Consider the following 144179-nt stretch of genomic DNA (forward strand, 5'->3'; position numbering starts at 1 on the left):
GGAATAATGATTATTCTACTGGTTACGAAGTAAGAGAAAAGATTAGCTACAGTATCAAGAGAGAACATGGTGAATTATTTTATGGAGCAGATTCAAAATGTCCAATAAAAATATTTTATGCATTACTTTGTTATATTACCATTATTTTTAGGGTACGCTAGCAGGTCAAACGTTTAGAAAGTTTATTAAAAAGTCAGAGATGTAAGAAAAGGAATTTTCAGAGACATAGATACTACATCAGGTTCATAACACCATTAACCGTTGACTGAGTATAAAAAAATTAATAGAAAAAAGTACCTTTGTATAGAACAAATTCAACTACACAGGTATTTCTTAGCATCAAAAGAATCTTGGGACATTTCACGGAATCGAGAGATGATTTAATCACTCTGATACTTAGATTTTGATAATGTTATCCGATGTATCTAATAAAATATATTGACAATGAATTTATTCACTATGTAAGTAAGTAAATAAGTTTATTTATAACCCGCAATATAAAATAAATGCGGAGTAGCAATGAAAAAAAAAAAATAATAGTATCCACTGGGAAATAATAAGAAAAACACAACATAAATAACATGACAATATTTATAAATCTCTAGTCTGGAAAAAAATAAATGCGGGGATCACTAGCACCTATCTTTCTTGAATTATTGGTCTTCAGGTCCTTAGCGATGTTGTCAAGCACTAGAGGGTTGATAAGTCCAAAATGAGAAATAACTTTTTGATTTCTGTACCACCTTGGTAAATATAGCAGGAATTTACAATATTTAAAATAGCCTCTCCTTAGCTGAAGACGGTCTTTTTTGCGCATTAAAGGCTGCAAACCGGAAAGAAAAAGAATTGTAGGAGAACAAAACTATGGTAAAGTTTACATAAGCCTCGACGGCTGTATCCCCCTCTATTAGGCGAGATTTTACCACATGAGGAAGCAAATACACTGCAGAGTCAGAGATGTAAGAAAAGGAATTTTCAGAGACATAGATACTACTATCAGGTTCATAAAACCATTAACCTTTGACTGAGTATCAAAAATTAATAGAAAAAAGTACTTTTGTATAGAACAAATTCAACTACACAGGTGTTTCTTAGCATCAAAAGAATCTTACGACATTTCACCGAATCGAGAGATGATTTAATCACTCTGATACTCAGATTTTGACAATGTTATCCGATGTATCTGATAAAATATATTGACAATGAATTTATTCATTATGTAAGTAAATAAATAAGTTTATTTATAACCCGCAATATAAAATAAATGCGGAGTAAACATGAAAAAAAAAAATATTATCCACTAGGAAATAATAAGAAAAACACAACATAAATAACATAACAATATTTATAAATCTCTAATCTGGAAAAAAATGTTAGGGAGCCACTGGCACCTATCTTTCTTGGAGTATTGGTCTTCAGGTCCTTAGCGATGTTGTCAAGCACTAGAGGGTTGTTTAATTCCAAAATGAGAAATAATCTTGTGATTTCTGTACCACCTAGGTAAATATAGCAGGAACTTACAATATTTAAAATAGCCTCTCCTTAGCTGAAGACGGTCTTTTTTGCGCACTAGAGGCTGCAAACGAGAAAGAAAATGAATTGTAGGAGAACAAAACTATGGTAAAGTTTACATAAGCCTCAGCGGCTGTACCTCCCTCTATTAGGCGAGATTTTACCACATGCGAAGCAAATACACTGCAGAGTACAGCAACCAGAGACGAGCATGTAGTCGAAAGTGTATGAGAAAAAGCAATCCCAAGCCATTTCAACTTTGAGACACATTTGAGTAGGATTGTACCCACATGTAAAGGAGGAGCTGGTTTAGAAATATCAAAACACATAAACTTACATTTTGAAGCATTTACAGAAAGCCCAATCATACTTAAAGCATTAATCAGAACATTTAGACTGTTTGTGAGGCCTGACCTAGTATGACTAACTAGCAGAGCATCATCAGCATAGGCAACGTGACTAAAAACAGTATTTTCTAAAAACATGGTAGGAGACAGCATTTGCAAACAATCCACAAAAACATTTTTAAAAGTATATGGAGACAGAGCACAACCTTGCCGAACTCCCTTCTTTGCTGAGATAGGTTTGGATATATCAGACGTCCATTTTAACCGAACCAACGAATTGGAATACCAAAATTGTAGAACTTTTATTACGGAAGAATTAACTCCTGCTTTAACTAAGCAGTGAATCGCTTGCGAATGTACAACGTTGTCAAAAGCACCCGAGATATCAACCGAGAAAAAATAAAGTGGGATTTTTCTGCATTTTTGCCAAGACTAGCAACTGACCAAGCATACGATGGGCTGGAGAACAACCAAAACCGGCTCTGAACCCAACTTGATAATCATAAAATCACATTTAGTCAAAACTTCAGGCAATACAATATACTCGAACAGCTTACTCATGAAGCAGGATATTGTAATTGGTCGATAACTGGAACACTGATCTGCGTCCTTTCCCTTTTTCAAAACTGATGTTACAATTCCCGAAAAAACTATCTGGAACTAAGGACTCGGCTAAACACATCTGGAATAGGATGTGTTTAACACTCTTAAAAGCCCGATAGATATAACCACTAGATATCGACAATATATGGACTTGCCGAAGAGCTCGAGGAACAGTATCATGCAATAAGGAAGAAAACATGGACTGGATAGAATGATTAAATGTATAAAACAACACGAGTAAAATGAGCAACAAAATCACTGATTTTGATCATCGAAACGGTAACAGGCACACACTTGGTACTAATAATTACATTGGACCAAGACTTCTAATCCGAGGGGGCTTGACGTAATCTAAACCATTTAGGCGGGCTTGACGTAAAGAAGATCTAAACTGACGTTTTGAATTTCACTCAATTTTAAATACTTCTCCAGACTTGGGTTGATCACAAGCAATCCAAAGGCGACACCAAAACCTGGCGCGTTGTTTAGTTTTTTTCACTTTTGGGCACACATTCCATAATGGTTTTCTGGTGTCAAATCTAACACGTTCAATACTAACTGAAACTGAATCAGCTGCCTTCAAACAATGTACAATCTGGTAATAGTAACAATTTAAATTGATCTTAGCTGTCTATGACCTTACAGAGGTTTGTAAAAGGTGAAAAGGCACTTTCAGGCGTGATAATAACGAGCAAAGTAATATACAAATAAATTTCAGAATTTACTCATTTCCAATTTGGCTTATCAAACCATTTATTATGGTAAGAAAAATAGTTATAAGCCAGTAGAGCAGGCAGCTCAATTTCGCAAGTTAAAGGAAAGTGATCATCCTCAATTTTTTCATCTAAAACAATGACAAGAGGAATCACGAGTGATCCACTTGAAACTATAAAATGATCAAGGTTGATCTAGAACCATCACGGTTATGAATGTAGGTAAACTGTTTATCTTTATTGACTGCCTGATAGCCACTAGGCAAAGCATCAAATAACAGGTCACTTCTTTCAGATTGGGACAGAAGATTGACATTTATATCACCAGCCACAATCCAATTTAATCCCCGATTGTTCACTCTTAGTAGAAGAGTCCTGAGTCGATTACATGAACTCGGAAAGAAAGATAGGGAAGAAATGTTCTTGCGATGAAATGGCATATAGAGATTGATGAGGACAATACTACCGCATTTTATTGCCAGTAAATTATGATCAGAAGAAATAAGCTCAGGTTTCTTAGCGAGGCGAACCAAAGTTGCAAGGCCACCAGCGGGTCGACCGTGTGTTTTTTTAGCTTCACGTATATACGTGTGGTGGGTGGGTGACCGTTTAAGTGTATCTATATTGGCTTTAGTTTTAAAATGTTCCTGTAGAAAAACTATATCATAATCAAGAAGCTCATCAATAACAAGATCTTTGTCTTTGGTTCCGTTAATATTAAGTGAAATGAAGCAAAATCTATTGCCACTAGCAATTATTTTTTATCCTTATTCAGAGCCTTTTTTAACACTGGGCATCTGACAATATAGGAAACATGATTTCACCCGCAGTTGGCGCAATTCGAGCTTTCAGTGCAAGGATTATCACGTGTGTTACAATGTCCACCAGCGCACCGTGAACACTTTTAGCTAGGCGATGGGGCTGGGCAATTTCCGACAATGTGGTTTGGCCACTGATAACGGTAATATCTAGGAGGTAATTTTTGGAAAGTTCTAATTTTAAAAAGCTCGTATCCCAAATGCATAACCTCATTTATAGCTTTATTTAAGGCAACATCTTCTAGATATTAAAGGCAGAAGGATCTGAAATTTCCAATTTTAGTTGCATCTACAAGACCGGGAATCATACTAATAAGCTCTGATTTTTGCAGAAGAACAGGAATGTTACTCACAATACCAAACACTTTTTGATTAAGGACATGAGAGGATACATTTAGCTGAATATTTGCAGCGGTGGCGAGAGAGACGGTGGAGGCTTTATCTCGGATATGGACTACCCACCTTTTCATGACAGGATTATTTCTCACACTTACGATACCGTCATGACCATCCAGGGTATTAAGGGTCTCCTTGCGCTCAATAGGATCTTTGAGGTCAGTAGGTGGGTTTTTGCAATAACTGCATAGGACAGTTTTGAAGAGAAAGAACACTCCTGCATTAAGGACGGAGGACATCCAATTGTTCCAGGCAGGAAAATTCTCACACAATCAGACAAAGAGATCAGCTCAGACAAATAGGAGTTTACACGGCAACTCAAGGCACAAAAAGCGTCGGCAGGAATAAGTGGTACTTTACTAGGGTGGCGGATAACAAAGACTGGTAGACCAACATCATCAGAAACATACTTTGTGATAATATCAGAGACATTATTAATAAACACATTTGTACCCACTCTCTTAGGCTGAATTTCTCCGGGATGGCAAAACTGTAAGATTTGCTTCCTTGCATCAGAAATCTCGGCGAGCGTGAAAAATTCAGACATATGTTTCTTCATAATATCTAGAGAAAAGCCTTTTTCGATATTGTTTTGGACAAAGTACAGAACAGAACAGTAAACGAGGGATGCAGTGGTCCACGCCTTCAGCACCGACTACTGAATACATACAAAGTAAAGGAACCTAGAAACAAGGGAAGTGTAAGGACTCCCTCAACTGTCCCTCGTAATTTATGGGTAACTTAATACCGGCGGGTAAAATACTTCGCTTGCGAGAGGTTCCTTTTCCTCTTCTGCTTTTTCCCAGAACGCTTCTTAATGATAAGAAATCAAAACTGGCGGTAGAAAAATTGATAATATAGATGGCGTGCCAATCAACCAGAGAAAAAAGATGGCGCTGATGAAAATACCCAGGGGAAAAGGCTTATTCTAGTAATTCGATAAGGTCAAACAAACACTACTAGGCAAAAAATCTATCTTTAGAGGGTAAACAACAACAGGAAAAACCTTAAAATAATTCAGAAACTTTTTCAAGTCACCAGCAAAGATGCAAACTCAGTCACATTAGCATTGAAAATACTATAGATGTGATACTTAGACTTTGTGAATGTTATAGATGTGATAATTAGATTTTGTGAATGTTATAGATGTGATACTTAGATTTTGTGAATGTTATCCGACGTATCCAACAAAGGATGTTGATAAAGGATTAATTCACTCTGATACTTCGATTTTGTCAATGTTATCCTATGTATCCGACAAAGGATGTTGATAAAGAATTTATTCACTCTGATACTTAGATTTTGTCAGTGGTATCCTAAGGATTCGACAAAGGACGTTGATAAAGGATTTATTCACTCTGATACTTAGATTTTGTCAATGTTATCCTATATATCCGACAAAGGATGTTGATATAGAATTTATTTACTCTGATAGTTAAATTTTGGAAATGTAATCCTATGCATCCGACCAAGGATGTTGATAAAGAATTTATTCACTCTGATTTTAAGATTTTGTCAATGTTATCCTATGTATCCGTCAAAAGATGTTGATAAAGAATTTGATCAACCTGATACTTAAATTTTGTCAATGTTATCTTATGTAGCTTAGAAAAAAGATATTGGTAAATGATGTATTCACTCTGATACTTAGACTTTGCTAATGTTATCTGACGTATCCAAGAAAAGATGTTAGTACAGGATTTGTTCACTCTGTTACTTATATTTTGATGGTGTTATTCGATGTTTCCAATAAAAGATATTGCTAATGAATTTATTTACTCTGATACTCAGATTTTGTGAGTTTTATCCGACGTATCTGACAAAGGATGTTGATAAATGATTTATTCACTCAGATATATAGATTTTGATAATGTTATCTGAGGTATCTGACAAAGGACTTTGGTAAAGGGTTTACTTACTCTGATACTTAGATGTTGATAATGTATTTATTCCCTCTGATACTTTGATTTTGTGAATGTTATCCTACATATCCAACCAAAAATTTTGGTAAGGAATTTATTCACTCTGATGCTTAGATTTTGTCAATGTTATCCTATGTATCTGACAAAGGACATTGATAAATAATTTATTCACTCTTGTACTTAGATCTTGTCAATGTTATCTTATGTATCCGAGAAAGGTTGTTGATAAAGAACTTAATCACTCTGCTGCATAAATTTTTTCAATTCATCCTATGTAGCCGACAAAGGATTTTGATAAAAAATTGTATCACTCTGATACTTATATTTTAATAATGTTGCCCGTCGTATTCGACAAAAGATTTTGGTAAAGGATTTATTCACTCTTAAACTTATATTTAGTTAATACTATCCGTTGTACCAGATAAAAGATGCTGATAATGAGTTTATTCTCTCTCATACTTAGATTTTGTTAATATTTTCCGACTTATCCATCAAAGGATGTTGATAAAAAATTTATTCACTCTGAAACTTATATTTTGTGAATGCAATCCGATGTGCCGGATAAAAGATGTTGATAATGAGTTTATTCACTCTCATACTAAGATTTTGTCAATATTATCCAACGTATCCAACAAAGGATGTTGATAAAGGATTTTTTCATTCTGATGCTTAGCTTTTGTCAATGTTATTCTATATATCCGACAAAAAATGTTGATAAAGAGTTTAATCTCTCTGATATTTAAATTTTGTTATTGTTATCCTATGTAGACGTCAAATGATGTTGTTAAAGAATTTAATCACTCTGATACTTAAATTCTGATACTGGTAATGTTATCCGACATCTCCGACAAAGGATGTTGGTAAAGGATCCATTCACTCTGATACTTAGATTTTGATAATTTTATTTGATGTATCAGATAAAAGATGCTGATAATGAATTTATTCACTCTGATACTTAGATTTTAATAATGTTGTCCGAGGTATCAGATAAAGGATGTTGATAATAAGTTTATTCACTCTGATACTTAGATTTCCATGACGTTTATCCCTTAGTTGATATGCAATTAATAATTTAAGCTTTCAGCTTTCAATGAAAAATTATATGTATTTCGTAATGGAGTCACCATTCCCTGATATTTTTCCCTTAGTTGATAAGAAATTAATATTTTAAGCCTTCATCTCTTTTAAAGAATTCCTTTTAGAAATTTAAAATAATTATTCTCAAGACATCCCTCTAAAATAAATAATTATATGTATTCGTAATGAAATTACCATTCCATGAGATTTTTCCCTTAGTTGATAAGAAATTCTTATTTTAAGCCTTCATCTCCTTTAAATAATTATTTTCAGAAATTTAAAATAATTATTCTAAACACTTCCCCCCAAAGTAAAATATAACATGCATCTCTTAATAAAGTTACCATTCCCTAATATTTATCTCTTAGTTGAAAAGCAATAAATATTTTAAGCCTTCATTTCTTTTAAATAATTATTTTCAGAAATTTAAAATAATTATTCTCAAGAGATCCCTCCGAAATAAAAATATTAATATGTATCTCTTGATGGATTTACCATTTCCTGATATTTATCAGGAGACGTCGGATAACATTACCATTCCCTGAGCCTTATCTCTTAGTTTATAAGCAATTAACATTTTAAGCCTTCATTTCTTTTAAATAATTATTTTCAGAAATTTAAAATAACTATTCACCAGACATCCCTCCAAAATAGAAAATAATAAGTATTTCTTAATGGAGTTACCATTCCCTGAGATTTATCTCTTAGTAGAGTTACTGTTTCCTGAGATTGATCCCTTAGTTGATAAGCAATTAATATTTTAAGCATTCATCCCTTTTAAATAATTGTTTTCAGAGATTTAAAATAATTATTCTCAATACATCCCTCCATAATAAAAAATAATATGTATCTCTTAATGGAATTACCATTCCCTGAGATTTATCTCTTTGTCGAGTTACTATTCCCTAAGATTTATCTCTTAGTTAATAAGTAATCAATATTTTACACCTTCATCTATTTTAAATAATCAGTTTTAGAAATTTAAAATAATTATTCTCAAGACATCCCTCCAAAATAAAAAATAATATGTATCTCTTAATGGATTTACCAATCCCTGAGATTTATCTCTTTGTCGAGTTACTATTCCCTAAGATTTATCTCTTAGTTGATAAGTAATCAATATTTTACACCTTCATCTATTTTAAATAATCAGTTTCAGAAATTAAAAATAATTATTCTCAAGACATCCCTCCATAATAAAAAATAATATGTATCTCTTAATGGAGTTACCATTCCCTGAGATTTATCTCTTTGCCGAGTTACTATTCCCTAAGATTTATATCTTAGTTGATAAGTAATCAATACTTTACACCTTCATCTATTTTAAATAATCAGTTTCAGAAATTTAAAATAATTATTCTCAAGAAATACCTCCAAAATAAAAAATAATATGTATCTCTTAATGAAGTTACCATTCCCTGAGATTTATCTCTTTGTCGAGTTACTATTCCCTAAGATTTATCTCTTAGTTAATAAGTAATCAATATTTTACACCTTCATCTATTTTAAATAATCAGTTTCAGAAATTTAAAATAATTATTCTCAAGACATCCCTCCAAAATAAAAAATAATATGTTTCTCTTAATGGAGTTACCATTCCCTGAGATTTATCTCTTTGTCGAGTTACTATTCCCTAAGATATCTCTTAGTTGATAAGTAATCAATATTTTACACCTTCATCTATTTTAAATAATCAGTTTCAGAAATTTAAAATAATTATTCTCAAGACATCCCTCCAAAATGAAAAATAATATGTATCTCTTAATGGAGTTACCATTCCCTGAGATTTATCTCTTTGTCGAGTTACTATTCCCTAAGATTTATCTCTTAGTTGATAAGTAATCAATATTTTAAACTTTCATCTATTTTAAATAATCAGTTTCAGAAATTTAAAATAATTATTCTCAAGACATCCCTCCAAAATAAAAAATAATATGTATCTCTTAATGGATTTACCATTCCCTGAGATTTATCTCTTTGTCGAGTTACTATTCCCTAAGATTTATCTCTTAGTTGATAAGTAATCAATATTTTACACCTTCATCTATTTTAAATAATCAGTTTCAGAAATTTAAAATAATTATTCTCAAGACATCATTCCAAAATAAAAAATAATATGTATCTCTTAATGGAGTTACCATTCCCTGAGATTTATCTCTTTGTCGAGTTACTATTCCCTAAGATTTATCTCTTAGTTGATAAGTAATCAATTAAATAAGAGATAAGTATCTCTTAATGGAGTTACCATTCCCTGAGATTTATCTCTTTGTCGAGTTACTATTCCCTGAGATTTATCTCTTAGTTGATAAGCAATTAATACTTTACACCTTCATCTATTTTAAATAATCAGTTTCAGAAATTTAAAATAATTATTCTCAAGACATCCCTCCAAAATAAAAAATAATATGTATCTCTTAATGGAGTTACCAATCCCTGAGATTTATCTCTTTGTCGAGTTACTATTCCCTGAGATTTATCTCTTAGTTGATAAGCAGTTACTACTTTACACCTTCATCTCTTTTAAATAATCAGTTTCAGAAATTTAAAATAATTACTCTCAAGACATCCCTCCAAAATAAAAAATGATATGTATCTCTTAATGGAGTTAGCATTCCCTGAGATTTATCTCTTTGTCGAGTTACTATTCCCTAAGATTTATCTCTTAGTTGATAAGTAATCAATATTTTACACCTTCATCTATTTTAAATAATCAGTTTCAAAAATTTAAAACAATTATTCTCAAGACATACCTCCAAAATAAAAAATAATATGTATCTCTTAATGGAGTTACCATTCCCTGAGATTTATCTCTTTGCCGAGTTACTATTCCCTAAGATTTATCTCTTAGTTGATAAGTAATCAATATTTTACACCTTCATCTATTTTAAATAATCAGTTTCAGAAATTTAAAATAATTATTATCAAGACATCCCTCCAAAATAAAAAATAATATGTATCTCTTAATGGATTTACCATTACATGAGATTTATCTCTTTGTCGAGTTACTATTCCCTAAGAATTATCTCTTAGTTGATAAGTAATCAATATTTTACACCTTCATATATTTTAAATAATCAGTTTCAGAAATTTAAAATAATTATTCTCAAGACATCCCTCCAAAATAAAAAATAATATGTATCTCTTAATGGATTTACCATTCCCTGAGATTTATCTCTTTGTCGGGTTACTATTCCCTAAGATTTATCTCTTAGTTGATAAGTAATCAATATTTTACACCTTCATCTATTTTAAATAATCAGTTTCAGAAATTTAAAATAATTATTCTCAAGAAATCCCTCCAAAATAAAAAATAATATGTATCTCTTAATGGAGTTACCATTCCCTGAGATTTATCTCTTTGTCGAGTTACTATTCACTAAGATTTATCTCTTAGTTGATAAGTAATCAATATTTTACACCTTCATCTATTTTAAATAATCAGTTTCAAAAATTTAAAATAATTATTCTCAAGACATCCCTCCAAAATAAAAAATAATATGTATCTCTTAATGGAGTTACCATTCCCTGAGATTTATCTCTTTGTCGAGTTACTATTCCCTAATATTTATCTCTTAGTTGATAAGTAATCAATATTTTAAACTTTCATCTATTTTAAATAATCAGTTTCAGAAATTTAAAATAATTATTCTCAAGACATCCCTCCAAAATAAAAAATAATATGTATCTCTTAATGGATTTACCATTCCCTGAGATTTATCTCTTTGTCGAGTTACTATTCCCTAAAATTTATCTCTTAGTTGATAAGTAATCAATATTTTACACCTTCATCTATTTTAAATAATCAGTTTCAGAAATTTAAAATAATTATTCTCAAGACATCATTCCAAAATAAAAAATAATATGTATCTCTTAATGGAGTTACCATTCCCTGAGATTTATCTCTTTGTCGAGTTACTATTCCCTAAGATTTATCTCTTAGTTGATAAGTAATCAATATTTTACACCTTCATCTATTTTAAATAATCAGTTTCAGAAATTTAAAATAATTATTCTCAAGACATACCTCCAAAATAAAAAATAATATGTATCTCTTAATGGAGTTACCATTCCCTGAGATTTATCTCTTTGTCGAGTTACTATTCCCTAGGATTTATCTCTTAGTTGATAAGTAATCAATATTTTACACCTTCATCTATTTTAAATAATCAGTTTCAAACATTTAAAACAATTATTCTCAAGAAACACCTCCAAAATAAAAAATAATATGTATCTCTTAATGAAGTTACCATTCCCTGAGATTTATCTCTTTGTCGAGTTACTATTCCCTAAGATTTATCTCTTAGTTGATAAGTAATCAATATTTTACACCTTCATCTATTTTAAATAATCAGTTTCAGAAATTTAAAATAATTATTCTCAAGACATCCCTCCAAAATAAAAAATAATATGTATCTCTTAATGGAGTTACCATTACCTGAGATTTATCTCTTTGTCGAGTTACTATTCCCTAAGATTTATCTCTTAGTTGATAAGTAATCAATATTTTACACCTTCATCTATTTTAAATAATCAGTTTCAGAAATTTAAAATAATTATTCTCAAGACATCCCTCCAAAATGAAAAATAATATGTATCTCTTAATGGAATTACCATTCCCTGAGATTTATCTCTTTGTCGAGTTACTATTCCCTAAGATTTATCTCTTAGTTAATAAGTAATCAATACTTTACACCTTCATCTATTTTAAATAATCAGTTTTAAAAATTTAAAATAATTATTCTCAAGAAATCCCTCCAAAATAAAAAATAATATGTATCTCTTAATGGAGTTACCATTCCCTGAGATTTATCTCTTTGCCGAGTTACTATTCCCTAAGATTTATCTCTTAGTTGATAAGTAATCAATATTTTACACCTTCATCTATTTTAAATAATCAGTTTCAGAAATTTAAAATAATTATTCTCAAGACATCCCTCCAAAATAAAAAATAATATGTATCTCTTAATGGAGTTACCATTCCCTGATATTTATCTCTTTGTCGAGTTACTATTCCCTAAGATTTATCTCTTAGTTGATAAGTAATCAATATTTTACACCTTCATCTATTTTAAATAATTAGTTTCAGAAATATAAAATAATTATTCTCAAGACATCCCTCCAAAATAAAAAATAATATGTATCTCTTAATGGATTTACCAATCCCTGAGATTTATCTCTTTGTCGAGTTACTATTCCCTAAGATTTATCTCTTAGTTGATAAGTAATCAATATTTTACACCTTCATCTATTTTGAATAATCAGTTTCAAAAATTTAAAATAATTATTCTCAAGACATCCCTCCAAAATAAAAAATAATATGTATCTCTTAATGGATTTACCAATCCCTGAGATTTATCTCTTTGTCGAGTTACTATTCCCTAAGATTTATCTCTTAGTTGATAAGTAATCAATATTTTACACCTTCATCTATTTTAAATAATCAGTTTCAGAAATTTAAAATAATTATTCTCAAGACATCCCTCCAAAATAAAAAATAATATGTATCTCTTAATGGATTTACCAATCCCTGAGATTTATCTCTTTGTCGAGTTACTATTCCCTAAGATTTATCTCTTAGTTGATAAGTAATCAATATTTTACACCTTCATCTATTTTGAATAATCAGTTTCAGAAATTTAAAATAATTATTCTCAAGACATCCCTCCAAAATAAAAAATAATATGTATCTCTTAATGGAATTAGCATTCCCTGAGATTTATCTCTTTGTCGAGTTACTATTCCCTAAGATTTATCTCTTAGTTAATAAGTAATCAATATTTTACACCTTCATCTATTTTAAATAATCAGTTTTAGAAATTTAAAATAATTATTCTCAAGACATCCCTCCAAAATAAAAAATAATATGTATCTCTAAATGGAGTTACCATTCCCTGAGATTTATCTCTTTGTCGAGTTACTATTCCCTAAGATTTATCTCTTAGTTGATAAGTAATCAATATTTTACACCTTCATCTATTTTAAATAATCAGTTTCAGAAATTTAAAATAATTATTCTCAAGACATCCCTCCAAAATAAAAATTTATATGTATCTCTTAATGGATTTACCAATCCCTGAGATTTATCTCTTTGTCGAGTTACTATTCCCTGAGATTTATCTCTTAGTTGATAAGTAATCAATACTTTACACCTTCATCTATTTTAAATAATCAGTTTCAGAAATTTAAAATAATTATTCTCACGACAACCCTCCAAAATAAAAAATAATATGTATCTCTTAATGGATTTACTATTCCCTGAGATTTATCTCTTTGTTGAGTTACTATTCACTAAGAATTATCTCTTAGTTGATAAGTAATCAATATTTTACACCTTCATCTATTTTAAATAATCAGTTTCAGAAATTTAAAATAATTATTCTCAAGACATCCCTCCAAAATAAAAAATAATATGTATCTCTTAATGGATTTACCAATCCCTGAGATTTATCTCTTTGTCGAGTTACTATTCCCTGAGATTTATCTCTTAGTTGATAAGTAATCAATATTTTACACCTTCATCTCTTTTAAATAATCAGTTTCAGAAATTTAAAATAATTATTCTCAAGACATCCCTCCAAAATAAAAAATAATATGTATCTCTTAATGGAATTAGCATTCCCTGAGATATATCCCTTAGTTGATAAAAAATTAATATTTCAAACCTTCATCTATTTTAAATAATTGTTTTCAGAAATTTAAAATAATCATTCTCAAGTCGTCCCTCCAAAATAAAAAAAAATAATATGTATCTCTTAATGGAGTTACCATTCCCTGAGATTTATCCCTTAGTTGATTAGCAATAAATATTATAAGTCTTCATCTCTTTTAAATAATTATTTTAAGAAATTAAAAATAATTATTCTCAAGAAATCCTTCTAAAATGAAAAATAATATGTATCTCTTAATGGAGTTACTATTTCCTGAGATTCGTCCCTTAGTTGATAAGCAAATAATATTTTAAGTCTTCATCTCTTTTAAATAATTATTTTCAGAAATTTAAAATAATTATTCTAAAGACATCCCTCCAAAATAAAAAATAATATGTATATTTTAGTGGAGTTACCATTCCCTTAGATTTATTTCTTAGTTGATAAGCAATTATTATTTTAAGCCTTCACCTATTTTGAATTATCAGTTTCAGAAATTTAAAATAATTACTCTCAAGACATGCCTCCAAAATAAAAAATTATATATATCTCTTAATGGAGTGCGTCAGATCTCTGGGCTGTATTCTCTAAAATATATATTTGATCGCTAAAGATATCTCAATAATACAGGATTCACCTATGTCAAACTTCCTTAAAAACTCACTGAAACTATACCTAGTGGAGGAAAATAGTACCTTATGCCCAACATACTGCCTCAGATATTTATGCCGTATTCTCTAAAGTATATATTTCCTCGCTAAAGGTATATCAATAATATAAGATTCACGTATGCCGAACTTCCTTAACAACTCAATGAAACTATACCTAGTTAAGAAAAATAGCATGGTTATGCCCAATACGATGCCTCAGACCTCTGAGCTGTATTTTTTTAAATAAATATATATCCTCGCTAAAGATATCTCAATAATATAGGATTCACCTATTCCAAACTTCCTTAACAACTCACTAAAACTATACCTAGTGGAGGAAAATAGTACCTTATGCCCAACATACTACCTCAGATCTCTATGCTGCATTCTCTAAAGTATATATTTCCTCGCTAAAGATATATCAATAATATAAGATTCACGTATGCCGAACTTCCTTAACAACTCACTGAAACTACACCTAGTTAAGAAAAATAGCATACTTATGCCCAATACGATGCTTCAGACCTCTGAGCTGTATTCTATAAAATATATATATATATATATATATATATATATATATATATATATATATATATATATATATATATATATATATATATATATATATATATATATATATATATATATATATATATATATATATATATATATATATATATATATATATATATATATATATATATATACATATATATATATATATATCCTCGCTATAGATATCTCAAAAATATAGGATTCACCGATGCCAAACTTCCTTAACAACTCACTGAAACTATACCTAGTGGAGGAACATAGTACCTTATGTCCAACATACTGCATCAGATCTCTATGCCGTATTCTCCAAAGTATATATTTCCTCGCTAAAGATATATCAATAATATAAGATTCACGTATGCAGAACTTCCGTAACAACTCACTGAAACTATATCTAGTTAAGAAAAAATAGCATGCTTATGCCCAATACGATGCCTCAGACCTCTGAGCTGTATTCTCTAAAATATATATATCCTCGCTAAAGATATATCAATAATATAGGATTCACCTATGCAAACTTCCTTAACAACTCACTGAAACTACACCTAGTTGAGAAAAGTAGTATGCTTGTGCCCATTATGCTGCCTCAGATCTCTTAGCTGTATTCTCTAAAATAAATATTTCCTCACTAAATATATCTCAATAATATTGGATTCACCTATGCCAAACTTCCTTAGTAACTTTCTGAAATTGTATCTAGTGGAGGAAAATTGTACCCTTATTTTATTATTATTGAACAATTTCAAACAAATAAACGAGAATATTCAAAGAAAAATCTATCACCTATGCCAAAACTTCCTTAACAACTCTCTGAAATTATATCTAGTGGAGAGAAATGGCAAGCTTATACCCACCATACTGCCTCAGATCTCTGGGCTGTATTCTCTAAAATATATATTTCCTCGCTAAAGATATCTCAATCATAAAAGAATTACCTATACCGAACTTCCTTAACAACTCTCCGAAACTATACCTAGTCGAGAAAAATAGCAACCTTATGCCCTAACATACTGCCTCAGATCTCTGAGCTGTATTTTCTGAAACATATATTTCCTCGCTATAGATATGTAAATAATATAGGATTCACCTATACCAAACTTCCTTAACAACCCTCCGAAACTATACCTAGTGGAGGAAAATAGTACCCTTATTTTTATTATTATTAAACTGTTTCAATCAAACAAACGAGAATATTCAAAAAAAGAAGTACCAAAAATCTACATGAAGAGAAAAATAAGGCCTTTTAGGCGTTATTTATAAGCTAAATCTCATCAAATCACTAAATTCAGTTACTAAATTTGTCCAACATTCTCTTCATCTCTCTCAATCTCTCTTAATCTCTCTCAATCACTCTCAATCTGTTTCGCCCAAATAATCCCCTAAAATATCTCAATCTGTTTCGCCCAAAGAATCCCCTAAAAAGTCTCATTCTGTTTCACCCAAATAATTTATCTAAAATGTTTCAATCTGTGTCACCCTAATAATTTATCTAAGATGTCCTAGTTACACTATTAAGGCTTCGAAATAGTAATTCCAGAATTTATCTCTCAGACTAAAGTAGAGAAACCTTTTAGTTTCTTAATTCCCCTCATGATAAATTAGAGTTCCCCGTCATATTGTCATCATAGCCTATTACGCAAATCCATGCTAAAATTCCTGAAAGTACAGGTCTGATATCAATCCCATTAGTATTGTAGCTCTCTGATTGGTCTAGAGATAGGCTTGTGGTCTTGTATAGCTAGGGATAATATGGTTCCCTCTGCTGGTGGTTTCTACCCTGGGGGTGTTTATGAGAAGGTGATTGTCTATTTTTCGTTTTTCATTAATATTTTAATTAGTCTATGATTCTTTTAGGAATATTTTTGTAGGTTTTTTTATTAGTATTAATTTGAGGCACTTTTAGGAATATTTATGTAGTTAATCGCTAAGCGTTGGCGGAATTTACATTTATCTCTAGCGTATTGATTTATAGCTGTAATAGTTTATATTTTGTCTATTATGTAAATAAAATTCAAAAGTCAAGACAATGTAAGATGGAAGAAGAACTTGTGTATTTGAAATTATTATTTGTACCTTCTTGATGATTTGAACTCTTGTCCTTTTGAACGGTAATGTGAACTTTTCCTCTGGTCCCTTGAGTTTCAAGTTATCAAGAGTCGACTGTACACCCAAAATCTCTCCAAACCAGTGGCAGATCTAGGGGGTGAGGGGGGCACGCACCCCCTAGCGTAGTCTAGAGTAGCGTAATTTACTTAATTAACTCAAGTTTGCGTTAATTAAACTTACTCCTGACGCAAGTTTATAGGATCAACCTATTTTGCAACCCCCCTAATTTTTTTTATCAAATCAACCTATTCCCCCCCCTTAAAAAATCCGGGATCCGCCCCTTCCCCAAACTACCATTAAAGTAGCAAAGGACGATGGTAGAATATAAAGAAAAAAATCGTGAATGTTTGACACTACGGAACAATATTCAATCCAAAATGTTAATGTTTAATCTTTTAATGCACGGGAAGAAAAATATGAATATTATATCATTTAATGATTAAGTTGTGAAATTAAAAAAGTCAACAAACATGAAGACCTAGTTCATAATTACTTATTCTTTGAATAAGTAATACAGGCCTAACAAAAAGACTATATTATGGCTATATTTTGTGGCAGCACCAATATAATGTATCGACATGGTGTAGAAAGTAATGTGACTTAGCCTACAAGTACCTTTCTGTAAATCATAGGGACCTGTATGGATAAACAGCTCCCTTGGATAACTGCTGCTAAAGATCTTCTGCTTTGCGGCTGATTGATTTTCAGGATGATACCAATGCTCTATAAAATCTTTAGATAAAATGGGTACAATTGCTGCACGAAGCTTTGTTGATTGAATTGGCTTCAAAGACCATATTATAGTTATATTTAGTGACAGCGCCAAGACAATGTATAGAACTGGTGTAGAAAGCAATTTGACTTACATCACAAGTACCAATTTGAGAGTCATTTGGCCCTGTATGGAGAAACAGCTCCCTAGGGAAACTTGTATTAAAAATCTCCTTCGTAGCGTTATATTGTTCTTGCTGAGGGTACCAGTGCTCTATGAAATGGCACCACTGGAACTGGTTAGATATATCTGGCACCAGTGATTCTCGAAGATTCTCTGCTCAAAGATTGGGTCACCGTCCAATAGCTGAGAATCCAACTGCTCGTTGGATTCTCTGCTATTATTGCTTTAATTTGGTCACCATTTTCTAAAATTTAAGAATAAATTATCAGTACAGCAACGGATAACATTTAAATTGCGCCAAGGATAATATAGAGAATCTAAATTTAGAAATTACCCAAAAAGTTCAGATTTCTGTAAACCTACATATTAATGGAGTATATACCCCCACCACCCGGAATTGCATCTTGAATCCAAATATAATATTCATTTTTGTCGCAAATGAACTTTATTCCCACCCCCTACGACAAAAATGAATGGTATGTTTGGATTCAGGATGCTACAAAGAATGCTTTGTTTGGATTCAGGATGCTACTCCTCCTCACAAGCTTTTATCAAAAACTTTATCTTCAAACACAAGAGTTGTGTTTTCAGGCACCGGATTTGAAGGGAGTTTTAAGCGGACTCGACCAAAAATCGTTTTCAGGTTCTCCGTGTTCAACCCAGCAAAATTTTAAAGCATTTTCATCATACGGGTTCCATGCGAGTAGTAAAAGGGGTAAAAATCCAACCCGAACACCATATAAAGCGACCAGAACACGTTATATTCATCCTGAGGGGGACAGCTGGACTCGAGCCTGAACACCATAGAACGCTATCAGAACCAGTTACTGAAATTACATAATTTATTCTGTAATACTGAGAGGTATATCATTTGCATAATTCATACCTGAGCAAGAATATCACGATATATTCAACCTTAAGAAGCCATTTAATTTAAGTACACTCAAAGGGCTGAAAAATTTAATCGCTTATAATCAAAAGGTAAGTCCGAGGGAATGGTGAGACCACGCACATTATATAAATGTAAGAATATGATTAGAATATATTCATCCTTTCACAAGTCAATTGATTTGATTGTCCTAGCTTCACTTTTAGGCTGTGGTCGCTATAATACACAAGTGCCAAATAAGGAGCATAGGAAATATAAAATATTGTTTAGTATTGGAGTAGGCATAAAGTTAAACTAATAAAGACGTAGGCGCCAAGAAAAGAATTTTAATACAGAAATCCAGAACAATCCTTAGAAATCCAGTACAATCCTTAGAAATCAAGTAGCGAGGTGGTTATGGATTTGAACCACCAAGGAACCCCAATCATCAAGGACCCCAACCATCAAGGACGCCCAACCTTCAAAGGGCCCAATGCCCCCCCCAACAAAAAATTGGCCCCTCTCCCCTATTTTGTATGCTTTTTTTTGGAAGTTTGATTTTTTTAACTCTCTTTTTAACATAGAGATTTTAACTTTTTTTTACATGTCTTAAAATAACAGGAAATATACTTATAACAAAACAAAAAGAGACACATTTAATATTTCCGAAATACAAAATGTAAATGGTATAAATATGCTAGTCGTGACTTTTCCTATTAGAAAAATAATGTTTGTAGTAGCACGTTTCTTTTTTCTTACTTAAAATTTTTTGGGAAGAACATTTTTCAACTTTTTTTTATTTAGGCGGCTGTACCAATGGTACTCTATGACTGCTCATTGATGCTACGCAACAATCAATTGTAAATAACAATTGGAACTAACATTTGGAACTACCCTCTGATCTACCATCATATAACACAATTCGAACCACATATTCTAAATTTTAAGCCAGTATTTTTAGGCCAGATCATTAACCCAAATTATGATGTTTGTCCAGTATCGCATAAGATTAAATGATCTTAACAAGGCACATAAATATTCGGATGAAACCAGATGACAATAATAAGAATTTTTTATTTGGATGGAATGAAACCGGTAAAGGGTTAAAATAGCTCACCAAATAAAGGTAAGTCTGAGCGAATGTTGACCCCCACGTCAAATCATATAAATGTCAGAATAGGATTCGCATATGTTCATCCTTCACAAGTCAGTTGATTCCATTGACCTAGCTTCACATCTTGGCTGTGGTCGCTATAATACAAGTACTAAATGAGGAGTGCGGCTAACTTAAAATATTGTTTGGTATTGGAGTATGCATAAAGTTGAAACAAATAAAGTCGTAGGTGCCAAGAAAAGAATTTTAATATAGAAATCCAGAACAATCCTTAGAAATCTAGTAAAATCCTTAGAAATCAAGTGGTCAGGTGGTTATGTATTTGAACCACCTAGGACCCCAGCCATCAAGGACCCAAATCATCAAGGACCCCAACCACCAAGGACCTTGGCCTCAAAGGATCCCCTCTCCAAACGTTTTGGCCCCTCCCTCCATATTTTTATGCCTTTTTCTGAAGTTGATTTTCTTTCCTTTTTTAAACTTTATTTTTTATTTTATATATATGTTTTTTATTTAACATATAAATTTGTTTTCAACTTTTTTTTTACATGACTTAAAATGACATGAAATATACTTAAAACAAAAAAAAATCACATTTAACATTTTTGAAATACGAAATGAGAATGATATAGATATGTTACTCGTGATTTTTCCTATTAGAAAAATAATGTTTGTAGTAGCACTTTTCCTTTTTTTCCTGACGGAATCTTTTGGATTTGTAAAATTATTCAACTTTTTTCTTTTCCTATTTATGCAGCTACATCAATCACACTCTATGGCTGCTCATAGACACTACACGGCTGTCCCAGTGGTACTCTATGGCTGGTTATCGACACTGCCCAGTTTCTTGTATGTATCAAATCAATAATTTCTGTACATTCGAAGGATAAACACATGCATCATATTTTAAAAAAGTTTTTTTTTTAATATATTAAAAAAATATACTAAATAGTTTTTTTTTAAGTATTTAGTATAAAATATACTAAATACTTTTTTTTAAATATACGAATATACTTTTTTTTTAAAGTATATTCGAAGAAAGTGTTTGCACCCGACGAAATCATCATTGCGCTGAATGATGACAAGGACACATACTTGAACTAAGAAACAAGCATTAATGCGGACCTTATCGGAAATGTATGCGTGCGGGGACCAGGGAGGGTCATATCATCACCTAAGCCATAGAGAGTGGATCTTCGAACTATTTTGAACAAAATGGCTATCTCAAAATTTTGATTGTATAGCTTTGGGGGATGAGGCACTTAGAGAGAGGGGTCAGTTGCCCTCCAATCTTTTTGGGCACTTAAAAAGAGCACTAGCAAATTTTCCATTCAAATGAGTCATTAAACATCTCGCTTTGATGTTCTGGTCATTAGCTAGTTCTGGTAAAAAAGAGGACACCTTAGTGCTACCCATGCCAAAAAAGAGATTTTCCTTGGTGTTCAAGGTGGAGGACTGTAATTGTCCTACTAAAGATTTTCAACCATGTGTATTCCAAGGATACACTTTTTATTTCCATCTGACACTGTTTTCAAGGGGTTTCAAGCTTTTTTTTAGAAATCACCATAAATATCGCAATACACTTTTACTTTTAACATTAACCGAAACAATAGTTACCATTCCTGATTCAGTGTCAGACGGTAATTTCTTTTCACTAGGTAGTTTTTCTCTAAACGCACTTTTTGACTTTTGTCTACTATTGGCTGTGGTTTGCTTACTAGGTTGGAGCTACTGCTGCAACAATAAAATTAAAAAAAAAACTTTAATTCTCTGTTTTAATATTGAAATGAATTTCTTTTGTTTTTAAAAAATTAAATTTAGTAACAATTAAGAAAATTACTCCAGGCGAGTAGCTCCGGCACAAAAGGTTAACTAAGCGGACAGCTTTGCATATCGAGACATATTTGTGGCATATTTTGCTGGCTCAACAGAAATGCGCCTTTAGGCTTAGGGAGCTATTTGACCTTTCCCTAAATAGAAAAGCCACTCATTACTTAGAAATGAATCAAAATTTCAAAAAACGATCATTTTTTTTGTAGGTAGGATAAATGGTATTATAAAATAAGTTTGTTTTCATCAAAAAATATGATATAGATCTTTAATTCTTTATTTTAATATTGAAATAGATTTCCCTCCCGGGATATGCTTTAAAAATTGAGCCTAGAAAACCACAGAAAAAAAAACAGAATACCGATACGGATACACCGATATGCCCAATATTATATATGTAGTGCCAATCCACCCGATACAAATGCTGCGATACTGATACGCCCGATACCACGTAGAGCCCTTCCCCAGGGACTATGGAGGGTCATATCATCATCAAAACCATATTTATTGTACGTTTGAGCTCTGTTAAGCAAAATAGATATTTAAAATTTTTCATAAAATGACTTTGGGAGGAGGGGCCTTTAGGTAGGGGAGGCTAGTTGCCCTCCAATCTTTTTAGTTACTTAAAAAAGGCACTAGCAAATTTAATTTCAGTTCAAATGAAAGTTTAATTTCAGAGAATGAGCAAAAATAAAGTAAAATAATCTTTCGAGCGTAAAGCTACCGCAAATCACTGTCAATAAATAATGGAAACTCAAAACGAATAAAAATTACAATCGATAGCCGAGCCAAACTCAAAACGAGCAAAAATTAACATGGCTAGGGTTGATAACCCCTATGACTTCTCAAGACCTGAGCAAAATTACTTGTGGAAAAAGGTTTTTAAATTAATCTTCGATAGAAGACGGTTAGAACATGCCAGATTTCCTCTCCATCTCAAAGAAACGTAATGGGTTTAAAACGGTTTCAAAACAGAGAGTAGACACACACTAATGAAAAGATAATAGGGAAGCAACTGTAACACTTATAGAAACCAAATTCTGAACAGGGATTCTACACCATATGAAGCTTATACGCTAATTGCGGGAAGCACCTTGCATAAGAAGAGTAAAAGATATCCCGCCTTCCTACCCTTTGTGAACCTCCCTATTAGTAGGTACAAACCTTCCTCTCTTTCAGAACCGATAGCCATTCCGAACCTGCATTCAGATTTTTATTCTAAAATAAAGATGAACAAGAAGAATTAGTGCTTGTCTCCTAGTTCAGATATTCGTCTTTACAAGCATTCAATGCTGCAATAACCCTTTCATGTACACACACTTTCTTAATATATTTCATCTTCACTTTCACAGTTGTTTATTCTACCCGTGCACTATTAGTACTTATCAAAAACCTACAATAATTGAAAGACCATATGCTTAGTTTTAGGGGCCTCTGTTTCCATTATTACAGAGGATAGGCCTTCTGTATTATTTTCGAAAGAAGACATTGATGATTGCGGAGAAGCATTCAATATGACGTCATAGGAGCTGTAAGGTTGTGTGAATGGATTTTAAAATTACCGTACTACCTTGCCATGCTACTTAAATGGCGTCCCACCGACAAACAATGTATTGACTGGAACTATGGTCTGAAAAAAGAACGATTGGAACAGATTAATGGCATAACAACAGGAAAAGTTTAGATTTGAGAAGTAATGTACCTTTATACCTCAAATGAAATCCCAAGCTTAAAAGTATATCTCAAGTAGCTTTGGGTTCATGAAGATTTCAGACGCATTTGCTTAAAATATGTCAAATTTTATTACTATTGTTAAAAATCATACAATAATCCAAAGGTGGAGAGTCCTTGTTCATTATATCATTGATCATTCTTTTACTGAAGATTTTCTTCTGCACTGACACTCATTGAAACTGGTAACTTTGCATTCAACCATTTTCCAAAGTTACAAGACTTCATAAGATTCTTTTGTTTGTCTGCTTCATTCATTTTAAACAAACTCTGTCACTGGTGATAACAAACTAACTAACACTAAAGAAATATTCTGTTCATGTTTAACAAAAAAAAAATTATGACTAACAAATCTATACTGTTTTAATTTTATACTAAAAAAATTTCATAACAAAGCTTTGTTTAATGTATACACAGGGTATTTTAAAAGATACGAAAAAAAGTTGAAAAATTTCAAAAAGCCAATAAAATAGGGGAAGGATGGAGAAAGAGACAGGGGTATGCCCCCGTGATTTATCATTATTAAGTTGTTTTTTAGGGGGAAAGAATGGAGGGAGGGCTTGGGGTTAGCCCCCATGATGCATCGTTAATTTTTTGTTTTTTGGGGAAACTAAACTGGAACTCTAACTAAACTCTAAGCTAAGACTCTAAGGTAAAACTCTAAACTCTTAAGTAAAACTAAACTGAACTAGAACTCTAACTAAAACTCTAAGCTAAGACTCTAAGGTAAAAGTCTAAACTCTTAACTATAATAAACTTAACTTCAACTTTAACTAAAACCCTAAGCTAAGACTCTAAGGTAAAACTCTAAACTCTTAACTAAAACTAAACTAAACTAGAACTCTAACTAAACCTCTAATATAAGACTCTAAGGTAAAACTCTAAACTCTTAACTAAAACTATACTAAACTAGAACTCTAACTAAAACTCTAAGCTAAGACTCCAAGATAAAACTCTAAACTCTTAACTAAAACTATACTAAACTAGAACTCTAACTAAAACTATACTAAACTAGAACTCTAACTAAAACTCTAAGCTAAGACTATAAACTCTTAACTATAACTAAACTAAACTAAAACTCTAACTAAACCTCTAAGCTAAGACTCAAAGGTAAAACTCTAAGCTCTTAACTAAACCTAAACTAAACTAGAACTCTAACTAAAACTCTAAGCTAAGACTCCAAGATAAGACTTTAAACTCTTAACTAAAACTAAACTAAACTAGAACTCTAACTAAAACTCTAAGTTAACACTCTAAGGTAAAACTCTAAACTCTTAACTGCAACTAAACTTCAACTCTAACTAAAACTCTAAGCTAAAACTCTAAGGTAAAAGTCTAGACTCTTAACTATAACTAAACTAAACTTCAACTCTAACTAAAACTCTAAGCTAAGACTCTAAGCTAAAACTCTAAACTCTTAACTAAAACTAAACTAAACTATAACTCTAACTAAACCTTTAAGCTAGGACTCCAAGGTAAAACTCTGAACTATTAACTATAACTAAACTAAACTATAACTCTTACTAAAACTCTAAGCTAAGACTCCAAGATAAAACTCTAAACTCTTAGCTAAAACAATACTAAAATATGACTCTAACTAAAATCTAAGCTAAGACTCTAAGGTAAAACTCTAAACTAAAACTAAACTAAAACTGTAAAAAAAATCTAGGCTATGACTCTAAGCTAAAACTCTAAACTCTTAACTATAACTAAACTTCAACTCTAACTAAAGCTCTAAGCTAAGACTCTAAGGTAAAACTATAAACTAAAACTAAACTAAACTACAATTCTAACTAAAAATCTAAGCTAAGACTCTAAGGTAAAACTCTAAACTCTTAAGTAAAACTAAACTGAACTAGAACTCTAACTAAAACTCTAAGCTAAGACTCTAAGGTAAAAGTCTAAACTCTTAACTATAACTAAACTAAACTTCAACCCTAAGTAAAACTCTAAGCTAAGACTTTAAGCTAAAACTCCAAACTCTTAGCTATAACTAAACTTCAACTCTAACTAAAACTCTAGACTAAAACTCTAAGCTACGAATCCAAGATAAAACTCTAAGACTCGAAGATAAAACTCTAAACTCTTAACTAAAACTATACTTAACTAGAACTCTAACTAAAACTCTAAGCTAAGACTCTAAGGTAAAACTCTAAACTCTTAACTAAAACTAAAATAAACTAGAACTCTAACTAAAGCTCTAAGATAAGACTCCAAGCTAAAACTCTAAATCCTTAACTATGACTAAACTAACTTTCAACTCTAACTGAAACTCTAAGCTAAGACTCTATGGTAAAACTCTAAACTAAAACTAAATTAAACTAGAACTCTAACAAAAACTCTAGGCTATGACTCAAAGCTAAAACTCCAAACTCTTAATTATAGCTAAACTAAACTTCAACTATAACTAAAACTCTAAGCTAAGACTCTAAGATAAAACTCTAAACTAAAACTAAACTAGAACTCTAACAAAAACTCTAGGCTATGACTCTAAGCTAAAACTCTAAACTCTTAACGATAACTAAACTAAACTTCAACTCTAACTAAAACTCTAAGCTAAGACTCAAAGCTAAAACTCCAAACTCTTAACTATAGCTAAACTAAACTTCAATTCTAACTAAACTCTAAGCTAAGACTCTAGGCTAAAACTCTCAACTCTTCACTATAACTAAACTAAAGTTCAACTCTAACTAAAACTCTAAGCTAAGATTCTAAGCTAAAAACTCTAAACTCTTAACTGAAACTAAACTAAACTAGAACTCTAACAAAAACTCTAAGCTAAGACTCTAGGCTAAAACTCTAAACTCTTGACTAAAACTTAACTAAACTACAACTTTAATTAAAACTCTAAGCTAAGACTCTAGGCTAAAGCTCTAAATTCTTAACTATAACTAAACTAAACTAGAAATCTAACTAAAACTCTAAGCTAAGACTCTAATGTAAAACTTTAAACTCTTAACTAATAATAATAATGATTTATTTTTGACCCACAATACAGAAAATTAAATGGAGTAACACAAGAAAAGAAAAAAACACAAAAATACATATAACAACAACACAATAAATAAATATTACACTCAATGCGCTGTGGCTACTCGGATAAGTGGGTGGTTAACACCCAAAGTAGCATAAATGTTCTCTTGAAGACGGATACTTTGTCTGACAAAACAATATACAATATCCGGAGCGTCAAAAATCCGCATCATCTTTCTATTACTATATCTGCGAGGCAGATACAATAAAAACTTGCAATATATGAAATACATAATTCTAATATCGCTAATATCCCCTGGTTGAAACAGGATGTGAAGGCCTGCTGGGAACAAAACCGCATGGTCACAAAAGCTCGAGTACAATTTAGCCAATACCTTTCTGTTATATCTTCCCCTGTTGTGGAAAATTTTCGCGTACCCCAGTTTCAGCTTCTCTTAAATATCACTCAATGCCCGGAAACGAAATAACGAGAGCGATTTGCAAATATTGATCCCTAGCCATCGGACAGATTCAACACTTTTTACAGAAAATAAGCCGCAATCAAGCGGCGTTGCTGAAGATTTTGAATTAAACACTAAATATTCGCATTTATTAGTGTTGAGGCTTAATCCGATTTCCCCATACAGCCGTGATACTAGCAGCACAGACTTCATTAATGTAAACTTTGACCTGCTAAAAAGCAGAAGATCATCCGCATATGCAATATAGGAGACGTTTGACAACCCTGAAGAGTAAGAAAGTGGTATCATATTAGGAATATTCAATAAACAAGCTTTAAAAATATGAGGTGAAAGCACACCACCCTGACGGACCCCAGATCTAACTGGGATTTTTCCAAAGGCCCGGGAACCCTGCCTCAACTGAATAAATGATTTCTGGTACCAAAACCGAAGTACACAAATAATTGAACTATTCATACCCAAACTTGCCAGAGAAAACCATGCCTGAGAGTGACAAACAGTATCGAAAGCTTTAGATAGGTCTAACGCACAAAAGTGAACTTCCATTTTTAAACGATGTGCTTCTTGTAGCACTTTTGCAAGTATACGGTGGGCATGCTAGCATCCTATACGCGACTTAAAACCGAACTGATTTGCGTCATAATCCACCTTATCTTGAATAAATGGGAGCAATACATATTCAAATAGTTTGCTTAAATTACACGCTACAGTGATAGGGCGGTAGGATCCACAATTAAGCGGATCCTTCCCTCGCTTCAGAACAGAGGTAACAGTACCACATAGGAAAGAATCAGGCACCAGTGAGCTACTAACACACATCTGAACAGGTAGTTATAGATGACTAATTACCTCTGGAGACTTATTTTTTAGATATTCAACAAAAATTTAGTCCAAATAAACCGACTTAGATTTTAGTTTTGTCTTACTTTTCACTACAGACTCAGCACTAATGGGGGTAATATCTTTCTGGTATAACCTACGCGGAATATCTGGGTAAAGCAGTCTAGAAAACCCTAAATGGACTGCAAAATTTACTGTACTGAAACCTGTAGAGTAAAGACTAACCCATGAATCACCATGAATCAAATTAGACGAAACAGTCGGGTTTAGCTTACTAGAATTCACCACTTCACTCCATTGTCGAGGACTTTTCGGAAATTCCTTACCCTTATATCGGACGCTTTGCAAGTAAGATTTGAATTCAGACTTAGTTTTTCTTTTAATATTAAATACATGACCCGAAGTGGGACGGCCACACGCATTACATATCCGAAGCCACATTTTTGCCCGATTTTTAACAATTTTCAGCTGAGGGTCCTCTTTCCATAAAGAACTTCTAGTTTTCGAACGGATACGCGAAACAGGGACAGCTATGGCCTCGCCTTGATTAAGGCAGGCAACAATCTGAGAATAATAAGAATTAAGTTGTGATCGAGCATTAGGCGAGAGGACACTGGTACAAAGTAAATGGTAAGGAACTGTAACAGATGAGAGCAGAGTTGCCAAAGTACAGATATATAATGTCCAGTTAGGTTTATTCCATTCACGCTTATCATACCATTTCGTGCCCCTTACAGAAGATTCACACTGATTCAGGCCAGAAGAATGCGAAACAGAGACGGTAAAAGAGAGGGGGAGGTGATCATAATCTCTTTCTTCATCATGAACCTCGACACTCGAGCATATCACACCAGACGAGCAAACACAGTTGTCTATATCAGACACATATCCACTATTATGAATGTACGAAAAATCTGCACACTTGGCTACTATCTGATATCCATCTAGCAAAGACTGAAGCACAAGATTAGACCGAGTTGACTCTCTATTTATGTTACAATTTAGGTCTCGCACTATGATCCACTTATAGTTATGACTTTCAATATTCCGAAGGAAATCTTTCAGAGAAGACACAACTTCTGTGAATTTACTAAGTGACAAAACTGTTTTTTTATCATGAGGTAGGTAAGTATTGATAATCACTAGATCTGCAATTCGAAGGGCAATAAAATTATTGCAAGAGTGTATGCACTGGGAAGAGAAGCACGAAAATCTATTACTCACAATACATGCAAGCCCTCCGGAAGGTCTGCCCCTCGTACATCTGGCACTGGTTGTATAAACAACATGTTCATCACTTCTGTTTAGTGATCTGACACTTACAGCCGGCAAAAGATGTTCCTGTAGCAACACGATGTCAAAATCGTTCATTTTCTGATTTATTGAATAATCTTTGTCTTTGGTGCCATTTATGTTGAAAGAACACACAGAAAACGTTACTGTTCCAGTCATTTCTTGTCCGAGGCACGCTTAGCTATGGCACTGCGGATTACGCAGCACTTTAGACTGAATGCAACATGGTCTTCACCACATAGCACACACTTCGGTTCAGCGAAACATGGTGCATCTTTTGTCGATAAATGCATACCGCTGCAGCGGGAACAGCGGGGAGGGCTGGTGCAATTGGCCTTCACATGATCAGGTGATTGACAATTATAGCAGCAACGGGGAGGACGGAGGCCCTCAAATAGTCGGAAAATTTCATATTCTACCTAAAGGCCGAGACGAAGTGCATTTGAAAGTCCTACAGCCTCGTAGAATAATGCTTTAACAGTCTAGGACTGGCTGATGCGCTTAACGTCTACAACTCTTTCACGTCCCGCGAACAAACTGACGTCATAATCTAGCGGTATACCTGTAACTATTCCAACGAGTTTTTGCTCTTGAAGTTTTGCATCGCACTTCAGAACATTAGGTAACACATCACAAAAGTCCTTTGCAGGAACTGGGTCAATCTGTACTATAAGTTTATTGCCCGACGTCTTGATAGAATGAATGGCTTGGTGTCCCTTGATTTGGTCAATGGCATCGTGACGTTTCACAGGATTGTCAAGCTCGGGAGAAATTCCAGAGATCACTACAGTAGTAGTGGATGTATTTACATTTGGCTTAAACAAGGCACTGAGCAATGAGGGAAAATTCAGATCATAAGATGTCACTTTTTCGTTTATCTGTTTAAGGGCTCGGTCTAGGGAGCTAATCTTACTGACTAACCTGGAGTAAGCTACTGTGGGGATAACCGGCACTTCAGTAGGTGAGACAATGACAAAAATTGGCAGCAGGGAATTATCAGAGTCACATTGACGCAACTAGTCCAAAATATCTTTAAAATTTCTCTGTGAAGCTAGTTCACCCTGCCGCTTTGGAACAGATTTATTCGAATCTGCTATTCCCCAAAACTCTGCTTTGCCGTCTTTAATGACTTTATCATCAAAAAATTCCAGTGCATGATTAATTATCGTCACGTCATCGATTCCTTCACGACAATTTGATTGGAGAAAATTCAGAACAGGTGAATATGCATATTCCATTAACATCTTGCTCACGTTACAGCAATAATAACTGCAATGCCAATTCAAGGTCAAAAACAGTCCATAGATATAGTTAGGTCAATATCCGAACAATTAATCCTTATGCGCAATGTGAAAGTATAATTTTTCCTGGAAAACAACTTCACCGCCCGAGTGCTGAATGATATTTTTCTGGTTGTTTCAATGCGAGAGAAGTAAGTGAAGTGTTGAAGGCTGCCTACCTTGTCCCCGAAATTTAAGGGGCAAGCCCAGCGGGTACCACGGCTCTTTCTAACAACTCTCCACCCCTCTTATGCTTACTTTTCTTTCCCCACCTCAATCTCAGCGTAATTGCCTACGAATATCTTATGTCTAGTTTGATCCAATTTGATCTTAATTGTGAATTTTTATAGTTTTGAAGGTCACTGAATTAATTAAGCTCTTGTAAGTGAAGTAAGAAGTCTAAAAACAGGTGCTTACACTCTGAAGACTGACAATGAAAATGTACTGTCCCAAGGGAATTTGATATAGCCAGCAAAACGATAATCTGATTATGTAAATAAATCCAAACTGAAAGTCCACAGGGGAAAATCACAGCTTTAGCAGGGTTATATCCGAAAAAATTTGGTGTTAACACAACGAAACTAAACTTAACGATAACTAAACTAAACTTCAACTCTAAAAACTGGAAAAATGTTGGATAATTTCTAAGTCTAAAAAATTCAGTCCGAAAAAACTTAAAAAAAATTCAAAAAAGGGAGGGAGGAAGGGAGGGGCTCGGGGGCCCTTTGGGGTGCTACCGGTGCCTTTGGGGGTGCTTGGGGGGCCCTTTTGGGGGGCGGGGGGGGCCCTTTGGGGTTGGGTAAGGGACCTCACAACACTGTTCAAATGGAACTTGTGTATTATAACGACCACAGTCGAGAACCGCCTTAATGAAAAATAATATGTATCTCTTAATAGGAGTTCGCATTTCCTCAGATGGTTTACCATTTTCGTTTCCGCTTTCAAATTTATCTTGTTTCATGGAGAAATTTTGTCAGTCAGTTATCTTTTCCTGTTTGTATTTTCAACTCTCGGATAAGAATATTCCAATATTGAAATTTCCTTATCTGATGATGTCACCTTGTTATCATAGTATTCCACCCGGATGTTGACATTCAATGTGCATGTGCAAACTTTGCCACGGAGTCATTACACCTAGAAACAACAAATAAATCGACCTTGAAAAAGGGGGCATTGGCTCCATTAGACTCGATTAATAATCCTTGAATAAATTATGTTAGCTTGGCGTTAGACTCAATTGTGGATGGCAGCACATGTGTTTGTACCGGAGATATTAGGTCATTCCTACTCACTATTTCTAGGATTTATTATTAAGTCGTTTAGAACCAAAAAACACATAACCTAAGAATAATAGTTGAATATCATTCTTTTACCGGTAGAAAAATAATATATGTATGGTTTACATACGGGGAATGTGTGTGTATAGCTATGAATGTAATAGAATGAGTTTCTTACAAGGAGAAATTCGGCCACTACCTCCAATATATAGAGCATTTGGATATCTGAAACGCGTCCCGACGTCAATTGTTCTTTGCCAGATGTTCATCCTGGGTTAGGTTCTCCTGCATTTCAGAAAAAAAAACAAAAAAAAATTGTTTTTTTTAGCTAATGCCCCCTTCCTTGACTCCCCCCTCAAATAATAATCAGTGGCTGAGTCAGATTGAACCTACTATGATTCTCCATATGGAAACAGTGCAAAAAAAACCACATTTACATTTCCCAGGTGTAAAGTGAATATATTTATCTCATTTTTGCGCATCAACAAATTACATACCTAAATCAGTAAATCAGTAATAACTTAAATACCTAAATCAGTTTTTACAGAATTGCACATCAATCGTAAAAAATCTTTCACCATCGCTATTGGAAATATTATTCTAAGAAAACAAAGTTTTTCCAAGGGAAGTAAAGAGCGAAGTTGAAACTTAAAACCGACAAAAATTATTGCTTCACATCCTATCATGGTTGCAGCCGCAGCTGCAACCTAGTAGAGAGTGAACCACAGCCCATAGTAATCAAAAGTTGAAAAACGTGTTTTCAAAAAAACTGTCTAGTGAGACCAAATTGCCATTTAACACTGATTCAGGAATGATAACTACTTTTTCGGTTAGTCTTAGAATTAAAAGTTTATTGCAAAAAGAAATTTATAGTGATTTCGAAAAAGAGCCTGAAACCCCTTGAAAATGGCGTCAAATCGAAATAAAAAGCGCACCATTGGAATCAGCATGGTCGAAAACCTGTTGATGGATAATTGTAGTCCCCCACCTTGAACATCAAGGAAAATGACTGTTTTGCATGGGTAGCACTGATCTGTCTCCCTTTTTTTCTTTCTCTTTTTTCTAGAAGGGCTAGGGGGTGGCCGGAGCATCACAGAGAAGTGTGTAGTAGCTCATTCGAAAGGGAATTAATTTTTTAGTACCCTTTTTAAGTGACCAAAAAGATTGAAGGGCAAATATCCCCTCGTTCCAGCAGGCCCCCTCCCCCCCCCCCGACAAGTCCTCCCCCTCTCCCCCCTCCCAACATGTCCTATAAAAATTTTGAGATAGTCATTTTGTTTAAAATGGTTCAAAGGTCCAATATATATGGTTTTGATGATGATATGGCCCTCCATAGTCCCTGGGGAAGGGCTGTATGTGGTATCGGGCGTATCGACATCGTGCATATCGGTATCGCATATATCGTATCGGTAATATTGGTATCCGCTGTTGTTGTTTTTTTTTCAGTCATTTTCTAGGCTCATTTTTTTAAAGTGTGTCCCGGCGAGGCATCATGGTTGCAGCGGCAGCTGCAACCTAGTAAAGAGCGAACCACAGCCCACAGCAACCAAAAGTTGAAAAACATGTTTTCAAACAACTATCTAGTGAGAAAAAATTGCCATTTGACACTGAATCAAGAATGGTAACTATTGTTTCGGTTAATGTTTAAAGTAAAAGTTTATTCCAAAAAGAAATGTGTGGTGATTTCGAAAAAGAGCCTGAAACTCCTTGAAAATGGTGTCAAATCTAAATCAAAAGGGCACGATTGGAATCAGCATGGTCGAAACCTATTGTAGGATGATTACAGTCCCCCACCTTGAACACCAAGGAAAATGACTTTTTTGCATGGGTACCACTGATCTGTCTCCCTTTTTTTAATTCTTTTTTTTTTCTAGAAGGGCTAGGGGGGGTCAGAGCATCATAGAGAGGTGTGTAATAGCTCATTTACACGTAAATTAAATTTTTAAGTGCCCTTTTTAAGTGACCAAAAAGATTGGAGGGCAAATAGCCCCCTCCCTACCGGCCCCCTCCCCCAAACAAGTCCTATAAAAATTTTGAGATAGCCATTTTGTTTAAGATAGCTCAAAGGTCCAATATATCTGGTTTTGATGATTATATGGCCCTCCCTAGTCCCTGGGGAAGGGCTGTATTTGGTATCGGGCGTATCGATATCGCGCGTATCGGTATCGTGCATACTGGTATCGCATGTATAGTATCAGGAATATTGGTATCCACTGTTGTTTTTTTTTTCAGTCATTTTCTAGGCTCATCATGGTTGCAGCGGCAGCTGCAACCTAGCAAAGAGCGAACCACGGCCCATAGTAACCAAAAGTTAAAAACGCGTTTAGAAAAAAACTGCCTAATGAAAAAAAATTCCATCTAACGCTGATTCAGGAATGGTAACTATCGTTTCAGTTCGTATTAAAAATAAAAGTTTATTGGGAAAAGAAATTTATGGTTATTTAAAAAAAAGCCTGAAACCCCTAGAAAGTGGCGTCAGATCAAAATGAAAAATATATGATTGGAATCAGAATTGTTGAAAACCTTATTCAGGGAAATTACAGTAACCAACCTTGAAAAACAAGAAAAATCACTTTTTTGTATGGGTAGCACTGATCTGTCTCCCTTTTTTATCAGGGCTAGCGGTTTACCAAAACATCATAGAGAGATGCCTAATGGCTCATTAGAAAGCTGTTTCTCTGATCTACGGGCTTTTCATAAATTCCACTATCTGCAAGTTCCATATCGCAGAAAAATGGCACATTCTGTGCCATTTCTCAAGGGGTGGGGCTAGTGGGCTACTAAGAAAAACCTCGTAGACAGATGTTTAATTGCTCACATAAAAGCTATTTCTCATATCTACCTTTATTTATAAATTCCATCAACTTCAACTGCCAAATGGCACAACGGCACCTTTTGTGCCACTTCTTAAGTTGAAAAGCTTTGAAGTATAAAACGGTACCATTGTAATAATTATGTTCTGAAACCCTTAACTGGAGATTTACAACGGACCCTTCCTGTATACTCCCCCTCCCAGGCCCCTTAGTAAGTCTCGATAGTCTGTTGGGAGAATTTACTATAAATTCTTTAACACTGTCAGAATCAAAAGTCAAAAATCATGTTTAGGAAAAAACTGCCTAGTGGAAACAAATTCCCATCTAACACAGATTGAGGAATGGTGACTATTATTTTGGTTCGTCTTAAAAGTAAAAGTATATTGCAAGAAAAAATTTATGATGATTTCGAAAAAAAGCCTGAAACCCCTCGAAAATGGCGTCAGGTCAAAATTAAAAGTGTACGATTGGAATCACCATGGTTGAAACCCTTTTACAGAGAAATTACAGTCCCCCTCGCTGAACAACATAGAAAATTACTTTTTTCCTTGTTGTATCACTGATGCATCTCCCGTTTTTTTTTTTTTTTTTTTTTTTTTTTTTTTTTTTTTCTAGCAGGACTAGGGGGTGACCAGAACATCACAGAGAGATGTATAATCGCTCATTCGAACCGAAATTAAATTTTCTAGTGTCCATTTCAAGTGACCACAAATATTGGAGGGCAACTAGCCCCCCCCCCTCCCTGAAGACCTCCTCTCCCCAAAGTCATCCAATCATAATTTTGAGATAACCATTTTGTTCAACATAGTTCAAAGATCAAATATCTTTGGTTTTAATGATGATACGACCCTCCATACTCCCTGGAGAAAGGGCTGCACATTGTATCGGTATCGGGCGTATTTATATCACGCGTGTTGGCGTGAGCGTATTGTTATTGGGCTTATTGGTATCGCATCTAGACAGATGTTTAATAGCTCATATAACAGATATTGCTCATATCTACGTGAGTGGCGTAATTTCGTCCAAATCCTGAGGTGGGGGGAGGGGCAAAGTTGGATCCAATTTTTCCAAATCAAATGAAAATGATTGTGAAAATGGAAAAATTTGCCATATATTACCATAGAGGCAAAGATATACTGAAGAAAACTGACCTGTTTCTCTGGATGCTTGAATTATGAAGGCTAATCTTAGTTTTTTCAGAAGCGAAATTTCAGCCGGGGGGGGGCAAACGTGGGTCTGAAGGGGGCAGTTGCCTCCCCCTGTCCCATATCAAATTACGCCCTTCCTATAAATTCCACCATCATCAGCGATTAACTTAAAAACACACAGAAAATTGGTAGCATTAGTCTATGCCCTCTTGAAAGAAATATTACTAATACTTGTGTATTATACAAACACACTCAAGAAGGGCTGTTAGGTTAATCATAATGAAAGATGCCATAACATGATGAAAATATAATACTTTAGCTTATATAATAATATAATTTGGGCAAACTTCTCAACTGTTTGGTATCACGGTTGCAGCGGTAGCTGCAACCTAATAAAGAGCAAACCGCAGCCCATAGTGACTAAAAGCTAACCATAGTGACTAAAAGCGGTATTTTTTCTTCTTTTTATCCAGGCCTAGCGGGTTACTAGTACATCATACGAGAGATGCTTAAGAGCTCATTTAAAAGCTATTTCTCATATGTACGTGGTTTATATAAATTCCACTATCCGCAACTGCCATATGGCACAAAAAAGGGCACTTTACGCCATTTCTCAAGGGGTGGGGCTAGCGGGCAACCAGAATATCGTAGATAGATTTTTGAAAGCTCATATAAAAAATATCGCTCATATTCACGATCGTCCTATAAATTCCGCCATAAGCAAGTTTCAAATGGTACTAAAAACGGCACTTTTTGTGCCACGTCTGAAGTAGAGAAGCTGGGGCTAGTGGCTACCAGAACTTCTTAGAGTGATGTGTAATGCCTCATTTGAAACCTTTTGCTCATATTTATGGGCTTTTATCAATTCTACAATTCGTAAATGAGATATAGCACAAAAAACAACACTTTTGGTGCCACTTCTAAGTAGAAAAAGTATAAAACGGAATAATTGTAATAATTATGATCCAAAACCCTTAACTGGAGCTTTGCAAGAACATCTTCCGCAAGTTCCTCCTCCAGGCCCATTTAATAAGCTACGCAATTAAAGTCCTACAAACACCAATATATTAAATTAGATTATTAGAGACGTGGTTCTCTTAGTATAGCGCTGGACTTCAAATTCGATTATCATGCGTTTGATTCCTCCTTGGATTTGTTTTTCAATCATGGCTTGTCCCTTCTTATCATTACTTTTTAGGTAATCCACTATTTTCGCAAATGTGATGCACTCATTTTCCCAAGCATATCCCGGGAAGACTCATTTTAAAGATATTACTCATATCTACGTGCTTTTTATAAATTTTACCATCTATAGGTGCCATATAGCACTAAATACGGCAGTTTTGGTGCCACTTCTTAAGTGGAAGAGATTGGAAGCATAAGACGGTACCATCGCAACAATTATGGTCCAAAGCCCTTACCTCGGGGTTCATAAGGACCCCTCACATATACTCCCCCTCGAAACCCTCTGTGTAAGTTTCATAAATTTTCTTCTCATCTTAAAAGTAAATCATCACTGTGAAAACAAATTAACTAAAACTACAGACTTTTCAACTAAAAATCTACCAAAAATTAAGCTTGAATGATCAACACTTTTGAATTAAACCTTCAAACTTCACTGTGCGATGAAGCCTGTGTGCTAGTTCTAAAGGCGGTAATTGAGGGGAAGGGACGTCCTTGCCCCCTAATTTTTTGCTCCTGTCTAGGTTTTGAAAAAAAAACTTTTTTTGGTTATTTTATTGAAAAAGGCACTTTTTTCATTTGAAAAAAATGGGTGGAAAAACGGAAAGTACACTTTATGGGAATGTGCTCTCAAGCCAAATTTATAAAAAGTGACTAGGCATAAATACAACCTTCTAAATGTACCCTTAAACAGCTTCATAAGTTTTCAACTGAAAAAAACATTGCTTCACAGCCTATCTAACATATATCAATCAAACTAGTACAAATAAACCAACTAATTATGTTTCCCTGTGTTTCTAGGATTATAGAAAATTAGCGCTTTACTGAAAACACAAAATAATAAAGAAGTTTTAGTACACTAAAAGCAAACCAATTAAGGAAATTTTTTACAGAATAAAACTATTATCAATCCCTTTTAGGGTTAATCCCTTTTAAGATAAATAGCAATTCATTTTAGGATTGTTGCTTTATTTATTTTTTTTTTTTTTCTCGTTTAATTTGGTATCACTTCTTCACGATGGATCATTTCAATGCCTGGCTGTCGTTTTGGTTTTAAAAAGGATATGTCATAATTACTGTGTAGACAAGTTCGAAGTAAAGCCATCTTGATAGCATTAGGATAGGACTATAGACTAGCTTTAGAATCTGTATCATAGCTTGAAATTCACTGTTGTATAGATGGAAATAACCATATTTTCAGAGTTCATATTATGTCTTATTTGATCTTCATTTCAAGTAATACTAAAGCATATTTCTTACATTTGAAGATTGTTTATTAATCACTATTTATGTTATAACTTAAAACACTAATGAATATTATTCCAAAATGTTACCTGATAAATCAATCCATTAATCTAGCAGGCTGTTCATTGACTTTGAGGCTATTAAAATAATCTTTATTTTTATGCTTAAGTTTTTAAGGTAATTTTCATTGCATATGGAAAGTTACTGATGACACAACTGGTGTAAGACGAAGAAAAGCTTTATAAATTAATTTATTGTTTTCAGGCGTCATGCTCACATTTCATTCCCAGTTCAATATTCTTGTTTTTAATACTTGATTTTTGTGTTTTCAGTAAAGTACTAGTTTTCTATAATCCTAACACAGGGAAACATAATTATTTGATGTATTTGTACTATTTGATAGATATATATTAGATAGGCTATGAAGCAATAATTTTTGTCAGTTTTAAGTTTCAACTTCTCTCTTTACGTCCCTTTGGAAAACTTTGTTTTTTAGATTACTCTTTGTTCGTTTTTATTTAAGTAGAAACAAACCTGCCATGATCTCTTTTATTCATACGGTATAATTTATGTTCGTTTTAAGTTTTAATGTCATTATCTAGTTTCAGTTGGAAACTTATGAAGCTGTTTAAGGGCGCATTTAGAAGCTTATATTTATGCCAAGTCACTTTTTATAAATTTGACTTGATAGCACATTCCCATAAAGTGAACTTTCTTTTTTTCCACCCATTTTTTTTTAAATGAAAAAAGTGCCTTTATCAATGAAATAACCAAAAAAAGGTGTTTTTCAAAACCTAGGTAGGAGCAAAAAATAATGCGACAAGGACGTCCCTTCCCCTCAATTACCGCCATTAGAACTAGCACACAGGCTTCATCGCAGAATGAAGTTTGAAGGTTTAATTCAAAAGGGTTGATCATTCAAGCTTGATTTTCAGTTGATTTTTAGTTGAAAAGTTTTTAGCTTTAGTTAATTTGTTTTCCCAATAATCTTTTACTTTTAAAATGAGTAGAAGATTTATGAAACGTACACAGGGGGTTTGGAAGGGGGAGCATATGTGAAACTAACATAAACGAAGACTATTTTCGTTTCACAGCTGCGAGGTGATTTTATACTTTTTTCAAAAGCAGGGAATAACATAGAGCCATAAACACGTAGATACATAGAAAACAATGGACAAAGAGATAAAAAATATCCATTGAGTAGCTGAAAACCAGTTTAGAACCAAAACGGGTTAGCAACATAAAAACAATATGGAAAAAATGAATAATAATACCTGTTGAGTAGCTAGATACTGGTTTAGAAGCTTGAACATTAATGGTAACCAGGAGAAGTCACTTGAAATATGGATGAATAAGAGTAAGGAGGTGGTTTTGGATAATCTGTCATCCTTCATCTAGAGGATGTGCTCTAGCTATCTCACCCTTTCTCTCATTATAACCCTCGAAAGCGGTATTTGCCCTCAGGAGCTCATCACATATGGACTGCCTGACGACACTATACGCTGGCCCATAAGAGGCTGTTTCCTTCCAGCAGGAAGAGAACATTTCCATATTTATTTTCAGCAGGAAGTTTTGGAGCAATTTTCTCCAGTTATCTTACTTGTGTATTTTCTAATCTCTTAATAAAATAAACTTTCACTGAAATAATGTAAGTTTACGAGCAATCAAGGGGCTTACGCATACACATAAGCAAATGACATAAGCAAAAATATATTAATTTTTTATCTTAAATGTTTTTTTTCTTCATTTTTTACACTTTTTATTTTATATTTAATTCTTAATTTTTAATATATTGATGCAATGGTTTGTAAATCTCTATATTTTTTATATTACATTATTTATTAGTATAATTTATTGCTGTTATGTAGGTGGTGCATTTATCTTTATTCAATTGCATTTTTCTTTCTTTTGTCTTTGCTGTACTCCATCTTTTTTGTTGTCTGAATTATGTCTGTAGATAGGCCTAGTCAGTGAGTTACACATATTTATAAGTAGTAGGCTAAATATGTCACTCAGTTATATATTTCTGTATATAACTTATATAGGCCTAGTCAGTGAGTTACACATATTTTAAATAGTAGGCTAAATATGTCACTGAGTTATATATTTCTGTATATAACTTATACAGGCCTAGTCAGTGAGTTACACATATTTATAAGTAGTCGGCTAAAAATGTCACTCAGTTATATATTTCTGTATATAACTTATATAGGCATAGTCAGTGAGTTACACATATTTATAAGTAGTAGGCTAAATATGTCACTCAGGTATATATTTCTGTATAAAAATTAGATAGGCCTAGTCAGTGAGTTACATATATTTATAAGTAGTAGGATAAATATGTGACTGAGTTATATATTTCTGTATATAACTTATATAGGCCTAGTCAGTAAGTTACACATATTTTAAGTAGTAGGCTAAATATGTCACTGAGTTATATATTTCTGTATATAACTTATACAGGCCTAGTCAGTGAGTTACACATATTTATAAGTAGTAGGTTAAATATGTCACTCAGTTATATATTTCTGTATATAACTTAGATAGGCCTAGTCACTGAGTTACACATATTTATAAGTAGTAGGCTAAATATGTCACTGATTTATATATTTCTGTATATAACTTATATAGGCCTAGTCAGTGAGTTACACATATTTTAAGTAGTAGGCTAAATATGTCACTGAGTTATAAATTTCTGTATATAACTTATATTCCTAGTCAGTGAGTTACACATATTTATAAGTAGTAGGCTAAATATGTCACTCAGTTATATATTTCTGTGTATAACTTATATAGGCCTAGTCAGTGAGTTACACATATTTATAAGTAGTAGGTTAAGTATGTCACTGAGTTATATATTTCTGTATATAACTTATATAGGCCTAGTCAGTGAGTTATGTATATTTATAAGTAGTAGGTTAAATATGTCACTGAGTTAAGGTCTTTGCAAAACAAAAGTGATCCGTTTATCTGGCCTCCCCCAGGCCATTCAGCGTGTCCCCAGGTGGCGATAGGGGAACGCTCTACAGATATGTAGGGTACGTCCATAGGAGGCACGGACCAAGGGGGGACCTTGTCCCTGGGTGTCCATAATAAAATCTGGGGCACCCTTGCCCGGGGTCATAAATACAGACGGAGGAGAAAGAAGGCCCCTCAAATGTACACTCAAAAGGGCCCACTGGTTTGTCCACAAGTTCCATGAGTTGCAAACCTTCTCCCAGCAATTGGTTAAATTGCATGGTGATGCAGAACACCATCGCGGGAGGATCCTCTATAGGAGGACAACTGTGGCAGGTCGTAAGATCCAGATCTATGGACAACGGCCTCTGCAAAGGGCTGCCTCAACTTTATCGGGGTACCTGCAAGACAGGGGACCTTGCAGTCAACTCTATTCCCACTTGAGGAGTGGCACCCCTCAAGGAAATTATAGCCTAGTAAACTACACAGCATTTGCACGGGAGTCTGACTAATGGACAATTCTTCTGGGATTGGTATGTTTTGATGGGCGTCTTTGGGCTGAAAAACCTTTTCCTAGCTAATTTAGCTATTATGGGGTGACTCTCCATAGTAGCATAATACTTGTAGGCATGAATATATAATGAGTCGTAGGCAAAAGACTTGAGATTGTCTGTGCAGGATTTTGACTCTTGTTGATAGAAGAGCATCACCAAGTGCTGAAAACCATGTTTTGACCAAGATGGGTCTAGGATTGCATAAAGCCTCCATTGATGGAGGTCCCAGGGACTTCTTGCTGTCCGGTTCTAAGCCGGCTTAAACACTTCGGTGTAGACTTGAGAAGATATGTGATACCCGTCCTGCACTGGTATCCGGGATCATTGCTTTTCCTGAGGCGAAACAAATTTCAATGATTTAAAGAACATGAAAATTGGAACTTGGAATGTTACGACATTTAAAAATGACTATCTTATCGATATTTTGACTGACGAACTCAGAAGATTTTAAGTGGATATATTGGAAGTTTCAGAAACTTATATTCCAGGGGTAGGAAGCATTAATCTAGACGACATAGCATTTGTTTACTCTGGCCTTAAGGATGGGGCACATAGACAGGGTGTAGGGCTCATAATGAATAAAGCCGCTTCTAAGTTTTATTTAGGTTGGGAAGGTATTAATAATAGAATACTAATTTCTCATTTTATGACTAAAAAGTTCAAGGTATCAGTTATAGTAGTATATACCCCTGTAGAACCATCTGCTGGAGACACTAGTAACTCAGATGACTTTTATTTATAGTTACAGGAGCAAATAGACAGGGTTCCAGGTAGAAATATGATGTTATTACTGGGAGATTTTAACTCCCAGGTTGGTAGAACTTAGGATAGATGTTATCCCAGCCTAGGTAAATTTTGTGTGTGAAAATAAAACAGTAATGGATACAGACTTTTGCAATTTTGTAGGTATAACAATCTAATTATAACCAATACGGTGTTTGGTCATAAAATGGCTCATAAGATAACATGGTATTCACGTGATGGTAAGACAGCAAACCTTATTGATTATGTTATAGAAAACCGAAGACTGGCAGGATCAATGCAGGATACTACGGTATATAGAAGAGTGCTGTTATTGATGTTAAAAGTAAAGATCACCATCTAGTAGTGTCAAGGGTTAATTTAAAGCTGAAATATCGGAAGGGTAATTACCTCCCGGGAAGTTATGATGTTAGTAGACTCCAGGATGAGAATTTGAGAGAAACTTTCCAGGAACAGTTGAATACTAAACTTGAGAGTTTAAAATTTGATAATGTGGAAGATGGTTGGAATAATTTTAGAAAAATAATTTGTGAAGTTGATGAAGGTGTATTAGTGAAGAAAGCTAGAACTGCAGCTAAGAATATTAGTGAAAAAGCTTTATGTTTAATAGAAAGGAGAAATGACTTGTACAAGAATTATCTGAGTGATAGATTGCATGAAAACAAAAGAAATGTAAAGAAAGTGGAGAAAGCATTGAAATATGAACTAAGGAGGTGTGAAGTGGAGGCCATGGATAAAATTGCCGAGGATTTAGAAGATGCAGCTAGACGGCATAATAGTAAAATATTGTACTGGCACGTTAACAAATTGAGAGGTAGTAGTCAATCCGGACTTGTCCCAGTTAAAGATAGGAGTGGGGTGGCAATTAGCGATAAGGAAAAAGCTAAAGCGAGATTGGCCGAACATTTTGAGAACTTGCTTAACCGAGATAGAGTTGCAGGAAAAAATATAGAGGAAAATGAAAAAGTTTGTGATACCTTGGAATGGAAGGAAGATTTGTTTTGTGAGGAGGAATTAGCAACAGTACTAAAAGGATTAAAGAATAATAAGGCTCCAGGTGCTGATAGGGTAGTAAATGAGTTTCTTAAATATGGTGGTCCTGAGGTTAGAAATAAGTTACTGAAGATTATGAATATGATTTTTGAAAAATGGGAAGTACCTGACGATTTTGGTAAAACCTTAATTAAGCCATTTTATAAGAAAGGTGATAAAAGTGAGTGAGGTAATTATCGAGGCAGTAGTCTGGACTCTGTAGGTAGTAAATTGCTTAGCAATATGATACTTTTTAGACTGAGAGATGCTGTAGACAAAGTTTCAAGAGAAGAGTAGTGCGGTTTTAGAATAGTTAGAGGATGTGTTGACCAAATTTTCACTCTTAGGTTAATAATTGAGAAGTGCCTAAGTTTTCAAACACCTTTGGTCCTCAGTTTTATAGATTATGAGCAAGCGTTCGATTCTGTTGATAGAGGAGCTTTATTAAAGGTTTTATCCTTGTATGGTATACCAGACAAATACATTAAAGTGATTAGTGTTACGTTCGAGAATAACACTGCTGCTGTTAAGGTAGGAAATGAGGTTAGCTGCTGGTTTTGTATTAAATCAGGAGTTAAGCAGCGGTATGGTCTATCCCCCTTTATATGGATTATTTTGATTGACTTTGTTTTAAGGAGCACAGGAAGGGCAATGGGAGACCACGGAATGGGGAGGAAAAAGTCTCCTAGACTTGGATTATGCTGATGATTTAAGCATCCTAGATGAAAGTGTGAGCAAAATGAATGAAGTTTTAGAGGTTTTGCGAGTTCAGGGTGCTAGTATTGGTTTGAAAATTAATGGTAGGAAGACTAAGTCACTAAGGCTAGGAATAAGTGAAGATGAAAAGGTGACGTTGGGTAATGAAAAGATTGATCAGGTGGGCAGCTTCACTTACCTTGATAGTATTATTAGTAAAGATGGTGGGAACAGTGAAGATGTTAAAAATAGAATAGCCAAGGCTCAGGGTGTTTTTTCACAGTTAAAAAAAAGTCTGGAAGAATAGGAAGATAAGTCTGCAAACCAAGATTAGAATCTTAGAAGATACAGTGATGACAGTGGTCAAATATGGCTCTGAAGCATGGACGCTCCGAAAAGCGGATGAAGATTTGCTAGATGTTTTCCAGAGAAATTGCTTAAGGATTGTTCTGGGTACCCGGCTGACTGACCGTATTTCAAACAATAGGCTATACGAAAAATGTGGTTCAATACCGCTTTCTAGGTCTCTAATGAAAGAAAGGTTGAGGTGGCTAGGGCATGTTGTGTAGATGAAGTATGACAGATTACCAAAGATTTTTCTTTTTGGCCAACCATCTAGGGCTAAATGGAAAGCAGGTCGTTCCCGTCTGGGTTGGGAGGATGTCATAAAGAAAGATTTAAAGGAAATGGGAACTTCGTGGGCTGGTGTAAGAAGGGAGGCTTTGATTAGATTGGGGTGGAGGAGGAGCGTGCGTAGCTGTGTTGGCCTCCGGCGGCTTGGTGCTGAGATGAGTTGTTAGTAGTAGTAGTAGTAGTTTTCGTGCAGCCTATTGTTTGAAACACAGTCAGTCAAGTGAATACCCTAAACAATCCGTAAGCAGTTTCTTTGGAAAGCATAGCAAATCTTCGTCTGTGCCCATGCTTCGGAACCATATTGGACCACTGTCATCACTGTAGCTTCCAGTATTCTAAATTTGGTTCACAGATTTATCACCAAATTTTTCTAAACTTTTTTCAACTGTATAAAACCACCCTGAGCCATAGCTATTCTACTTTTAACATCTTCACTGCTCCAACCTTGTTTACAAAAACTACTACCAATGTAAGTGAAGCTCTCCTTAGGTTTACCGACTTAGTCTACTTCTAACTTATTCTAGTACCCTGAACTCGCAAAACCTCTGAAAATTCATTCGTTTTGCACCCACTCATCTAGAATGCTTAAACCATGATCATAATCTAGGTCCAGAAAAGTTTTTCTTCTCCATTTGATTCCTAATGCTCCTTAAGACAAAGTCTATTAAAATGTTCCATATAAATGGGAATAGAACACAGCACTGCTTAACTCCAGATATAATGTAAAACCAACTTCTAACCTCATTTCCTACATTAACCGCAGTAGTGTTATTCTCGTACATAGCACTAATCACTTTAATGTCTTGTTTGGTATAACACACAAGGATAAGACCTTCGCTAAAGCTCTTCTATCAGCTGAATCAAACGCTTGCTCATGATCTATACAACTGAGGACTAAAGGTATTTGAGCGTTCAGGCTCTTCTCAATTATAAACCTAGCAGTGAAAATTTGGTCGACACATCCTCTACCCTTCCTTAATCCGCACTGTGCTTCTCTTAAAACTTAGTCTAGAGCATCTATCAGTCTTAAAGTATAATCTTAATAAGTCATTTGCTACGTCCCACTCTTACCACCTTTCTTATGCAGGGTTTTAATTAGGATTTTCCTAAAATCGCTAGGTCCTTCCCCTTTTTCAGAAATCATATTCATAATCTTCGGTAGCTTACAGCCACCATATCTCAGAAACTTATTTACCACACTATCAGCTCCTGGCTGGGGTTTTATTATTTTTTTAATCCTTTTAGTGCTGTCAGAAATTCTTCCCCACAAAATAAATATTCCCTCACATCTAAGGTGTCACAAACTTTTTCTCAAGAAATCAAGGTTGATTTTTTTTTTCAGGATAATAAAATTAAGTTTCTTAGAAAATCCAACTTGAATGAAATCATGAGGTGAGAGAAAAGATAGCTGAATTTGTTTTGAAAATTAACGTACAATACTTGCAACACAGAGATCGTTAATATATCAATTAAAAGGTAGGCTTCCTCCTACTTACCGTACAATAATAGCCTAAAATGTATAATAGCTTACAGTGTTTTGGCCTTGTCAAGAACATAGTTCTGTTGGTGATAGATGTCGACCTGGTTGAGGCCTTTCAGTACATAAGCGTGAAAACACTTAAAATGTGTGGCGTTGCACTAGGATCCAGTCACATCCATGATTCCGTAACATTTTTTTTTTACATCACATGACTACGTCTTATCACGCGATATTATTTGTCATGCATAATTTAAAATAAATTCTAATCTACAAAAAAATATTAAGAAAATATACTCATTAACAACAAAATGTTTATCACAAAAGAACGGTGACTTTTGGTCCATCCAGTACTTTCTTATCAGTTCACTTATTCATACAATAATATGTAGATAATTTCAAACAAGATAAGCATACGCCTTAGATAGCTTTAAGAAGGGAATAATGCTAGTTTTTACTTTTTTCGCATTATTGATTGCGATTTGTGATTGTGCTCAAAGTGATCTTGGGGTTTTCACATGCACATCAGAAGTATGCACAACATTCAATGACGGGAATTGCAAAATCAAGCTATGCAATGGATTTAACACAACAAAGATACTTCATCCTGATGTTCCTTGTGATTGCTGTGAATTTTGCATTGAGCATTTGGGTAAGCAATCTTAAGTATATTAGATTGTACTATTTCAAAAGGCGTCATGTTAGAGTATTTTAAGTAATTATAATATATTAGTTTTAACGGATTGTGTCCACTGTACCATATAGGATACAAATTTTAAGACAAAAGACATTTTGTTTCAAAAACGACTATCTTATGCAAAAAATGCCAAGTTTCTGGTTCTTCTCAACAGCTATTACAAATACAATTTCAGCCCTGACTTTAAACTCAAAACATGTTTTCCAACACATATATATTAAATTCACGAAAAAAAACAGAAGTAAAATCATGTATCATATCGCTAAAAAGAGCTTCCGATCGTTGCTAAAGATGGCACTCTAAACGTCACTCGTGTTGAATTTTCTAAAAACAAACAAATAAAAGAGCTGCTAGATTCCTTTTCATACGATCCAAATGGCCAAGGCCTTATCCATGGGGAGCAGGGGGGATGGGGGTTTGAACCCTCCCCCCCCAAGAAATGCTGGTCTGGCTAGTAAAAACGTAACAAAATGAATATAAACCAAATTTGGTACTTAAGTATTAAACGTACTCTTTTATATACTGCTAAAGAAGTCAAGTTTGGTGTGCTAACGCTAATGAAATAAAATAGGATGAATATATAAAAGTTTAGAAACAAATTTGGGCTATATATTTGCACATCAGGGGGAGGGGGGGGGTAAAGCATACCATATATTAAATACGTAGCCTAACCTAACCTAGGTATCTATCCCCCCCTAAACCCCGTCAAACAACAGTTTAAATATCGTAAACGCATGGAAAACTTCTTTTTGTATTCCAATTCTTAATAGCTGTCTCGAAATAACCAGTCTGGCGGGTTGCCACAATGTTTCGGTCAAATGTTCGTGACTGGATGTAATGTCCATGAATACTCAAACAGAACGACATCCCAGATAAGACGACCTCAGGATGCTGGACCAGGGTTTTATAATAGTTTACCAAATGAATTATTAGTTAAAGAAAATATTGCTAGTTTTAGGAGTAGGTTAAAATCTCTGTGTTTTGGTGAGTATAATATTTCTTAGCGATTTTCTCTTGAGTGGTCTCTCAGTTGTATTTTGGTTATTTTTTATTGTGGTTTTTTGAGGGTGGTAGTTAGAGAACGGTGATAATTACTTATAGTTTGTTTTTTTTTTATTTTGGAGTTGCGCTAAGTTGGAGGAGGTTGTGCCGTGTTTTTTTTTATTGTTTTACGTTGTTGATAGCGATGTATATATCAGGATTTTTTTGAAGGGTGTATAGTCGAAACAAGTTTGCTTCTGGTGGTTGATTTATTTATTTTTTTATTTAAATAAAAACCCTTATTAAGTTAAGTTAAAGTTAATTTATCTGTCCCGGTATCTGTAGCATCTCCAGTTTGACATTACATATACGTATATAAAAGAGTACGTTTAATACTTAAGTACCACAAATTTTTTATGCGTTTTTAAAGTTTATTTTTGTACTCCTCCCGCCCCCCCCCTGAAAAAATTCTTTTATTTGCCCTCCATCCCAAAAAAAAATCCTGGATACGAACCTGCACATGGGATATGGCAACCGAAAATTTAGGCTCATGTGCATAGTAAGAGAGATTTGTCTCCCGTGACTTTCTTTTTCCTTGGTGTCATTAATACAGTGATCCTACTACTACTAACAACTCACCGCACCATCAAGGCACCTGAAGCTAACACAGCTACGTACACTCCTCCTCCATCCTAATGTATTCAATGCCTCCCTCTTTACACCCTCCCAGGAATTTCTAATTTCCCTAAATCTTTCTTTACGACATCCTCCCACCCCAACGACCCAACGACAGACGACCCACTTTCCGTTTATTCCTAGACGGTTGGTAGGAAAGGAATAAGAAAGACTAGACACAAAGAAAAACTTGACACAAAGAAAGACTAGACACAAAGAAAGACTAGACACAAAGAAAGACTAGACACAAAGAAAGACTAGACACAAAGAAAGACTAGACGCAAAGAAAGACTAGACACAAAGAAAGACTAGATACACAGAAAGACCTTTCTCTCATTATAGCTCTAGAAAGTGGGACTAAACCGCACTCTTCGACAAGCCTACTGTTTGAAATACAGTCAGTCAAATCTAATCAAATAAATCTATTTAACATAAAAAATTCAAACAAATTTAAAGCAGCCATCTACAAAAACCCAAGGTTTGTTTACGATGGCTGCAAATCCATTATCTACAACTACTACATAAAAAAAAAAAAAAAAAAAAAAAAAAAAAACATCCACATAACAACTTACTCTTTGCGGAGAAAAATCAGCATTTCAATTAAATCATCATAAAGAACATCTCCTACTCTAAAAGGATTACTCTCTAGAAATCGTAAGTGAGAATTATCACCCATCATCCTCACAACTATCCACTCAAAAAGAAAAAAAAAGAATTAGCAACAACAGAGGTAAGAAAGAAAGAAAATGAGATACTTCTATCTAAATCAACTATGACAAATTCAAAAGGTATCAGCTAGGCTATAGAGCCGACGCGGTGCGCTTTGGCTGGGTAATTTCGTGAAAATGCGACCTGTGTCTGTCCAAGCATTTTTCACATCAAATATTTTTCACATTTAACTTTCTAATCATTCAAATTATCACCCAAAAGGTAATGTTTCAATCTACTCTTGAGCTAGCTTACATTATCAGCTTGTCTAATACCATCCGGGAGAGAATTCCACATCCCCGGTCCCACAAAACGAGGCAGAAACACAGCATGTTGACTATTCCGGAGCTCAGATGCAAGGTCATTCACATTTCTAGTCTTTTAACAGTGATAAGATCAATTAGGTTTAAAAATTTTCCAAAATACCTCTGGTGAACACTTATTCAAGCATTGATAAATAAAAATTGCTAACTGGTAATCCCGTAACTGATAAATATTTAAAATTTTCAAACTTGTAAAGCAATTCAACGCGCTATTTTCAAACTGAATATAATTACCTAAAATACGAACTATTTTATTCTGTAAAATTTGGACCTTTCTAAAACTTGCAATAAAACTACTAGTCCGTAGCATGCTACCATACGATAAATAAGGACTAACAATAGAATGAGATAGTAAAAATAAAACATTTGACGGTAGTTGATTTTTCAGTCTTCTTATCACACCCAACCCTCTTGAAATCTTAACTGCCACAAGATCACAATGTGATTTCCAACTTAAATTAAATCAAGATTTTAGCTCAAGTATTTAACACCATTTACATGCTTTAAAAATTAACCATTAAAAATAATTTTAGTATCTAAATGACATGAAACTCCATTTCTACAAAATGTCATAAAATTTGTTTTTGAAATATTCACTGCCAAATAACTAGAATTTTTAAAACTTATATAAAAACGCAGGGTATCAACGTAAATTAGATAAAGAAGGGGGCCGAGCACGGAACCCTGAGGCACACCAGAATTGACGATAAAAGTTTTTGAAATAGAATTTTGAATACAGACTCAAATAATACGCTGGTCAAGATATGATTTGATAGATATTATATGGTCAAGATATGACAAACATGTTTGTCAAAGAAGAGTAAAGAGCCTCATTAAGCCAAAAATGAGTAGAAATAAATTCAAATAATTTTTCAGGATAAAACTACCACAAAACGCCATCAATAAATAAATTAAACCCAAAACAAACAGAAATTACAGTAAATAATCGACCTTGGATCCCTAAATGGCTTAGCCTACGCAATAAAATTTTATGAACCACCGTGTCAAAAGACTTTCTAAAGTCTATAAATACTGAAAGTACCAGTACAATTTTTTCGAGAGCACCATTGATGAAATTTGTTAGGTGCTGGACTGCATGTATTACAGCGTGGTTTTTCCTGAATCCAAACTGGGTATCAATAAGAAAACCGTAAGTAGTACGATAGTTATAAAGACGTCGATGCATCACTTTTTCATACAACTTAGCAAATAGGGGCAATATTGAAATCGGCCTCCAATTAGACGGATCTGTCTTTGAACCCTCTTTGTAAAGCGGAATAACTTTAGCCTCTTTCAGCTAAGTAGGAAATTCATCTTTCTTCAAAGAAAGGTTAATAAAATAAACAATACAAGGCAACAAATATACCATGACATGCTTGAACGCTTTCAGATTAATTCCATCATTCCCTGGAGAACTTGATTTTACCAATCCTATTATCTGCTTTAATTCTTCAACGTTCTTTTCATCTGCAGACATTTCCAGTCCAACTCCCCTTTCATCACTAAACGTCCCATTAAAATTCATTATTTTCATCGTTTGGATTCTCACCTATTGATTCACCAATCTTAGAAAAATTTTCACCAAAAAAATTAGCCACCTCATCATTTCCATCAACAAATTTACCATTAAAGATCAGACCAGCAGGAATCTCGGTCTCTTTCTTCTTATTTACGACTTCATTTATAATATTCCAAGTCGCTTTCGTATTGCCTTTATTTTCCTTACATTTCTCTCCATAATATTCGCGGATGCATGACCGCCTTAGCTGATTTACTTGATTACGGATTTGTTTAAATTCAGTTAGATCTTGACTATGGCTACTATTTCCAGTCTAGTAGCTCCATAGTTACTCAAGGTTTCCGGGGATCCTTTTTCCTCACTTTTATGCTCTTTGCTTGGCAAGTTCTCTCAAATATTGGCTGTAATATGTCCATGAACTTATCGAATGCCGCAGAAGCACTTTCAGATTCTTCATAAACTGGTTTCCATAACACGATACTTCGTTCACGTTCCTCTCTAAACTTCTGTAGGTTTTCTATTTTTAGTTGCCTTCTTTTAACCTTTGACCTGTTCTGCTTTATCACATATTGATATGAAGTCACTGCTACTATAGGAAAGTGATCGGAAGCCTCACTTACTATAAGGTCAGCATAATAGCTATGTAATACCCGGGATCGCACGAGAATATTTTCAATAAGTGTAGATGACTGTCCTGTAACACGAGTCGGAATCCCAACTAATGGATAAAAATCATAACTAGAGAAAAGGTTTAAAAAATCTGAATTATCATTATATTATCATTATCATTATATGAATTATCATTATAAACTTAGAAGATCAAAATTAAAATCCCCCATGCAAATGCACTTCAGATTACTCAATTCTACTGCATCCATTAAACTACTAAAATCATTTTCAAACTCCTCCCAAACTATACTCGGCGGCTTATAAGCCCCAGTAATCAATATATCCTTTCCATTAACTTCCAGCTCAAGAGTAAGAGATTCCACCTTACCTTCTATCCAAACTGATAGGTCTTCACTAATTTTAGCAACAAAATGGTCCTTAACCAAAAATGCCAAACCTCCACGTCCAATTCTCTCTCTATTCCTTACAATAAGCCTGTATCATGGAAAATTATATAACGGCAGAACATGCTCAGAAGTTAAGAAAGTTTTACAAAGACCAGTTACATCGAATTTACTTTTCACATTATCAATTAACTGGAGAATTTCATAATACGTTGACATTACATGGCAATTCCAATGACACAGGCAAAACGACCTTGCATTCACCTCTAATCCTTAACACATCACATCCCCATAACAACTATCTCTTTGCGGGGAAAAATCAGCATATATACTGTCCGGAAGTAAATCATCATAAAGAACATCTCCTACTCTAAAAGGATTACTCTCTAAAAATCGTAAGTGAGAAGTACCACCCATCCTCCTTACAACATCCACTAAAAAAAATATTGAGCAACAACAGAGGTAAAAAAAAAAAAAAAAGACACTTGTAACTAAATCAACTATGACAAATTCAATAAGTAGCAGCTAGGCTATAGAGCCAACGCGGTGCACTTTGGCTGGGTAATTTCGCGAAAATGTGACTTTTGTCTGTCCAAACATTTTTCACACCGAACTTGTCCCGTGCACTATTTAATATTGCCTTTCTATGTTTCGTAAGAAATTCACTGACATAAATTCCGGATCCAGTTAATTTTGATTTATTTTTAAACACTTCGTGCGCAAGTTCTTTTGATACCAACTTCACTGAAACTGGGGCCACAGGATCTGGATTTCTGCGGGCTAAGTTTCGAGAATCTTTCGCAGAGTTGAGTTTGAAACACTGAATCGACACAATATGTTCCCTAGTAATGGTCGAAACTCCCATAGTTGACTTAACAAGGTTAAGAAGTTGACTTAACAAGGTTAACAAGGTTAAGTTAACAGTCTAATCAAGAGCCAGGTGTCTGTCTTATTCCTGAGAATATCAGACAGTCTTGCATAGCTTCCTGTTCAAAATCATCAAGCTTGTTCTCCATTGTAAAAATACGATTTTCTAGTGCTTCAATTTGACTCTTTTGTCCTTTAAGTTAGTTTTCAATGCGCTCAAACCTCGGATTAAAATCCAGCACTATAGCATCATAAATTTCTGCAGTGATAATTTGGCTATTTATCTGTACAGCACCAGAAGACCCAGTTCTAATGGTCAGCACGTTTTTCTATATCTGCCACGCAGTCTAAGTTATCGTAACTTCTTCCTGGGTCGCAGCTAACTGTTGAAAAAGCCCAGAAATAGACGAAGTACAAGAATTTTCAGACGTCCCTGTTCTTGCAAACTCTTTGTATATATTGGGGAAAGTCGCTACTTCTGTGACCGCTTGTCCCACCTTTTTATTTTTCGACCTCTCTGCTTCATTAATATTCTCTGCATAAGAAAACTAAGCAATCTTCACTAACTCTCTACTTGTAATAAATACTGTAGCAGAATACTAGATAAATCGGTTCATTTCTAGTGGAATTTTGTCCAAGTATCCTAACTGGCCAAATGGGGTAGTTAACAAACTTGGCTAAAGCAAGATCACTGACAGTAAACATCTCTTGTTTGGACAATCAGTCTAGCAAGAAGCACATCGGTAAAAAAAATATACCAGTCTTAATTGTGGATTCTTATAATTGCTGAAGGTCACTGAATTAATTAAGTTCTGGTTAGTGAAATAATAAGTCCATAAACAGGTGTTTACACTCTGAAGACTGGCAATGAAAATTTACTGTCCCAAGGGAATTTGAAATAGCCAGCAAAACGATAATCCGCTTATGAAAATAAATCCAAAATGAAAGTCCACAGGGAAATTTCACAGGTTGAGCAGGGTTATATCCGAAAAAACTATGGTGTTAACACAACGAAGTCTGAATCAATACTGAAATGCAGTGTTTGAAATGCAGTGATAGCATTTGTATTAATAGAACAAATTTATTATAAAAAAAAATAAGAAATATAGCAAATTCCAAGAATTTGAGGTTAGGTTCAAAGGAAAACTCTTAATCAAGGGTGAAAAAAAAATTAGTAGAACTCACTAAATAAACCAAATTATATTTAAATTGTTTTAAACATTAACAATGAGTGGAAGAGAAAAAATTTAGAACAGATAATCGTAAAATTACAGGAGGGGTGAGGGGGGGGGGGGGTATTTTACAAAAACTTAATAGTTCTAGTAACCTTTCTAAGCGACAAAACTGGTTTTAAAGGCTCAAAATCAACACTTAAGGCCCAGATATAAATCCGTTGAAAGGCTGGAAAATTGTGCTTTCCATGGTGGCGTAGCCCATACACTCAAACGTCATATAAATTAAAATAACCATGTTAACATTGTAATTCCGTTTCCTCTTGGCCTAAGGTGCCCCAAGGGATCAAAGGGCTTTGAAAAGATGGTTGACTGTCCTCTGACCGGTTTTAACACTTTAAATTTTACCATACGTTTTAATGTTCGATGAATTAGCCCTCCCCTCTCCCAAGATTTCCCAAGATTAATTGTTCTACATTTGAGGGACCCCCTAATCTTGTTGTTTAAAATAATTTAAACAAATTTCATTTTTCACTCAGTTCTATTAACAGTCAATTTCTTTGTCCCTATATTAGAGTATGACCTAAGAAACTAACATTTTGTTGTGCTGCTTGCTACCTTCTTGTGTTTTTATTCATCATAGATTTTGTTCTAATCCTGCTGTTACAACTACTCTTACTTCAATAATGACACCAGGGAAAAAGAATACGTCTATTTATCCAAAAATAAGTTGAATTTACATATTCAGATGAAAGCTACTTTGTAAAAGAAAACAGATCACAATAGCTTCAAGCTACTACTTCTAAAATTTTGTCCATGTGAGACATATTTTATTAATAATGGGATCCTACGAGTTAATTCCTCTATTTCTACGTGACCGGTTTTTTTTATGGATTTTCTGGCAGTGACGACAAATCAAACATTTTTTATTGGCGCCTTCCTCAAAATTCAAATTTATTGCGCCTAAACAGCGCCAGCAGAGCCTTAGACATGTTCATTTGAACATGTGTTTGGTCTGACGTCAGCAAACACAGCACGTAATACGCAGACATTTTTCTTATGCCTTAATTTTGATTTAACATGTGACAAACACGTTCTTTAAATATTTTAATAGCCTCTGCTATCTCTTTCATTTTGATTTGACGATCGTCCAGCCTTAAATAATGAACTTCAGCCTGTTTTCCAAATTGCGCTCATCTATGTAAAAGATATAGTCCAGAATTTTGAGAAGTCCAAATTTTCAAGCAGTAAATTGGAAAAAGTACAATTAATGTACAAATTTTCAATTAGTTTTCTAAAATTATTACATAAAAAAATTTATACAATAGAAAAAGACTATTCACAGTAATATAGTAGAGAAATGATTAAAAATACAAAGGCTTCTGGACAGTGATTATTTAATATAGCTTTTTCAGTGAAATTCCCCGTTTATTAGGCTCAGGAATTACTAAATATTAAAGACAAGTTATCATCCAGTGTTTTTTATTTCTGAAACGCTGAATAGCTTGAAGATGGATATCGTCATCTTCATAAATCAACATAACAAAGAAAATAATCCCTTAAAAAATAATCTTATCGTTAGGTTTTTTCTGAAATAGATATTATTCAGAAACTGAGTCATTTCAAAGACGCGAAACGCCTTTCAATCATGTGAATAAAATGAATGTCTTTAAAACTTTGATCGGATGTCCCTGGAAAAGAAGTTAGGGGGAAGGGGGGGGGGCTAGTTGCCCTCCAATTTCTATTGGTTAATTAAAAATGTTATTAGAGCTTTTAATTTCCGTTTTATTAGGCTCCCTCCTTATCTTCTAGGACGATTGGTTTAATACAGTCACCGCATGGAAAACAAAAAAAACATGTGCACATCCGTCGAATGCTTCTGGCCAATGCGAAATTCTGCATTTTTGCAGATGGGAGCTTGAAACCTCTACAATAGGGTTTTTTGATATGCTCAATATGATGGGGTAATTTTCCTTAATATGTCTTGTCTTTTAGGGGGGATTTACTTTCTTTTTCGAAGATAAGGCAAATTTTCTAAGGCTCGTAGGTTTTGATTAGGAACATTAAACTTAATAAATTTTATATATTCGCATTCAGCATAAAAGGCCAGTTCTTTTGATACATTAACTGCTATCATAATTAGAGTTTCGGTTATATTGAGCCGAGTCGCTGTTTTCTTATAGTTTGTTACCATGAACTGTTAGAAAAGGAAGTATAAACTATTTTTAATCTTTTTGAGCAAATATCAAACCATTTCCTTTAAAGTATATATTTTATTGTAGGTACAAATCTAAATTAGTTTATTTATAGGCTAATTTGGCAATTAATGTGAGAAGGAAAATAAATTGAATATCTGCCCCTTATCCCCCAGTAAATAATTCAAGATACCTCTGTGGGTGCTAATGTTTCGAATACAGGATATATTTATTCAACAAGATAAATTAAAGATAAAAGGAGATTGGGAGGGAGTCCAAAGGGTTTTTTGGTTGGACATTTGGGGTTTCTCCCTCTGCATCAATTTCCAAATATGCAAAAGCAGTCGAGGTGTTTGAGCAATTTTGGGAGCTAGTAATCGGTGCATGGCTGTTAAATAGAGAGATTTAATTTGAACGAGAGTTGAGTTAAAGAGGGGTTTAATTGGATGGGCGTTGAGTTAAACGGCGATTGAGACTATGCCTTATTTTCATAGAGTCATCTGATCACTTAAAAATACTCTCTAAGAAAGTATATACAATCACGAGTTAATTAAGATGTAACATTTCTCTGTCCAAGGCTAAGGAGGGAGGGGGGGGGGGGGGGTAATCGTAGGATACTCAGGTTGAAAGTGCCTGAAATAATGTTGAAAAAACATTTTTCCGATCCTAGTTCTTACAAGGCATAAAATGACCGCCATAAAATGTGCCCATGAGACCTCTGGGCGCAATAGATTTTTTGCTTAAACTTAACACCTTAACATGCAGGGGGGGGGTTATGACACCTAGTAAGGGCCAAACTTGTAACCTTTAAACCGCTTTAGTTGATAATGACCCCGTTAAAATTTTATCTAATTCCATCGGCAGGGGCGTCACTAGCCTTTTACCTTCTGAGGGGAGACGTCCTAAATGTGCCGCCGAATTCGTGCAGGTGCCGACAAAACCGAAATTTGTTACTTCATTTCTTAGGTATTAGAATAATGTTTATTAGTTTCGGAAAATTGCCGAATAAAGGTACGGTTGCCCTGTAATGGAGAAAAAAAACTCGGGTATAAAAGCAAAATTAAGACAAAGAAAACAAGCTAAACTTTAAGGCTGCGCGGCTTTTCAGCTTTCCGTTTTTCTACAAGTAGTTTGAGGTCAATTTTTTCCAATAGGTCTTTTTCTGACATCATGAGCATGAGATAGTCAAGTCAATCGTTTCCCATAGTTGACCTCCGTCTGTTCTTGACGATTTTCATCTTGCTAAATATTCGTTCACCTTCGGCCAATGTCACTACTAGTATCCCCTCATTTGGTCTTACAAAGCCTCTATCCCTTCGAATCCCAATCCCGACACTTTTTTTGTTAGAAACTTCTTTGAGACGCAGGTGTTATTAATAAAACACCTAGAATATTCAAATAATGGCATATTATTGAAAATTCCAAGAAGGCGTGTGTAAATGATAGCGTTGTAGTAGCATTGAATGCCAGAAAAGAGAAATATTTGAATTATGAAACAGCTGCTAATGGTAACACTATTAGATATGTATGCGTGCATTGCCATGTCAGTAAGGAGTTAAATATCTGAGGAGTACCGAGAAAATTCAAATGTTATAGAGGTGGATATGCGCGAGTAGCATTTCCAGAGATGACGGCACGCAAAGAGAGTGCGAACCTAAGACTTTTAGTTGATGACGAAGGCCAACTTCTTGCTAATGCTGCTTGTAACATGTTACCTATTGATAGATCCTATTACCATCATCCTTCTATTACCATTCAGCGAAAGGTAAAAAGAAGAAAAGTATACTCATCTAGCATTATCATGCAACACATCTTGTCTAAGTGCCAAAACTGTAGGAAATGGTGGGCGTGGAAGGGATGTTAGTTGCCTTGCAATCTTTTTCGGCAATTAAAAAGGGCACAAGCCCTTCCAATTTTCAATCGAATGAGTCCTTTTCAAAGTTTCTCCGACAACTCTTTCGATACGAAGTTCCCTGGTCTAAAACCAAAAAAAAGATGCATTGTGCCAACATCGTTCTTTACTTAGGGAGCGCTATTGCGCTACCTATGATAAGAAGAAATTCTGTCTGGATCAAGAGAGCTAGATTGAGCATGCTCTTAATAGCTTGACCAATATAAACAGTAAAAACCGGTAATACGTTACTCTGAAAAATACGACTAGGACAAAACGACTCAAGAAGATTCATCAATCCCATGCTCCTTTAAACAAGCACCATTTATATTAAACGAAACAATCACACGGATACGAATATTTCTTCTTGGCAATGATATCTCTCAGCACTTTGCATCTAAAACTAAAGGAGGCATTATTTTCACCACAATTGGCACATTTTGCATCAAGCTGGCAGAGAGAGTCCTTGGTAGAAATACTAGGGCCCACAGAGCGTGTGCAACCAAACTTGTACAATCAGCAACTCTATGGTCTGGAAAACGGCATTTGAGACAGCACCGAGGTGCCGATAGATATTCTTTCACAGGTAAGTATTCATACCCAAGTTTAACACCATTTTACGTAGCCTTGGCTTTTGACATGGAGTCACAAAACTCAAACTTAACCGTGCCAATGTCACCGAGACGCATAACTTCCACCACACCTGGATATCTTTGAAAGAATGAGAGGTCTAAGTCCTTCGATAATCCTGTGACTATCCCGAAAAACCGCTCAGCGATCACCTTAGATGAAGATTCAGCTGAAATTCTTGAAATCGAGTCTTTGAATTCTTCAGCAGCAGTTTTTTCAACATTAATCAGCCATTTGTCACCTCACGAACTCAGCTTGGTACCTGCATCATGACGGCTTACTTTATCGAGCAGATATTTGCGTTTCATCGGATCATTTAGTGTTTGCGGCACTTTAGAGACAACAACAGTGGTGTGAGACTCAGATGGCAGTGCTGCACGGGCAGGCAATGGTGGAAAGTGTTTATCATACGAATCGAACTTACTAGAAACAGTCTTTTGGAAATGTTTCGTTCTATTCAACTTTGCGTTCAAACTCAAATAAACAAAAGCAGGGATGATAGGTACGTCATTTGGAGAACGTATTACAAACGTCGGTAGGTTTATGTCTTCATCGTCATATTTCACGAATATGCTTAACATATCCTTCAGATGGCTTTCCAAAGCCCTCGGCCCCTGTCTTCCCGGAAGCTCAGTCATAGGTACGGCCGCATCATAGAGGAGTTTTTTTTAGCTTTGATTATACTCGGCAAGTCTAGAAAAAACTCCTTTCCTAACTTCAGTATTTCGGTTTCATTCACTCCATTAGTACGGTTAAATTGCAAAAAAAATAAAACCGGCGAAAACACAAGTTCATTATTCATTATCCGCTGTACAGCGCGTGAATACGCATAATATAAGAACCAGATAGCAATAAGGACCAGATAGCAATAAGGACCAGATAACAATAAGAAGGAAACGTAGTTTCTTGCTACCTACTCCCCGCAGTTTAAGGGAGTCACACTCCCAGCAGGTACAATGGCCCTTGCTACAAAAAACTCCCCTCTTCTGCTCGCTTATTAGTAAAATTGAATGATATTCAGATTATTAAATCAAGTTAAAAAGATAGTACGATAGTACAGCACCTTTTATAAGTGAGTAAAAATATCCAATCAAAATAGTCTATAAATACCAATTTATTATTTCACTTGTTGCGAAACTGACCGTCACTGCAATCCATTGTAATTTATTCTAAATTTAATCCGGCTTAAAAATCACATAGATGTTCATAAGTCAAATGCCAAATGATAACTATGTTCACCATGCTGTTTTGATAACCTGTGTGTTCATAATGGCAATATGAATATGCAGGTTATAAAAAGGACACATCAGCAATGGCATAGCAATGGCTGATTGCATTAAGTTTAAACTTCGATGACTTGATGAGAGGGATATTCAACTGACCAAAAGGCAATATGTTAATACTACTGTTGCTAGTAATACTACCGCTATTCAATACTATTATTAGTAATATCAACACTACTGTTGTGAATTATGTTACAACTATGCCTAAGGATATGAAGGTGAAGTTCTCAAGAACTTTTGAGGGGAAGGTCAGCTAAATTACAACACACCTTCTGTATGCAGGTTATCAAAAGGATTTAACAGCAATATTTTAGGAACTGTTTGGTGTGTGAAGTTGAAACAAACAGAACTTTTTGTGAGGGATGTTTAACTAACCAAAAGAAAGTACTTGCATCCTAATGCTATTGCTTCTACTCATACTATTACTACTGTTACTATTATTACTACTTCTATTGCTACTACTGCCACTAAAGCTTAGGCTACTACTATTAATTCTACTACTACTTCTACTGTTATTAAAACTAAGGGTAATAAGGCGAAAAATATGGGATTTATAGAAACTGTATGTAACTAATTCGGAACACACTATTCCCACAAAGGTCGTCAAGCAGAAGAATCAGAAATACTTCAGAAACGGTTGATGGTATTAAGCTGAAACTTTCAGCGTGTGTTGAAGGGGGTGTTGACGAAACTTGTGTTGCTATGCGCATACTGCTACTAATGCTGCTACTGCGCAATGTAAGGGTATTAAGGTGAAGCTTTTAAGGAATATTTAGGCGGATGTTCAACTAAATCAAAACAAACTATGAGCATGTGTACTTTCAAAAGGTAGCAAAGCAATATCTGACAAACAACTGCTGCAACTATTGCCACTATGCAAGGTACCGGTATTAAGGTGAAACTTTTTAGGAATATATAGGCGGATGTTGAACTAAATCAAAACGAACTATAAGCATGTGTACTTTCAAAAAGGTGATAAAGCAATATCTGAGGAACAATTTATATTACTAAGTTAGACTTTTAGGGGTAACTTGTAGGGGATTTTGAACTAGCCAGAAGGCACTATGTGTATACTTTTTATACCATCACTACAGTTACTGTAACTAATGACGCTAAGGGTACTAAGGTGAAATTTTTAGGGAATGCTTAGGAGAAGTTTGAATTAAGCGAAAAACCGTATGTATGTAGGTTTTCAAAAGGATATATAAGCAATATCATAGGCAACACCGCTCTATAATAGCTAAAAATATCATTCCAACTTATAAAGGAGCTAATTCGACTCAAAATTAAAAGCTTTGGTGCCCTTTTTAAGAGTAAAAACAGATTAGATGGAAAGCATCCCTATTCTCAAGCCCCTTCATTTTCCAAGCGCATCCAGTCAAAAGTTTGAGACAACTATTTTGTTCAGTATAGTAGAGCAGTCCAGCAAATATGTCTTTAGGGATATTAGGCATATCAACCCTCCAAAATTATGCAATTGACCCATTATGCTTTAAAACTAAATGTTGCTTTAAACTAAATCAAAAGGCATTGTGTTTATGGTTGCCAATAAGACACCTTAGCAATATATCGAGTACGACTAAGGGTATTAAGTTGAAACTTTTGGGGCTACTACTATTACTAAAGGTACTTGTACCTGTGCTTGTGTATTCCTGTAATACTTGCACTTCTGCTCTTACAATTTAAACAAATAAAAAGAATGTAAGTGCTTCCAGGGTGTTAAAGAGCATAGATTAAGTTGAATTATATTAATTATAATTGGGAATTATATTAAGTTTTGTTTTTCAGGTCAACTTCAGGAGTTATAAATATAAAAAATACTGTTTGTGTCAGGATTTAAAATTGTTGAAAAAGTTTCTCTAACATACAAATAGCAACCCAAACTATGAATTCTTATAGAAAAAAAGAACAAAAAGATGTTAAGAGATATTTTTTCCAAGAAAATGTCTCAGCCAAAATTAGCAGGAGTAAAGTCAAATCATCTTGCAAGCGTAAAACTAGAACAAATCACTACCAAACAGTTCGTGGTAACGAACTGTAAGTAAGGAGCGACCCGGCTCAATAGTCACCGAAGCTCTAAAAAATAGAATTTTCATACCAATAGATACATCAAAAGATTAAATTCTTATGCTGATTTGAAATATATAAGCTTCATCAAGTTTAGTTGTACCCTTCAAAAGTAATGCGCCTGAGAAAATTTGCCTGATTTTCGAAAAAAGGGGGAAAGATTCCCTAAAAGTCATAAAACTTTAATGAAAATCTCATCTTCAGATTCAGCGCATTAAAGAACTCTACTATAGAAGTTTCAAGCTCCTATCTGCAAATATGTGGAATTTGTATTTTTTGCCAGAAGAAAGATCACGGATGTGCGTTAATTTATTTTTTTTTTTTTTCAGTTTGACCTAGTACCGTCTAGGGCTAAACGGAAAGCCGATCGTCCGCGGTTGAGGTGGGAGGATGTCCTAAAGAAAGATTAAAGGAAAATGGGAACTTCTTGGGAGGGTATAAAGAGGAAGGCTTTGAATAGATTGAGAAGGAGGAGGACCGTGTGTAGGCCTCAGGTGGGATGGTGCTGCGGTGAGTTGTTAGTAGTAGTAGTAGCTCTAATTTAGAAACTAGCTCTAGTTTCACTGGTACAATTATGTCGAATAAACTCAAAATCGCTATCAGGAACATGTGAAAAGGCCAGCATAATATGTTTAATATACTTTGAAAGATTATGAAAAGCGACAGAAATATACGGTTTGCTTCTTTACATCGAATTATAGACGGTTGTGGATATACTTCTTTGGCTGCCCGTAAAATAATCGTGGTGTAAAACAGAGAATTTCCCTTTTGATTTTGTCCCCTTTTGTCTTTTTTTACTTGGCATTTTTCTATATCTTCGAAGAGTTCCTTCGAGCCTTCAATGTGGTGATATGGACCTCAATGCAGGGTTTCCCCCCGGTGGAAAAATCAGTAGATTCTTGAAAAAATCCATTAAATCAGCACATAAATCACTAGGAATCACTAGAATTTAATACTCTTTATGATTGTAATTAATAATTGTTTTGTTTCTTTACCATGTTCTATACAGGCATACCTACAGGAAGGAAGTAAAATTACCCTCCTAGATGTGGAAAAATATCTTGAGATTGATGCTCTATTTTTCTCAGGCAAAAATTATCCTTGAAATCATGAAAAATGCCGTTTTGAATCTTTATTCAGAGAATAGAACAAAATCCTTGCTTCCTCTCTGTATTTTTCCGAATTGGTACCCTTGGCTTAAACCCCGATGACTGAAAATTGGTTATTAGTGATCTAATCGTAATATTTAATTTAATTTTTTTTTTCCTTGTCGATTCAAAACCCCAGTTTTCTTCCCAAAAAATATAGAAAATATTTTCTTTTTACTTTAGTTGAGCTACTGGGACACCAGAGACAATTTTGAAAATGACCTTTTATATTTTCATGGAACAAATTTGTCCAAACCCTTCAGAAATTTCGACAAGCATCGGTCTTATTGCTACTTAAATAAAAAAAGGCTCTTGTTAACTATACGGAACACACTCAAGAAGTAAAGTTATATTAATCTTAATGAAATATGCCAAAACATGATGAAAATATAATAGTTCAGCTTATATAATAATATAATTTAGGCTGTATATTTGCACATTTGGGGAGGGGGGGTGTTGGTGAAGTAACCTAATTTAACCTAACATTACCCCCCCCCCCTAAATATGTAAATATATAGCCCAAGTTATACAAGTCCAATGCATTCTGTCACCCATTATTTGTCTGTGTGGCTGTGAAACTGGATTTCATAGATCGTACATTATCCTTAGCAAATAAACCTTAGCATACTTTCATCCCCAGACCTATCCTCAGGGGCTGCGTGGGTCATGATAAATCTTAAAACCTTTCAACAATCCAAAACAGAATGACTATCTAAAATTTTTTATGCAACAATTTTTTGGGGGGAAAAGGACATGGAGGGTCTACTAGCTGTCTGATCTTTTTGGTCCAATAAAAGAGACACTAGGAATGTTAATTTCCGTTTAAATGAGCCCTTCCCGATGTTCTAGAACCGTTGGTTCGATACGATCGCCTCTGTGAAAAAAAAAACAAATTAACACGCATTTGTGATTATTCTTCTGGCAAATAATACAAAATTCAACACATTTGCAGATAGGGGCTTGAAACCTCTACAGTAGGGTTCTCTGATACGCTGAATCTAATGGTTCTATTTTAATTAATTTTATTTTACTTTTAATGGGTGTTTCCTTCCTCTTTCTAAAATATTCAACCAAAATTGTCCGATATAGCGATACTTCAGTTTTACGCAAATTAAACTTGTGAATCACTTTCGACACCTTGGATAAGTCTTTTAAATTATAGCCTTTCCTAATTGACCAGGGCTAGCCGGCAACAGAAAACTCTTGAAAGATTGGTAAAAGCTCATGCGAAACCAAATAGTTTCATTTACTCACTTTTTTAAAACTTGTCAGGATTGCACTAAAGTAAAATACAACTTTTCACAAAGTACAAGTCAAGGAGTTCTTTGTTTTGTTTTTTAAGAGTCTGTCATTTTCTATTATAGAAGAAGGTCGTCCTTGCTTCAGTACCACGATACTCGTTCCACAAAGGATGTGTGGACCTGGACTTGCATGTTTACCTGATGCTTCCCAAGAAGATGGGTATAGTTGCCAAAAACGTAAGCTTATAACTTATCTGTTTCAATTTTTTCTAGTTTACTCTCTAGCTGGGAATAGGAAACCGATGGTAAAATTTCGGTAAAAAACGAAAAAAATCTTGCAATAAGTTGAATTTAGTTGCACAAAAAAAGTAAGCTTAAAAAACTAGCAAGAAGTCACTGGCGTCAATTCACGAAATTATTTTTTTTCAACATCTAGGGAAGTGCAAATTTGTTGTATTTTAGATTTTCTCTATGAAAATGTTGAAAAAAGGCTATTTTTCAACAAAAATACCCCTAAAAGTATCCTTTCAAGCCTACGGGATGGGAACTCTCCCCCCCCCCGTAACTTCAAACAACTTAAGAATATAAGCAGGCCTATAGCCTCCAAAAAAAGTAAGCTAATGGCTAATCCGTTTCAATATTGTACTAGTTTAATTTCTATCGGGCATTAGGAACCCGATGATAAAATTTTTTTAAAAAAAAAAAGTTTGCATGACGCTGGGTAAAGCTGCCCAAAAAAGCAAGTTTAGAAAAAACAACTCGTAAGAAGTCTAAGTCCATGGTATTTCTTCACGAAAATTAGGAGGAATCAAATGGGTTTTTCAACATTTGGGGGGAGGGAATTTGCTGTTTTTTAATATTTTCTAGAAAAGTAGCGAATGAATGGTATTTTTCATCGAAAATACCACTAAAGCTTAAGGGAGAGTCGGGTTAGACGAGAGAGTTTTGACTTTTTTTCCAATTGACTTTTTATTACCTTTTCTTAGAATTTCAACCTATCCCACATCGGGGCAAATAGATATCGATATGAGGCAAGTTGATACTTTAGTAAGGGTGATTGATATTTTGAAGGAAATTGTAATAAATAGGAAGTTGTAAATCCAAATACAAACGTTTTTATTGAGCGCAATTCAAATTGAGAATACAAAAACTCCTCAAGTTAACTCTTCACGTTAATCGCCTACATATTCTCATGTTAAATACAAATTTGAATCAGTGGGCTGTATTTCCCCGTCTGAGGTACATTTTTTACATACGAGGTCTAATCAAAAAGTATCGAGACTGAAAGATTAATCGTCAACTGGTTTGAGTATGAGTTTACACGTGCTATATTAACCTGATCTTATGTGATTATAACCTGATCCTATATTAACCTGATCCTGATCTTATTAACCTGATTGTAAACCAAACACAGAGCCTCTTTTTCTTCCTCATCTCTGGTTCTTTCTTTCGTTTTTGTCTTTTTGATAGGCCTATCAATTTCTTTTTCTTTCGTAGATTAATGATTTTTTTCAATCTTGACTTTCACACCTATTGGCTTGTATCCTTCATTTTTACTTTTCAGCCTTTAATAGTTTATTTTGTCATTTTATTTTCATTTTATTTTCATTTTGTTTCCGATATTTCCTTAACAGGCTTGCTAGTTAAAATTGCTGACCACATAAGCTGTTTTTCGTTCTTACTTGTCTTTTTTTGCAACTGAGGAAAATGACAGAATTTTTACTAGATTCGCAATTCCTGTTATAGTTTCAGCACCTTATAAGGCTGTTGACTGGAAGGTCTGGTCTGATGATGATCTTCTTCTGGTTGATTAGCCAGAAGAAGAGCTTTGTGCATCGATGACTGTCTCGATGACTGATGACTGTCATCGATGACTGATGATCTTCTTCTGGCTGAAGAGCCAGAAGAAGAGCTATGTACATCAATGACTGTCTCGATGGCGGTTAGCCTTTTCTAGTTTATATGCTATTAATTTCATATTATGACAATTTGGCCAATAATATATTTTTGATGAGTATATTACATACTGCCTAAGCTCTTTGTTATGAATCTTGTCTATAGTGTATTTAAGCTTCGTTCATCATCCCTCTCAGCATTTCCTGACAATTCCACCTTAATCTTCTTAGCCTTAGTTTTAGTTGAAATACAAGTAGCAGTTGGAGTAGAAGTCGTAGTAGTAATAACAGCAGTAGTAGTAGAGTTGTAGTACCAATAGTGGCAGTAGTAATGGTAGGATAATTAGTAGTGTGTACATGCTGACTTTTGGTCAATTGATCCTTCTCCTAAGCATTCCCTGACAGTCCCAAGTTAATACTTTTAAATCATTCCTGAAATATGCTCTTTTGACAACCTGCATGTACATTTTGTTTTTTAATTCATTTCAACTATCTCCTCAATATTCTCTTAAATTTTCACCTTCATGCCCTTAGCATTAGTAGGGAAGTATCATAGGAGTAGTAGTAGTATTAGTAGGATTAGTAGGAGTAATGGTAGCAGTAGTTGTAGTAGTGTTGTAATACTAGTAGTAGTAACAGCAGTAGCAGTAGTAGTATGCACATATTGCCTTTTGTTTAGATGAAAACCCCTTCATCATGCCAAGAAGTTTCACCTTGATACGCTAAGCCGCTCTAAAGAGATTACTGATGCGTCCCTTTGACAATTTGTATGCACATAGTATGATTTGATTTAGTTCAACTTTCCTTAAACATTTTTTCAAGGATTTAGCTCCATATCCTCAGCTTTGGTATTATTCGCTACAGAAGCAATAGCTGTAATAGCAGTAATAGTAGGGGTAGTAGTAGTAGCAGATGCAATAGAATTAGTATTAGTAGTATTAGTGGAAGTAGTAGTAGTAGTAGTAGTAGTAGCATTAAAAGTAGTAGTAATACTAGTAGTAGTAGTATTAGCAGTAGTAGTAGCAGCAGTAGTAGTAGTAGTAATTGTAGTATTAATAGCAACATGCAAATGATTATCCCCTCATCATACCCTGAATTAACAACTTAACACCGTTAGTTATTCCTGATTTAAGCCCTTTTGACACCCTGTATGCACATGGCATGTTTTGACTAATTTCCACACCCCTAAATTCGCTTCAAATTCTCTGGAAGCTTGAATGTCCTTGTCTTTTTTTAAAACCAAAGGTTAATATGCCCCCCTTTCCCAATAACAAATACTACATGTAAACAATGGTGAATTGCATAACTTAAAGTCCTTGTTCCGAATTGTAGATGGTTGACATCCTCGAAGACTTAGCTACTGGACCTTTGTTTTATGATGAACAAAATGGTTATCTCAAAATTGTGATTGGGTATGTTTGAAGACTAAAGGGGCATGAGAGGGGGCTGATAGTCCTCCAGTCACTTTAGACTCTTAAAATGGCACTAGAACTTTCAATATCGAATAAGCTCCTTCTGAAATTTCAACGACAACTCCTTCCCTACGAAGTGCCTTGACGAAAAAAATTTATTATAATAGCAGTATATTTTGCTGACTCCCCTCTTACTTAGGCAGTGCTTTTGTACTGCTTTTGACTTTTTCGGTGCTTTACTCCTAGCTGTCTTAGTCTACATTTGCACTATGATCAGAAATTGACAATTTGGAGCCTTAAAAAGTATACTGTATCAACTGCCCCCAACCCAACGAATCAATTTCCCCCAAGTAACCATGTATTGTTCAAACTGACATAACGTAGAAACTACAATCCCCTAGTCAATTAAATCTAAATTAATTTACTCACTGGACTTGAGCCCCTGTCCTTATATATACATAAGATTTCAAGTCAAATAGTATTTGTATCATTCTGCTTCTGTCTCAAGTAGCCTCACCCTTCCCTTTCTTTTAGAACCCGGTGGATGGGGACAAAAAAAAATCTAGGGCAGCAAAGGTCCCTCCCCCCAAATTTTGCATCACAGAAGAGTATGGGTAAAGTTGTCGAGAAAGGTAATCTTATTGCTTATCTGTTTTGATTTATATCTGTTTTAGTCTCTATCTGGGAATTGGAAATTGAAAGTATAATTTCGTCAAAAAAACAAACAAACAATAATTGGGTATGGCTGCCAAAACAGTCATTCTATAACATTGACTTACTTCATGACTTAACGCTCTTGTTCAGCAGGGTCACCAGGGTAGAGGGAACTAGTTGACGTCGCGGTCAGTCGTCTCCAGGTTGTCCTGTCCCGGGCTAGTGATGGAGTTTCGTTTTGGTGAATGTTGTGCCTAAGGAGTCGTTGGTTTACTACATCAGCCAACCTTGTGTACGGTCTCGCTCTATGACATCATCAACCATTTCCCGAGGGATTGAAACCCGTGATGATCCTTGCAAGGTCGCTTGACGGGAGGAGGAGTAGCCGGCCTTACCACCTCAGGGAATGGGCTTCTGCTTGAGTAGAGAAATCTAAGTGTTGTGAACCTTATCATACCCTTTGAAGCCTCCTAGTCAACGCAGGGGTCTAGTTTGAACGGCATCGACTTTTCATAGTTGTGTCTACGTTATCGGCCACGTCTCAGAAGAATATTGTATGATGCTTGAGTCTATACCGTTGTAACTTTGAGCTTTGGTTTAGCAAATAAATTTGTGGCTCGCGGAAAACTACCTTCAGACGTCGTCCAAATACAGAGTTTGCCTTGGTTGATTTGCCAGAGATTTTGGCGTCAAGTGTTCCATTTGAGGACATAATTGATCCGAGATATGTGAACTGCCTTACCAATTTTACAGCTTGGCCATTAATTTCAACAGCTAAGGTGACGCCGATATAGTCTTATCTATTGGTATTATTTTTGTTCTCTTCAATTATTTTTTTTTATAGAGAAATCACTTTATTTACATAAATATTTACAAACGTCCAGAAGCCCGGTCATTCAGACTTGTCAAGCACTATCTCTTTTCAACTTAAGATCCTCACATCTTTTAAACAAAAAACAAACAAAAAAAGACAAGACACCTCTTGCTCACTCAATTCCCCGACGGGTACCATTAATATTTATTACCAATCCTCATACTGTTTGGCACTACTTGAGGTAAAGAAAAAAAAACAACACATTAATCAAAATCGAGTCTAACCGTCGAGGAAATTGAGGAACGGAAATCCAGTCTAACCGTCTGGTCTAGAATCTCACCTGGAAGTCTTTCCTATGTTAACAGAAGCTGGTGTCTGAGCGAGAAGCCAGACCGAGTCGATGGTTTCATTGGTCATTGAATCATACCTGTGTTTCGAGTACTATATTGATGACGTTCATAAACTTAACAAAAGTTATTATGCATGCAATCCGGTGTTACATTATTCAAAATATCGAACATTAACTGTGCTCTATAGAACTCAAACAGACCAGAAATCAGTAGTATATGTAAACTCTTATACAGATCCCTTACCGAAGAACGAGAATTATTATTAGAAAGAATCCTGATAACCCCATTCTGGAGAACGTAACTGCCTAAGATGTGCAATGAATGTGGACGACCACAACTGAACAACAGTAAAGTAAATAGGGGTGCACCAATGAAAAATAAATAAGACGCGGAATTCTAACAGGAAAGAAATGCTTTAATTTACGCATCATTCCAACATTACGGACCACTTTAGAAGATACACACTGGATATGTTCTACAAACGAGAGGGTCGCATCCAGAATAACTCCCAGGTATTTTACTGTACTTTCCGAGATATCTGGGACGGACCAGCATTCAGGGTTGTTTACCATGGATAGTAATTCTTAGATCCCCCATAAATAATGCACTTAGATTTATTAAAATTGATAGCCAGTTTTTTCGATGTCATCCATCGTTCAATATTCTGCAGGTCACCTTCTAACAATTCGACTAACTCTTGCTCCGTACGAGCAATAATCGTCAGATTTGTTTCATCTACGAACAATACGATGACCTTCTTTGGGCCTCCAAAATCGGAACTTAGGTCATTTGTTAGGCCAGACACTGCGTTGCATAGATCGTTAATATAAACAGTGAACAACAGTGGACCAAGTGGAGATCCTTGGGGAACACCGCACTCGATTGGGTAACGGCTAGACGCGATACCTCCTACTTCCATAAATATTGACCTATCTGCTAGATAAGATTCAAGTAACTTAATCACATTACCACACACACCACAATTCCTAAGCTTCCCTAACAAAATCTGGTGGTCAACGGTATTGAAAGCTTTCAGTATATTGAAAAATAGTGTAGCTACCTTCATATGACCATCTACTCCATCGCTTACTATTGTCACTATAAGCCGAAGAGCATGCTCGTCTAAGCCCTACGGAATCCAAATTGATTACTAAAAAAATAATTATTCTTACATAAAAAAGAAATCAACCTACAATACAGCAACTTTTCCATTACTCAAGAAAGGACCGGCAAAAGGGAAATTGGCCGATAATTGAAGTAATCCTGTTTATCACCACCTTTGTTAATAGATTTCACCTTAGCTATTTTAAAACGAGATGGGAAAACACCAACCCTGAAACAATTATTAACCAGCTCAACAAACATTGGAAGTGATTCCGGCAACACTTGTTTAACAACTTTAAGTGACAAGAAATCGGCACCGGACACCGATATTTTATTTCCTTAATTAGTTTTTCAACTTCGGAATCTGTAACTTTACTCAGCCAAAGGGTTATTTCACTCTCTGGGGGAAGGTATTTTTTGAAAGGTTCACCCTCCGGTACATCTCGTTCGGTCATTCTTCTCGATTCAACAATGTTCCAACCAACAAAATGTTCCACCATACTATTTTCCAATTCCTTGGGTCATCATGTTCGGTAATACATGCCCTTTCTCGCCAATTATTGACTTAATAATTTTCTATGTTTTTGCACAATCGCCTTCGCTTTTCTTAAATGCAGCTTGATAATAATCCCACTTTGATTTTCTGAGAAGCTTATTCCGAGCATTATTATATCGTTTATAGAACCCTTCATTAAATGTATTTGGGCTCAGGGTTTTCTCTTGATATAAATCGTGCCTTCTATTTGTATATTTTAGAAGGCTTTTCGTTATCTACGGCTTATTTAATTTATCTTAAGACTCGACCTCACATATGCCGCCAGACCACCATGCTGGTAATTTTTCTTATTTTTCTTAAATAAATTATATCCATTTATATGTAACAAAGAATTATTGTGGTGAAGCAGTCAAGTTTCAGTTAAAACTACAACCTGAATATCGCTCTCCTGGCACAACTCAGATAAATACGCATATGAGCTATTTAGACCTTGACAATTAAAATGCATAACCGTAAAATCCGCAGAATGCGTCGAACCACGAATAATACCACTCGCAAAAGCATACTTAGCATCAGGAAAACCTCGGCATATTATTCCCTGATTACCATCCCTAACCTGCGTGTCCAAACTATCAAAAAATCTTACTCTATTACCCTCAAGCAGCGCCAAGCTTTCCCCAGCCATAATAACCATGAGTAACAGTTGACACAAAAACACCTGTCGATATTTCATCTACCTTCTCATCTGAGCAAGTATTATACTCAACACCTATCGAAACTAAAAAGCTAAAGAATAATAATAATAAAAAATAATAATAAAGAAACAAAACATTTCCATCATGGCAACTTTCAACTGTAGCAATTATTACCTAATTGCTGACATTAAAGCGTGAGACCTAAACTATCACATTTTTCCTTTGATTAATTTCTTAACATTTTTTTTATTCAATAGTAGCAATAAACTAGACTTACAATACAGAAGAAATACAACAAAAAGCAAAAACAAAGTCATATTTACCAAACATTAATCACAAACTCAAATTTTTTTTTTCCTTTTTTCCCCTTTTTTTCTTCCATTCAAAAGGTCATACATAAATTATTCAAATGGTCATACAACAAATCTTTAGTTTAGGTCCTGCGCTCAGAGGTCGTCTGAATTCATTCAGGTAACATTTGGCACAGTTTTTTTTTGCTATCTCGCTTTTTCCTTCAAAATTATCAATCGAAATTCAAATTAGGTCCTTTATTAGCTTATCCGTTTATCGAGCAAACCAGTTAGACAAGTTTGATTTAAAACTGCCAACTATAAAAGATAATCCGTTTGTGAATGAAAAACTCAGGATAAGTTATGTCCTTACTGAAAGTTTTCTGTTAGGCAATAGTTTAATGTGAAACGATGTATCTAATTTAATCAAGCTGTTTGTATATTGAACTCTGAATCAATACTGAATTAATTTGCAGCCCCACTCTAGAGGTTGTGGAGGGGAGTGTCTCGAGTACAGATTTAAGTAGGTCAAGATTGTCACTAAGGACAGCTACATCGTCCGCAAATTCAATACCAGAGAGGGTCTTCTCGGCATAACTGATGTCGAAATGGTGGACGCAGTTTGTCTAGTTCAGAATGTGGTTGATGACGCAGTTAAATAGCTCAGGTAGAGCAGCACATCCTTGCCTTACTCTGTTGTTAATGGAGGAGGAAGAAGAAAGCTTCCCAGTAACCAGGATGGCACTTTCTTCGTTGCTATAAAGTTCTTCAATGATTCTGACTATGTTTTTAGGTAGGCTTGCCGCACCCAGGATTGGTCACAGGGATTGTCTGTCTACAATATCAAAGGCAGAACGAAATTTGATGAAAGCTATATAAGCTTTTTTATTGTATTCAAGTGTTTTCTCAACGATCTGTCTGACCATATGTATCTGCTCAGTTGTTGATTTTCCTGATATGATTCTGGCTTGTTGGGTGTCGAGTATAGCATGTAGTAGAGTTATTGCATGTTTCAGCAGCAGCATAGCAAACGGCTTTCTAGGAAGAGACAGTAGGGTGATACCTCTACTGATAGTAGTTGCTATTGTCTGTTTTACTGCCTCTTTGCATGGACACTGGAACAAGGATTCCTTTCTTCCAATCTGACGGTATTACTTCAGTGCGGCAGATGCTGAATATCAACTGTAGCCAAAATATCATGTGGCCGCCTTATTTATGTATCTCTAATTTTCCTCTGGCAAAAATTCGGTGCCGCCAAGGACAGGAGTAGCCTTTACCGTGGCAGCAACGAGCCCTGTGTCAATGCCATCTGGTGGATTTGAATTTAGCCCCTCATCGAATTGTTTATCCCATAGATCTAGATATTGTGACTGATTGCATATTGTTTCTCCATTTACTGCTTTCAAGCTTATGGACGCCATAGTCTGTTGGTCGGTCACCTCACGCAGGGTCTTGAACGTTGTGAAATGTCTTTCTTTTGGGTAGATATCAAGATCTCAGTAGCTTTGCCCCCTATAAAATCTTTCTTTTCTTGTGGAGCATATAGTTACATTGTTTGTTGGTATTTCTGTAGATGGTTATATATCCTCGTATTCCTGCTCGCCGTTTCTACTCGAATAGTTCAAATGTCTGGCTTTTATCCACTCTTTATTTTTTCGCTGCTTTAGGCCCACAACTTCTGTGGCCACTCAAGATCATTGTCCTTAAAAGTGCTCCACGATGACTCCCTTTCTGAAGGAGAGCCTCAAAGCGGTGCAGACTTCAACCACATACTTTTAGTGAACCAAGGGATTGTGTTGCAATCGAGAGATATCTTTCGTCCTGTAGAAGGAGGAGCTACTCTTGTTGGCCTTCAGTTAAACTTTTATCCGTGCAGAAACAAGACGTTAGTTGGAATTGCCGAAGTTGGTGCCTCTGTATGAGTGGCAGTTGTGGACAGGCGAGAACCAGCGTCGTCTAACAAGTGATGAAGTCAAGCATCTTTTTTGTTGTGCCATTATTGCTTCAACATATGTACTTCGTAATGTCCCGAACCATGTGTTTGTGACTGATGAGACGTGGGTGATGCAGCAATTTAGTGGTCCTTCACCGTTATCATTCAGTATATCCACCGTCACGTGTCCAACAGCTGTACTGTAGAGATCCGAGCTGTTATCAATACTGGTTACTGGTGTTAAAATCTCTTTGGGTTAAGAAGTAGACGCGTTGCAGCACGGTGGAGATCTAAGTGAACGGTAACGCATAGGAGTCGTCCTTTTCTTCATCATCAGTATCGTTTGTTGGTGCATAGCAGGTAAAAATAGTTATCTTCACGTCCTTATTCCTCGATTTTTGCTCACAGTAGACCTGGTGAGATAGATGTAAAAGCTTTGGAGAGCAAAACTGACTCCCCTTCTTCTTCAGACCAGAGCAGTGTCCATCTTTCTCCAATATCTTCTTCGTCACTTCCCCCTCTTCAATGGAATGGAGTTCCAATGATCCCACCTTGAGTGTGCATGGTGTTAATCTAGAGAGCAAATTACCAATCCTACTTCTTGGAGTATATCTCGCGAAAACAGTAAATTGGAATTTTGAAACAGAGATGTAAACATTGATTCTAGAAAATATTTCTAATATCATTCGAAAGAGAGAAAAATACATTATTCATCTGAAGTCACGATTCTTACCTAATGTGACCAGGGTCTGATCGGTATTCGTGTCCGTCAACCAACTGATTAGAAGCAAAAAAAAAAAAAAAGTTTGTTTCCGTAACAAGGTAAAACATTTTTAATAGAAAATATATTATTAATGGCTCTGTCTGTCATTTCTAGTAGGTGAAAGTATTGGCATTTCAGATTTGCTAATAAAAACGAGTGAAATAAATAAATAATTTTTCTACCCACTATAAGAAAAAAAAGAAAAAAAAAGTACAAGACAAAGAATGAAAAGAATAAATTGTAACTGAGATCTTTCTGCTTTTTTTCAGTGTCAACTGACTGTACACGTGCACTTGACCAATACAATGAGATGTTAGAATCAGGATCAGTTGGAATTGCTACCGTCAAACCGTCATGCACCGTAGATGGAGACTATGAGCCTAAAAGATGTCTCTATGGTCTCACGTAAGCAATAGTATTATTCAAGACCATTGTTCCTCAGTCAGAACTCCACAGACCCTCAGTTACACCTGGATTCCACGTAGGGTCTATAGAGGCTCCACGAAAAGAATGAGATCAAAATGAAAGCACTAGAACTGCGATAAAATGTATGATATAAAGGCACTTGGAATTGAGTTTATTTCTGAAGAGTCAGTTATTGTGGGTACAGGGAGGTTTTGATAAGGAATTGAAATTTTGTCTGGGATTCAGAAGAAAATGGAAAAAAAAATTATGATTTTATGAAAAAGATATTCTAAAAATAGTTCGTATCTGTTAGCCTTTTGAGCTTCATTTACATCATATAGCCTCTTGTGCTTCTTTACGTTGAAGAATCAATTCACCTGACATCGGTGGTTCCTGCTGTGTGTGCTCCAAATTGAAGGCTTTCACTTACTGGTACCTACTCATGAAAATAAATGGGAGGGAAGAGTGTATATTTCAAAATATAAGGAGCTTTTCTTATAAAAAAAATATCAAAAATATGCATTTATCGATGAAAATATCAGAGAAAGATACTTTTCAAAATCTACAGGGAGGGGGGGCAACAGAATCCAACAACGGTAAATGCTCCAACCCCTATGTATACCATTGCTTTTCCTCTGCTTTCACTCTAATTTGTCCCGTCCACCTTTTTACAAAAAAAAACCCTGCTGGGTCCCCTTCTAGTGTAATCTATATACGAAATAGGCTAAAACAAATCGTACAGTTTATAGTAGTGGATGGCGCACTAATATAAGCACACAGGTGCATAAGCATACCAGACTTTACATATCAATATATATATATATATATATATATATATATATATATATATATATATATATATATATATATATATATATATATATATATATATATATATATATATATATATATATATATATATATATATATATATATATATATATATATATATATATATATATATATATATATATATATATATAATATATATATATATATATATATATATATATATATATATATATATATATATATATATATATATATATATATATATATATATATACATATATATATAGTGTTTTCTGTCAAAAGTGCTTTCATAGTCATGGGTATTGTCATTTGTCATTATATATTTTTTATCATAGGTGCTACTGTGTTGATCCTGAAAATAACCGTTTGACAGGCGAAGTAGCTCCAGCCGATCCTTCAAGCCTTGAAATGGATTGTGGTAAGCGAAGTTTCTTCTTCTGTGTTTATATAACTTAACTATTATATAACTTACGGAATCTTTTTACAGTTATATGGACAGAGGCGAAAGATATTTGTCTGTATTTATAGATATTCGCAAAGTATCCGATATAGTTGATTTTCAAAGTCAACTAAGTCGGATGGAGTTGTTAGGTGTCCGTAGAAAGTGCTTAAAGTGGTTTGACAGTTATGTCACAGGGAGATCTCTCAAAGTAGTGTTGAATGATTTGAGTTCAGCAGCATCTCCAGTGACGTGTTAAGCAACACAAGGGTCAGTGCTGGGTCCACTGCTTTACCTCATCTACGTTGATCTCATGCATCTTTATTTGAAAGATATGTGTCTTATCTCGTTTCCTCATGATACCTTTTTAACTGTGTTCGTCTCATCTGTGAAGGACCGGGTGAGCAAAGCGAATCTGGCATTGGAAGGGCTGGATATTTTTACTTCATTAAGTCTTTTGTGTGTAAATGTTCGTAAGACATTTTTATTGACGTTCTGTAGAGTAGGCTTCAGAAGCGCATCCAGGATTTTTTCGGGGGGGATTACTAATTTTTTTTTTAGGGGGGGACATAAAAAACCTCAAAAAACGTATACAAAATTTGTTTATGTCCATTTTTGTTGCGTTTTTACGAGTCAAACAAACATTTCGGGGGTGGGGGAGGAAGGGGGGGGGGTTCTAACCAGGTAGGTCCCCCCCTGGATACGGCCTTCGTAGGCTCACCGCTGGATGTGTCTGGCCAGGTAACTTTATGTGGTTATCCAGTTCAACAATTTGATTATCTCCGCTACTTGGTTTTATCTTGATTACTATCTGACATGGAAATGTCACAGCGAAACAATTTCATCGAAAATTGCCCTTGGGTTGGAATACTTCAACGTCTGTAGCACTTTTTTCCTCAAAGAACACTTCCAACTATATACTACTCATTGGTTTATCCGCACATCTCCTAAAGTTGCCTCCTATGGAGCAGTAGCTTCTTATGCAACTATAGAAGAATGCAAGTTCTACAAAATAAAGCTTATAGAACAATCGGTGGGTATGTAGAGGATGTACATGGCACCTCTGCTTGTTTTAGGACCTTGAAGCTCCTTAATATAGGTCAGATAAGAGATTATCAAGCTGCAGTATTTGTGTTTCAGTAAATGAATGGTTTAACCCCTGATGTTTCGAAGAGTTTTTAAGAAATAAATAGTGACCTGCATCATTATACAACTAGGCAAAATGATAATATAGTTGTTGATTTGCGTCGTGGTACCAGGTCTTCATTTTCAATGAAACACGTGTGTTCATCTGTACGGAATGTGTCCATCTGTATGTATGGACAAGTGTCCATCTGTATGTATGGACAAGTGTCCATCTATCATCAAGCATGACGGTGGCGGAACACGTACCTCAGTTCGAAAAAAAATTAAAAGATTATTTTTTGGGGGAAATTTGTTCAGTTTTACTATGGCTGGTGGTGTGGGTAGGGAAGGGAGAGAAACTGGAGAGTTAAGGGTGGGCTGAAAAGGTAAGGGTGGACATGCGCTAAGGTGGAGTTTGGGAGGGAGGTCAGGGGGGAGTTGATTATTGAAGAGGGATGGAGACTGGATTCGTCATTATTATTTTTCTTTAATATTTTTACATATCTGTTATTATTTTTAATTCAGTTTTTTATTTATTTATCTGTCTTTTTCATATATATATATATAGTTTGTTTATTTTTTATTTATTTATAATAGTTTTAATTGAATAGTTGAGTTCATAGGTACATAGTTACTTGGACTTTGGCGCGACAGCAAACCCTCATAGGTTTTTTCCAGCGCGAAAGTGTTGTTTAATTTATTTGTTTGTGGATGTGGAACAATAAGCTTATGAACTTATAGCTTACGAATTTATATGATTACCAATCTGTGCCGTTGTTCATATACTTATTCAATCAACTTTTTTTAGACAACAAGGTAATGTGTTATAAATCAGATAATAAATCAGACTATAAATCAGAAAATAATGAGACATTCTTATTAAAACTATGACATAAAGGCAAAGTAAGTTCTAAAAACTTAATTATCACTTATGATTACTAATTGATTTGTTACTACTTTCAGCCTAAATTGGCAGTGACAAAGGAATTAGTCCTAAAATGTTTATAATACACATAAGGGAATAACAGTGTTGATTCTTCTGTACGTCTATTAATGCAAATTAATTTTATGTAATCCTGAAGAAATAATAGTAATAATTTATCAGCGTTAATGATAATTGAGTTCTCTAGCACACGGAAAATGGCAAAGCAAATAATTGAGGGCATTTTCAGAGTGTTTTTCTACTTAGAGACAACCCTCACAGCTGGTATCAAAATATCAGATTTTCTCGTTGTTTTTGGTTTTATCATCATAATAAAAATATCTTATTGTCTTTCCAATTAATATTGTATTAGTTATGAAATGACAGTATGGTTGCAGGAGGTATTGTGTGCAATGCAAATGATACCCTCGTGGGTCTATATCCCCTCGTCACATTTGGAGAGGCGGATTACTTCATTTAAGATAAGACGCGATCCGACAGGAAAAACCGCATTTTAATTGATTGCAACTTATAAATTAATAATAATAAGATTATGGCCCATACCCAGGAATATATAAAAAAAAAATAAGGAATTAAGTGACGCATAAAAAATATGGTACAAAGGAAATACTAATAATCTAAAGATTTAAGTATTATTTACTACGTATGGAAAAATTGCTCACTTAACTATTATAAAACAAAAAACCCAAGATTTGTTCTATGGTTCAATTTCTATAAATAAAATCAGACTGAAAAAATTATTGGCTGAAATATGCTATGACAATTTTTTGTAATGAAACTATGTATTCAAAATAGAATTTCTAGTATTCAATACAAAGAAACAGTCACAAATGTTTGTTTTAATCTACAACTTGTTTTACGAGTCGTCTTGACCCATTAGCGCCCAAAATTTCCATTCGGGAACGTCTTATTTTAGTTTTTTTGCCCAAAATTGGCCCAGATTTTTTGAGGGATCTTTCAAGTTATGTTGCGGAGACGATAAAGCCGGATATCTCCTATACTTTCATTGCAGACGATGTAGTTTGAGATAGTCCATCCAGATTTCCTGTTGCTTCTACATTGCGTGCTGAAGATTTAGACGACGTTCCACTAAGACTTCGTATAAAAAAAAACCAAGTAGTATTGCACGGACAGTCTTCAAGACTCACACCTAAGTAGTACTGGCCTTTGAAGAACACCAAAGGGATATACCAAACTGGTAAAACATACCATAGTCTGGAGATATTCCATCATAGTCACTACCTAGACTGACAGACAAGGTCAGTCACATGATAGGCATGCCTGAACTTGAGGTTTTTGTAAACTCTAGGACGAAACTGATCGTACTATTGTCAAAAAGGAAACAGCACGATATACTTCTTAGAATGGTGGCATCAGCTTCTATTGAGCTTTGAAGAACTTGAAATATTTTTGGCAGGTTTGCAGCTATCAGGATATCATCATCTTCCCTGTTAAAATATGAACTGGTTGGTTAGACGACCTAGTCATTCCTATAGCTGGACAAGTCAAGAGCCGTAAATGAAGAGTGACAAAATGGCTCCAGGGAAGTGACAAAACGGCTAAAGCGATGCCACTTGTAGATGCCATTAAAAATATGGGAAATTTTGTCAGAAGGCTCGCTGTGGATGACATATCACGCCTTTCTTTGTTCGTCACAGCTACGCAATGTTTATCCAAAAAAAACGACTCGATTTGGAACAAAGTATGGGTGCCATCTTTTCTCATGAATATCCTTGCAAAATCGATTTGTACAGTGGGAAAAGTGAGCAAAAATCTATTGTTGAAAATCAACACGAAGTCTTCTTTAATAATTCATTCACTGATTTCTTACTACAGTCACTGCACGTGGAAACCACTCGAAAGGATGTTGTCTCAAAGAAACTAAAGTTATTGAAAAGAAGGAACGTGGTAATATGATTACAAGTTAGATGCAGTGGTTTTGTCTGTAAAGTGGAAAGATAGCACAGCTGCTTTTGTAGTAACAAACTACGACTCTATAGAACTGCTTCAGCAGGGAAAAACGTAGTTTCGTTTGCCAGAACAAAACCACGTCGTCCAGATTATGGTGGCATTGCTGTAAAGCGGAAAGATAGTACAGCTGCTTGTATAGCAACAAAATAGAACTCTATAGAACTGCTTCAGCAGGAAAAAACGTGGTTTCGTTCACCAGAACGAAACCTGCCATCCAGGTTATGGTAGTAGTTCAGGATCTCTGCAGATCTATATTAAGAAACCAACCCAGGCATGTATTGGTGACAGCAGAGAAGTAGAATCAATGCCAAGTATGTAAAAAAAAGTACTGAGTGTCCAACTTTGCTTGCAACGGTGCCACGAACAATTCTAAACCTAACTTTAGTTTGTCTTGTATACAAACGTCAACTAAACATGGTAAAAGATATGTATACGTTTATGCCATTCAGTTCCAAGGCCAACATTAATGCCCAACCTTTTCATTTGGGAATATAGCACCATGTTTACACCGTTGATGCGAAAAAAATTTTGAACCACAAATACTTAAGTTAAAACCCAATTTAACTGCACTTAAGCTAGCATCGCAAAATTTTACCGGTAACTGGTCTTGGGCGTTAATGGCTTAATTGGTGTAATAAAGGCCATAAAGACTAGACACATTAGGAAGTTTATGCACAAATTGTGAAAAGCAGATTATCGTATTAGTGGGTATAGTACAAAAGGAACAGATCATATCTTCGCATCATCTCAAATCAATGGCCATTCCATACTTACAACAGAGTATAACTTCAGTGCTAAGAGGAATATGAAAAATAGAACAGTATCTACTTTATTTTATTAGTGCTATTAGGCTTGTACATGTTACTTTCCGAAAACAGAAGATTTTTATTACCATTATTTACCAATTAAGACATGACATTACTAGCTGATAGGTTAGCGTACTGAACTTGAAATCCTGAGATAAGGGATTCGAGCCCTGGTGTAGCTGGCTTTTGGTTTGGAAAAAGATCAATGGTGTGACTCTGTAAGCACAGAGTGAATCAGGAGATCGGTACCTGCGTAACAAAACCATAGGTCAGCATGCAAAAATATTATTTTATTAATTTTCCCATCAATTAAGATGAAGTCTCAAGTTACCAAAATATGATTCTGAAAAGAGGCAGGTCTTCAACCCAGTGGTTTTAAAGAGGAGGGGGCTCCTGTATTTTACTCCTGCTGTATTCCCCCTCCAATTTTAAATTTTTTTTCAATGAAAAATGGCTTTTTTATTGAAAAAAACGACAAATTCGAAAAATGGCTGTTTTAATAAGAAAAAAGTGACACATTTGTCCCCATTAGATATTAAAAATACATCTTGGTTCCTCCTCTCACTCGTTCTAAATTTTTGTGAACTAACATTAGTGTTCCACCACAGCTATTTCTAGCAAAACAATAATTGTCCTTGTGCGTATAATAATCCTACTTTTGGTTAAAGTTTCATTGAATGTGGTTCAATAAAGACTATTTAAACTCGTTTGTATTAATCCTTTTGTTGTTTCAGAACCATAACATTAATGATTTTGAAACAAATATACAACGTTCAGTTTTTTTTTCAGTTTAGATAACTCTTTATGAAAGAGCCCTTTTGGTTTCTTTTTTTTTACTGAATCCCAGGGTTTCCGAGAAACACCTGGGAATCTTATTTTATGAATTGGTATAAAATTACTCATTTGAAAATCTAGGCTTTAAGTAATATTTTAAATACTAAACTAAAAAAATAAGAAGAAAATGCTGTTCTCGCTTTTCTCTTAAAGAATGTTCCGGCCTATTTGGTTTTGCACCAGGTTTAATGGAAGTTACAAGTGTTTCAGCTTATAAAACATGAAAGTTTTAGGTAGAAAATCAAATATGTGATAACATAGCTGAAATATATTGATTTAATTGCTTTGCTTGCTTTGCTTTTGTGTTGTTTGCTTATGCTTATGCACTTTATTTATAGGTGTTGGGTCTCCATTAAATAATTGAATCCAACTCTTTACCCGAAGATAGAATACATTACATGGTGTCAGAATGGACAGCACACCCTATCCAACAATTGATTGGTCGTCAGCCAATCTCAAAGCCTCGTGGAAGCGATTTCGCCAGCATGCTGAACTGATGTTCACAGGACCCTTGTCCGGAAAAGCTGATGCTGTGAAGTGCTCCTACTTGCTGATATGGGTAGGAGAAAAAGGCCGAGATATATTTAACACATTCCAGATTCCAAAAGTAGACAAAAATAAAGTGGATGTATATCTGAGAAAATTCAGTGAGCATGTTGAACCCAGTTCCAATCCCATATTTTCCCGATTCGTTTTTCACAAACAAAATCAGAAAGAAGGAGAGACAATTGAATCATATGTGACATCTCTGAAGTTACTGGTCCTCGATTGTAGTTTCGGAGATAGTTCGGACGAAATGGTGAGAGACAGACTGGTGTTTGGAGTACAGAGTGACCGGATAAGAGAAAGACTATTAAGTGAAGGTGGAATGCTTACACTAGCAAAAGCTATTGATATTAGCCGTGCAATTGAAACAGTTGTGGAGACCCATGCACAGATGAGAAATGAACAAAGTACTAGTGCTGTAAAGCAAGAAGCGGAAGCCATACGCAAAAAAAAAGTGTTGCCAAAGACAATGACGCCAAACTGTTACTTCTGTGGGAACCAGTACTGCCGCGAACACAAATGCCCCGCAAAAGGGAAGATCTGTTCCAAGTGTCGGAAGCCAAATCATTTTGCAAAGGTTTGCAAAAGCAGGTCTGTCAACGAAATTGAAGCCCTGCCAGCTGAGAACGAAGGAAACAATGAATACTTCATCGAGTCTGTTGACAGCAGAACCGATTCAGTCCAAAAGCCGATGATTAAAGTTAACCTACCTGAATACCGACAAGAAATAACCTTCAAAATTGATGCAGGGGCTGATGCAAACGTTCTCCCAGCAAGTGAATTTAGATCCTTAAAACCAAGACGTACCTTGCTTCCCAACAAAGATATCCTGACAAGCTACAGTGGATGCAGCCTTGAAGTACTTGGAATTGCACAGATTGTGATTCAGTATAAGGACCAAGAACCGCCGGTCCATGTGTTCCATGTTGTTGAAACCCACAAAGGACCAATCCTTAGTAGACAAACGAGCGAACAGATGAACTTGATCAAGTTTGTGCTTAGCATGTCATGTAGCATGACTGATGACCCAGCCACGGTTTCAACCAGACCTGAAGTATAACAGATCCTCAAGGAATATGATGATGTCTTCCAAGGTATTGGGATGTTGCCTGGAAATTTTCACATTTACCTGAAGGAAGGATCTGTTCCGACAGTCCAGCCACCAAAAAGAGTTCCATATGCCCTTCAGCCAAAGCTAAAAGAAGAACTAGACAGATTAGAAAATCTTGGCATCATAGAAAAGGTACAAAAACCGACAGACTGGGTGAATTCAATTGTCCTTGTAAAGAAACCAGACGGAAAAATCCAAATTTGTCTAGATCCAGGGGACTTAAACAAATGTATCAAGCATCCTTACCACCCTATTCCTAGCTTTGATGATGTAGCAGTGAGATGTGCTGGAGCAGAAAGATTTTTCAAAACCGACGCTAGAAATGGTTACTGGTCAATGGTTTTAGACGAGGAATCTGCTGACCTCACTACATTCAGCACAACAATTGGAAGATACCGCTTCAAGAGATATCCTTTCGGGCTCATATCAGCCCAGGATGAGTACCAAAAACGAATGGAAGAGGCGTTCGAAGGTATTGACGTTGGTCTGATTGTAGATGATGTTGCTGGAATGGCTGAAAGTACAACAGATCATGATAGGAAACTAAGGACAGTTATGCAGAGGGCTTGTGAAAAAGGCATCAAGTTCAATAAAGAGAAATGCCTTTTCGATGCCGTAGCCATTCCCTACTTTGGACATATGCTGACAAAGGGAGGTATGGAACCAGACCCTAACAAAATTAAGGCAATGAAAGAAATGCCAGCCCCCAAGAACAAAGATGAATTGCAGACTCTTCTAGGGATGTACAACTATTTGTCAAGGTACATTCCTGGCCTCTCTACCCTAAACCAGCCACTTAGGGACCTGGCCAAAGCAAAGGAGTTCAAGTGGAAAGTAGTACACAACAATGCCCGAGTCAAAATCCAGGAAGCCATTTGCAGCAACCTCGCCTATTTTGAAACCAAAAGTGCCCAGGTGGAAGTGATAACAGACGCATCACAACACGGGCTAGGTGCTCAACTGGTTGCGGATCACGCCACAGTAGCCTTTGCTTCTAGATCTCTTAGTGACACAGAAAAACGGTACTCACAAATCAAGAAGGAGCTTCTGGGAATTGTGTTTGCCTGCACACATTTCCATCAATATATTTGTGGTAGAAAGATCACTGTGACAACGGATCACAAACCTTTAGAGGCGATATTGTCCAAACCAATAAATAGGGCACCACCCCGATTGCAAAGAATGATACTAGTGCTCCAGCAGTATGAAGTGTCATTCCAGTATCGTCCCGGCACAGAAATCCCGGTAGCTGATGCCTTATCACGAATGCACTTACCTGACCAAGACCCAGAAATTCAAATTGAAGGAGAAGTAGCCATCCATGCGTTCTTTAGAGATATTCCAGTAAGCAGAAACAAACTAGAGGAAGTCCGTGAGGAAACCCTAAGAGATGTTGAGCTGAAAACACTGTCAGACATCGTCGAATCTGGCTGGCCTAACGACCGAAAAGATGTACCATCTATCGTTCTTCCATTCTGGAACTACAGAGACGAGCTGGTTATCAACGATGGTATTATACTGAAAGGCGAACGCATTGTTGTGCCTAAGGCACTGCGTGGAGACATACTGCGACAGCTTCATTCGTCACACGTTGGCATTGTGAAAACAAAAGAAAGAGCTCGTAGCTCTGTATTTTGGCCTAACATCACGAAAGATATCACGCAACTAGTATCTGGTTGCGAAATATACGCCATGCATCAAATGGATCAACAGAAAGAGCCATTGATATCCTCAGAGGTTCCCCAGTATCCATTCCAACACGTAGGCCTGGAAATCTTTACATTCAGTGGTATGGACTACCTAATCACGGTACACTATTATAGTAGATTTATTGAGGTGAATAAACTTGCCATTTCAAACTCACAGCAAGTGATCTCGAAATTAAAAATGCATTTCACCAGATATGGTATACCAGAGAAGATTACTTCAGACAATGGGCCACAATTCAGCTCGGAGCAGTTTCGAACGTTTGCAGCATCCTGGGATATCAACCACGTCACTTCGAGTCCCCGATACCCACAGTCCAATGGGATGAGCGAGAAAGGCGGTCCAGACGGCAAAACGGATCATGACGAAAGCGACAGAAAGCCGAACAGATCCATACATCGCATTGCTGGAATACCAAAACACCCCAGTTGATGGAGCATACACACCGGTTCAGCTGCTCATGAGCAGGAAAACCCGGTCGATAGTCCCAGCGCTGCCATCCCATCTGCAGCCGAAAATAATTGCGAAGCCGGTTTTCGAGAAAGCAAGAGAGAAAGCTCAGGCCAGACAGCAGAGAGCTCACAACAAGACCGCCAAAGAGCTGAAAGAATTGAGCATAGGAGAGAAAGTAAGGGTGAAATTTGATGAAAATAGTAGATTGCGCAAGGGCGAAGTCGAGAAGAAGTTGAGACAACAAGAGCGCTCTTACCTGGTGCGTCTGCAAGACGACAGTACTCTTCGGAGAAACAGGCACCACCTACGTCACAGATCGGAACCAGTTATAGCCGAGCCAGGGCCTATACCATCCCACCCATTACATGCAGGCCGTGTTACCCAGTGCCCTGAACTACATACTTACCCGGATGGAACAGCGACAGTTGGAGCTAGTACGACGCCTGTCACAGATCGATCCAGTGCTGAGTTGAACAGCAGTACTGACGAAGAAACCCCGTCAATTGTCAAATATGATGATTTCACCGTAGCCGAAAGGCAAAACGTCAGGGGGGAGAAGGAAAGAGCATTAAGTCTACAATGTCAGTCAACTACTGATACAGGCATACCCCTTGTGACCAGTCCTGAAGCTCCGCCAGATGCAGGAAGAGTCACTTGCTCAGGTAGACTTTCCAAACCACCTGCGTGTATGAACCTGAGCATTGATTGTCATGTTGATATCCACCTCTATCCAGCCTGGCAGTGATGGAAGCCATTTCTACATGAGAAAGAAGATGAAATATATTGATTTAATTGCTTTGCTTGCTTTTGTATTGTTTGCTTATGCTTATGCACTTTATTTATAGGTGTTGGGTCTCCATTAAACAAGTGAATTCAACTCTTTACCCGAAGATAGAATACATTACAGTAGCCTTGTTATTTGAAAATTGATAAGCGATTACGATACAGTGTATCCCATTCATCAAGACTATTTTTTTGAGTCATCTCAGAGGCTTTAAATAAAACCTACAGATTGTATGCAATATTATTATAGAACGTACTTGCTTGCCTTCAGAATTTGGGCGTAAACATCAAAATTGTAATTGTAAAATCTTTTATGAGTCTCGGAAACCAGCTCTTGAGAAATACTGGCTCAGCCATCACTGTGTTGCTCCAAGTGAGTGTCTAGGTTCTAGAGATAGCAAGGCATTTACCAGCAAGGTAATTAGGATCATTTAGGTTCTCAGAATACGCAGAATAAATATTTCTAGTGTGCTAAAACATATATAATGTGCACAAGATTTAAAAAAAAAAAAAAATAGACTCCAATGTTTGAATTTTATAAGAGGGATAAAAAAAAAACACATAAAAGAGTTCCAGAAGAATAATAATCATGAAAAATTAATATAGCTTTGGTGAAACCATTTAATGGTGAATTGATATACTAATACTGGCATCACTATGCTTAAGAAAGCAAAACTAGAAAAAGAAAATACTAAAAATATTAATTATATTCTTCTTTTAAAGAATGTGCACGAGACTACGCAAAAGCAGAAGCAGCAGGTTTACTAGATGTTGGATTTCAGCGTTGTCTACCAAACGGCAACTATGATCCTCTTCAATGTATCGGAGATTTGTGCTTCTGTATCAACCCTGAATTTCAAGTAACGGATGGACCAATACCCAGATCTGCAGTAGATAGGCTCAAATGCTGTAAGTATTAGCTCACAACCTAGATATATATACAGTCATGCACGTTCTTATTTTGTCTATTGAAGCATTTGTGACACATTATATATTACACATTGTTCATTGGCTCCTCCTTAACACGCGTGTAGTGACACATTTTTAGAGATGGGTGATCATGCATGTGGTGGGAATGCGGGAGACTGTAGTTCTCTCCCGTGACCCTGTCCTTTTGTGACGCTGTGATGTATCCCATTTCTGAAACAAACGTACATGGTTGTATATCATACCTAGGCTGTGGCCTTTGCTAGTGCTTAATGTCTATAGAAGATATTCTGTGCATAGAGCGGTGCATTTGGTTTGATCTCAGCTTGGTAATACGAGACCCAGAGTCTAAACTCAGCTGCAACTAAACACTACACGTCTCAGAATACGATTCTGGTAGTGGCAAACGTGTCTGCATACTAATCCAAAAAAAGAAAAGAATTGAGCTAAAAAATTGGTGCTTCAAGGAGGTAAATGGGGTATTCTCCCTGGAAGACCAAAGACGTTTATTGACTAGCCGAGGACCATGGCGGACGAAAGGCATAAAACAAAACTGTAGCGTATTCTCTTTTGTAGAAACATGAGAATAAATATTTTTGAGGAACTAGATATACATACCAAATTATGTATATAATTTATTACTTTTTAATGAAATCCACATGCTGTATGCAATATATATAACAAGAAATACTCGCTTGTGTTCAGGATTATGGTTACAAAAAAAAAGAAGAAATATATATTCTCTTGTGGCCTATGGGTTTCAGAAACTAACTGGCTCTAATTTTAATAGGGCTCCAGATAAATATTGATTTCAGCTAGCAATGTTTAGCCTTATATGATTGGCTAGGCATTAAAGAAACTTACCAGAAGCATAAAATTACCAATGTAAGTTAAAATTATGTATCACTTGTGAGAAATACTAAAATGTTCCGCAAAAGTCTTTTTCAAATATTTACCCCCCCCCCCCCCCTTAATAACAACGCTTGCTAGCTTGCTAGCTTTTAAGAAATTTTTGCCGGTTCCCTTGAGTTTCAAGTTACCTAACAGTTTATATTTAAACTAAACACTTAAAGCACTCTTAACAATGAAGATAAACTACTGATATTGACTCAGTAAAATCTACAAGGCTTAATCTCCTCCCCCCCCCCAGGAAAATAAGTTTAGACATAAGAGACACCTGTACAATAAAGTGGTGTTTAAGTTCATCTTAACTATTGATTTTCAGATTTGAAAATAAATTTCAAAATGATACTATGTGCCATATTCTAGACACCCCCTACACAACAAGGTCTATATTGTTACCCTCAAAGCTTTAGTTGCTCCATTGTTGTCTATTCTTAATATTAGGTTATTTTTATTTATTCACTTCGTATATTTGTTAATCTAAAAGATCATTTTATTTACCTCTTCTTAAATTTAGTTGCTTCTTCTTTTATTTGTTTTACTTCGAATTTCCTTCCTAACTTTGATTTTCTTTCTTTTATTTACAAAGCTAAAAAAAACCCTTGTAGTAGTTATCAAATGCTGAGTTTGTTAAATATTCGAGGTGAAGTTGCGGAGCATGATTTTTCCTCTGCCTTATTTATTTAGTTTATTCATTTATTAGTAGTGGGATTATAATTACTCATTTCTTTATTTGTTTAATTTTATTAATGTTATACTATCTTTTATTTACTTATTATTTATTTATTTTTGAAATGATTAAATTTATTTTAAACTATAATATAACTTATAAATAGAACTCGTATCTTGTTCATTTTTTTTCATTACTTTCTTACTATCTCTTTTTTAAATGCAAAAGGAGGGTCCAGTAAACCTGACAAATCCTAATATCCAAATGAGCACTTTTGCAGAATTAATTATTTATTGTAGTAAAAATTTTTATAGTGAAATTTATTTCAGCGAAAATTTTGCTCTGACGAAAACTTGTAAAACTTGTAATAATGTAAATAATAGTTACTGTTCCTGAATCAGGTTAAAATGGTGATTCTTCCTCACCTGCCAGTCCTTATCAACACGCGTTTTTAAATTTTCTTTTGTAGTCAACTCAAGATATCCCCTTGCTGATAATTTTGAAGACAGTAATTATTTCTCTTGTGAGTTGGAGTACAAAAAGGTGCGAGAGGAATATGATTTTTACGGAAAGGATAACATCCATGTACTTGGGTTAGATTTCCCAGAGTGTAAGCCAGATGGTTTTTATCACCAAATTCAGATAAGAAACAACCAGTAAGATTTTCTTTTTCTATAATCTACTTCTTCTAGGACATTTAAGTGAGCCCTACTATCCCTGGCAACTTAATATTAACTTTCCTGTTGTTAACTGACATATATGAACAACTGGTCGAATAGCAACATTAATAGCAACACTTCATTTAAAACATAGCTTATTTGCAAATCTTTGAAGATTTCTCGTATTTTATAATTGCTGCCCCCTCTTTTCTGTAAATAATTTCGATTTCTTCCATTTTTTGAAAATACTAAATTTTTCATTTACATGAGACTTCACATATCCTCACCTATCCTACATCTTCTGGGAGTAGAGGGTGCAGCTGATACGACAACTAATCCAGACTGTTTTCTCTAAATTTTTAAAGATTCAGGGCTAGTAGCCTTCGGAATTTTTGTAACATAAGGGGCTTTCGAATGGAAATAATCCATCTTTTTGTTTTAAATTGATTGTAGACAAATGTTGCTTTAGCGGTATTGTCAGTTTTTGAGTAAACCTCAAAAACTTTATGCATTTAAGCGTTTGAAATTTGAGCAATCGCTTTGTATGTATTCAAAAGGCTCTAAACATGAGAAATTTTTGGAAAAGATAGGGAATTTGAATTTTGTTTCTTCAGGACATCTGATAGCTTGAATAAGAGTTCATTTTCTTAGTTGTTAATTACAAAATTTAGATACAAAGTATCGAAGAGAGAGATAAGTATAAAATAAGCCAAAAAATAAGCTATATTTCTGACAATTATGGAAACAACTATGAAAATTATCTTGGTTTAAAATTACAGAATGGAAAAAACAAAAATTATAGAAAATTCATTAAGTACCTTGGAGCTTTAAAGATATGGAACCAAAATTAGGATTAAGGCTATCTTGCCTTTAAGCATTGGAAATTTAAGCAATCGCTTTGTATGTATTCAAAAAGCTCTAGAAATGAGAATTTTTTAAAAAGGATAGGGAATTTGAATTTTTTTTTTCCTCAGGACATCTGATAGCTTGAATAAGAATTCGTTTTCTTAGTTGTTAATTACAAAATTTAGATACAGAGTATCAAAGAGAGAGATAAATATAAATAAGTAAAAAAATAAGCTATATTTCTGGAAATTATGGAAACAACTATGAAAATTATCTTGGTTTAAAATTACAGAATGGAAGAAACAAAAAATTATAGAAAATTCATTAAGTACCTTGGAGCTTTAAAGCTAGGGAACCAAAATTAGAATTAAGGCTTTAATTATTTAATTTATAATTGTAAAGATTATGTTAATAATTTATAATTACAATTATAAAAATAATATATAAGTATTTATAATTTATAATCATACAATTGCATCTATAATTACGAAATACAAAATATATTTGTAATTTATAAAGTGAAGACAGTCTTGGAGACCATTTGATATAAGTAATATCTTTATAATTTGAAAATCTTTTAGGAGCGTCTGTGTTAATATCCACGGAGTTGCTTATTCTGAATATGCTCCTGGTGCAGCCCCAGACAATGATGACTATCGATGCAGTAAGAATTTTTTGGCATTTTTCCAATCCTTGGATAGTATAGGCTCATTGACTAAGGATAGCAATAGCCGTAAAAACTAAAAAAGACTGTCAACGATTACTATGAAAGTACCACAAATCACTATCAAAGCATTACTACTGCTATTTAGTATTACTATCAACGATTACTATAAACACTATCAAAGATTGGAAAATGGTGATTTCATCCATAAAAGGTTGTTTCTGGCAGTAAGATTAATGTTTCATATGGAAAGATTTCACCTGGCTGTTTAATGATGAGATACTTAAAAAAACCAGACGAATATACCAAATAATGTATAGAGATCTCCACTCTTATCTACCATATAACTTAAATTAACTTTCAGTAAAATTTTACTTAAATTATATTAACTTTAATTTAACTTTATTTGACGAAGAAGAAACAAAGCTAAGTTTCTTTATAGCATAGATTAGCTTTACATCTTCTTACTACATAAGAATATTTTTGCTAGAATAATTGCGTAAGAAGATAGCTCTAACTGAAGATTTTGCATGTAATAAAGGTCAGGATTATGTGCATCCATGAGCAAAAATCATGTGCAGTAGACATATAATAAGTCATGTGCAGTCAAATCTGGGTTAAATCTGAGGAAACATGAGTTGAAGCTGAACTGTTGAATTAAATCAAACAACGCTGGAATTCAGACAATGCTGGAATTGTCTGAATTCTGGAATTCAGACAATAAGATTCTGTTGTTTCCAATACACCTTCCTAAAGTGGACAATTCACACCTTTTTAAGGTGTCAACAACTATTCGACGTTAATTATATAAAGCAGGTTGTCTTTGTTCTTCTTTGCTTTCATAGTACAAAATGTCTTGCTTTCTCTTTTCCTTTTCTAGGCACTCTTCTTTGCTAAATAATTTTACTGTATTCTATTGTATATTCTCTGTTCCCTCTGGCATTCCTTTTTTTTTGGGGGGGGGGGAGGGGCGGTGTTTTCTGTAAATTAGAAAATTTCTTATTGAATTCTTGTTTTCTATGTTTGTATTGTTTGGCCCCAGAAAATGTTTGGCCAAAAAATAAGAAAATAGGAAACGAAAAATAGGAACTGAATAGTTTAGCTTATTTGTTTTTTGAAATTGGAAATACCACTCAAATTGAAAATACTGACAAAAACTCTCTACCGTCCTGAAATCCTTCAATCTTGAAACAACCAAAAGAAAAACATCAGAAAATGGGTTCCTTCGTATTCGTATATTTAAATAGCTATCGTAGTAGTAAAAAACGAAGGCTAAAATATGCTACTTTTACAATAAAAAAAGAAATAGAACATGAGAAAAAAAGGTTACTTATTAATTACACTTACAAAATATGGCACTAAGGATTTTATAAATCTGTTTCTACTGTATTTCACGGGCTTTAATTTACTGTGATGCCTAGTAATTATAATAATCTGTGCAGAATGTGGAAAGATAGATCGGTGCTTCTTTGCTTGCTAATAATGTTATCTCAAATTTTACGTTTAAATCATGTCTTTGGGCGAATAATGTGGGCAATTTCATGGGTTCAAGAGCTGAAGGCAATTTCATGAGTTCAAGAGTACCTTCGTAGTTGCTGAAGCAGGTTCCGAGTATTATTTTAATAGCTCGTTTTTTGACATCTTCTAGTTGATGAGATGAACCGGAGTTCAAAGCTGAACATTTTCGGCCTAATTGACCCAAAATGAGGTCAAGGGGCAAAAAATGTTTTGACTTTGACATCATTGGTACTTTAAATGTTCTCGTTATAAGTTTTAGTTGTTCTGAGCAACACGCATTCATTAAAAAAGCTCAAGTTAACTCACGAAAACAGAGCAAATATAAAGCCTTTGGATAGCAAGAGTGAATGGATTGAATTAATTCAGATTAAGAGGTGTTTTTGCAAGGTTTTGTCTCTGAGTGGAGGATTTTTTTTTTTTTTACAGCTAAAAAAGATTAATTATTCACAAAATGTAAGAAATTCAAGTTAGAGGTCCCATCATTCTGAAATTTAGAGGTCACGGGCCCAAAGCCCCCTTTCCCACCGTGTATGTTCCTATTTAGAAAAGTGATAAGATTGCAAGGGAGTCAGAAGTAGTCACTAACAAACAAGTGTGTGTCCAATAAGAGAGTCATACTTACTTCCACCATTTACCCGTGCCGCAGCCATTTAAATATTTGCCTCTCAATTACTTGAACTATATGTCTTAGCTTTTCTCTTTCTACAATTAGCCATGTCTTGATGCAACCTACTGCAGAATGCTTGATAACAATACAATTCAAAATTGAAGTTATCAAGTATTTTGCAGTAGGTTGCATCAAGACATGGCTAATTGTAGAAAGAGAAAAGCCAAGACAGATAGTCAAAGTAATTGAGAGGGAAATATTTAAATGGCTGCGGCACGGGTAAATGGTGGGAGTTTCGTGAAGTTACCTGAAAAAACACAGCATAAGATTCTATATTTTGTTTAGATTGTGCTAGAACTACGGAGCTGCTGCGAGAATACACCACTGCATTACCTGACTGCTGCACCAACGGTAATTTCCGTAAATGGCAATGTATGGCTGGCAAGTGTTTTTGTGTTGATCCATATGGTGAACAATTAACCAGCCAGGCCGTTATCTTTGAAGTTGATTTGGGTTATGAAAACCAGCTCTCGTGCTACTCGACTGGCGATGATGGCTGCTGGTGAAAATCTGTTTTTGAAGAGGGAATATCTAGTTATACCGTAATTATTAATTGTGTAAAACGGTGCTTTATATAGCATAAATTGAAATGACTTCTTAGAACTGTCTTATTTAATTTTCACCTTATTTTGACTCTTTATAGTAATAAAAATCATTTTATAGTAAGATTTGTATCAAACGGTAGTTGTTGTAATGTTCAGGTTCTAACTTTCCTTGAAAAATATATTTAAGGCTCGCGTTCCCTGTGAACTTTGTTGGTATGCTACCTTCCTGCAGTCCTAAAGTTTCACTGTATGAACGTAATGTGGCATTTTTGCTACATATATGCCACAAATATATTTAAGGCTCTCGTTCCCAGTGCACGTTGTTGGTATGCTACCTTCCTGCAGTCCTAAAGTTTCACTGTATGAACGTAATGTGGCAATTTTGCTGCATATATGCCACAAATATATTTAAGGCTAACGTTCCCTGTGCACTTTGTTGGTATGCTACCTTCCTGCAGTCCTAAAGTTTCACTGTATGAACGTAATGTGGCATTTTTGCTACATTCGATAGCTGAGATTCATTTACTGAATTACAAGTTTTGAAATATATCTTATGAGTTTTCTAGATTAAAAACATGCTGAAAATTTGTTGCAAACCATTGAATTTTTCTTAACCAAGCTTACATCATTGTCAAACAAAAAGTCTAAGATATATTTTAGTTCTGGCTCAACTAATGTATAGATTTGAGACTACCAAATTTGATGACATAAGTATCTTGTCCTGCTGATGTAAGCTACAGCTAAAAACTTCTCACAAAATGGCATATTTCGCGAGGGGAACATTAGCCTTAGGCAATATCCTTCAGCGCAATCAAAGAGTTGTTATCAAAGAACAGAGACAGTTTAAAAGTGTTTAAACTGGCGCTAATATCAACAACAACAAAAATCACAATCCCATATAGCATTTGATGTTTCTTGGGATTTTATTTCAAGCTACGTAATTGAAGCCGTTTGGGGTTTTGTCACACAAAGATTCTATTCAACACCACATTTGTTTGTGTATGTCTTAAATTTTGGGCAAATCAAAAATAATCATCAATTAAGCGTTTAGGTAAATATTTTCTCTCTTTGTGACATTCGCTTTAAAAGTGATAATACTCACAAAATTAGGAAATTAAATACAAGACCACCAACATACCACCAACCGATGGAAAAAAATGCCTCTCAAATTGATTTACGCCTTATCATGCCTCAGTTTTAAATAAGCACTAGTCCAATTTTTTAGCGTAAAAAGAAAAAAATGATAGCACACCATAAACGGCTCCAAGTGATGAAATTTAACACTGAAAACCATTTAAATTTCTTATTTTTTAATACACTAGCATTGAAGAATCTCCGATAATTCACTCCAGCAATCCCGCTGCAGGGTCAATCCACGCCAAATCATCCAATCGTGACTGCGCGTGAAATTCCAATTTTGCTGAAAAAATTCTCAGCTGTTCTCTTCATTGATAGTACAAACAGGATTTTTTTTTTTTTTGAAAGCTAGTTTTTCGGGAAAAAATTTCCAAAGTTTCAAAATTCGCAAAAACAAGGTTTTTTGAAAAAAAAAATCCAAAAAGTTGGTATTTTTTTTCTACTTATTTATACAATTATCTACACTGTCAGGAGAGATTGGATAGAAAAAATTGAGGCAATCCGATAACGACGGAAGAACTGACGGCCAACCGAAGTTTTTGAACCCTTGTGCGAAAAAGCAGAACTTCAAAAATATGTAAATTCTTAACGGTAAGAGCTAGGATACCATTTTTTTTTTATTCTTGTCCTCTTGTCACCAGGTACAAAGGGAAGTCTTGCATTTTGTCCTATCGCTTTTAGTTTCGGAGATATTTTCATAGAATTTTGACAAATTGTTAAAATTGTCACTTTTCATCCCCAAAAAAAGCTCTGTAGGCAACGCGATCCAGGAAAACTACTTATTAGGTCCTAAACTACCAAACATGACCTACCTGAAACCGTAAAAACCTCGATGGCAAAATTCGATCCTGATTTTTAAAAGAAGATTGAAGTTGCACATTATGCACATTTAAATATTTATATAAGCTGCATAGTACATGATACCATGGTTTATGCTATTGAGCCACTAGAGACCCTGCAGAAAAGGTTCTAGTTGGTATTTCTAAGAAATCGTCTAGAAAAAACTTCAAATATGGATGGGAAAACAGTATTCATTACTTTTAACTTAACTTATTTTAATTCTAACTTTGTTTTTAAAAATTCTTCAGGGGTCCTTTAATGTTAGGTAGATATTACCAATAATCTGGTTCGTCAATTCAGGTTTTAAATAAATACACATTTTAAAGAAATTTGGTTTGTCGTTGGTAAAAGAGACGGTTTTAGGGGGACAGAGGGGGCACTTGCCCCGGGCTCAGAAATTTTAGGGGCCCAAAATTTCCAGTAATTAATCTACCGGTTATAAAAATTTCGTAATTTTAGAAATTTTATTTTTAGTAAAGCGAAGTAGAGGGTGCAGTTAATAAATGCAAGTAATTAATAAATTATTAATTAATAAATAAAATAAACATAAGTTTAAAAAACCATTAAATTAAAACTATTAAAAGTAATTGAATAATTAAAATAAAAAATTTTAATAATTTGATAATTTGAAAATAAATTATTATTTAATCAATAAATTGAAAACAATTTTGTTAATAAATGAATATTTTGTCAGTTTTTGGCCTAAGAATTTTGGGGGAGACCGATTTTGGGTTGGTGTTAATCAATATTTTGTCTCGGGTGCAAGAGAGGCCAGGGCCACCACTAGTTTGTAATCGACTGTTCAAAATTCTGATTCATTGTCAATACACAATTCGCCGAAAATTTATGATTTTAAACTTCTTATGATTGAGTATAGGCAATTTATTAGAGTGTAAACTAGCACTAATCCTTGTTTCCCATTGACGTAGGTTTTTTTTTTTTCTAACGCAAAACGGCTCACGGTTGCAGAAAAATTGCAAAAATGTTCACACAGAAATAGTTCACTGCTGCCGTTGAAGCGCTAAAAATATTATGCGATTTTAGACAGTAAATGCATGGGAATAGGCAAAATCAAGTTATTGAAACCAAGAAAAATATTCAAAAGACTAACCTGTATCAGCCTAGGTTCACTGGCGGTTCTGGCCTCTCTTGCACCCGAGGCAAAACTTTTCTTCCAAAGCTTTTCAAGCAAAATTTTAAAAAAAATTTCATTTATTAACAAGAAATTTTATTTATTTTAATCTGTCTTTCCTTACTTTAGCATTTACAATGCATTGATCACCTCGTTCCAGTTGGTTGCTTCTGGGATAAATGACAATTTTGGATTAAATCTCCTCATATTTACTGCCCATTTCGCCCTCTATTTTATTTTAATAAAAATAGAATTTCAAAATAAAAAAATTTTGCTATAACCATTAGATTATTTTTCTGAAAATTTTGCACCTCTAAAATTTCTACACCTGGGGCAAGTGCCCCCTTTGTCCCCCCTAAAAATGGCTTTGATTTGATGTGATATCTAGATTTACCTGTCAGATTTGTAGTATCGGCAAACGCTAACTTGATGTTAATTTTGATGTTTCGGCTGTCAGATTTTATGTTTTGACCGTACTGTATTTGTATTCGGTTAATCAAATAGCTTTCGTATCAAACAAAACTGAACACTAAATTATGCTACTTTTACAGTCATTTAAGAAAAAAAATCACTTATTCAATACACTAACAAAATATGGTACGAAGAAATTTGCAAATCTGTTCGTTCGGCACTTGGCGGGGTGTAGTCGGTTCTGACGCCTGGTCAGTTTGGGGGTCGGTGCGGTTGGAGTAAGAAGCGATGTTTCTCTTTTGACATGAGTGATTTCTCGAATCTCATTATCAAATCGTGTCTTCGGGCGAACAAAGTGGGCAAGCTCATAACCCCAAGGGCTTGCTCGTAACTTTCATACCTGGGTCCAAGAATTATTTTAGTAGCACATTTTTGAACGTCTTCTAGTTCATTTACATGTAGGCAGTGTTTTGTGCTTGGGGACCCCAGACAGGACAACATTATTCAAGAATTGGCCTGATTTATGTCGCGTAAGCCAGTAAGAGCTTAAGAGCTGAGAAACCCAGTCTTCACATACTCGTTAAACTTCTGATTGAGTAGTGTCCTTTGCGTACGGTATTGTCTACGTGCAATTTAAGGTGGCAATCGATTGTAAAAGTAGTACCTAGAATTGTCGCGGACGAGACAGATGGGAAGGGAATAACTGGTATTGTAATATCTCGTTTGAGCGGGTTGAAGCGTAGAACTTTCGATTTCTGCTCGTTCAGTTGCAGGCTATTAGATTTACACTGGTTAACGAAGTCCGAAAAAAAAATGTTGGTTTGAACTGCTGTTTTGCTACTGCGTTTTCTACTATGTATTTGAGAAGTGAAGACAAGTCGTTAACGAACTTGAAATGCTCCTCAAATTCTGCAAGGATTTTATTGATGACTGCAAGGAATAAAAGGGCAGCTAGTTTCGTTCCTTGGGGACAGCCACAAGTAAGCTCGGTCCACTCAGGGCGGATATCATCGGCAGATAACGGATATACCGATTGCCGTCGCCCTCACAGAAAATCTCTCACTAAAAGCAGCAAGTTTTTTTCAGCTCCCATCTCTTTTAGATTTGTCAGTGCAATGAGGTGCTCTGTAAGGTCGAATGCTTTCCTGTAGTCTGCCAAAATTAAATCGATAGCACTGTTTGGGCTGTCCAGCCACTCAACTATCAAATGGTACATCCAAACTAGGTATATTGCCGTGCTACTGCCTCGTATACAGCCATATTCGTAAGTCTCTATTGAGGGTGCATTCTGCTGTAACAACGCACGGTGGATAAAACCTTCGGCCACTTTAGCCAAGTTGGGAGTTGTGGATATAGGTCTTAGCTGGTCGCAGAACTGGGGTGCCTTTACTTTCGGAATGACCCGAAAATTGGCAGCTTTTTACAATTTTGGGAACAATTGTTCTGAGAAACACTGATTTATGATTGATGCCATGGGTTTGGCTGGCAAAGGTGAGTACTCTTTCAGTAGCTTCACAGGGAGTTCCCCTGGGTATGTGCCAAAGTTGTTACGTAGTCGTTCGATTTCACGGAAGACTGATGTTTCGGACACTTCTACAATATTACCGGCACTACAACTGTTGATGATATTGCTCTTCTGTTCGTAACTTATGGTGGGGTACGAAGTGCAAATGTGTATGAAAAAAACTCGTTAACATCCGAGGCTCTGATTAAACTCCCGTCTATGTTGCTGATTCGTTCTTCAGTCCCTTTCTGTTTTGCAGTAATCCTTTTTACTGTGTCGTGCCACTTGTGGGAATCTAACTTTAGGAGTGGAGCTACTTTTTCCCGTGTATACCTTTTCCAAGATACTCGGAGGGCCTAAACAACTTTGTTTCTGAACTTGTTCCCCTCCGATACTTCTCCTACGGCATGGAGATTGCATCATTTTTTGATCATTATTTTGAGCTCTGAGTTTAGCCACGGCTTATTTGTTTCACAGACCAAGCGCATTTTGACAGGAAAGAATTCGCTGTATTTTTGTTGCAGAGTCAAATATAGTGTCTTGACCTTTTCAACGATGTCAGTTATAGCACAGATTGTAGCAAAATCTAAGTTAAAAACCCATCTGCCAAAGGCTTGGATGGATTTTTCACTCAGTGGTCTGTACAGTATTCTAGTTTTTTTTTGGTTTAGGTATACGGTTTCTGTTCTTCGACTTCCAGCATAAAATAATGTGATCAGATTTTGCAAGTGGTCCTAAGGAAAATGGCGGTTCATAGTACGCTTCGAGATTTGTCAGTATGAGGTCCAGTATGCTTCCACTTTCATGAGTGGGAACATCGACAACTTGTTTAAGGTCCAACACACGAGTAATCCATTTTTTGTCGGTTAAGTTGAAGACTCCTGCTAGGATAAATGCTGGATTGCTGTACTGTTTTCACAAACAGTCAACTTGATATTGCAGATCAGTCACTAAATCTCACCTATTACGCGCACCTTCTGGATGGTATATCGCTGCTACTATGATGCATGAGTAAGTCCTTGGTAGCCCCCTCGGCTTGCACCAGAGCCAGATTGTCTCGTGGCAAGAATCTGAGGGGATACCAAGTTGTTTGCATGGTAAATCTTCGCGGCAATAGATTCCTACGCCACCTCCACGTCGGCTGTCCTCTCTTTCGCGTCCGGTATTAAAAAAGTTCAGATATCCTTTGATTGTACCCATTTCGGTTGTAATATCCCAGCATTCAATATTTACTGCTAATGGTACTAAGTTTATGCGCAAGACAAGTTCTAATTCTTCAATCTTGTTGGTTAGGGACCGGACCTTGCAAAGAATCAGGTTTGGAAGATATATATTGGCATTCAGCGTTATAGGCTTTGGTACGGGAGGGGAACTATTTGAGGGGAGGTGGTCCACAGGATTATCAGGAGAGTCAGGTCTCGGGGTTGGTATAGGTGCTGAATACTCTGTAGTTACTACACGTATCAAATATCGGTTATTTCTTGACCTTTTGATTCTGTTGTTATTCCGAACTATGGATATCACCGGAATACAGTGGTCACCACCTTGAAGTACACAGCGCACTTTACGTGCTTGGACTCTCCTGCCTGCGCGTTTCCCACGCCGTCTCCGCTTCGCTTTAGACTTGCGCTGAACGGATGCGACATCTTCGCTAGGTTTGTATAGTTGATATGCGATTAAATTTTCCTCGATAGATGGTGCCATCTGGTATTCGATTAAATTTTCGACGATAGATGGAGCCAGCGGTCCAGAACTGAAACGCTTGCTTTTCAGAAAGCTTTTCGTGCTAGCGTCGGCTTCTTTTGCTGTCATTTTTATAAATAAATTTAGCACTTTAGTCACTGCATAAATGGTTGAAACGATCTTCGCCTCAGGATGATCTACATCTCCAACACAAACAAGCTAAACTAAAGTAGTATGGTATGCATAGCCTCAACGGCGCAACGGCATCTACTTCCATCTACATGTACGCCATCTACATCTACTGTCTCACACATCTAAGCCCTCAAATTAAAACCTTGGGTTACTTTAGCTTAAGGGCCTTAAATATAGAATAAATTCAAAAACTGATTTAAAATTGTTTCAGGTAGTTGGGGTTTGCGTTTTTGTCAGTCATATTGAAGTTTTCGAATTTGGCCGCTAAGTGTTTTTCCTTGGGGTCAAATATGATTGTGTATTAAGGACTGTAAGGTAGCTAATAAACTAGTGTTATCATTTTTCTTAGCACAATAAATAAATCTTTATCTCTCTAGATTTTTGCATGTAGAGTTAGAGTTTTTATGTGTTGAGTTTTTGTATATGTGGCTTTACGATGAAATATTTGGGGTTTGTCTTCCTTTGAATTGGGACTAAATCCTTTTCAGTTGCGGTTTCGATTTTTGTACATGGTCCTAAGTAATTTGGAGACTTAAGTGGGAAACTATTTGGAATTTATGACTTAGGGCTTAAGACTTCGTTTGTTGATAATTTCTTAAACAACTATGGCATTAAATCAAATAAATAAATAAAAACTATAAAAATTGTTTTTTTTAGAGGAAAATTTAATAAACGTAAAAAAATACGCTATTTTTTTTTTTGTAAAAACGCCTCTCTTCTTCAGCGCGAAACGAAACGATGTATCAATAAAAGCCAAAAATTAAAAGAATGAAAACCAACTACCTAACAACCATAAAAGCGAGTTATTCGCCAATATCCGCGATTTGCACAAAATCCAAAAAAAAAACATGAACTGCCATCGACGGATACTAGCGAGCAACTGATAAATGAAAGGAATCAATTCATTCACTCGAAAAAACAAAACGAACCAGCAATTAAATAAGTTGGAAAACTATGTCGTTTGATTTCGGATTTTAATTAAGGCATTTCTTGCAGACACACTTTGAGACCTAAGGGGTTGTTCACATGTTTGATTAGATGACTGGGAAAGTGGTTCAAGGTTTATTTAAGGGATTAGTAACGTATCGGCGTCTCTTTTGAGAAAACCGAAATATGACTCGTTTATTCTTAAATCACCGGAATCTCTGTTTAAAGCTAGACCTAAATGTTGGTATTTATAAATTTCAACAGCTTCTCTGTAGTGCTGGATAAAGGTAAAGGTATTGTCCAGCACTACAGAGAAGCTGTTGAAATTTATAAATACCAACATTTAGGTCTAGCTTTAAACAGAGATTCCGGTGATTTAAGAATAAACGAGTCATATTTCGGTTTTCTCAAAAGAGAAGCCGATACGTTAGTAATCCCTGAAATAAACCTTGAACCACTTTCCCAGTCATCCAATCAAACACGTGAACAACCCCTTAGGTCTCAAAGGGTGTCTGCAAGAAATGCCTTAATTAAAATCCAAAATCAAACGACATAGTTTTCCAACTTATTTAATTGATGGTTCGTTTTATTTTGTTGAGTGAATGAATTGGTTCCTTTCCTTTGTCAGTCGTTCGCTAGTATCCGTCGAAGGCAGTTCATGTTTTTTTTTTGGATTTTGTGCAAATCGCGGATATTGGCGAATAATTCGCTTTTATGGTTGTTAGGTAGTTGGTTTTAATTCTTTTAATTTTTGGCTTTTATTGATACATCGTTTCGTTTCGCGCTGAAGAAGAGAGGCGTTTGTCCTCTCGAAATATTCGCTTTGTTTTTTCAGTATCTTCATTTGGCCTATAAAAAACCCATTTTTGCTCGTTTTTCTTTCTTTATGTGACTTCGTTTGTTGGGCTTAAGTGTTGTTTTAGATTCTTAGTTTTTCAAATCAGCTGAATTTCCTCTTCTAACGTGGGACTTTTTTTGCTCCTTCATTCTTAAAATCTTTGTAAGTGTGGTTAAAATGTTGTACTTACTATTGGTCTGTGAGAATTTAGTGTGCAGATTTGTGTTTTTGAATGTGTATTTCACAGAGTTAACTCTTTTTGGAGTAGCTTTTAGGTTCGCCGTTTCATACTTATGAATTAAATGTGGCGTTTGTGTTTTCGTTTCTCTTTTGTTTAAAATGTGTTAAATTTAAAATTTTTATAACGGGAGGGCATTGTTTTTGATTTGTTGATTAATATCGTCTTTCGTGTTACCTTATTGTATATGAGTTCATAGTTTTTGCGCTTTCAGAATGAGCTTTTAGGTTAAACTGGGAAAAACCCAGGGAAAGGACCTCAAGGCGAGCAGGCTCAAACTCAAATTTTACAAATTTCAGGGATATTTCTACTGAATGTAGGTATGTAAAATAAATCCTTCTCGTGGACTTGATCTTGGCTTGGCTATTATTAGAAGTTTTTTGCTTTACAACAAAGGGTTGAATTCGCCTATGTATTTACCTTATAGTTGTGCTAGCATTTATTTTGGACTTGCTCTAAGCTTGTCTGTGTATATGCTTCACGTTAGTTTTTTTGTGTTATTTTTTTTTTTTTCGAAAATTTTCTTATCGGGGTTGTTATTTCTGTATTTTGATCATGAGTATGTTGAGTACAAATTTTGTATGCGAACTTTAAATTTTTACATTTACATGCTTCAGGTTTTGGAACGTTTGGTTAGATTTCTATTTTTAGGAGTTCATTTTTTTAATATAAAATTCAAAATTTTGTGTGAAGGGTTTATTTTTATACGTTATTGCACAAATTTTACCAGGTTTTTCAGTTTTTTTCTTTTACGTGGGGTTTAATAATTTTAGGGGTAAGTTTTTGTATGTCGATGTTATGCTTTTGTATTTGTAGTCTAACATCTAGTGTTTACGGTTAAAATTCTTGTATTATGGTTTGAAGTTGTTTGATTAACATTATTTTAAATAATAATTCTTACATGAATTTATTTCTACTCTTTTAAAGGTTTAAATTTTTGTATATTGGGTAGAATAGATTTTAGCTTTCGTAAGCAGAGCCTAAATTTTCATTTTTTTTTTCCTTTTGTTTGATATTCTAGATGTCTCTCCCCCTTTATGTTCTTGGATTAGAGGTTTAAGATTTTAATTTGCAAGTCTTAAGTTTTTTGAATTGAAGCCGAAGTTTTCACATATTGGTGTTTTTTACCCCAAGGTTTTATTTTAAAGGTCTAGTCTGTTTGAGATCGTAAGGTCAAAACATAAAATCTGACAGCTGAACCATCAATATTAGCATCAAATCAATGTTTGCTTATACGACAAATCTGACAGGTTTTAAGGGTATCTAGACATCGCATCAAGTCAGAGCCGGTTTTAAGGGTAACAGAGGGAGCACTTGGACCAGGCCCAGAAATTTTAGGGAAGCAAAATGCCGAATAAATAATATAACGATTATAGTCATTAATTTAATGTTTCAAATGTTTTTTTATTGCTAGAAAACTGAGAATTATTGCATAGTTTCTGTTCAAAGAAGGTGATTCAAAGATGCCTGAAAATATCTTGGTATTGCGTTTTGTAGAATTCTCGTATTATGTCTGATCAATGAAGGTGCAACATGCCTGTTTTTTGCTTTCTAATTTATCTTGTTTTTCGGCCGCTAATCATTTTTTATATCGATTGGAGTCTTCGCTTTCAGAGTTTTTCTTTTTTAACCTTCTTTTGGCTCTCAATCATACGAAATAAGTCCCTATTCATAGTCCAGTTGCTATACAAAGTTGTTTTACCTAAGATTATAAAGAGAACAATGTCATTTTGGGCAAAAATAAAGAGCAACTACAATTTACCGTCGCGGGTTGGGCCTAGTGGTTTTTCATATCTAAAATTTGAAGTGATGACTAGATATGCCTGTCAAACTCTCGTTTCTAAAAACGCTAACTTGATGCTGATTTGAGGATTCAACTGTCATACTTCATTTTATGACCGTACTATCTCACGCAGACTAAGGCCTCAAACTATAACCTTGTATCGCCTTATCTTAGAAGCATAAAACGTAGAATAACTCCAAAAACTGCTTTAAAATTGGCTTCATTTTGTGGAAGTGGTTCACAGGAAATAAAGGGTTATAAAGCAAATGACAAAACGTGGCTTGTCTGGAATATCAGTGTGGCAGTCATGAAATAATGAAATAATTAAAACGGTACAAAGGTACAAACCAAAATAAACATAATGAAAGTCTACTGATTTCGTTACATTTTCTTTGATGATGTCATTATGAAAAAAAATAACATGAAGTCATATTAAGTGTATATAAAGTCGCTCTATGCGTTTCATTTTAGTTTCTATAGAGGTTTCACAGGCAAAGTGTTGAGTAGCATTCTCAGAGAAGCAGATCTTCAGATTCAAAGCGCAGTAAACAAAGGATTTATTTCAGGTAAGGGAGTGTTTTGGCTCTTTAATTCTGTTTTTTTAAGTATTGTTTGGTGAACAAGATTAACAGTTTTCGGAGGGTTATAAGGAGGAATTTTTCTGCTTATAGACCACACATTCTTTGGAATTCTGGCGAATATTGTATTTTATTTACCTGTAGGTACTTGCAATTTTGTTGATGTGGTTCTGCGGTGGAGTTTTTATTTGTGTAGTTAAACTTCTATAATTTAGGGCAGTATTGAGTCGTTTTTTGAAAATGAGGAGCTTTGGGAAAAAATAAACAATAAAACTTTGAAGCCTTTTGGCGTTTAGATTTCTGTCGTCTAAAATTTAGTACTAGCAAAAATATGGTAAAGTTCAACCCCATCAAGTGTGATCGTAGGCCATGTTTTGATTTGGTTTAATTATATTTCTATTTAATTATTTGAAGACAGCTTTCATTATAAGACCTGAAAGAATAAGTGACAGTGAATAAACAAACCTATATAGGTGATAACGTTGCGTTGGGTTTGATGCTAGGGGTTGGGCGGGGCTGGTTGTGCAACATCTTCACGCGGTATCCCTGTTTTCATAAAAATCTCAGTGAACAACTAGCAGCGCATCCATGATATCCAGGATCGAAAATGTCTTTTGAAAATGAAGAGTTTTTGGGAAAAATAATAAAGAAACAATAAAACACTGGAGCCTTTTATCGCTTAGTTTTCTATTGTCTAAAACAGTACTAGCAAAAATATGGTAAGTTAAACTCCATGAAGTGTGATCGTAGGCCATGTTTTGATTTAATTTAATCCTATTTCTAATTCATTATTTGAAGACAGCTTTCATTATAAGTTGAGGAGGATTACTTGAGGAGTGGCGCCCCTCGAGGAAATTATAGCCTAGTAAACGACACAGCATTCGCACGGGATTCTGACTAATGGACAATTCTTCTGGGATTAGTATGTTTTGATGGGCGTCTTTGGGCTGAAAAACCTCTTCCTAGCTAATTTATCTATTACGGGTTGCCTCCCCGTAGTAGCATAATATTTGTAGGCATGAATATATAATGAGTCGGAGGTAATAGGTTTGAGACTGTCTGTGCAGGATTTCGACTCTTGTTGATAGAAGAGCATCGCCAAGTGCTGAAAACCATGTTGTGACCAAGATGGGCCCAGGATTTCACAAAGCCTCCATTGATGGAGGTCCTAGGGACTTCTTGCTGTCCGGTTCTAAGCCTGCTTAAGCACTTTGGTGTAGACTTGAGAATATATTTGATCCCCATCCTGCACTTGTATCCGGGATAATTGCTTTTCCTGAGGCGAAAATAATTTCAATGAATTAATGAACATGAAATTTGGAACTTGAAATGTTACAACGTTAAAAAAGGACTATCGTATCGACATTTTTACTGACGAGCTAAGGCGATTTGAACTGGACTTATTAGGAGTTTTAGAAACTCATATACCAGTGATAGGGAGTAGGAAATTAGATGATATAGAATTTGTTTACTCAGGACGGAAGAATGGGCTGTATAGACAGAGCGTAGGGCTCATGATGAATAAGGAAGATGCTAAGTCTTGCTTAGGCTGGGAAGGTATTAATAATATAATACTAATTGCTCATTTTATGACTAGAAAGTTCAGGGTATCAGTTATAGTAGTATACGCCCCTGTAGAACCGACTGATGGAGATACTAGTGACTCAGATGAATTTTACTTACAGTTACAGGAGCAAATAGACAAGGTCCAAGGTAGAAATATGATGTTATTACTAGGAGATTTTAACGCCCAGGTTGGTAGAAATAGGGATAGACGGTATCCTAGCCTAGGTAAATTTGGTGTACAAAAAGAAAACAGTAATGGATATAGACTTTTGCAATTTTTTAGGTATAACAATCTAGTTATAACCAATACGGTGTTTGGTCATAAAATGGCTCATAAGCTAACATGGTATTCACGTGATGGTAAGACAGCAAACCTTATAGATTATGTTATAGTAAACCGAAGACTGGCAGGATCAATACAAGATACTAGGGTATATAGGAGTGCTGTTATTGATGTTAAAAGTAAAGAATCACCATCTAGTAGTGTCAAGGGTTAATTAAAAGCTGAAATATCGGAAGGGTAATTACCTCCCGGGAAGTTATGATGTTAGTAGACTCCAGGATGAGAATTTGAGAGAAACTTTCCAGGAACAGTTGAATACTAAACTTGAGAGTTTAAAATTTGATAATGTGGAAGATGGTTGGAATAATTTTAGAAAAATAATTTGTGAAGTTGCTGAAGGTGTATTAGGGAAGAAAGCTAGAACTGCAGCTAAGAATATTAGTGAAAACGCTTTATGTTTAATAGAAAGGAGAAAGGACTTGTACAAGAATTATCTGAGTGATAGATCGCATGAAAACAAAAGAAATGTAAAGAAAGTGGAGAAAGCATTGAAATATGAACTAAGGAGGTGTGAAGCAGAGGCCATGGATAAAATTGCCGAGGATTTGGAAGATGCAGCTAGATGGCATAATAGTAAAATATTGTACTGGCACGTTAACAAATTGAGAGGTAGTAGTCAATCCGGACTTGTCCAAGTTAAAGATAGGAATGGGGTGGAAATTAGCGACAAGGAAAAAGCTATAGCGAGAAGTGCCGAACATTTTGAGAACTTGCTTAACCGAGATAGAGTTGCATGAAAAAATAAAGAGGAGAATGAGAAAGTTTGTGATCCTTTGGATGTAACGGAAGATTTGTTTTGTGGGGAGGAATTAGCAACAGTACTAAAAGTATTAAAGAATAATAAGGCTCCAGGTGCTGATAGGGTAATAAATGAGTTTCTTAATTATGTTGGCTCTGTGGTCAGAAATTTGTTATTGAAGATTATGAATATGATTTTTGAAAAAGGGGAAGTACCTAACGATTTTAGGAAAAACTTAATTTAGCCACTTTATAAGAAAGGTGATAAGAGTGAGTCTGGTAATTATCGAGGCATTAGTCTGGTCTCTGTAGGTAGCAAATTGCTTAGTAATATGATACTTTTTAAACTGAGAGATGCTGTAGACAAAGTTTTAAGAGAAGAGCAGTGCGGTTTTAGAAAAGGTAGAGGATGTTTTGACCAAATTTTCACTCTTAGGTTAATAATTGAGAAGTGCCTAAGTTTTCAAACACCTTTGGTCTTCAGTTTTTTAGATTATGAGCAAGCGTTCGATTCTGTTGATAGAGGAGCTTTAGTAAAGGTTTTATCCTTGTATGGTATACCAGACAAATACATTAAAGTGATTAGTGCTATGTACGAGAATAACACTGCTGCGGTTAAGGTAGGAAATGAGGTTAGCAGCTGGTTTTGTATTAAATCAGGAGTTAAGCAGGGTTGTGTTCTATCCCCTTTATATGGATTATTTTGATGGACTTTGTTTTAAGGAGCACAGGAAAGGCAATGGGTGACTACGGAATCAACGGGGGAGGAAAAAGTATCCTAGACTTATATTCTGCTGCTGATTTAAGCATCCTAGATGAAAGTTTGAGCAAAATGAATGACGTTTTAGAGGTTTTTCGAGTTCAGGGTGCTAGAATGGGTTTGAAAATTAATGTTAGGAAGACTAAGTCACTAAGGCTAGGAATAAGTGAAGATGAAAAGGTGACGTTGGGTAATGAAAAGATTGATCAGGTGGGAAGCTTCACCTACCTTGGTAGTATTATTAGTAAAGATGGTGGGAGCAGTGAAGATGTTAAAAATAGAATAGCCGAGGCTCAGGGTGTTTTTTCACAGTTAAAAAAAGTCTGGAAGAATAGGAAGATAAGTCTGCAAACCAAGATTAGAATCTTAGAAGCTACTGGCAGGATCAATACAAGATACTAGGGTATATAGGAGTGCTGTTATTGATGTTAAAAGTAAAGAATCACCATCTAGTAGTGTCAAGGGTTAATTAAAAGCTGAAATATCGGAAGGGTAATTACCTCCCGGGAAGTTATGATGTTATTAGACTCCAGGATGAGAATTTGAGAGAAACTTTCCAGGAACAGTTGAATACTAAACTTGAGAGTTTAAAATTTGATAATGTGGAAGATGGTTGGAATAATTTTAGAAAAATAATTTGTGAAGTTGCTGAAGGTGTATTAGGGAAGAAAGCTAGAACTGCAGCTAAGAATATTAGTGAAAACGCTTTATGTTTAATAGAAAGGAGAAAGGACTTGTACAAGAATTATCTGAGTGATAGATCGCATGAAAACAAAAGAAATGTAAAGAAAGTGGAGAAAGCATTGAAATATGAACTAAGGAGGTGTGAAGTAGAGGCCATGGATAAAATTGCCGAGGATTTAGAAGATGCAGCTAGACGGCATAATAGTAAAATATTGTACTGGCACGTTAACAAATTGAGAGGAAGTAGTCAATCCGGACTTGTCCCAGTTAAAGATAGGAATGGGGTGGCAATTAGCGATAAGGAAACAGCTAAAGCGAGATGGACCGAACATTTTGAGAACTTGCTTAACCGAGATAGAGTTGCAGGAAAAAATATAGAGGAAAATGAAAAAGTTTGTGATACCTTGGATGTAACGGAAGATTTGTTTTGTGAGGAGGAATTAGCAACAGTACTAAAAGAATTAACGAATAATAAGTCTCCAGGTGCTGATGGGGTAGTAAATGAGTTTCTTAAATATGGTGGCTCTGAGGTTAGAAATAAGTTATTGAAGATTATGAATATGATTTTTGAAAAAGGGGAAGTACCTAACGATTTTAGGAAAACCTTAATTAAGCCACTTTATAAGAAAGGAGATAAAAGAGAGTGTGGTAATTATCGAGGCATTAGTCTGGTCTCTGTAGGTAGCAAATTGCTTAGTAATATGATACTTTTTAGACTGAGAGATGCTGTAGACAAAGTTTTAAGAGAAGAGTAGTGCGGTTTTAGAAAAGGTAGAGGATGTATTGTTCAAATTTTCACTCTTAGGTTAATAATTGAGAAGTGCCTAAGTTTTCAAACACCTTTGGTCCTCAGTTTTTTTAGATTATGAGCAAGCGTTCGATTCTGTTGATAGAGGAGCTTTAGTAAAGGTTTTATCCTTGTATGGTATACCAGACAAATACATTAAAGTGATTAGTGCTATGTACGAGAATAACACTGCTGCGGTTAAGGTAGGAAATGAGGTTAGCAGCTGGTTTTGTATTAAATCAGGAGTTAAGCAGGATTGTGTTCTATCCCCCTTTATATGGATTATTTTGATGGACTTTGTCTTAAGGAGTAAAGGAAAGGCAATGGGAGACCACGGAATCAAATGGGGAGGAAAAAGTCTCCTGGACTTAGATTATGCTATTGATTTAAGCATCCTAGATGAAAGTGTGAGCAAAATGAATGAAGTTTTAGAGGTTTTGCGAGTTCAGGGTGCTAGTATTGGTTTGAAAATTAATGTTAGGAAGACTAAGTCACTAAGGCTAGGAATAAGTGAAGATGAAAAGGTGACGTTGGGTAATGAAAAGATTGATCAGGTGGGCAGCTTCACTTACCTTGGTAGTATTATTAGTAAAGATGGTGGGAGCAGTGAAGATGTTAAAAATAGAATAGCCAAGGCTCAGGGTGTTTTTTCACAGTTAAAAAAAGTCTGGAAGAATAGGAAGATAAGTCTGCAAACCAAGATTAGAATCTTAGAAGCTACAGTGATGACAGTGGTCAAATATGGCTCTGAAGCATGGACGCTCCGAAAAGCGGATGAAGATTTGCTAGATGTTTTCCAGAGAAATTGCTTAAGGATTGTTCTGGGTACCCGGTTGACTGACCGTATTTCAAACAATAGGCTATACGAAAAATGTGGTTTAATACCGCTTTCTAGGTCTATAATGAAAGAAAGGTTGAGGTGGTTAGGGCATGTTGTGCAGATGAAAGATGATAGATTGCCAAAGATTGTTCTTTTCGGCCAACCATCTAGGGCTAAACGGAAAGCAGGTCGCCCCCGTCTGGGGTGGGAGGACGTCATAAAGAAAGATTTAAAGGAAATGGGAACTTCGTGGGCGGATGTAAAAAGGGAGGCTTTGAATAGATTGGGGTGGAGGAGGAGCGTGCGTAGCTCTGTTTGCCTCAGGCGGCTTGGTGCTGCGATGAGTTGTTAGTAGTAGTAGTAGCAGTTTCATTATAAGATCTGAAAGAATAAGTGACAATGAATAAAACAAACTTATATAGGTTATAACCTTGTGTTAGGTTTGATGCTAGGTGTCGGACGGGGCTGGCTGTCTAAAACCTTCACGCTGTATCCCTGTTTTCATAAAAATCTCAGTGAACAACTAGCAGCGCATCCATGATATCCAGGATCGAAAATGTCTTTTGAAAATGAAGAGATTTTGGGGAAAATAATAAATAAACAATAAAACATTGGAGCCTTTTATCGTTTAGTTTTCTATTGTCTAAAACAATACTAGCAAAAATATGGTAAGTTAAACTCCATCAAGTGTGATCGTAGGCCATGTTTTGATTTGGTTTAATTATATTTCTATTTCATTATTTGAAGACAGCTTTCATTATAATACCTGAAAGAATAAGTGACAGTGAATAAACAAACTTATATAGGTGATAACGTTGCGTTGGGTTTGATGCTAGGGGTCGGGCGGGGCTGGTTTTCCACAGTCTTCACGCGGTGGCCCTCTTTTCACAAATCTTACTGCACAAACAGCAGCGCATCCAGAATAACCAGAATCGGAAATGAGTCGTTTTTTGAAAACGAGGATCTTTGGGAAAAAATAAACAATAAAACTTTGAAGCCTATACAAAGTTACTAATTTATTTACTAAATTATTATTAATTTTGTCTATTGCTATACAAAGTTGTTTTACCTAAGATTATAAAGAGAACAATGTTATTTTGGGCACAAATAAAGTGCAACTACAATTTATCGTCGCGGGTTGGGCCTAGTGGTTTTTCAAATCTAAAATTTGAAGTGATGACTAGATATGCCTGTCAAACTCTCGTATCGAAAAACGCTAACTTGATGCTGATTTGATGATTCAACTGCCATACTTCATTTTATGACCGTACTGACTCACAGACTAAGGCCTCAAACTATAACCTTGTATCGCCTTATCTTAGAAGAATAAAACGTAGAATAACTCCAAAAACTGCTTTAAAATTGGCTTCATTTTGTGGAAGTGGTTCACAGGAAATAAAGGGTTATAAAGCAAATGACAAAACGTGCTTGTCTGGAATATCAGTGTGGCAGTCATGAAATAATGAAATAATTAAAACGGTACAAAGGTACAAACCAAAATAAACATAATGAAAGTCTACTGATATCGTTACATTTTCTTTGATGATGTCATTATGAAAAAATAACATGAAGTCATATTAAGTGTATATAAAGTCGCTCTATGCGTTTCATTTTAGTTTCTATAGAGGTTTCACAGGCAAAGTTTTGAGTAGCATTCTCAGAGAAGCAGATCTTCAGATTCAAAGCGCAGTAAACAAAGGATTTATTTCAGGTAAGGGAGTGTTTTGGCTCTTTAATTTTGCTTTTTAAATATACCTATTGGTGAACAAGATTAACAGTTTTCTGAGGGTTATAAGGAGGAATTTTTCTGCTTATAGACCACACATTCTTTGGAATTCTGGCAAATATTGTATTTTATTTACCTGTAGGTACTTGCAATTTTGTTGATGTGGTTCTGCGGTGGAGTTTTTATTTGTGTAGTTAAACTTTTATAATTCGAGGGCAGTATTGAGTCGTTTAAATGAGTCGTTTTTTGTAAATGAGGAGCTTTGGGAAAAAATAAACAATAAACCCTTGAAGCCTTTTGGCGTTTAGATTTCTGTCGTCTAAAACTTAGTACTAGCAAAAATATGGTAAAGTTCAACCCCATCAAGTGTGATCGTAGGCCATGTTTTGATTTAGTTTAATTATATTTCTATTTCATTATTTGAAGACAGCTTTCATTATAAGACCTGAAAGAATAAGTGACAGTGAATAAACAAACTTATATAGGTGATAACGTTGCATTGGGTTTGATGCTAGGGGCCGGACAGGGCTGGTTGTGCAACATCTTCACGCGGTATCCCTGTTTTCATAAAAATCTCAGTGAACAACTAGCAGCGCATCCATGATATCCAGGATCGAAAATGTCTCTTGAAAATGAAGAGTTTTTGGGAAAAATAATAAATAAACAATAAAGTGACAATGAATAAAACAAACTTATATAGGTTATAACCTTGTGTTAGGTTTGATGCTAGGGGTCGGACGGGGCTGGCTGTCTACAACCTTCACGCGGTAGCCCTGTTTTCATAAAAATCTCGGTGCACAACTAGCAGCGCATCCGTGATATCCAGAATCGAAAATGAGTCATTTTTTGAAAATGAAGAGTTTTACGGAAAAAAATAATAGATAAACAATAAAATATTGAGGCTATATGGCCTTCATTTTTCTATTGTCTAAAACTCAGTACTAACAAAAATATTGTAAAGTTCAACTCCATCAAGTGTGATCGTAGGCTTCATTTTGATTTAATTGAATCCTATTTCTATTTTATATTCAAACGAATCATAATTACTTCCAATAGAAAAATTGTATTCTAGCTGCCTACATTATTTGAAGGCAGCTTTCATTATAAGACCTGAGAGAATATGTGACAATGAATAAAACAAACTTATATAGATGATAACCTTGTAAAAGCAGTATATGTTGCTTAAGGGCCCACAAACACACATACAACTGAGATGCTAGTGGGAGGATATTAGTTAGATCGGGTTTGATGCTAGGGGTTTGACGGAGCTGTTTGTGCACAACCTTTACGTGGTTGCCCTGTTTTTCACAAATCTCAGTGCGCAACTAGCAGCACATCCAAGATATCCAGAATGGTAAATGAATCGTTTTTGGTAAATTAATTTTTAAAAAAAAATCCTAAAAATAAGTTTTTCAAAGAAAAGTAAAGGCCACTTTAAACTTAAGCTCAGCAGACACACATACCTGTTAAAATTCAAACTCAAAATGACCAGAAATTACTATTAAAGAATAAATGAAACCCAAAACGAACAGAAATTAAATAAACAATCATAGCAAAAATCATACAACAATTAATAATATAAATGAATAAATAGATCTTAAACTGAGATCCTTAGATCCTTAAAGCGAAAAAAATATTTTGCTATTGAAGCATAAATGGAACTTAAAACGAACAGAAATTGAATAAACAATCAATGCAAACAAACATACAATCGATATTAAAGTAAACGAATAAATAACTCTTAAAATGAGTGAAACTTAAATTGAACATGCAAATCAAGCTTGATACGAACAAAAATCACTACAAACAAGAGTTTGGGTATCGCCTCCTTCTCTCACTGCAAAAGTCTCTAACCTACTGCGTCATTGACAACCCCCCAATACAAATGAGCCCTCTCCAAAGTTTACATGAGCACCCCTTTCATAAGAACTATATATGCCCTCAGAGCATTACTTACAACGCCTGCCTCCGGGTCCGATAAGAACTTTGAGAGAGCCATTTTTTTCAAAATGGTTCAAAGATCATATAACGAAAACTCCGGGGTCGACACAATCTTTCAGGGCCCGGGGTAAGCGTTGTAAGTTATGCCTGGGGGGGATATATAGCTACTGTTGACGAAATGCTTGTATATACTTGAGAGAGGGCTGAAGTGACTGGAAATTGAAATGCCTCGTTCACTTTATGGAAGTAAGAAAAGAATGGGAGTCAACAATCCCCCCACGCCCCTTTTCCGCAGCATACATCCGATGAAAAAATTTTAAATGGCTATTTTGTTAAAAATACCTCAAAGGTCAGATAAAAAAAACGGTGTCGACACAACCACCCAGGGCCCGGGGGCAGGCGTTGCAAGTTAAGCCCTGGGGGGGGCATATATGGTTCTTATGGAAGGGATGCCCGTATAAACTTCAAAGAGGGCTGATTTGAATGGAAATTGAAAGTTCTAGTTCAACTTTTAAGTGTCAAAAGAGGTTGGAGGGCCCCTAGCCCTTCCCACGCCTTTTTCCCCCAAACCCATCCAATACATATTTTGAGATAGCCATTATTTAAAATAGTTCAAAGGTCAGATAACAAAAACTCCGGTGTCAACCCGACCCCCGGGGCCCAGAGGGCAGGCGTTGTAAGCTATGTCCTGGGGCCGTATATGGTCCTTATGAAAGGGATACTCGTGTAAATTTCAGGGAGGGCTAACTTGAATGGAAATTAAAAGTTCTAGTTCATTTTCTCAGAGTAAAAAAATATCAGGGGGCAACTAGTCCCTCTTGCCCTCGACACTTTTGGGTTTATCGGATAGATAAACCCATCCGATAAAAATCTGAACTGACCATTTTGTTAAAAATAGTTCAAACATCAGATATTAAAACTCCGGGGTAGACACTACCTTCCAGGGTCCAGGGACAGGCTTTGTAAGTTATACTCTGGGGGTATATATGGCTCTTATAGAAGGGATGCTCGTATAAACTTCGAATTGGTCTCATTTGATTGAAAATAGAAAGTTCTATTTCACTTTTAAAGAGTCAAAAAAGACTGAAGGACAATTAGCCCCCTCCACGCCCTTTTTCCCCAAACCCATCCGATAAAAATTTTGAGATATCCATTTTGTTATAAATAGTTCAAACATCAGATAATAAAAGCTCCGAGATTGACACAAACCCATTTTGTCACTTCGATTTTGTTATCTTGATACCAGTTTTGATACTTTGATGAACATTTGATTTTTTTTTTAAGTTTGATTTTGAAATAAGGAATTTATAAAACTTGAAACTTTTTGCATTCCAAAACGAACAAAAACTAATTTAAAAAAATACCGAAAAACAAGTTTTCAAAGAAAAGTAAAGGCCGTTTTAAACTTAAGTTCAGTAGATACAAATACTTGTTAAAATTCAAATTCAAAACGACCAGAAATTACTATTAAAGAATAAATGAAAACCAAACCGAATTGATATTAAATAAACAGTCAGAGCAAAAAACATACAACAAGTAATAACATAAATGAATAAATAGATCTTAAACTGAGTAATGCTTTGACTGAATATGAAAATCGAGCTTAAAACGAAAAAAAATATTTTGCTATTGAAGTATAAATGAAACTTAAAATGAACAGAAATTAAGTAAACAATCAATGCAAACAAATATACAGTAGATATTAAAGTAAATGAATAAATAAATCTTAAAACAAGTGAAAATTAAATTGAACATGCAAGTCAAGCTTGATACGAACAAAAATCACTACAAACAAGATTTTGGGTCTCGCCTCCTTCTCTCACTGTAAAAGTCTAGAAGCTACTGCGACATTGACAACTCTCCAATACAAATGAGCCCTCTCCAAAATTTATACGAGCTTCCCTTCAATAAGAACTATATGCCCTCAGAGCATTACTTACAATGCCAGCTTTCGGGCCCTGGGGGGTTGTGTCGACACAGGAGTTTTTCTTATCCGACCTTTGAACTATTTTTAACAAAATATCTATCTCAAAATTTTCATCAGATGGGTTTGGAAAAGCCAGGCGTGGGGGGGGCTAGTTGCCCTCGGATCTCTTTGGACTATTAAAACATGAATTGAAAATTTAATTTCCAATCAAATAAGCCCTCTCTAAAGTTTATACGGGCATCTCTTTCATATATTCATGATCGATACTATTATATGGGGTTTGGACGTCAATCATTTTCATATCAACTAAAAACTTAGGATCTTTTGGACCAAATCTAGGTTTATCCCATGTTTGAATCAATTAAAAGCTTGTGCTGTTTTAAAGCGAATAATGTCCAACCTTGTTTTTGCACGGAGTCATCGAAACCTCGCAACTCAGTGTAAACCATTTCTTTTACCAAGTCTGCATTTTGGCTTCTTTTTGAAATGAGTCAAAAAAAATTTAAAGCTCAGACTTAACTTGATTTGTACTGAGCCAGGGCTTAACTCTTCCGGTCACCGAATTTTTTATATCTATGTTACCGTGAAAATCCAAAATTGGTGAATGTCGACATTCACCGATGAATGTCCGAAATACCTTTTTTTCTCCTTGGATTTAGTCACCATTGCCAGACAACTTTTTCAGTTCTATGCAAGGTTTGAAAGTGATAGGTTAGGTTAGGTTTGTTTTTTAACCCGTTTCTGATATTTATAACCTAACCTAACATTAACTTTTACCATCAAAGCTTGCATAAGACTGAAAAGGCTGATTCTCAAAGCTAATTGAATCCAAGCAGAGAAAAAGGAATTTCGGACATTCACAGGGGAAGTGCAGTAACAAGTGTCATCTCTGTTTCTGAAAAATCACGGAACTTGATTTTTGCGTGATCCATCAAATTTACTCCGTTTTTGTCTGCAAGTTTGTAAGTCGCGATAGTTCAACGGCTGCGTTAAAGTATTTCTACTCAGCCGTTGGAAATCGCTAATGTTATTCTGAATGAAAAGGCTTTTAGAACCATAAATTGCAAGTAACGGAGAAATTAATCATGTTTATCAAAAGTTTTCCACTAATACTTAATTAATTCCATTAATATTAATGTTCATCAGTGGAAACCTAGTGTAATGTCAACAACAACAAAATACAGCGCCATCTAAAATTGGCATTTTATTTCAAGTTCTGTGAGAAGCAGAGATGACACTTATTACTGTGCTAAATCACTTTTGCTTTATTGTTAGACTGAAAAACACCAAAAAAATCCAAACTCAAGATGACACCGAAAATTTTTTTGACGTTACTAGCCCCAATTTCCATTCTTGTAAGTTACCCTTACTCTTTGGCTGTTATTATTGATAATTTTTTATGATCGTCTTTACTAGATTATCTCAAACTCATTGTTTTAACGGGAACAGTTCCTTTTTTTATTGTTACATTTTTCATTGAATTGGCTATTCACTACAGGAACATGCTCGATTATCGAATAATTGTACGATTATACTTAATTCTGCGTTTTTTCAACAAAATGTGAATCAAATCGTGATCGAATTTCGAATATAAAAAACAATCGTAATTTTCCGTTTTTCCCAATTTATCGCTCAAATATGCCAGATGCCTACAATTAGCCATATCTTGATGCAACCTGTGCAACCTACAGCAAAATACTTGATAACCTCAATTCGACTTCAACAACCTCAAGGAAACCCAAAACGAACAGAAATTACAATAAATAACGAGTCAAACTCAAAGTGAGCAGGAATTACCATAAGTTGCGCGCAAAACCCCTATTCCTTCCCAAGGCCAGAACAAAATTTCCTGAAAAAATAGAAATGTTTTTACTTTTATAACTTTAATAAATCAAATAATATTAACATTTTGATTACTAAATATCAGTATATGTATATTAAACAGGAAATGCACATTCATTTGTATTTTTTCCAGTAAAGTGCAATTTTTGTTCTGGGCTTGGGAAGGCATAAGGGTTTTGCGCCCAACTTTTGTTAATTTCTGCTTGTTTTGGGTTCGACTTGGAAGATTTTTGTACTTTATGCTCGGTTATGGTTTCATGTATTTATTGCCGCAGATGCACACTAGTTTCACGCTTGTTAGATTATTTGATTTGATTTTTGCTCATTTTAGGTTTAATGGGGTTCTCTACTTCTCTTTGAAAAACTTACTTTGAAAGTTTTTTTTTAATTAATTTCTGTTCGTTTTATATTGACATAGTCTTTTCAGGGAAAAAGAAGATAATGCTTTATATCTTTTCTTTTTTTAAGGCTTTATAGTTTGGCCTGTTATTTGTATGCTAGAGAAAAATTTTCAGCAATTTTTAACAACATACACCCTTTTAAAAACCTGGATACAAATAATGGTGTTTAACTTAGTTTCATACCTCCTCTTGTTGACCTGAAATGGAAAACTTGATACCATTCGAAAAAAAATCTGTTTGCTTTCTTTGATAGCTTGGATACACTGAAGCTATTTTGATTTGGTAAAATTTTGAGAGCAGAAGTAGCCCCAAAACTTTGGACATAATACCCTCAGTCGTTCTTGGGATGCTGCTGAAATGCCTTATTGAGAATTAGCATTATCACAGTGCATTTTTATTTAATCTTAAGGCAACATTTAGTTTTTAAACATAATGGGCCAATGGGCGGGTGGGAGTGGAAGGGGGATTAGTTGCCCTCCAACCACTTTCCACTATTAAAAAGGGCATCAGCCCTTTCTACTTTCAATCGAATGAGCCCCTTTCGAAGTTTCCTGTCTTGACCTTTCGATTTCCAGTCGAATGAGCCCTTTTGGAAACGACAACGCTTTCTATAATTATTTGAAAAAAACTACGTTTTCTAAAGAGTTAAAGAGGCTGAGTTACAAGGTCGAACCTTAAAACGTACAGGGATTAGGAGGCACAGTTGGGGGGCTACCACCCCCCAAACCCCCGCTTTCGCAGCCTTTAAATATAAAAAAAAAATTTCTTTAAACTGAAAGTAAGGAGCGACATTAAAACTTAAAACGAACAGAAATTATTCCGTATATGAAAGAGGCTGTGCCCTCCTCAACGCCTCGCTCTTTACGCTAAAGTTTGACTTTCTCACAACTCTTTTTTTAAACAATAAAAACTTTAGCGTAAAGAGCGAGGCGTTGAGGAGGGCACAGCCTCTTTCATCAGATTGAGCTGAAATTTTGAAAATAATCTCTCAGTCCCTAGGAAAGCTCAACCTCTAATTTTCAGTTCGATCAAACAGCGGTAAATGGGGGTGTTGATGGGAAAAATTAACAGTGGATATTAAGGTAAAACGAGGTTTATTGTACATATAAATTCGGGGAATAATTTTTTCGGTCTGAAAATATCAAAAGACCCTAACAGGTTGAATTCTGCTTCGAGTGAGTCCTCATTCAACCGGATCCGGTGCCAACTGTGGCCTGTAGGCGTGGCTAAGAAAAAAAAAAGAAATGAATTTTAAGTGGCTATATTTGGTTTTTTGAAAACAGGGACGGAGTGATTAGATTGAGATGAATTTTCGAGAATAAGCTCCCGGGCTCTAGGCAAGCCTACCCTCTAAATTTCAGCCCAATCGGACAACGTTAAAGGGGGGCTGTGATGGGAGGGTCCAAACTTCCGGCCCAGTTTACCCCATGAAGATAAAGTCGGAGGAGGATGAAATTTTGCAAGTTTCTTAGTTTGAGATTGGGCTACAAAATGCGATTACCGCCGTCTCTCTGCGACCTCTAGGACCTGAAATCGCTTAACATTGTGGTGGGTCGCCTCTTTATAGAGGCACAAGTGTGCCTCCTTGAACACCTTATATACCCCCAGGGCATAAATTACAACCCTTACCCTAAGGTCTGTTAGGCCTGTTGTCATCCTCTATGACCGAATTTTCAGAACTTTCTACTACGTTAAACAAAATGGCTATCTCGAAATTTTGATTGGATGTCTTTGGGGAAATGGTGGGCGTGAAAGGGGCGGCAATTGTTTGACAGTCGCTATCAATAATTAAAAATGGTCTCAGCCTTTTCAATTTTGAGTAAAGTAAGCCCCTTTGAAGTTCCAAAGGTACTCATTGAAAAAAACTTCTGATACACCGCCAGTACATAACTTACATCCCTTGCCACGAGTGCTGGGGGGGGTGTCATTCTCAAAGACCTAATTTCCAGAACTTTCTACTAGGTTGAACAAAATGGCTATCTGAAAATTTTGATTGGATGTGTTTGGAGGAATGGATGGCGTGAGAGGGGGGTTAGTTACCCTCCAATCACTTTCGAATATTACAAAGGGCACTAGCCCTCTCAATTTCCAATTAAATGAGCCCCTTTTTAAGTTTTACAACAACTCTATCTATAAAAACCTTATATGCCCCCAGGGCAGAACTTACAACCTTTGCCCTTGGGGCTCTGGGGGGTTTGTCATCCTTAAATACATAATCTCCAGAACTTTCAATTACGTTGAACAGAATGGCTGTCTCTAAACTTTGATTGACTGTTTTTGGGGAAATGGTGGGAGTGGAAGGGGTGTTATTTGCTTTCCAATCACTTTCGACTATTAAAAAGGGCTCTAGCCTTTCAATTTCCAATTGAATGAGCCTTTTTTGAAGTTTCTACGACAGAGAGTTCTATTAAAACCTTATATGCCCCCTGGGATTAATTTACAACCCTTGCCCTAAGGGCTATGGGGGGTTGTCATCCTTTTAGACCTAATTTCTAGAACTTAAAACTACGTTGAATAAAATGGCTATCTCAAAGTTTTGATTAGATGTGTTTGGGGAAATGGTGGGCGTGAGAGGCGTGTTAGTTGCCCTCTAATCACTTTCGACTATTAAAAAGGGCACTAGCCCTTTGAATATCCAATCGAATTAGCCCCTTTTGAAGTTTTACGACAACTCTCTCTACAAAAACCTTATATGCCCCCAGGGCAGAACTTACGACCTTTGCCCTTGGGGCTCTGGGGGGTTTGTCATCATTAAATACATAATTTCCAAAACTTTCAATGGCATTGAACAAAATGGCTATCTCTAAACTTTGATTGAATGTTTTTGGGGAAATGGTGAGCGTAAGAGGGGGGTTAATTACTCTCCACTCACTTTCGACTATTAAAAAGGGCAATTTTAATTATTAATCAAATGAGCCCTTTTTGAAATTTCTATAGCAACTTTCTATATAAACTTTATGTGCCCCCAGGGCATAATTTAAAACCCTTGCACTGAGGACTCTGAGGGGGTTATCATCCTAAAAGACCTAATTTGAAGAACTTTCAACTACGTCGAACAAAATGGATACCTCAAAATTTTTATTGGATGTGTTTGGGAAAATGGTGGACATGAGAGGGGCGTTAGTCGCTCTCCAATAACTTTCTCCTATTAAAAAAGGTACTATCCCTTTCAATTTCTAATTGAATGAGCCCTTTTGAAGTTTCTACGCTTTCAATAAAACCTTATATGCCCCCAGGGCATAACTTACAACCCTTGCCCTGGGGCCTTGGGGGGTTGGGGAGGGGTTATCATCCTTAAAGACCTAATTTCTAAAACTTACAACTACGTTGAATAAAAGGGTAGTCTAAAATGTTTAATGGATAAGTAGGCAAAAAAGGTGGCCGTAAGAGGAGAGTTAAGTGTTTTCGACCCGCTTTTACCTTCGATAAATGGTATTAACTATTCCAGTTTCCAATCGAATGAGCCCTTTTTCAAGTTTCTACGATGAAGAGTTCAATAAATACCTTAAAAACCCCCAGGGCTTAATTTATAACCCTTGCCCTGAAGAGTATCGGGGGAGCGTCCTGCTCAAAGGTATAATTTCCTGAACTTTGAACTGCGTTGAACAAAATGGCTATCTCAAAATCTTTATTGGATCTGTTTGGGGAAATGGTGGGAGTGGAAGGGGTGTCAGTTGCTTTCCAATCACTTTCGACTATTAAAAAGGGCACTAGCCATTTTAATTCTCAATCAAATGAGCCCTTTTTGAAGTTTCTATGACAACACATTATATAAAAACCTATATGCCCCCTGGGCATAATTTACAACCCTTGCCCTGAGGGCTTTGGGGGGGTTGTCATCCTCAAAGACCTAATTTCCAGAACTTAAAACTACGGTGAACAAAATGGCTATCTCAAAGTTTTGATTAGATGTGTTTGGGGAAATGGTGGGTGTGAGAGGTGGGTTAGTTGCCCTTTAATCACTTTCAACTATTAAAAAGGGCACTAGCCCTTTGAATTTCCAATCGAATGAGCCTTTTTTGAAGTTTCTACGGCAACGCCTTATATAAAAAACCTTATGTGCCCCCAGGGCATAACTTACAACCCTTGCCCTAAAAGGTGTGGGGGACTCTCCTCCCCAAAAACATAATTTCTATCTGGAAATCAACTATGCTGAACAAAATGGCTATCTCAAAATTTTTATTTGATGTGTTTCGGGAAACGGTGGGCGTGGAGGGGGTGTTAGTCGCCTCCCAATCACTTTCGACTACTAAAAACGGCACAAGCAACTCCAATTTCCAATCGAATGAGCCCCTTTTGAAGTTTTACAACAACTCCATCTATAAAAACCTTATATTCCTTCTGGGCAGAACTTACAACCTTTGCCCTTGGGGCTCTGGGGTGTTTGTCATCCTTAAATACATAATTTCCAGAACTTTCAATTACGTTGAACGAAATGGCTATCTCTAAGAATTGATTGAATTTTTTGGGGAGAAATGGTGGGCGTAAGAGGGGGGTTAATTACTCTCCACTCACTTTCGTCTATTAAAAAGGGCAATTTCAATTTCCAATCAAATGAGCCATTTTTGAAACTTCTATAGCAACTTTCTATGTAAACTTTATGTGCCCCCAGGGCATAACTTACAACCCTTGCACTGAGAACTCTGAGGGGATTATCATCCTATTAGACCTAATTTCAAGAACTTCCGACTACGTTGAACAAACTGAATATCTCAAAACTTTGATTGGATGTGTTTGGGAAAATGGCGGGCATGGGAGGGGCGTTAATCGCTCTCCAATCACTTTCAACTATTAAAAAAGGCAATACCCCTTTCAATTTCCAATTGAATGAGCCCTTTTGAAGTTTCTGCGCTTTCAATAAAAACCTCATATACCCCCAGGGCATAACTTACAACCCTTGCCCTGAGGGCTGTGGAGGTGAGGAGGGGTTTTCATCCTTAAAGACCTAATTTCCAAAACTTTCGACTACGTTGAATAAAATAGCTGTCTAAAATACTGATTGGATGTGTTCGGAGAACATGTGAGCATGAGAGGGGGGTCAGGTGCCCTTCAATCACTGTCAAATATTAAAAAAAGCATTAGAACTTTGACTTTTTAATCAGACGAACCATTTTTGAAGTTTTTACGACAAACCTTTCAACAAAAACCTTATATACCCCCTGGGCATAAGAGATATTTATTTATTTCAAAAAGATCACTATCACAAGCCCACAAAGGGCCGAATTCGGACTTCGGAGTCGACATTATAAATGGTTGCACTAAAACTGGCAAAATGCACAAAACAACAACGAAATAGAAAAATCATTATGAACAATCATTTAACAGTAAATAATTAAAAATGTAAAAAGTCAATTAAAAAGTTAAAAATATAAAAACTGGTCAAACTAAACTTACACAAATACGAATACTTTTTTTTTTTTACGAAAAAAAAGGAAGGGGGGGGAGAATAAGCGAATATACACAAAAAAAAGAGCGAGACATAAAGGCATCGGAATGCTATATGATTCCTTTGTCACTTATATTAAAAACTGCAAAAAGGCAACTAGTTAAAAAGATAAAAACTGAAAAAATAAATAATATATAAATTGACAAATGTTTAAAAAACAACTTAAAAAGGGGATAGGGAACAAAAAAAAAGAGTATAAAGAAAAACGAGCTGTTTCTTTTATTATATAAGAGAAAAGACAAAATTTATGAACCACTATTTATTATGTCAGTAAAAAAAGGGATAAAAGATTTCTTATACCGCAAGGTAGTACAAAGAATGGGAGATAAGGTGGGGATAGGCTGAGACACAGTTCGTGGAGGACGATTTCTATCAGGTAAATGGTAATCAGGGAAAAAGAACGCAGTATGGGGGTTCAAAAGTGCCAACTTACCAAAACAGAGACACAAATTAATTATTTGTATCTCGAGGGTCTCTAGGTTTTAAATATTTAACAAATACAAACATGGTATCTTGCCCTCTTTAAATATGATTCCTAGAACTCTCTTTTGGACATTTTCAATTTTTTGTGTTGCTTCATTAGATAGGCCAGGGTGCCACACAGGACAAGTGTACTCTAATATGGGACGCACAAAAGAAATGTATACTTGTATTAAATGTGATTGGGGGCAACCGAATTTATTTAAAAGTTTAAGGAGGGAAAGCGAGGAGTTTGCTTGTCGTAGGATATTATTTATATAGGCGTCCCATTTCAAATTGGAATAAATTGTAACACCAAGGAGTTTGAGTGATGTGACGGAGGTTTCAGGAGGAATAGGAGCAAGAAAAGGGGGAGGGAATACTTAAGGAAAGTTACTGAGAGTATTGCGGAGTTAGAAGGGTTAACTGTCATGTCAAGGGAAGACGCCGCACAGGCAATATCTTGGAGTATGCCCATTGGGTTGCTAAAGATGTTTTTATGACGTATCTCTAAACTGTCAAGTCATCGAAAAATTTCCACCTATTGTCATAAAGGGTTGAAAGGGTGTTAATCATAAGAGAAAAAAGGAGAGGGCCTAGAATAGTCCCCTGAGGAATTCCATTAAATATGGGGAGATGATCTGAGAAACAATTTAGATATTTAACTGCTTGAGATCTATTAGAAAGAAAAGAGGCAACGAGCTTAACAAGGAAAGTTTCAATGTGGAATTCATTTATAAGTTTATCTATGAGTAAATTGTGGTTAATCAAATCAGAAGCTTTTTGAAGATCAATAGAAATCAGATTAAGCAAAGTCTTAGATTTTTCAAGTAATTTACCCATGCTATCAACAAGATGAATCAGGTAATGAGAGGTTGACGTGGATTTGAGATTACCAAACTGTCTAAGATCAATGAGGAGGATGACTTTCATCTTAAGACAGTCTGCGAGAAAACTTTCATACAATTTTGAAAAAATCGAGATGATGGTAATAGGACGAATGCCATCAAAGCCAGGCTTTCTATTTTTCTTTTTGATTGGGGTAACAAAGCCATGTTTCCAATATTAAGGGAACTTTCCAGATCCGGTAATTCCATTAAACAGGGTGGATAGGGGTTTTGAGAGGTAACCAGTGAAAGCTTTAGTCGGAGGAACAAGAATATCTAAAGGGCAAATGCTTGATCGTTTTAGTTTTTCAATTTTTTTTACAACATCAAGTGGAGAAATATGTGGGAGTGAAAAAGGATCAGGAATATCTGGAAATGCGTAAGATAGTGGTGGGAGACAAAGGACAATAGAAGCCAGAAACTTATTGAGGTTATTAGCTGTGGTCTTTGGAGGTTCATTTATATTAAAATTTAGTTGTTCTTGACTCTTGCCGGTAAGTTTTTTTATTTCAGAGTACCAGTTCTTTGGTTTATCATGGCACAAGTATTTAATTTTATTTTTATAATAGGCTCGGACAGCTTTTCTAATTTGACTTTTTAATTCCTTTCTTAACTTATTTGCTTCAGCTAAATTATCCCTCTTAAATAAGCTTATTTTCGTGCGGATTAATATTTTTATGTGATTATTTATGTAAGGTTTATCACTGGAGCATTTTCTGATTTTTTTTCTTCTGGGAAACATAATGAGTAGGAATCAATTAGTTTTCTGTGAAAAATCAAAATTTTCTCATCAAGGTTATTAGAATTATAAGGGTCTGACCAGCTTTCACTGGTCAGCCATGATCCAAAAGAAAAAAGGCCTGTGTCACTAAGGGGACGGCAAACCCCAATGGAGGTAGTAAAGGAATGTTCAATGGGTGAGGAGGGAGAAAAAAGAAGACAATAGTGGTAACTGCCTCCTAGTGGTGGCAGTGCTTGCGGGGAGTTGTAATACTTACTCATTTTTGAACAAATAACATCCAGAGAGGTGTTACCTTTTGTTGTAGATATTTTAACCAGTTGTTTAATATTAAGAGAGGTGCAGATAGAGTCTATCCTCAGGTCATTCGCATCGCCAAGTAAGCAAATACCAGCGTTCGGATACTTCGATAACACAAAGTCAGCACTTATAAGAAATTGTTGTATAAATTTGCGTTTCTGGTCAATACTTTGGTTAGGGGAATGATAAAAGACGGCGGTTACAATTAAATTGAAAGGGCGGGGAAGTACTTTCGGTCTAAGGCTCAGCCATAGAATTTCATCATAATCTGATAAGTTGGGGGTTGGGATGAGTTTAGGTTGGAGGTTATCTCGGACAAAAAATAATATACCACCCCCTTTTTTCCCGAGAGGGTGATCGGGAGGGCGAAGTTTTATGAACTGAGTATAATTGCTGATTTTTAGGAAATCTGGGTTCTGGGACTGAACCTCTGTCACAGCAATAATATTAATTTTATGAATTTCAGAGATACCCTCGAGTTCGGTAATTTTGTCAAAAATCAGGCTCTCACCATTGGTAAGTTTGAAATTTAAACCGATTTGGGTATTTGGATTTTTTTTCTATTCGGGATTGAGATATTTAGTGATGAAGTGTATGAGAAGGGTGATGTGAATAAGGGTGATGCGTTAAGGTGCTATTGAAAAGCAGGACTGGACCAGGCTCGAGAGGAAAGAAGGACAGTGGACAAATTATGGGAATATTATTAAGTTGGGATGGAACTATGGTGGAATTCGTCTTACTATTTGAAGTTTTATAAACTCTGCATGGATGTGTTACCTGTGGATCATTCTGCCTGCTTACTCTTAAACCAGAGTCATACTGGTAGGGTAGCCAGAGGGGATAAAGTGCAAGGGAAGGGAGAAAGGTTTCCTGGTGATCTGGGAATAAGTCAAATTGGGAGTGATCTTTATATGGGGGTTGGGGGGGGGGCAAGATGATGCTGAGGGAGGGAAGTACGGTGGGGGATGTCTGAGAGGGGAGGGGTTAGGTTTGTTTCGGCAAATAATGGGTGGAGTCCAGAACCGGTCGGTAACTTCTTGGACGCACGGAGAAGAACGGAGTCGAAAGGAAGTGAATTTTTGGGAGGAAAATGAGTGAGGGGGGGTTTGGAGATGGTCCGAATTGAGTAAAGTGATTATGGGGGTTGGACTGACTGGGCAGGCGTAAGTACATGGGGCGGAGGATTGTTTCGAGGGAAGGATTCCTGAGGTATACTGCGCTGTATCGGGTCTGCAGGGGGCTAAGACTGAAAGTCGAATGGAACACGAACTAGGGGAGGGGGGTCGTGAAGACTTTCGGCGTCGCCCTAAAAAACGTTGGGTTACCTTGTTACCTTGACTGGTAACAGCTGGGACTGCCCAAGTTTGTGCACTTGTTTTTTGATTGCGGCTCGATTTATTTTGTAAAAAGGAAGGGGGGACATAAATATGCAGGCTATCACACCCGAAACAACGCCCACTTGATGCTAACTTACATAAAGGAACGTGGTCGAAATTACACTTTGTTTTAGTACAGTTGCCAGTGAGGTAAAAACAACATAAGTGCAATAACGAGCACTTCTTTTTGGTCGCACTTGTTATATAAAAATTGAGAACAAACTCTTGGACTAGCTTCATTTTGTTTTTTGAAGTTATGGGTAATAAATCCATGATTATAGGGGCACTTTGGACCTAATTTACAATTTCCTTGCTTAAAAAACTTGCAATTTTCTTATAACACTATTATCAGGAATACTTTTTTCCTGCAGCTTGCTTGGAGCACAATCATGTCCAAAATGACATTTATCACCTAATTTGCAAATACCTGCCAAAATTATATTAGCACATTTGGGATTATTGGCAGAGAAGCCCTTATTATTAGTCAGAATCACTTCATTACTTTTAAAATAAATTTAGGCATCTCCGATTGAGTTCTCAAGGTCAGGATTATAATTAGGTTGAAGAGAGGTGATACTGGGGTAAGATACAGTTTCTATACTTAGGTTTATGTCATTTGCTGTGGCTACAGTTGGTGCACTTGATCCTCTGCTTCCTTCATTAATATTCATTGACCTTGGGGACAATGCACTGTTTTGATGATGAGAATCTAAGGTGTTATTTACCTTATTTGTGATGGAATAATTTGTAAATTGACTTCTTGAATCATTTTCATAAATTGACAAAAAATCTCTAATTAGCATTAACACATCCGTTAGCTTTTCTTTTAAAGTCAAAATTTTTGTAAAATCTGCTTGTGGTGAGGGGGATGTTGTGACGCTGTCCGTTTGAACATATTTATCCATGCTGCATTCAGTGGTTTGGCATGATACATGCGTTGGACATTCGGGAAGGACTTCAAGAACTTGGCACTGGGGTGGGGCAAGTAAAATTGTAGGACCAACTGAACTAGCCTCCTGGGGCTTGTTTGATTTATCTGTTGAAACAGAAAGCTGGCTGTGTGTAGGGTCAGGATAAGGAGCAGAACTGCTTAGGTCACTTAGGATGCTAAGAATTCTTTTTCTTTCAACTGGGGTACGAGGCGTTCGAGGGAAGCCAGAACGGGGTACAGAAAGACCCGGAGGAGAAGTAAGGTCTACCTTGGATTTAGTGGAGCAGTCAAGGCACATCCAGGAGTTGCTCCAATTAATAATGTCTATCCTGGCACACTTTTCGGCCCCTGTGTCGAGCCAAGAGTCACAATTTGCACATTTGATTGAGTTAGAAGTAACTCGTAGTCTGCATTCTGGACAGTATTGTTTTGCCATTTGGACAAAGGTCACAATCACTGTAGCTTTGAACTTAGAGAGGTGTTGACAGGTTGAACTCTGACAAAGAGTTCCCTTATAACCCTTGCCCTAAAGACTGTGGGGGGGAGTGTCCTGCTCAAAGGTATAATTTCCTGAGCTTCGAACTGCGTGGAACCAAATGGCTATCTCAAAATCTTTATTGGATGTCTTTGGGGAAACGGTGGGAGTGGAAGGGGTGTTAGTTGCTTTACAATCACTTTCGACTATTAAAAAGGGCACTAGCCATTTCATTTGCCAATCGAATGAGCCCGTTTTGAAGTTTCTACGACAACGCGTTATATAAAAACCTTATACGCCCCCTGGCCATAATTTACAACCCTTGCTCTGAGGGCTGTGGGGGGTTGTCGTCCTCAAAGACGTAATTTCCAGAACTTAAAACTACGTTGAAAAAAATGGCTATCTCAAAGTTTTGATTAGATGTGTTTTGGGAAAGAGTGGGCGTGAGTGGCGGGTGAGTTGCCCTCTAATCACTTTCGACTATTAAAAACAGCACTAGCCCTTTGAATTTGCAATCGAATGAGCCCTTTTTGAAGTTTCTACGACAACGCCTTCTATAAAAAAAACCTTATATGCCCCCAGGGCATAACTTACAACCCTTGCCCTAAGGGCTGTGGGGGACTATCCTCCTCAAAAACATAATTTCTATCTGGAAATCAACTACGCTGAACAAAAGGCCTATCTCAAAATTTTGATTGGATGTGTTTCGGGAAATGGTGGGCGTGGAAGAGGTGTTAGGCACCTTCAAATCACTTTCTACTATTAAAAAGGGCACAAGCCACTCCAATTTCCAATTGAATGAGCCCTTTTCGAAGTTTCTACGACAACTCCTTCGATATGAAGTGCCCTGCTCTAAAGGACAAAATTAATAAATAATACATTGTGCCAACATCGTTATTATATGCCCCCAGGGCATAACTTAAAACCTTTACTTAGGCAGCGCCATCGCGCTACCTATGATTTATAGAACAACTTTCTATATAAACCTTATATGTTCCCAGGGCATAACTTACAACCCTTGCACTGAGGGGGCTATCATCCTAAAAGACCTAATTTCAAGAACTTTCAACTACGTTGAACAAAATGGATATCTCAAAATTTTCATTGGATGTGTTTTGGAAAATGGCGGCCATGAGAGGGCGTTAGTCACTACTCAATAACTTTCAACTATTGGTAAAGGTACTAACTCATCCATTGTCCAATTGAATTTGCCCTTTTGAAGTTATTACAACAACACTTTTAATAAAAATTTTATATGACTCCAGGGCAGAGCTTGCAACCCTAGCACCAAGGGTTCTGAGGGGGGTTATCATCCTAAAATACCTAATTTCCAGAACTTTCAGTTACGTCGAACAAAATAGATATCTCAAAATGTTGATTGGATGTGTTTGGGAACAGGGTGGGCGTGAGAGGGGGGTTAGTTGCCCTCAAATCAAATTCGACTACTAAAAAGGGTACTAGCCCTTTGAACTTCAAATTGAATGAGCCCTTTTTCAAGTTTCTACGACAAAGATTTCAACAAAAACCTTATATGCTCCCAGGGCATAACTTAAAACCCTTGCCCTAAGGGCTGTGGGGGAGTGTCCTCCTCAAAAACATATTTTCTATCTGGAAATCAACTACACTGAACAGAATGGCTATCTCAAAATTTTGATTGGATGTGTTTGGAGGAATGATGGGCACGGAGGGGGGGCCTGTTGCCCTCCAATCACTTTCGACTATTGAAAGGGGCACTAGCCCTTTGAATTTCCAATCGAACAAGCCTTTTTTGAAGTTTTTACCACAACGCCTTCTATAAAAACCTTATATGCCCCCAGGACATAACTTAAAACCCTTGCCCTGAGGGTTGTGGGGGAGTGTCCTCCTCAAAACATATTTTATATCTGGAAATCAACTACGCTGAGTAAAATGACTATCTCGGAATTTTGATTGGATGTGTTTGGGGGAATGATGAGCGTGAGGGGAGGGGGGTAGTTGCCCTCCAATCACTTTGAATATTAAAAAGGGCACTATCCCTTTGAATTTCCAATCAAATGAGCCTGCTTTGAAGTTTTTATGGCAACACCTTCTATAAAAACCTCATATGCCCCCCAGGGCATAACTTAAAACCCTTGCCCTGGGGGCTGTGGGGGAGTGTCCTCCTCAAAAACATATTTTCTATTTGGAAATCAACTACGCTAAACAAAATGGCCATTTTAAAGTTTTGATTGGATCTGTTTGGAGGAATGAAGGGCGTGGGGGGGGGCTAGTTGCCCTCCAATCACTTTCGACTATTAAAAAGGGCACTAGAACTCTTGATTTCCAATCGAATGAGCCCCTTTTGAAGTTTCTACAACGACCCCTTCTATATGAAGTGCCCTGCTCTAAAGAAAAAAATAAAAATAATAAATGATACAGTGTTCCAACATCGTTTTTATATGCCCTCAGGGTATAACTTATAACCCTTTTCCCGAGAGATGGTGGGGGAATGTACTCCTCAAAAACATATTTTCTATTTGAAAATCAACTACGCTGAACAAAATTGCTATCTCAAAATTTTGATTGGATGTGCTTGGTGGAATAATGGGCGTGGGGGGGGGGGGCTAGTTACCCTCCAATCACTTTTGACTATTAAAAAGGGCACTAGCCACTCCAATTTACAATCGAATTTTCTAAGAAATTTCTGAAGTTTCTTCTGAAGTTTCTTCTGAACTCCTTCGATACGAAGTGCCCGGATATGGAGGAAAAAAAAAATAAAACATTGTGCCCACATCGTTCTTTACTTAGGCAGCGCTATCTCACTGCCTATGACTAGGGCTGAACCAACTTTTGTATCGTAAACAACTAATTTAGTAATCATTTGACGTGTTTCTTTTTTGCATTTTCTGCTTCTTGAGACAAAATGTTCTTTCTATTGATAATAAATAATTTCTAAATTTATAATAAGGAACGGACGATCACGTTCCATATTAAAAAACGAAATAGCCCATAACTAGAGTCAGACCATATTAAAAAACTAGAGTCAGATCAAAAAAAGAAGTACGCCATTAGAACCACATTGTCCGAAACCCGAACAGTCATCGAATCTTAATGAAATGACACCATCAGATTCAGCGTATCAAAGAACCCTGCTGTAGAGCTTCTGGTACATTTCTTTCTGCTGATAATAATTAATTTCTAAATTTATAATAAGGAACGAACAATCACGTTCCATATTAAACAACAAAATAGCCCATAGCTCCTAAAACTAGAGTCAGATCGGGAAATGAAGTACACTATTAGAACCACCTTGTCCGAAATCCCTATATAGAAAACTTAGCGTCCCTCGGCTTGAACAACAAAGAAAATATATTGGCTTGCAAATCAGGAAAAGTGGCTGCAACCTTACATAAAAGCTCGATCTAGCTCATTAAAACTGGGGATTACATAAGTTACATCGATACCACGGTTGTAGAGGCAGCTGAAACCTAGTAAAGAACAAACCATGTCACAGTTACTAGAAACTTTTCTAAGGGCTGGGGTTCGTCCTTTACTAGGTTGAAGCAACCCCTGCAACCATAATGGTTGTAACATCTGGTAATAATAATTTTGCAATCGTTCTTTATTATAATCGCTAGCTCCCGCTGCAACCCAGTTTACAAACAGGAAAAAGCCAATGGCTTTTTCTTATTCGGAATAGTAAGAGACAAACTTCAAAGAATCAGGTAGCTGACTAAATCCAAAATGTGCCATGGTTTATTCTTTACCCGGATTCTGCCATCTCTACAGCCTTGATACCGATTTAACTTACATAATTCCCATTTATAATTACCTAGACCCATCCTTCATATTAGATTTGAATTTTACAACAATTTTGCTATTACTAAGGCTTAGACAATGGAAAACTAAATGCCATAAGGCGTCAATGTTTTATTGTTTATTTATTATTTTCCCCTAAAAACTCCTCATTTTCAAAAACAATTCATTTCCCATTCTGGATATCCTGAATGCGCTGCTAGTTGTGCACTGAGATTTGTGAAAACCGGGCCACCGCGTGGAGGTTGTGCAAGTAGAGGTGACCCTATTGATCCCAGGACTCACCCCTGCTGCCACCTACAACTTTTTTTACATAGTTTATGGATGGTTATGTGTGTTGGTCGATTTATTTGATGTTTTATGGATTTTGTCAGTGAGAATGAAAAAACAGGAACTTTGTCACATTTATGTCTGTTTTCATGGATGGTTATGTGTCTTGGTCGATTTATTTGATGTTTTTCATGGATGATTATGTGTGTTGGCCGATTTATTTGACGGTTTTATGGTTTTTGTCAGTGAGAAGTGAAAAACGGGAACTTTCACACTCCCTTCTTGTTGCTGCTTGATGCAGGTGTTATGACTTCCCGGGAAACATTATTTGTTACTGCTATTCAAGCCAAATGTTATGAATGCCCGGGGAACAGTATTTGGTATTGTTGTTCAAGCCAAATGTTATGAGTTTCCGAGGTAACAGTTAGATCCCCCTTCTCAACCAATCAGAGAGCTTGCTTACATATTAGCGGCGGCGGGAGTATAAGGAGAGGATTTTTGCTATAGTTTTATCAGTCTACGAATAGAATTCACTAAGTTTTTAGTTAGCAGTGTAATAACATGAGTGAACAAGTTGAGTTAGAAATATCCTTTTATTGCAACTGTTCTATTTGTAAGGGGCATTTTCATGATTTTGAGTATTCATATGAACCTACTGAATGTTTAGAGTGCATAGAGGCAGAGACAGATGAGAAGAATCTGGAGGAAACGAGAAGAAAAATTATATGTGACATGGAGAGAAATTTATACCGATTGCAAGTAAGCTTAGATAAAAGAAGGATTGATATGTTAGAAAAGGAAGATCAAAAGAAGAGACTAGTAAAAGAGGGCTTTCTCTATAGTATAAAAGACAGCAGTGAAAACCCAAAGAAAAATGTATATAGTGCAAGATATAACTCGGATTATTATGATGATTATGCTCTAGGAGAAGAGAAAAAGTGGCCCTTTAAGAGACAACATAAGAGGTCATTCTACGAAAAGGATTTTAAACAACGAAAACCATGGTGGAAGAGTTCTCATACATGATTTACCGTTAAATCTAATTATTAATATGTATAACAAGTTTTATATTGTAATCATACAATAAATTTGTTTGTACTATTTTAATTTTCATATACTAGATATATATAGAGTGAGGAGACCAGCAAACACTTCTGTACATGAATTGTTCAGTTTGATTAAATCGCCCCACAGAGTATTATCAGTTCACAATCAAGTTTTCTATCAAAGATAACAAAAAATAAATGATTCTTCTAAATACTTTTATTCATTTGTCAAATCAATGAATATAACGCTTTTTAAATATAAAACATTACTATCATCATCATCATCAACCTCCTCCACAATAGTAATTTCCTCAATTTGAGGATGAGGTATTATAATTATTTGTATGCTGTCGTCGTCGTCACTGACTATTTCAATATTTCTCAAGGGGGGCATATCCACATATAGACGATCATCGTCCTCGATACACATTCTTCCAGAAGGCCCCCTCCTCACTAGATCATCTGACGTGTAAGATAATCCTTCAGACGTATAGTGGACTTCCATTATATCATCAGCATCATCAATGCATATATCGCACAAAAGAATTTCCTCCTCATGAGTGAGGTCCCACTCGCTCCATACATCCTAAAAGATTGATAGCGCTATGATCAAAAACTCGAGTTTCCTACGGAAAACATATATTAGTTCAGGTTTTACGGGAATAGTTTATTTTCGAACCAATCTATCTACCAAAGGTGCAACACCTGAGTTAAACTAAGAGGTTTCAACTTCAGGAAAAATTACATTTTGACAACATTTGACAATTTACTAAATTTAAAGTTTTGTTTAGTTTCAAAAATGTTTTCTGTCACTCATCATCTTTTATTCATTCACAAACAATACTCAAGAAAACCACTTCCCACGGTTTATTGATTTTAAATTATTAAGAAGGATATTATTTCTTTGAAATATACATTTTACATTTTTAATTTTCATGCTTTTGATAATTATCTTGTCCTTTTGGTGTAAATTGCAGCTGAAGTCATATCACAAAATCACAGTTTCAAGTTTTTTCATATACGAAAATGGAAGGAAGCTAGAAAATTTGAAAAATCCTGTTTACTCGAATATTCTTCAGAACCCAACCTAACTGCGATCTGAAAACAATATTATAACTTATAGTTGAACAAATTTTTTTTAAATATCTCTTTTCTGACATCATTTGGAACTAGCAAATTATTATAAGTAGTAACTAATTACTTAATTTTTAATGAACTTATAATTAATTGAACCAACAATCCAAATTTTTTGATACCACAACAATATATGGCAAACGAAAAAGAGTATAAAAAACTACAACATTTAAAAAGTACAGAGTTTTGCTCATGAAATTGAATAGAACAACGGACTATGACAAATAGCTTCAGAATCAAAATCTAACCGAGTCAAATAAAGGTCCATCCGCTATTTTTGGTTATTCATCCCCCCACCAAACAAGCAGTGCAGTTAAAACCTACTTAGAATCTATACTTAGACCATGAAACTAGAAGAAACTAAATTTTCTGTAAAGTTATGTCTAACGATAGACTAATTAGAGTGACAGAAACTTTTTCTCCACAACCCACAAGAGGATATTTTTCAAGTAAAAAGTAAAGAGCTGCTACACTAAATCAAAGATGAACAGAAATAATGTCAAATAATTTGTCAAACGTAAACCTATATCCAATGATATATTTAATTGAGTGACAAAAACTTTTTCCACGAGAGGTTATTTTTCAATTAAAAGTAAAGAGCTGCTACACTAAATCAAAGATGAACAGAAATAATGTCAAATAATTGTTCAAACGTAAACTTATGCATAATGATATATTTAATAGAGTAGTAAGTCTAGCTTTGAAAAGCGTGATATAAGATATAGAAATAAGGTATAATATCTAAAAATTAGTTTTTTTTATTACTATAGCAAATAAAATTATACCTAATAAAAAAAAAAAAAAAAACAAAAAAAAAAAAAAAAAAAAATCGATAGGCAAGCGTCCAGCGGGCTTTAACCCTTACACAACTTTGAAGAATTTCCACATCCTGTTTTACAACATATTTTGCTGCTTCCACGCAATTAATCTCTTCAATTTTGTAAAGTTTGACTCCTGGTAAAATATGATGTGTGCCCATTGCGGGAAAATATATCCCTTAACAAAAAAATACGCATGTGTATACACAAGGAGACAGTTTTACTCTTATGGATATGATTCAATACTCACTACAAATCAAATGGGCTCTTAGTCTCCTTTCAAATGAATAGGAGTTCAGCTTCTGACCGATAAAAAAATTATTTGATATAATTGGTAAGTGCTCGTATTGCATTGGAATTTACTTGTGGTTTTACAGCGGGTATCTAAACCCAGTACTCTTAAAGAGCCCCCCCCCCCCTCCCCAGGCACCCAAAGAGCCCCCAAAACCCAAAGACTCCCCGGGCTCCCAAAGGCCCTTCCCCTGTCCCCAAAGGTCCACCGGGACTCCCAAAGGACCAATCGGCACTCAAGGGCCCCCCAGACCCCAAAAGACCCTACCCGAGCCCCCAAAGGCCCCCCCCGGTCCCCAAAGGTCCACCAGACCCCCAAAGACCCTCCCCCGGTCCCCAAAGGTCCCCCGAACCCCCAAAGGTCCTCCCCTGATCCACAAAGGCCCCCCAGGCTCCCAAAGGGCCCCCAAACCCCCAAAGGCCCTTCCCCGATCTCCAAAGGCCCCCCGGGCTCCCAAAGGCTCTCGAACCCTCAAAGACCCCCCCCTGGCCCCCCAAGGCCCCCAAGCCCCTCCATTTCTCCCCCCCAAGAGGATGCGCGAAGGTTTATTCTTTTTTTCATATCGGTTGACGGATAGACTATCTGGCATTACAAAGAAGGGGGTAGAAAGAGCTCTGTCTTATAAGGTGCAATCGTTTATTATAACTGGTAAATAATACTAATAAGGATCCTTTCATTTTGGAGATAACGCGAACAAGACGAATAGTCTTACAACCCAAGCCCTGTAAGCCCGTGGCTACCAACCGATACAGATTGTCTTTTCGACAGTATTTTGTGTCTCCTTTTAGTAAATAGGTGACAAAGAAGAGTGATTATTTAAATTATATTGTCTCTTAATTTAACTGTTAATTTAATTCCTGTTATTTGACATAATAAATTCGTATCGTATCGCACCTATGCCCTGGGGGCATATAAGGTTCTTATAGAAGGCGGTGTCATAGAAACTTCAAAACAGGCTCATTCGATTGGAAATTGAAGGGCATAACGCAAAAACGAAAACACCTAAAAAAACCCTAATTTTAAACATTTTTTGGGAAACAAGGTGAAAGTAAAGTACAATTTGTTCGAAAGTAACCATAACTCTAAAAAGCAGAATTTTATTAATTGTAAAAACATGCATATGATTGGCTTTACACGCTGATTCCAAATACATAAATGTTATTAGGTTTAATGTTATTAGTCAAAAGCTAAAACATTCAGACAGTTAGAATCGACATGTGATTGGTTGCACTTCCATTTTTTTAGCCAAGCCTTGACCCCCCTAATTAAAGGATATGAATTAGAACCATGGGAAGGTAATTTCGTCGTATTTTGCGTATTTTCGTTGGAAAAAACACTGAAAAGCCATATTAAGAGCTATATTTGTGAGTTTTTAACTTAAAATTCCCTTTTTCTTGACAAGCCTTGACCTCCCTAATTAAAGGATATGAATTAGAACCATGGGAACGTAATTTCGTCGTATTTTGCTTATTTTCGTTGGAAAAACACTGAAAAGCCATTGAGTTTTTCACTGAAAATTCCCTTTTTTGCCAAGCCTTGACCTCCCAAATTGAAGAATATGAATTAGAACCATGGGAATGTAATTTCATCGTATTTTGCTTATTTTCGTCGGAAAAAACACTGAAAAGCCATATTAAGAGCTATATTCGTGAGTTTTTCACTGAAAATTCCTTTGTTTTCGCCAAGGCTTGACCTCCCTAATTGAAGGATATGAATTAGAACCAAGGAAACGTAATTTCATCGTATTTTGCATATTTACATTGGAAAAAACATTGAAAAGCCATATTAAGACCTATTAAGAGCTATATTTGTGAGTTTTTCACTGACAATTCCATTTTTTTAGCCAAGCCTTGACCTCCCTAATTGAAGGATATGAATTAGAACCATGGGAACGTATTTTCATCGTATTTTGTGTATTTTCGTTGGAAAATACACTGAAAAGCCAAATTAAGAGCTATATTTGTGAGTTTTTCACTGAAAATTCCTTTTTTTTGCCAAGCCTTGACCTCCATAATTAAAGGATATAAATTATAACCATGGGAACGTAATTTCATCGTATTTTGCGTATTTACGTTGGAAAAAAAAAACACTGAAAAGCCATATTAAGACCTATATTTGTGAGTTTTTCACTGAAAATTCCTTTTTTTGCAAAGCCTTGACAGCTCTAATTCAAGGATATGAATTACAACCAAGAAAACGTAATTTCATCGTATTTTGCACAATATCGTTGGAAAAAACACTGAAAAGCCATAGTAAGAGATATATTTGGAAGTTTTTTTCACAGAAAATTCTTTTTTCTGACAATCCTTGACCTCCCTAATTAAAGGATAAGAATTAGATTCATGGAAACGTAATTTCATCGTATTTTGCGCATATCCGTTGGAAAAAAAACAACACTGAAAAGCCATATTAAGATCTATATTTGTGAGATTTTAATTCAAAATTCCATTTTTTAGCCAAGCCCTGACAGTCCTAACTAAGAGATATGAATTTAGAACAACGAACAAATATTTTCATCGTATTTTTTGTATTTTCGTTGGAAAATACACTGAAAGGCCGTATTAAGCGCTATATTTTCGAGTTTTTCACTAACAATTCCTTTTTTTGCCAAGTCTTGACCCCCATAATTAAAGGATATGAATTAGAACCAAGGGAACGTAATTTCATCGTATTTTGCGTATTTCCGTTGGAAAAAACACTGAAAAGCCATATTATGGGCTAATTTGTGAGTTTTTCACCGACAAATCGTTTTAGCCAGGCCTTTATAGTCAATGGGACATAGTTCACTGTATTTTACTTATTTTTGATTGGAAAACACACCGAAAGGTCATACTATTTGAACTTACATCAAATATTAGAGGGCTTACAAGAACTATCCATTATTTGCATATATTGTTCAATATTTCAACCTATACTGATTTCTAAAACTTCAAAACCCAGAAATATACACACTTAACGATTATCTATTCGCGAAAATCGTAATAGGTCACGCTATTAGAACAATAATTACCTCTCTATCTATGGCTCAGAGGGAACAGATTCAAAACAATACTTCCTACATCATTTGATCTAATTGCGACAAACGTGGCATGTCCAATACAGATTAAAACCAGAAAAGACCAGAAACGCATAAAAATAAGAAAAAAGGGACTTGCAATCAATATTGTGTCGAAGCGCTCGCACTGTCTAAGTAAAGAATGATGTGGGACATAACATGTTGTTTAGGTTTTTCTACATAGCCGGACACTTTATATAGAAGGTGTTGTCGTAGAAACTTCAAAACAGTCTCATTTGATTTGAAATTAAAGTGGATAATGCCCAATTCACAGGAGGGGTATGAAAAATTTGGCTTTTAAAACATATATAAAAGACTAGAAAGAAACGTCTTTTGTAGTTACCCCCCCCCCCCCTTCCGCCTCAACCTTTTCGCTTGAAATCACCACACCCTCTACCCCCAAAACACAAATTTTAAAGAGGTTTTTAAAATCCCCCCCCCCAAACCCACAATTTCTAGGACCGTATCATCATCCGAGTTAAATTTTTTCGCGGGTCACCCTGGATACCGACGCGCTAGGGCTACCTACGTTAAGAACTATGTGACTACAATATGTTGTTTTTGTTTTTTCATCATAGCCAGGGCACTTCGTATAGAAGGAGTCATCGCAAAAACTTTGAAAAGGACTCATTTGATTTGAAATTAAAGTGGATAGTGACCAATTCACAGGAGGGGGCGTGAAAACTATGGTTTTTAACTATGATATGCAAGACTAGAAAGAAAAGTCTTTAGGAGTGGGGCTGCCCATCACCTCAACCCTCGCTCTTGACATCCCCCCCCTAAAGTTGAAATCTAATCTAAACTACCATAACCACAAAATTACACAATATGGCATAGAAATACCAAACCCATAGGTTAGGCTATGTCAGGTTAGGTTAGAAGTTAGGTTTCGCCACGTTTAAGTTAGGTTAGATTAGGTTAGCGTATTATGGGCGCCCATGATAAGCTAACGTAATCAAACCAAATTAAACCGTGGACAAAGCTATCTTCTAACCTAACCTGACATAGTCTGACCTTTGGGTTTGGTATTTCTATGCAATTTTGTGTAATTTTGTAGTTATGCTAGTTTAGATTAGATTTCAGCTTTAGGGGGGGGGATGTCAAGAGCCAGGGTTGAGGTTAGGGGCAGCCCCACTCCTAAAGACTTTTCTTTCTAGTCTTACATATCATAGTTAAAAACCATAGTTTTCACGCCCCCCTCCTGTGAATTGGTCACTATCCTCTTTAATTTCAAATCAAATGAGTCCTTTTCAAAGTTTTTGCGATGACTCCTTCTATACGAAGTGCCCTGGCTATGATGAAAAAACCAAAAACAACCTATTGTAGTCCCGTTGTTCTTAACTTAGGTAGCACTAGCGCTTCGGTAAGCAGGTTTTCCAGCGAAAATATTTAAATATGATGAAGATACGTTCCTAGAAATTTTGTGTTTGGGGGGGGGGATTTTAAAATCCTCTGGAAAATTTGAGTTTTGGGGGTATGGGGGTGTGGTGATTTCAAGAGCGAAGGTTGAGGTGGAAGGGGGGGTAACTCCTAAAGACTTTTCTTTCTGGTCTTGCATATCGTTGTTAAAAACCATAGTTTTCATACCCCTCCTGTGAATTGGGCATTATCCACTTTAATTTCAAATCAAATGAGCCTGTTTTGAAGTTTCTACGACAACACCTTCTATATGAAGTGTCCGGCTATTTAGAAAAACCTAAACAACATGTTATGTCCCACATCATTCTTTACTTAGACAGCGCTAGCGCTTTGACACAAGATTGATTGCAATTCCCTTTTTCTTATTTTTATGCGTTTCTGGTCTTTTCTGGTTTTAATCTGCATTGGACATGCCACGTTTGTCGCAATTAGACCAAATGATGTAGGAAGTATTGTTTTGAATCTGTTCCCTGTGAGCGATAGATAGAGAGGTAATTATTGTTCTAATAGCGTGACCTAGTACGATTTTCGCGAATAGATAATCGTTAAGTGTGTATATTTCTGGGTTTTGAAGTTTTAGAAATCAGTATAGGTTGAAATATTGAACAATATATGCAAATAATGGATAGTTCTTCAAATGTAAGCTCTCCAACGTTTGATGTAAGTTCAAATAATATGACCTTTCGGTGTGTTTTCCAATCAAAAATATGTAAAATACAGTGAACTATGTTCCATTGATTATAAAAGCCTGGCTAAGAGGAATTGTCGGTGAAAAACTCACAAATTAGCCCTTAATATGGCTTTTCAGTGTTTTTTCCAACGAAAATACGCAAAATACGATGAAAATACGTTCCCATGGTTCTAATTCATATCCTTTAATTCGGGAGGTCAAGGCTTGGCAAAAAAAATGAAATTTCAGTGAAAAACTCACAAATATAGCCCTTAATATGGCTTTTCAGTGTTTTTTCCAACGAAAATACGCAAAATATGATGAAATTACGTTTCCTTGGTTCTAAATTCATATACTTTAATTAGGAATGTCAAGGCTTGGCAAAAAAAAGGAATTTTCAGTTAAAAACTCACAAATATATCACTTAATATGGCTTTTCAGTGTTTTTTTTCCAACGGATATACGAAAAATACGATGAAATTACGTTTCCATTAATCTAATTAGTATCCTTTAATTAGGGAGGTCACAGCTTGGCAGAAAAAAGAATTTTCAGTGAAAAACTCACAAATATAGCTCTTGATATGGCTTTTCAATGTTTTTTTTCCAACGAAAATGCGCAAAATACGATGAAATTACGTTTTCTTGGTTCTAATTCATATCCTTTAATTAGGAATGTCAAGGCTTGGCGAAAAAAAGGAATTTTCAGTGAAGAACTCACAAATATAGGTCTTAATATGGCTTTTCAGTGTTTTTTTCCAACGCAAATACGCAAAATACGATGAAATTAAGTTCCCTTGGTTCTAATTTATATCCTTCAATTAGGGAGGTCAAGGCTTGGCTAAAAAAAGGAATTTTCAGTTAAAAACTCAAAAATATATCTCTAATTGTGTCTTTTCAGTGTTTTTTCCAACGAAAATACGCAAAATAAGATGAAAATACTTTCCCAAGGCTCTAATTCATATCCTTCAATTAAGATGGTCAAGGCTTGGCTAAAAAATGGAATTGTCAGTGAAAAACTAACAAATATAGCTCTTAATATGTCTTAATATGGCTTTTCAATGTTTTTTACAGTGGAAATATGCAAAATACGATGAAATTAAGTTTCCTTGGTTCTAATTCATATCCTTCAATTAGGGAGGTCAAGCCTTGGCAAAAAAGGAATTTTCAGTGAAAAACTCACGAATATAGCTCTTAATATGGCTTTTCAGTGTTTTTTTCAGACGAAAATATGCAAAATACGATGAAATTACGTTTCCTTGGTTCTAATTCATATCCTTCAATTTGGGAGGTCAAGGCTTGGCAAAAAAGGGAATTTTCAGTGAAAAACTCAATGGTTTTTCAGTGTTTTTCCAACGAAAATAAGAAAAATACGATGAAAATACTTTCCCATGGTTCTAATTCATATCATTCAATTAGGGAGGTCAAGGCTTGGCTAAAAAAAAGGAATTGTCAGTGAAAAACTCACAAATATAGCTCTTAATATGGCTTTTCAGTGTTTTTTCCAACGAAAATACGCAAAATACGATGAAATTACCTTCCCATGGTTCTAATTCATATCCTTTAATTAGGGGGGTCAAGGCTTGGCTAAAAAAATGGAATTGCAACCAATCACATGTCGAGGCTAACATTCTCAAGGTTTTAGCTTTTGACGGATAACATTAAACCTAAGGAAATTTATGTATTTGGAATCAGCGTATAAAGCCAATCATT

At 35.6% G+C, this 144179-nt stretch overlaps 1 protein-coding gene across 1 annotated transcript; it reads left to right on the forward strand.

The window, feature by feature from the left end:
* Positions 1–46831: 46831 nt before the first annotated feature.
* LOC148949577 (uncharacterized) lies at positions 46832–94701 on the forward strand. The gene is made up of 8 exons (XM_089093604.1): positions 46832–47081; positions 64963–65076; positions 75515–75650; positions 76799–76881; positions 87905–88090; positions 90151–90337; positions 91768–91850; positions 94321–94701. Exons 1-8 carry the CDS (start codon positions 46874–46876, stop codon positions 94539–94541), a joined length of 1218 nt encoding a protein of 405 aa, XP_088949730.1. The 5' UTR covers positions 46832–46873; the 3' UTR covers positions 94542–94701.
* The last annotated feature ends 49478 nt before the right edge of the window (positions 94702–144179 follow it).

The sequence above is a fragment of the Artemia sp. Qi Xiang Cuo genome, chromosome 8, assembly GCF_049724085.1.
Source record: "Artemia sp. Qi Xiang Cuo chromosome 8, ASM4972408v1, whole genome shotgun sequence".
Lineage (NCBI taxonomy): Eukaryota > Metazoa > Arthropoda > Branchiopoda > Anostraca > Artemiidae > Artemia > Artemia sp. Qi Xiang Cuo.

Excerpts from the sequence above, each read along its gene's own strand:
- LOC148949577 (XM_089093604.1), top strand. The coding sequence starts at position 46,874 with ATGCTAGTTTTTACTTTTTTCGCATTATTGATTGCGATTTGTGATTGT. Across the intron at positions 65,077-75,514 it reads TGGGTATAGTTGCCAAAAAC|TGTCAACTGACTGTACACGT; the intron begins GTAAGCTTATAA and ends GCTTTTTTTCAG. Across the intron at positions 91,851-94,320 it reads CAATGATGACTATCGATGCA|ATTGTGCTAGAACTACGGAG; the intron begins GTAAGAATTTTT and ends TATTTTGTTTAG.